The 144,179-nt window shown below is 42.4% G+C and overlaps 3 protein-coding genes and 1 long non-coding RNA gene across 6 annotated transcripts; 3 read left to right on the top strand and 1 right to left on the bottom strand.

The window, feature by feature from the left end:
* Positions 1-46,592: 46,592 nt before the first annotated feature.
* On the top strand, positions 46,593-52,269 carry LOC146577110 (uncharacterized). Of its 2 annotated transcripts, none has more exons than XM_085268192.1 (3): positions 46,593-46,793; positions 48,651-48,756; positions 51,028-52,269. In XM_085268192.1, the coding sequence occupies exons 2-3, from the start codon at positions 48,739-48,741 to the stop codon at positions 52,075-52,077; spliced, it is 1,068 nt and encodes a 355-aa protein (XP_085124318.1). In that variant the 5' UTR covers positions 46,593-46,793; positions 48,651-48,738; the 3' UTR covers positions 52,078-52,269. The 2 variants fall into 2 exon arrangements, with proteins under 2 accessions (XP_085124318.1, XP_085124317.1); XM_085268191.1 differs by having other exon boundaries at positions 48,083-48,756.
* Positions 52,270-73,779: 21,510 nt separating this feature from the next.
* On the bottom strand, positions 73,780-109,888 carry LOC146577109 (phospholipase D1-like). 2 transcript variants are annotated; one of them, XM_085268203.1, is made up of 4 exons: positions 109,439-109,888; positions 88,562-88,667; positions 74,833-74,949; positions 73,780-74,542 (listed from the first exon to the last, which is right to left on the bottom strand). In XM_085268203.1, exons 2-4 carry the CDS (start codon positions 88,577-88,579, stop codon positions 74,288-74,290), a joined length of 390 nt encoding a protein of 129 aa, XP_085124329.1. In that variant the 5' UTR covers positions 88,580-88,667; positions 109,439-109,888; the 3' UTR covers positions 73,780-74,287. The 2 variants fall into 2 exon arrangements, with proteins under 2 accessions (XP_085124329.1, XP_085124327.1); XM_085268201.1 differs by lacking the exons at positions 88,562-88,667; positions 109,439-109,888 and having other exon boundaries at positions 74,833-75,725.
* A 30,476-nt stretch (positions 109,889-140,364) lies between these two features.
* LOC146577108 (uncharacterized) lies at positions 140,365-141,225 on the top strand (the record flags this gene model as incomplete). Its single annotated transcript, XM_085267626.1, has 1 exon — positions 140,365-141,225. A coding segment is annotated over one exon (861 nt), but the record flags the coding sequence as incomplete, so codon positions are not given.
* A 96-nt stretch (positions 141,226-141,321) lies between these two features.
* Positions 141,322-141,996, top strand: LOC146577107 (uncharacterized). The gene is made up of 2 exons (XR_014891379.1): positions 141,322-141,567; positions 141,893-141,996. It is a non-coding gene; the product is annotated as an uncharacterized LOC146577107 (long non-coding RNA).
* The last annotated feature ends 2,183 nt before the right edge of the window (positions 141,997-144,179 follow it).

The following is a 144,179-nucleotide window of genomic DNA, read 5'->3' as shown; positions in this document are numbered from 1 at the left end:
ATCGTTTGTGTGCAGAGTATGAACTGAGATTCCTGAAGCTCTTGTCACACTGGTCACAGCTGTAGTTTCCTTCCATGTGTGCACGTTCATGAATGTTACGATTACCTGACTGTGAGAAGCTTCTCTCACAGTGTCTGCACTTGTGTGGTTTCTCTCCTGTGTGGACTCCTTTGTGTGATTTAAGCTGACCTTCAGTGGTGAAGGATGACCCACACTGATCACAGAGGTGCTTTTTAACCCCACTGTGAATCAGTTCATGTCGTTTTAAATCTCTTGTTGTGGTGAAGCTTCCCCCACATTCTTTGCAGTATTTCAGTTTGTCTCCAGTGTGTCTACGTTGATGTACTTTTAGGGTCTTTTGCCAACTGAAAGTTTTTCCACAGAGGTCACAATGAAAGTCTTTCCCACCACCACAGTGATGACAGGGTTGAGAACTGGATCCATCTGTGTCGCTCTGCTTCTAAACAAAGACAGTGTAAGTCAGTCCTTCAACATTTGTATCCTGAACGTCGCCTGAAATAAAGAGCATCTCTGCAGACGTCCAACTACATTTGACTGTTTCAGTTAACACACTCAGTTTACTGGGCTGCAATAACTACAATACTACCACCATAATACTACAGTAATACTAAAATCATAACTGAAAGGAAAATCTGAATAATCACTCAGAGCTGCTTTTCCATGCAGTAGAATTGCTAACATGCTAACACAGTTTAATGAGCAGAGTTGTTCCAAACAGTCAGGCTAAAATGACAAGATAACAATATAAATACATACCTCACAGTAGCTGCACTTGTAGAGTCTCTTTCTGGTGTGGATCTGTTGGTGTTGTCTCAGGTGATGTGGAGCTTTAAAAGTCTTCTCACACAGGTCACATTGATAAGGTCTCTCCTCAGTGTGGGTAAACATGTGCTGTTGTAAGTGTGCGTCTGTTGTAAACTCTTTGCCACACTGTTCACAGCAGTACACATCATGTCTGGTGTGAATGCGTAGGTGTGTATTTCGGTACCCTCTCTGGCTGAAAGTTTTTCCACAGATGTCACAGCTGTATGCCTTAATTCCAGAGTGGGTAACTAGATGCCTCTGTAAGCTGCTACTGCGAGTAAAAGCTCTGCCACACTGATCACAGCTGTATGCCTTAATTCCAGAGTGGGTAACTAGATGCCTCTGTAAGCTGCTACTTTGAGTAAAAGCTCTGCCACACTGATCACAGCTGTACGCTTTAACTCCTCTGTGGATGACCTGATGCTGTTTTAGTGAAGCCCTCACAGTAAAACCCTTCCCACACAAGTCACAGCTGAACGGTCTCTCACCAGTGTGGATGACCTGATGCCGTTTTAGTGAAGCCCTCACAGTAAAACCCTTCCCACACAAGTCACAGCTGAACGGTCTCTCTCCAGTGTGGATGACCTGATGCCGTTTTAGTTTAGCCTTCTCAGTAAAACCCTTCCCACACTCGTCACAGGTGTGTTTTTTCTCTCCCTTTCTTCTGTGAGGTTTGTCGGCCTCCTGAGAGCGCTGACTTCTGGCTCCATGTTGGTCCTGCAGTGACAGAGATACAAACAGAGGCAGTGAGTGAAATGCAGTCGTGGAACAAACTCAACCTTCAAACTCCATTAACACTAGTTTTAAACCTGAAGGTGGAGCGTGGCACCAAACACCTTAAAGGTCTCTTATCCCCACCTGCTGGTAGTTCTAACACATTACATCCAACCTGCTGTTAAAGATAATTCATGACTGTTCAAACACTAAAATCATGCCCATCCCTCCTGATTGTACACACACACACACACACACACACACACACACACACACACACACACACACACACACTATTTTATAATTTAGATTATTTTGTTGTTTCCTATTACATATTTCTATAATTTGTATAGATTTATACAGAATTATTCAGTGATAATAAATCCTATGTTTGTTTATTCTAAAGGAACCCCGTTAGCTTCCACAACAGATGTTGCTCGTCTTCCGTCAAATACTCACATAAAATATTACACAATAAAGTGGATTCAAGATATCCACATAATTTCACTCTTACATCCACAGTGAGGTTTCACAATTGTTCAAATATAAGCAATCAATAATAATAATAATAATAATATCAATAACATTGAGGCACATTACACAAATTTCAAAAACAAATCATGTCTTACAATATTTACAACAACTAAAAGCTCTGTAAATCGGCTTTTAAGTGTTCATTGAAGTTTTGAATAATTCTCTAATTTTTTAAGGCAACTTATTCCACTTAAAAGTTGCTCTAAATGTAACAGTTTTACAAAACGTTACTTTTAACTCGAGCATTTACTAAATTGCAGCTTGTTGAAAACTGTGTAATATGATGATGTATTTCATCTGGATACTGCAGCTGAGCAGAATAAATGTGGTGTGTTTAACAGAATTGCTTTCTTTAGAACTACAAGTAAGCCATAGAATATTTTAGCCTGTACAGGAAGCCAAGAAAGGTTATTATGCATTTTATCAATATTAGTATAGTATGAACATCTTCACACTAATCTGGACGCCTTATTCTGGACTAACTGAAGTCTGTTAAGATCTGTCTTATTAGCTGCTGACCAAATGATTGAACAATACTCCAGATGAGACATTACTAGTGCATTAATGACATCTTTCATAATGAAGAAGTGATACACAAAGAGCATTTCATAGCCATAGCTATGCCTTGTCGGCAGAGTTATGTGACATTAGTGATGTTTGTACTTTCAGCGTTAACTTGGTTTTAAAGCTTTTAAAATATACGCCGTTCAATAGTCGACCTTCATCTAACAGAGAATGTGATGATTTTGTGGATAATTAAAGTCAGTCATATATCCACAAACACAACAAGCTGAAAGTCAGTGATGCTGCTCGGTTTGCAGTCCTGAACATCACGGCACAAGCAGGATTCACTGCACTGTTAATGTTAGCTGTGTTATATTGCTGCCTCTGTTCGGTGGTGTCGAGCCAAACGCACTTTAACGTGTGTTTGAACGAGCTGACGGTTCACTCGTTAAGCTGAAAGAAAGATGCTTTAATCACAGCAGTCACACATGTGTCCACTGCACCATCTGGAACTCTTCTTGTTTACACTCGTAATAACACAAACACTAAATCCTGCTTCTCTGGTGCTGTTGTGTAGCAGTGTGTACACCTGAGACTGTCACCTGTCTGTCTGTCCTGCACTCTCTCTCTGTTTCTTTCTCTCTGATTGTGGAATAAAAGTATGAACATGTGTTTATAAGTTACACTTGTGTTTGAATCCTGCAGCTTATCACACATTTGATTTCCATGTGTGACGACTGCAAGTGTCCAGAGTGAGGACAGACTGAGGGAGCCACTGCTGCACATCATCTGTGAGGCTTTGCACCCCTGATGATCCACCAGGACAAACTCAGCAGTGTGTGAGGAAGAGGAGGAGGAAGAGCCAGCAGCTGCTGACAGATGGAGGGAATAGACAGACTGTTCCCTGTTTGTGAAGGACTGCTAGGAAAGTTTAACACAACTGTCTGTGCTGAATCAGTCTTATTAGGTAATGTTCAAATAATGTGATCATCCCAGTGTTTCCAGTGTGGGAGAAAGTACTCAGGGCCTTCAAGTTACACACTATGAAAGACAGCAACAAGTTTAATGTTCAGAAACCTAAAGTCTGTATCAGCAGCAGAATGGAGCTAAAAATAAATGTTGGTTTCAGTTCTATGAAGCTTTGAGTGTTTTGGATCAGTAGCTGCTGTGTTTGTTGCATCATATTGCTGTAACTGTTTATATGCTTTATATATTCTGAGCTAAGTTGATCTATAGTGTTACATCATATTCTATAAGGATGTTATGTGTTTGTAGACTTTCTGCCCAGTTTGACCCATTTAGCAGAAGTCAGCCTGTTTAAGGCTCTGATATCTATTCTGTGTGACTTACAGCAGTTATGACATGGTCTGATTTTCTCACCCAATAAAGGAATATTTCATATATCAGTCTACTCTTCATTCTATCAGACACAGTTATCACACCACAGTTATCACCCCACTTCCCCTGCCGGTGGCAGACTCCCTCGGGTGTCGGTGTGTTGGTGGTTCTTTGTATCTGGGGGTGGGCGTCCGGGTACACACCGGCTCACTCCTTGGCGGCCGCTTATTGGGGCTCGCTCGGGCCATTTCAGAGGTGGGGTGCCCCCGGCCTCTCGGCCTGGGGCTCAGTCACTCAGGCACAGCTGGCTGCCGGCGGAGCTCACGGGCGCGTCACTGCAACTCCCCCTGGCTTCTGCTCCGCGGCTGCTGAGTGAGCCCTCATCTGGGACTCTCCTCAGCTCTTACTGGGACAGTGGCGCGGCTGCCCCTCTGTGGGTCTTCCTTGGTCTCTTGTGTTCTGGGGGCCTCTGGATGTCTGGAGTTTTGATCTCCTCCATACCTGCTTGATACCATAAAGGACAGGGCTGTGGCTCCCCACACTCCCTAGCAGATCATTACATGGAGAAACCTTTGGAATGCAAGCATGCTGATCCACACAGGTATTCACAGACGCGGACTACAGCTTTCTTGGCTGCTGCCTCAAAGCACACTGTGCGCTGTCTATCTTGAGTGTTGCACAATATCGTTTATTATTTAGTATCTACTGATATCTACTGCTAGCTAGTTTATTGTGATGGTGCTTTTTTTTTTCTATTATTATGTTGCTCTTTGTTGTTTGCTGTCTCCTCTGTTTTTTTTTTCTCCATACAGGTGACCCAGGAGTTTTTTTTGTTTGTTTTTTGTTTGTTTTTTTTCTCTCTTCCCCCCCTTCTCACCGTCTCTTCTCCCCTTTGGTTTTCTTTCTTTCTCTCCCCCTCTTTCTTTCATTCTTTCCCCCTGTCCTATCCCACAGTTATGTCTGTCCCGTTTGCAACTGAAAATAAAATAAATTCATAATTATAATAAAGATCAATCAAATGGACCAATATGGCAAGGCCATGAAATTCAAATTCAAATTTTATTTGTCACGTACACAGTCATACACAGTACGATATGTAGTGAAATGCTTGGACAACTGCTCGTGACCTAAAGAAAACAAAAAAGGAAAAGGCTATGAATAAGATAGGAAATAAATATGAAAAATTAAAAAGGGTAAATTTAACTAGGAAGGAATAAAATATAAATTAAGGTTAAAAATGAAATAACTGTACAACACAAATTAGAATGAAGGGTAAATTTAACTGGGAAGAATAAGATAAAATATATAAATTAAAGTTGAAAATAAAATAACTGTACAACAAAATACACAATACACAATATAGAACTATATAAGAATGTATGAAGAAATCTAAATATAAATAAATATATACACAATAACAGCAGCTGTACAAGTATTAACCGGAAATGAAGAATATAGTGACCAGTGTTGTGCAAAACCAATGTCCAGAATGTCCAGTGTGTGTAAGAACTGTATGTGTGGGTCAGTACTGTGTGGTGGTGTGATTGAGAAACCGTATCGCCTGCGGGAAGAAGCTCCTCCTCAGTCTCTCTGTGTTGGTCTTCAGGGAGCGGAATCGCTTTCCTGACCTCAACAGAGAGAACAGTCTGTTGTTGGGATGGCTGAGGTCCTTCACGATCTTCCTGGCCTTGGTCCAGCACCGCCTGCTGTAGATTGAGTGCAGGTCAGGGAGCTCGGAGCGGATGGTGCGCTCAGCTGACCGCACAACCCTCTGTAGAGCTCGTCTGTCCTGCATGGTGCTGTTCCCGAACCAGGTTAAGATGTTTCCCGCCAGGATGCTCTCTATGGTGCACGAGTAAAAGTTCCTGAGCACCTTGGAGGGCAGTTGGAAGTCTCTCAAGCATCTGAGGTGGTAGAGACGCTGTCGGGCCTTTTTCACCACGGTGTTGATGTGACAGGACCATGACAGGTCCTGCGTGATGTGAACTCCGAGGTATTTGAAGCTGTCCACTCTCTCCACTGGGCACTCGTTGATGACGGGGGTCTGGTAGTTCCTCTCCTGCTTAGTGCTGAAGTCCACTATCAGCTCCTTTGTCTTACTGACGTTTAGAAGGAGGTTGTTCCTCTGGCACCAGTTCTCCAGATTCCTAATCTCCTTCAGGTAGGCCGTTTCGTTGTTATCAGAGATCAGGCCCACCACGACGGTGTCGTCAGCAAACTTGATGATGGTGGTGGAGCTGGTAGTGGCCACACAGTCATATGTGTACAAAGAGTACAGCAGGGGGCTCAGAACACACCCCTGGGGGGCTCCAGTGCTGAGAGTGGTGGAGGCTGAGACATGTCCGCCCATCCTTACTGCCTGTGGTCTGCCAGTTAGGAAGTTGGAGATCCACTGACACATAGATGAGCTGAGTCCCAGATGCTCCAGCTTGGTGGTGAGTGTGGAGGGAATTATGGTGTTAAATGCAGAGCTGTAGTCTATGAAGAGCATTTTAACATAATTCCCCCTTCTAGTGTCCAAGTGAGTGAGTGATGTGTGGAGGAGATGAGAGATGGCATCGTCTGTGGAACGATTTGGACGGTAAGCGAACTGTAGTGGGTCCAGTGTGTCTGGTAGTGAAGAAATGATGAAGTCTCTGACCAGGCGTTCAAAGCACTTCATCACTACTGAGGTGAGGGCTACAGGGCGATAGTCATTGAGAGAAGCAGGGTGGGGTTTCTTCGGGACAGGAACAATGATGGACTCTTTGAAGCATGTGGGGATCACCGACTGAGATAAAGAGATGTTGAATATCTCAGTGAACACAGGAGCTAGCTGGTATGCGCAGTCTCTGAGGATACGACCTGGGATGCCGTCTGGTCCTGCTGCTTTCCTGGTGTTCACTCTCTTGAAGGCTCTCCTTACTTCATGCTCGGAGATGACGAGCACGTTTCCGGTGCTGGCAGTATCTTCCTGTCTGCAGCCGTTAGCGCCGCTAACACAAGCATTGTTGGAGACCTTAGCTGCAGCCTCGAAGCGAGCATAGAAAGTGTTCAGCTCGTCTGCCAGAGTCACGGCCGCGTTCGTCATACCGGTTGTTGGTGCTTTATAGTCCGTTATTGTCCTTAGTCCCCGCCACAGGCTCCTAGAGTCACTCTGTTGGAGTTGTGACTCTAGTTTCCTCCCGTAGCGCTGCTTCGCCTCTTTCACCGCCCTCCGCACGTTATATGACGCGGCTTTGTACGGGTCCATGTCCCCCGTCATGAGTCCCGTGTTGTAGGCAGCGGTGCGGGATCTCAGAGCGTCGCGGATGGTTTTATCCACCCACGGCTTCTGGTTGGGAAACGTTGTGATAGTCTTTGTCTCCACGGTATCATCCGCTAGTTTCCCGATGAATCCCACAACCGCTTCCGTAAACACGTTGACGTCATCGTCGGAGTTGTTTCTGAACATGCCCCAGTCTGCGTCATCGAGTGCGTCCTGTAACGCGGCCACCGATTGATCCGTCCAGCGCGCGACCTTCCTCTGAACCGGAACTTCCTGTTTCAGCCTTTGTTTGTATTTTGGCATGAGGAAGATGGCGGCGTGATCAGATTTGCCAAACGGGGGGCGGGATTGTGCCTTGTAGCCGTCCTTGACCGTAGTGTAGCAGTGGTCCAGTGTCCTTTCACCCCTGGTGGGGCAGGTGATGTGTTGATAAAAGTTCGGCGCTGCGCGTTTGAGGTTGGCGCTATTAAAGTCCCCCGTCACAATAAGCGCAGCGTCCCGGTGTTGTGTCTGGTGCTGTGTGAGTGCCTCATGCAGCTCGCATAAGGCGGTGACCGTGTCCGCTTGTGGTGGAATATAAACGGCACTTACGATGACCGATGTAAATTCCCGAGGTAGATAAAAAGGACGACACATGATGGACAGTAGTTCCAGATTTGGTGTGCAGGAGCGTGTGAGAGGAACAACGTTCGCACTGTTGCACCAGTTGTTGTTCACCATTAAACACACGCCGCCTCCCCTTGACTTCCCCGAGTCCCGTGTCCTGTCCATGCAGTGAACCGAGAAGAACTCGGCCGGCTGGATGGCGTGGTCCGGCACCGCTGGGTTCAGCCATGTCTCGGTGAAGCAGAGGAGATTGCAGTCCCGAATGTCTCTCTGGAACTTTATCCTGGCCCTGAGGTCGTCAAGCTTGTTCTCCAGTGACTGGACGTTGGCGAGCAGGATGCTAGGCAGAGGTGTGCGGTGTGCACGAGCTCTCAGCCTGTTCCTGACGCCGGCTCGCTTCCCTCTAGGCCGCCGCCGCTTCCCTTTGTTCTCCCTCGAGATCTCACTCGGCCAGCTCGGATCCGGAGTTAAAAACTTCGAATTGTGAGTACATTGTAAACCAATAGAAACAAGAGTGTCACTGTCATACCTAATGTACCCAATGGTGATGATTTTGCCGATTTAGAAACACTGAAAACTAACTTAAAAAAACAAAGACAAAGAAAAAGTGGTCGGAGCAGTCGTGACGGCAGCCGACCTCACCGGCGCCATCTTAATTCAATGATGATCCACTTGGTAAAATAAATCCGCTTGGCATCTTTCTTGGCCTCAAGACAACAATTCTGATGGCTATAGATCCAAACGGGACAAAAAAAAAAAAAAAAAAAGAAGACAGTTATCACAGCTCCTACGTTTGCTTTTTACACATACCGTATTTTCACGACCATAAGGCCAAAAGTCTTAGATTTTCTTCAAAAAGTACGGCGCGCCCTATAGCGCAGTGCGCCCTACTATAGCGCAGTGCGCCCTATACCTGTTCTTTTATACCTGTATAAAAGAACAGGTATGTGCATTATGCAGAACATCGTTGTTTTAACAACCCTGAAAATGCCAAAGAGACACGCTTGCGAAGCACAGTTTAAACTGAAGGCCATCAGCTACGCGGAGGAACATGGAAATCGAGCAGCGGCGAGAGAATTTAAGATTAACAAATCGATGGTTTGCAAATGGAGGAAGCTAGAAAACAAGCTCCGGCAGGTCAAGAAAACGCAGCTGAGTTTCCGCGGACATAAGGCGAGGAGGCCCGAGTTGGAGGAAAGACTCGAGCGGTGGATCATCGAGCAAAGAACGAGCGGGAGAAGCGTTTCGACGGTCACCATTCGGCTAAAAGCAGTTTCACTAGCTGAAGAGATGAACATTGAACATTTCCAAGGAGGCCCGTCTTGGTGCTTTCGTTTGATGAAACGGTGCCATTTTTCCATCCGGACCAGGACTACGGTAGCGCAGCAACTTCCAGCGGATTATAAGGAAAAGCTGGCCATCTTCTGCTCCTACTGCAGCAAACACATCGGCGACAAAAACATCCAGCCCAGCCACATCACAAACATGGACGAGGTCCCGCTCACTTTTGACATCCCGGTGAGTCACACTGTGGAGAAGAAGGGGACCAGCACGGTAGCGATACGCACAACGGGGTATGAAAAGTCTTCTTTTACTGTTGTGCTTGGCTGCCATGCTAATGGACAGAAACTGCCGCCTATGGTGATTTTTAAGCGAAAGACTTTGCCTAAAGAGAAGTTTCCAGCAGGAATCATCATTAAGGCAAATGAAAAGGGCTGGATGGATGAGGAAATGATGAAAGAGTGGCTGAGGGAGGTGTATGTAAGGAGACCAGGTGGTTTTTTTCCACGCATCACCATCGCTGTTGATCTGTGACTCTATGCGTGCCCATCTCACAGCCGATGTGAAAAAACTAGTGAAACAAATGAACTGTGAGCTTGCTGTCATTCCGGGAGGCCTGACAAAGGAACTCCAACCGCTGGACATCGGTGTGAACCGCCCGTTCAAAGTAAGGCTGCGAGCGGCCTGGGAGCGATGGATGACCGATGGAGACCACAGTTTCACCAAGAGTGGAAGGCAGCGCCGGGCGAGTTACGCCACAATTTGCCAATGGATTGTAGATGCTTGGGCTAACATGGCTGCTGGCTCTGTTGTTCGAGCTTTCGCAAAAGCCGGCATCGTTTCCGAGGAGCCGCACGGCACGGAAAGTGACTGACAGTGAAGAAAGTGAACCTGGCATGTGTGATGGAGATTTAGCGCAGCTGTTCAATTCAGACACAGAGGATGAGGACTTCGATGGGTTTGATTGATGATAAAAATGTGAGTACCAAACTTTGTTTTGCTCCTGCTTTATTTTTAAATACGCACACTTGTATGCTTGTGTGTTGTTGATGATGACGATTACTGGTAATAAAAATGTGAGTAAGGTACCGAACTCAGGTTTGCTCCTGCTTTATTTTTAAATACGCATACGGTACTTGTATGCGCCCTATGATCCAGTGCGCCTTATGTGTGTGTTAAATACAGTAAAGGCACACATAACTGAGACATGATACATAGATATGATACATCTGTATACACACTGTCACAGATACTTGTCTGTGAGTGAAGTGATTAATATGATAACTATAATATTGGCCATATCATATTTACACTGACTTTAGTCTCATGAACATCAGCTAATTGTTATTTACAGCTAATCTTAAACGACTGTTCAGCACAGAAATGAAGCCCAACAATCATGTTTCACAGTCCTGTGGTCTCAGCCTCAGATACTCATCAAATCACACAGAGCTCATGTAGAAACAAATGAACTAAATATGTTCTCCTTCATTTCTGTCAAACAAAGCTGTATGAAACGTTTCCAGCTGTTAGTATCATGGTTGCTAGGCAACCTGGGCAGCGCGACGGAGGCTAGACGTCCCATTTCACGAGCCTACGAGCCTCGCACTTCGGCCTTAGCGGTCTTTGAGTACGCGGCCCTTGAGGACTTTAAAGCTGCAGAACCTGAATCGGGATACAGCCATGATGATCTCCAGCCTCGTGCTCGCCAACATTCTCACCTGAGTTAAGAAGACGATCACTGAAATGGTCTCAGCAGGTCCTTTGATGACAGCAATGAAATGCAGCGGTAAGGCTTTTTGGGGATTAAGTTCGTTTTCATGGCAAAGAAGGACGATGCAGTTCATCTGATCACTCCTCATAACATTCTGGAGTGCAGGCAAAATGCTATTATAAAAACTTAAGCAGCAACTTCTCCAGGTTCCAATATTTATGCAATTCTCAAACCTTTTGGCCACGACTGTATAACCTCTTCTGAAGTTTAGTGGATATTATACATGGTTATGCTCAGGATGTGTCGGCCAGTTTCCACTGGAAACGCCTTTTGGTTAAACTGTCAGCGAGGAATTTGCATTTGCACTGTTACATTTTTATATAACTTTAATGCACATAAACAACAGCTGCTTGTTTCAGTGAAAATACATTGATGGGTTTTTAATAAAGTTGTGCAGCTGTAAAGTATTTTGTCTGGTGTCAATTCTATCGTCAGCTACATCGTTATGGCAAATGTTCAAATGTATATGGTGATAAATATCTTTGGTCATATGGTCCTGCTCTGTCTGTCACCTTCTGTGTTGAGCTCATTGTTTCCTCTGTAGTGGCTGAGCTGAGTCCAAGTAGCTGAAAATGTTCCTCTGCTGCTCCGTCAGACTCTCCTCCTCCTGCTGATCAGCTGGGACACAAAACAGATCTTTGTTAGGCTCCACACTGCACTGAAGAGTCAAAGTGTCTCATATGTTCATCTGACAAGTAAAAGAACACATTTTTGTTTCCCGAGGTGGGCAACTTGTTGGAAACAAACACAAAAGGTTTGAGCACTGATACCTGCCATTGCTGGCATTGAAAGATGCAACGCCAGCAATGTGGATTGGTTTGAGTCTTGACAATCCACATTGCTGGCATCTTTCAATATGTTTGAATGCACCAGTGTAAGTGCAGCCACTCAGACTCAATGTGTTCATAGAAACAGGTGCACATGTGTCAGGAGTTCATCCAGCAGTAGCTATGGCACTTGGCCACAGGGGGCAGCAGTGGACTGACCTGCATTTGAGACTGCTCCAGCTGCTCTGTGACAGTTAGTAGATCTGCTACAAATTGCAGATCACATGCAAGTTTTGGAAATGACATTATAAATATTCCTAACTTAGCCACGGCAGCCATGTTGATGTATTACCTATATTGGCTGAAAATGTTCATTTGCAGAGAAAAGACTGAATAACAGGAGTGGTGATTCCTGTAACTTTGTGTATATAATTTGGCATTTCTTACTGATGTAGGCCAAAAATAAATACATAAACTGAGCACCTGATGGCTTTGAACTTTTGTTGTCCATCTTCCATTGGTTTGAATTTTGCGCTCCAGTACAAACACAAATCCCCCAACCCGAGGATCAGCACAATTAACCTAACAGACCTACACCTTAGTTCACAGATTCACTTTGTCTAAGGTTGATTTCTGGGATTTCACACAACCCAGGATTCAGATCGTGAATCCATGATGGGCTTGGATTTACATCATTATAAATGAAATGTGCTCTACTTGGAAGCAGCCGGCCCCGCCCCTTTTGACGGGTTGTGTGAGACTTTAAATCATCAAACTGTAAATTATAAATTAAATTGTTATTGATCCTTTACCCCGAGTCCTAAAGTGTAGATTTATTTTCTTACTCTTCTTATATTTATTGTTTGTTTACTTGCACCGCTGTAACTGCAGCCTCGTCGTCTCGTCTCTCTATCCGGTTGTTCAGTGATGACAAGACGAATCCTACTTCCGGGCCTAAAGTAGTCTGCGTTTAATATAGCTTTGTGTTGTTAACATGTTTAATGTTATGTATTTTCTTCTATTTGATCTCAAAACGCTCCTAAAACAGTCAGCGATCACTATTGACCTCCCTCGGCTTTTATTACCGCTAATCATTTATTTAAGCTCAGTTTTTAAAACCTTAGGATGTAACTACAGCCCAGCCCATGCAGCAGTATATGAATGACTAACCTCGTATTGTGGATAGATTATCTCAGTTGTTCTCCTGGCTGAAGTTTGGTCCTTTTACAGCATCCTGCCATGCGATTACATTTGTTCCTGACCACCGAGAACACTCACGTTAACTTTTATCGAGTGGAAAAAAAGTTAGCTTGTTTATATTATGCTAACATAGCTGTGTTGCTAACGGTCACGTAGCACATCATTATATACCAGCTAGCCCAACTTCAGTAACCCTACAAACGCCACTGCTGTTTAGTTTTCTGTCTTCATTTATGCTGGAAGTGATAGCAGAGCTGTACGTTTGAATTTGTTTCCAAAACCCCGCAGTCAGGACATGCTATATTGTATTTAGATAGAAGCTAGCGAGCTAACTCCCTGCTAACTTCTAACTCCGTTAAATGTCATAAATTCCGTTTTCATGGATGCCTGGATGTTAAACTCAATTGTTACACCTGGTAGAGCAGAACGCTGATCATTTTATTAAAGATGAAAGACTTTAGACAGTTTTTCAACTCTCAGTAATGCCATAGTGATCGTTTGATATATGGACCTGCAGCGGAGTTTAGGCCCAGACACGGCTAGTGATGTCAGACTGAACAACCGGATATGCTGGACTGTCTGTAGCGGAGATGACAATAAAGTTTATGTCTGTGAAGGTTCTCAGTCATCCAGGTCATCGTAGTCAAAGGAGCTTGCATAGAAAAGCGTCTGGACTTCTTTAAGTTACGTGAAGACGTTTCACCTCTCATCCGAGAAGCTTCTTCAGTTCTAAGGTCAAATGGTGGAGAGTCCCAGATATAAACCTAGTGGGAGTGACCCCCCACAGAGGGACAAAAGAAGAAGCTTCTCGGATGAGAGGTGAAACGTCTTCAAGTAACTTAAAGAAGTCCAGACGCTTTTCTATGCAAGCTCCTTTGACAATAAAGTTTACTTTGACTTCAGCAGCGCGCAGGCGCACCGAGGGCTCTCGCGCTCACTTTATATAATTTAGAAAAAACATTGGTGCAGATTATAAGTCTGTATCATAATATCTGTTTGTTGTGTTGTTTTTATTTTGTTTTGCGAGTTGGTTATTAGATGCCGCTGCAGCCAGCCAGAGACTCCCCGCCATAATAAACTACGTATTCTCTTATTGCTGTTACCAAGTTCCTGTGAAAAGCAGATTTTTCCCACTGCTGACTCAGCTGGATCAGGGAGAGTGACTGAGGCAGATATTGAGCTGTCAGTGTTTTTATATAACATTAAAGTCCCTGAGGGTATGGCACCAAGCACCATTGAGAATTCCCCAACACTGTTTGACAAGTTTGACGAGCATCTTGACTTTTGGTCTTTGGATATTAACAGTCCTGGATATGTGACTTCTTGTTTAACAGAAATGTTACAGAGAGCATTTGCAGTGCAGCCTTTAATTGCTAGTAATTCACATTTTTTTAGATTTAGACATAAAGCAGATGCCTCAGAGAAATCACTAATAACACTAAGGGCTGGACGGATTTGATTTGCATTCTTCAAGAAGAGTGTGGTGTCATCAGCTAGCTGGCTGATGATGAGCTCCTTATCAGCTGTGCTGATTCCTTGTATAACAGGTCAAATCTCGGGGTGGAGTCTTAATCATTTTAATTGAGCTATTGCCATTCGTGTACAAGGTTTTGATAGCTTTACAGAAAAATGCCAAATTTTTCCAAAGAGTGGAAAATAAATTGATGTTCAATTGTATCAAAAGCCTTTTAAAAATCCAGGAAGAGAATGAAGCTATAGTCAGATACCAAATCAGAGTAATCAAGTAGATCTAAAACCAGTCTCATGTTCTTAGAAAGGTGTCTGTTTCTCATAAAGCCTGATTGTGTCTCATCCATAATTGTGTCCAAGAACTCTTTCATTCTGTTAGCAAGTACTAAAGCCATAATCTCATAGTCATCATTAGGGATGGGTATCGTTTAGGTTTTATCCGATACCGGTGCCAAATCGGTACTTTTGAAACGGTGCCGGTGCTCAAACGGTGCTCAAACCGGTGCTTAAAGAATGGAGAACACAAAATTGGTCCAAAAACCTCTCATGTTCAGCTGGTTTTGTGTAAAAAGATAACAATGTTAGCCTTTTCTGCAGCTATGGGGCATATATGGTATCACTCTTAGCTGGAAGCAGTGCTTAACCAATGGAAAAAATACAAACTTTATCCAAAAACCTCTCATGTTTAACTGTTTCCCTCTTTTTCTTTGGTCATTTTAGCCTTTTTGGCCAGGGTGAAGGGAGTATCTGCCATCAAACAAGAAGACAGCCGCATGTAGCTATGATGATGTTTGCTAGTTCACCTTACATGCATTAATGTAATAACGTGGTTAGCCTACTCAACGTAAATTACACGCGAACAACAGAGAAGAACGGCTGCTGCTGCCATCAAATACGGTGCATTTCTCGGCTTTAAAAAACCCGCTATGCGTCGCCAGGTGTTTCATCGGATTTGAGGTGTTACCTTCTTTGACAGTATCACAGTATCAGCTTAAAGCACTTGTTGCAGGCTGCTGAGTTTGCATATTTTGCTGTGAAGTACAGCCAGACTTTTGACCGCTTCGTCTTGGGCATTTCTAATCGGTAGCTCTGCTCTAACAGAACGTACGTACCTGGCCCCGCCTACTATCCTCGGAAACGTAAAATGATTGGCTAGAAGTGTATCAAGGCTCAGGAAAAAAAGCACCGAAATAAAGCACCGAAATGTGCGCTGCTTTTCGGTCTGGTTACTACCGTTTATGTCAGAACCGGTGCCATCATGGCACCGGACACCGGTACCCATCCCTAGTCATCATTGAGCAGACAGATGGGTCTCCAATTATCAATAAGAAGTAAGTCTTTGTTTGGCTTTGGAATAAGTGTTATGAGACCCTGAGTAAGAGTAGGAGGGAGGATGTTATTCTCTACACTTCCTATGAAAAGCTGCAGTAAGAACGGAGCCAGGAGATTAGAAAATGATTCATAAAACTCTGCAGTTAAACCATCTGTGCCGGGAGATTTGTTGGCCTTAAGTGCAGAAATAGGATTACAAACGTCCTCCACAGTCAGAGGGCTGTCACAGTGACTTCTATCTTCCACAACAATAGTTTTTAGGTTTTTAATATTATTGAGAAACAACGTTGAGACATATATATATATATTCTACTTTTCTAAATGATTGACTATTTCAATGGAGAACCTAAATGACACGGACCCGTGTTTGTTATTACATATCTCTATTTTGAATGTGACAAGTCTATCATTGCCTGTTATTCATAGGTATTAACAGAGTTTTTGGCCTTTTTTTCCTCTATAACAGTTAATTGACTCTTTACAGTGGCCTGCTATGGTTAATAATAACATGTTCAGTCATGAGTGAAATCAAAGCTTTTCTTCACTTTAGCATTTAACATTCCCAACAATATAATGTGATACCTTAATTAAAACACAGCTAATAAAACACAATTTTCTTAATGCAAACATCAGTGACTCAACATTAGCAACCAAAGGGTTCAGTCTGCAGCTCACACTCATGTGAAGCTACAGCCTCCCCCTTTAGTCTCTGTCATCCTTCTGCTCCTGCACAAACAAAGCAAGACAAAACCTCCACCCTTCTTCTACAGGCTGGGTGAATTGTTGTGGACATTCACTAATCCTAAAGTCGGCACCGTTTTTGTCTCAGTATCAAGTCAGTTAAACTTTTAGTCGTCAGTCCGTCACAGCCCAGTCACATGCATACATCCACACACATTCATACCAGATATTGCTGATAATGGAGTCTCACGCGCAGCCTATTCGAGCCTCCATCACCAGCAAGATGATGTCATCATTTTAAAGGAAAACAGCTCCTTGTTTTTGGACTGGATTGACTCGCTGCAATCCTTTTAGGCTCAGGACTTCTCATGTGATCAATGTCACATATCAGTGAATTTCTCCCAAGCCCATTATAATCATGGAGAAAAACACTTTGCCACTGTTTCCAGTAAGAATATTTTATAGCGCTTTAAAGTTCAACCTCTCAGGTCTGGATTAAAGAGCTGATTTGTTAAATCGGGAACTCACAAAATACCAAAATATCACCAGCGGTGGATCACACCTCTCAGATGTTCTTATCTCAGTGCACTGTAACAAAAGCACAAACAAACGCAACCAATAAAATACTAATAAAGTAACAAATACTGGGGCCCATTGCAAACATGTCCAAGCATAAAACCATCTTTCTCTCTCTTAGAGAAAGAAAACAATCCAAACCTCACTGATAAAATCAACCTAGTGTCAAGCAAAACCCAAAAATCAACCAAAACTTCACCAGAAAGTTTTCCTCCCTCCCGGGACAATATTGTGCAGGAATACAGGCACCGTAACTCCTTTTGCACTGACAAAAACATGTTGGATTTACTTGATTCAATAGTGGACACTGGTTGCACACAAAGGTTTTGCTTTGGCAGAAACTTAAACAACTGAGTTAAATCAACACAACCTTTTCATATTCAGTAAAGCTGCATGTTGTGTTCATAAAACACGATTGAAACATGTTCAGATGGAGTAAGTTGAGCTCCTGGAACATTTTAATCCTTCAATTGAAATTGAATGGGTCTACAACAACTACCATCCTCCTATCTCTATCCTGGTTGCAGCAGGGCTGGGAAATAACCCTGAAGTGATAGGTTACCAGGCAGGGTACACCCTGGACAGCTCACCAGTCTATCAGATAGAAACACACAGCCGTTTACATTCATGGATAATTTAGCCCAGGACCTTCTTACTGTGGAGCAACAGCACTAACCAGCATGCCAACAATGGAGGAAATACAGGAAAGCTATGATTTCCTGTATTTGAGGCAGAATTCTTTTGTTCTTGCCCTTGACAGGTTAATCCACAATAAATAGCAACAGCATGCATGTGGTGTGTGTGTGGTTGTCTGCCTCTTATAACTCCAGTGATTTTCCTGTAGTTTGAAATCTTATGCGGTGTTGACACAATAATTTGTTGTAAACCAGGAAATCCCCAACTGTGGTAGAAAGCACAGCTTAGCCTTAGCAAATGTTCAAAGAAAAGTCGTCACTTCCTGATTTCTGCTTCACTGATAAATATTGTCACACTGGGGTTTTTGCAAATGATATCAGTGAGCACTGTGTGGCAGCTGGAGTCAGACAACTGAAGCTCCCACAATCAAGACCACAAACAGCTTTCAAAGGAGATTTGAAGCTTTTCTGGCAGCAAGCTTCATGATTTATGGGACTGGAACTGGAACAGAAACTACCTGATCACCAATGGTGAGCTGGCATGGAATTATTTTTATGACATTTTATCAAAGTTATAAATAAGCATGCCCATTAACACATAGTGAGTGAGCATGTTGTCTTCCCACGCAGTGAACAGCGGATGCTAATGTTTTTGTCACTTTTTACAGAGTCAAACTCAAAGTAAGGTCAGTGCTTCCACGCTTTAAACGCTGCACGCTCACACTCTCTCCACACTCGATAGATTATCCATTGTTCATCTGCACACAGCTGCGGTTTTAGTAACGCAGTAACGCAGCGTGCTTACGGCAAAGTAACAGTAATCTAATTACCTTTTTTGCAATAGTAATCCCTCACTTTACTCGTTTCTTGAAAAAAGTAATCGGATTACTTCCCATCTCTGGTTGGAGCTGTGCACTTGTGGGTTCCACCTTGTGTACACGTTTATCTTTGCTGTGTGTACTTGTACCTCTGAGTGGAAGCTGAACTCTTGAGTTCGAGTATCGAAGCATCAGCTGTGACGTTAAAGTCCAAACAGCTCGTTCATTTGACGTGCAAATGAACGAAGGTAACGCCGTTTTCATGTGGATGTGTCACTGAGACACTTTCCACATCCACAGCTCACAAAATGGGAAAACTATAGAAGTATAACAATGAAGAAGTTACTATGTTACGGGTCCCAAGGATGAAGACCTCGATGACAAATATGTTACCTGTAAAAGCAGGTGAAGAGCAGAGTAAGGAAGACACGATGCGTCTCTGCTTTCCTCCAGAACGTGTCTGAGTCTGATTTATTTCACACAAATAAATGCTATAAAACACTAAACATGAGCTTTCAATATACTGTTCAGCTGGTTCCTCATTCACATCAATTACATTTACTTATTTCACAACATCAGTGAAATATACTCTTTTTAACTGGTTCAGTTTCTCAAGTTCACACTTCTTTCCATAACAGCTACATCCTTTTATCATATCAATAAACACATCACATTGTCTTCTGCAGTGTCTTACTGGCTAAACAGTTCTATTCAATAACAGCATTGGTAAATACATTACATTTGTTCCCTCCAGTAATTTACTGGCAAAATCACTATTTAGTGCATCATGAAACACAGCTTGTTGAATCAACCCATGAATGCCTCTGTTAGCTACACAGAGTTGCTCAGAGTGCTTGTGTTACACTAGCTAATCTACTCAGTCACTTTAACAGAACTATTAACATTCACATCTCACAGAACTGATTTGATTGGAGCATTACAACACGTTTGCACAGAGCATAGGAGCGCACTGACTCTGCTTCACGAGCGCTCCACCTAACGAGCGGGCTCGCGGTGCGGTCGCGCGGGACACTCCTCTGGTTTTCTCCCGTGTTTACATATAAATAACTTTGGCGGACCGCCTTAACTCTCCCATTCACGTTAACGTGGGTAACCATGGTGACAATAAACAACATTTTCGGTGCGAGCACCGTGTACCGACCTGTAAAAGCAGGTGAAGAGCAGAGTAAGGAAGACACGATGCGTCTCTGCTTTCCTCCAGAACGTGTCTGAGGAAGCAGCGGAAGGTGGGCTCCACTTACTGCTCCCCGAAACCCCGGAGCAAGCACCAAAGTTCCGCCCTCACTGCTTTCTAACATAAAATGAATCCCTGTTACATGGATTTTCCTCTTAAAGAAACTGAAAATAAATACATATAGCAATGAAAAATGTCCCGTTACATGAGTGTTTTACACAAAATAATATTCATGTGGTCATTCCCTCACAGGGGTGCCACAACTACACTGCTGTTTTGACAGAGACACAGTGTGTTTATCTAACTTGGCTGAAGCCAAAGTTCTCCAGACAAATTCAGTCTGTTTCTGCCAAGTGTGAACTCACTGGATGAGCGCCAGATACACAGAATCAAAAAGGGATAAATTACTTTTCTTATGTCATGTTCCCGTCACAAACTGGCTCAAGGAGAGGGGAAGCAGGAGTCCACAGATGAAATGTTCCTATAAATAAAGTGGAATTTATTCAAACTTTACCAAAACTTCAACACATCAAATACAAGCAGCTCAGCAGGGAGTGGATGTGTGTTGCAGGTGGATGCAGAGAGAGGCCAGGGCCACGTTCAAACCTGAACACGCTGCACAGTGTTTTGTTCCATTTGTTAGGGATGAATGAAATGCTTCCTTGAAAGGATGTGTGCAGTCACCAGTGGGCGTGGAAGCATGTGCGCCCTCATTTGGTGGGTGTGCAAGAAAAGTCATCCTGTCACACAGCAATGCCTACATAAATCACACCACTCTGCTTAAAATAATAATGTTTAGTGAAGCAGGTGAAGCAAAGGGCTTCTTTTAATAGGCTGGGAGACCCAGGTGTGCTGCTTTAGCTGCTGAGCCTCTTATGACAGAACAGCGGAGAGTGGTAAGAAGGGAGGAGGGGGTCTGGCTGTGTTTGTGAACGATAGATGGTGTAACTCTGGGCATTTCTCTATCAAAGAGACGCTATGCTGTAAGGACATTGAGCTGCTAGCGGTTAGCATGAGACCGTACTATCTACCACGAGAGTTTACACACGTGATTATGATAGCTGTGTATGTCCCGCCCTCTGCTAACGCTGCAGCAGCCTGTGAGGTCCTGCACACTGTAACCAGCAGACTCCAAACACAGCACCCTCAGGCCCTTTTCCTGATCTCTAGGGACTTTAAAGATGATGTAACCATTTAATTATGGTTACATAATTAATTATGTAATTAATTATGCAAAATGCAAAACGCTCAGCTGTGTCTCCAATCAAAGCTCTGTAACTTCAGAGGTGATGTTCATATGTTGACTAATGGTTTTCTTTCATTTTTGATGTACTGCAGAATATTTGTATAAAATCCAGGCCAGGAAAATCTCCTTCATGTGTTTCTGTGTTTTGTCTTCAGCTACGTTGACACAAAGGCCTCTGCTGTGACGCTCACACCTTTGATAAAGTCTGGAGAGTGTCAGCTTCCTGTTTATAGATACAAAAATATGTAATGTTGTGAACTCTGGCCGCAGCGGCGCAAGAAAAAGGAGAATTACGGGAAGCACTCACAACAGGTAAAATCAAAATAACAAAGTAAAGTAGGATAAAATAAAAAACAACAAAAGAACAACACAATATACTTCCCCGTACTGTTACTGCTAACCTCTGTTAACCTAGTAACTCTTACCTTCTAACTGACAGCTGGTCAATAAACGAGCTCCATAAACGCTCCATATTCACCTTTACATGGAATATAAAGGAAAAGAAGAAACACAGTGCTGTGTCAGCGTTAGACATATAGATATATCCTTGCTTTTAATACATCAGAATCAGAATCAGAATCAGAATGGGTTTATTGCCAGATGTTGAGGTTTACAACATTAGGAAAAGTGCTGCGGTGCTTCAGTGCAAACAATAAGAATTAAAGTGCTATGTAGAAAGAAAGATATGTGCATGAGATATACATGAGATATATACATGAGAATAAGAATTATGAGTGCTACGTAGAAAGATATATACATGAGTGCAGGTGGTGATCAGTGCCAGACATGAAATGATGCAGTGACACAGCGTAGGGTCATGTGTTAGTGGCGGGGACAGTCATGTGGTTATTGTTCATGTGTCCAACAGCAGAGGGGAAGAAACTGTTCTTGTGGCGAGAGGTTCTGGTGCGAATGGACCGGAGCCTCCTGCCTGAGGGGAGCAGGTCAAACAGACTGTGTCCAGGGTGAGAAGGGTCAGCTGAGATCTGGGCTGCACGCCGCAGTGTCCTGGAGGTGTACAGGTCCTGCAGAGATGGGAGTCTGCAGCCAATCACCTTCTCAGCAGAGTGCACAACACGCTGCAGTCTCTGTTTGTCCCTGATAGTGGCTCCAGCGTACCACACGGTGATGGAGGAGGTGAGGATGGACTCGATGATTGCAGTGTAGAATTGCATCATCGTCCGTGTTGGCAGGTTGAATTTCTTCAGCTGCCTCAGGAAGTACATCCCCTGCTGGGCTTTCTTGATGACGGAGGTGATGGTGGGCTCCCACTTCAGGTCCTGGGTGATGGTGGTACCCAGGAAGCGGAATGAGTCCACAGAGGTGATGGGGGTGTCAGTCAGGATGATGGGGGGGAGTGGAGCTGTGTGCTTCCTGAAGTCCACAATAATCTCCACTGTCTTCTGGGCATTCAGCACCAGGTTGTTGTGGCTGCACCAGGACACCAGACGTTCAACCTCCCTCCTGTAGGCAGACTCATCCCCGTCAGAGATGAGCCCAATGACGGTGGTGTCATCTGCGAACTTGATTAGCTTGACAGACTGGTGGGTGGAGGTGCAGTAGTTGGTGTACAGGGAGAAGAGCAGAGGAGAAAGAACACAGCCCTGAGGGGAGCCGGTGCTGATGGTCCGGGAGTCCGAGACATTCTTTCCCAGCCTCACGTGCTGCTTCCTGTCCGTCAGGAAGTCAGTGATCCACCGGCAGATGGGATCAGGCACATTCATCTGGGAAAGCTTGCCTCGGAGATGGTCTGGAAGGATGGTGTTGAAGGCAGAGCTGAAGTCCACAAACAGGATCCTGGCGTAGGTTCCTGGGGAGTCCAGATGCTGCAGGATGAAGTGTAGGGCCATGTTGATGGCGTCGTCTACAGACCTGTTGGCTCTATATGCAAACTGCAGGGGGTCCAGGAGGGGGGCCGTGAGGGTCTTGAGATGGGAGAGAACCAGGCGCTCAAATGACTTCATGACCACAGATGTCAGAGCCACGGGTCTGTAGTCATTTAGTCCAGTGATCCTAGGTTTCTTGGGGACAGGGATTATGGTAGAGGACTTGAAGCAGGCAGGCACATGACATGCCTGCAGTGAGGAGTTGAAGATGCCAGAAAACACTGGGGCCAGCTCGTTTGCACAGTGTCTGAGGGTGGCAGGAGACACACCGTCTGGGCCGGGAGCTTTCCGAGCATTCAGACTCCTAAACTGCTTCCTCACATCTGCTTCATGAATATGAAGAGTTGTGGTCGGAGGAGGTGGTGTGAAATCCTCTTTTGTGTGGGGTGAGGGGGCGGGTGTTGCAGGTGAACAGTTTGAAGGTGGTGATGGCTCTATGGAGGGGGGAGAGGTGGGGGAATGAGTGTCCAAAGTGCCTCTATTGTTGGGGTCGTTGGAGGTGTGAAGGCTGCCTGATGGCTCGTCAAAACGGCAGTAGAAGTCGTTAAGGGTGTTGGCTAAGAGCAAGTCATCAGTGGAGTGGGGGTTTTTAGGCTTGTAGTTTGTAATATTCCTAAAACCTTTCCACACAGAGGCCGAGTCATTCTCTGAGATCTGCTGCTGCATCTTCTCAGAGTGCTGATGTTTGGCAATGTCCACTTCTTTAGTGAACCTGTACTTGGCATTTGAAGGTGGGTGGGAGAGGTGCTTCTCCGCGTAGTCTACGGTCTCTTTGGGATCGGTAAAGCTTTTCCTCACATCACCATGGGTCACTAACAGCTTTGCAGGGTATAGCAGTCTGTACCTGACGCCGGTCATCCCACGTAGTCTTCCTCTCATATTTGCAAATGCGGCTCTGCGTTTCCAACAGAGGAGGGAAATCTGGGAGGATGTTTATTTTAAAAACCCTTATACATCAGGTTCTTGTTCTCTGCAGCTTTCAGCAGAATTTCCTCACCAATGTGGTAGTAGTGCAATCTCAAGATGATGGGCCGAGGAAGATGACTTTGTTTGGGACGCTGGCGATTCACTCTATGTGCTCGATCGATGAGTGGCTTCTCCTCGAGAGATAGCGCCTCCGCCAACAGGTGTGAACCAACTCAGTCATCTTGGGTCCCTCTGTGCCTTCTGGTATTCCTGCAGTTCTTAAATTATTCCTCCTGGAGTGCCTCAAGAGCTCCACATCTCTCATCTAACTTCTTTACCTCCGCAGACAAACGCTCCACAGTGGCCTGGAGAGTGGCGATGGTGTCAGAGTGGTTCGAGGCACAGTCCTGCAGTTCAGTCAAAGTGTTATCATGCCTGGCCACGTCGCTTTTTATGTCCGAGGGCTGGATGCTCTGGTTCAAGGATGATATCTCGCCTCCTATGGTGGTAGAAATCTCTAATATGCAAGTGTCCAGTGCTAGTTAGTTAGTTCTAGTTCTAGTGGTTAGTGGGGCTTTATTTGATGATTCTAGTGTGTGTTACATTGTTGTCATATTGTTGAGTCGCAGAGCTGTACAGTGTTACAGTTTCTGTAGAGTCTGGTATAAGGAACTCAGATCCCTCTGTGAATAATGTTCACTGAAACTGATCTGTAGTTAATGAACTAGTCAGGATTTACACTAGAGAACGTTTCTGCCATTACATGGCCTGTATTTGTAGAGCGCTTTACTCGTCCCTAAGGACCCCAAAGTGCTTTTTTGCCCAAGGACACAACATGTCCAAGCCGGGGCTCGAACCGGCAACCTTCCGATTACAAGACAAGCTGCCAACTCTTGAGCCACGATCGGCCCACATATTGTTGTCTTTTGTTGCAGACACCAAGTGTTGAGATCCTCTCTACATGTTTAAGAATCAGATTTAGTAAAGTCAAAAGTGCGTCCTCCACTCCTCTGTTGGGCCTGTATGCAAACTGCATTGGATCCAGCTGACCTTCAGTCTCTTCATAATCACATTTCTGATGATTTTTTCAAAGACTTTCATGACAACTGAAGTGAGGCAACAGGCCTGAAGTCGTTTAGATTTAGGGACAGGAACCACGACTGCTTCTTTGCAAAGAGAGGGCACATGTTGTGTTTGCAAGGATTTGTTAAAAATAACCTGAAATATAGGCCTGAGTTCATCAGCACAAGATTTAATTAGGCGGCCACTAATATTATCAGGACCTGGCTCTTGTTCACATTGACTGTATGAAAGGCCTTTTTAACATCGCTGAGTTCAATGATAAAGTGCTGAGTATCTCTCAGTTTCTGTTTCAGTTCCCAAATATCCTCGCTGAAATCAGAAGAACTAAAACGAGCATAAAACATGTTTAAAGCATTTGAAAATCTCTGTCTGAATTAAAACATCTAAAATGACCTGACTGCTGCTCTGGGGATTTTGAAACCCTGCTATGGTTTTCATACAAGTCCAGGCAGACCCAAAAGTTTTTGCAGCAAATTTGCTTTCAAGAAGGTTTTTGTCTGTTTTGCTTTCAAGATCTCGATTTTCATTTCCTTGGTAGCTGTCTGAAAATCGGTAACAGCCCCTCTTTAAAGGCCTGTCTCTTTTTCCTTAAACAGGATTTGACACTTTTAGTGACCCATGGCTTATTGTTAGCGTAAATTTTAACGCGCTCACGGGGTATAATCATGTCTTTACAAAATACTGCACAGGAGCTAGTAACATCCACCAAAGCGTCGAGATCATCTCCACAAGACTGAAGACGGGGCTGTACGAAGTCACTTTATCTCTACAGGACTGTAAGCTGTCGTCTGTGAGGCGTGAGCGTGTTTGTTTGAACACAGTTCACGGTGGAGAACAGCTGCTGACATAATGTGGATCCCAAGATCCATAACTGGCCTACCTGGGGCTGAAAGTCTCCATAAATGCAGGCGTTTCGGCGGCTACACCGGCTTCCACGAGTGTGACGCTTATTTTGAGAAAATAATAGAATATAAATGTATTTTTATATTTCAATATCACAATAATCTTCCAATGTAGAACTACAAGTTAAAAAAGAAGTAACATAAATCAAATCCACTTCAGCTAAATACTTCTCATTTATTTCCATCTTACATGCTGTGACTGCAGCCATTCCCACATCTCTGTGAATGGGACTCATGGACATGGATCAGTGGTTGTTGATCAATGGTCCTGAGAATCTGCATAATTAAGATGAAGGAACGGAGCTCCCAGCCCATCGTTCCTGCAGCTGCTTTCAGTCTTTATGCAAATGTCCTGTTTGTAAGACTGAAACCTGCAGCTGAGACTGAAGACGTCACCTGATGATGACGACACGTTTCTCCCACAAAACGCTGCGTCCAGATGAACAGAAGCAACAGACTCACTTTCCTGGATGATTGAGATGCATCAAGACTTCATTGTGTGTTACTTCTCATTCAGCACAGACACATTATTCCTGTTAGGTCATGTCAGCTGTCACTCAGTACAAGCACAACTGTGAACAACACAAACTTCTCTTCAATGTGTCACAGAAACACTAAGTGTGAGAGCCTGTATGACACACAGGACAGACTGTAAGCTCTGCTGGCTGCACAGCACTTTGTAGCAGTTTTCCAACATGTCCTCCACCCGTGATGTCAGTGGTGGGACCCCAGTCACAGCACTCAGCACCACCTCCTTTAAATGGATTTTATAGCAGTTCCTCCCGTTACTCGGTGCAACGCTTCTTAAATGTGTTTTTGCAGGATAAAACACAGCAGGTGGTGTAGAGAGGACGTCAGCTGACGGAGCAGAGGGAGGCAGACTGTGGATAAATGACAGAGTGAGAGGAGAGCAACCATGACAGAAGCACAGGTGTGGCAGATAGAAGTGGCTTTATAGACACTTATTGTCAGTCCTCGTGCATGCTGTGGAAATAAGTGTCTGTGTCATGAGGTGACATGTGAGCTTATCTTTGGTCAATAAAGCTGAACGACCAGTTTTCACTTTGCTTGTTACGCTTGTTTAGTGACGTCTGGGTTTCTGTGGAGCCCGAATTTTGATGAGTTCTGGTGAAATCATCTGAGATCATCTGAGCATCGGTGAAGAGTCAGCAGAGAAAGTGTGGGACAGAAGTTTGCTTTGGACACATGGACTGAAATCAAAAAGTAACAAACAGGATTTCCAATGGACAGTATGGAGAAGTGAAAGTACACAAAGGCTGTGCTGGAACACGTGTGTTACACTTTTTGACAGCTGAGAACAAAACACAATATTTTGCATCATCTCTGCAGTGTCTCTTCTTTCCTCTGCTGTTGTGCTTTTAGCTCCAAACTGTTTCAAATGGTTTGTCAGCAAGCTGACCTCTGACCTCTGCAGTACTAACTCCTGACCCGTACAAAGAGCGGGCGTTTCTGACCTTTGACCTGCAGCTGTATGTCTCTCAGTCTCAGTTCTTCTCTCCGTCACTGATGGAGCAGGTGTAGTTGCTGCTGACAGTCAGTCGTTTGTTTTCTCAGAGTGAGGCTGAAGTCTGAACTGTTCAGAGCATCAGGTCTCATCAACGTGCGCTGCTGTAACGCCGCTTTGTCCTCTGAGATCACCAGGTATGAAACCTGAGTGCTGACAGAGCAGCATGTTCCCCCTCATTCACCTCCACCACCACAGCCAAGGCATGCTGGGAAACTGAGGACACACAGACGGAGAACTGAAGTGTCTGCTGTGTGTTCATCTCAGAGTCCTCACAGGTGACACATTAGCTCCAGAACACCAAGCCAGGTGTTTGAAGCCTGACAGGGATTCTTCCCATCCAGAGGGAGGATTTAGCTGCACAACAATGAACATTAGTGTGTAGTTTAGAAACACAGACTGTGCCTGCACTGCATCTAGTGAAGAAAAGTGTTACTGCCAGAGAACGAGGCTCCTTTAAAGCAGCTGATATTAAGGTTGAAAAATCAACAATAAGCTGATGTAATCAACGTTTCACAAAATGGTCAGCAGCTAAAATCTGGAGCCGTTCTTTGGTGGTAATTAACAGTTTGTTCTTGTTAGCTAATTATGTCATTAAAGGTAGCAGCAGAAGCCTTGTGTTGAAAGCCCATTCACTCACACATTCACACAGTATGTGTGTGTCTGTGTTACACTGTGGACATCCCTTCTGTTGGAGCGCCATCTTGTGGCAGGTTTAAGAAATGTTCTTCTTGTAAATCCAAACTGATGCACCTCCATAGCAGACTGTGGAGGCTTTCAGTGACATGAAGACTTGATTTATACTGTCATATTCTCCTGTTACACAAAGCACAGCACGCTGAACATGGATGAACTGAAACTCCCAGCATCTGACTGAGGAAAAGCACAAATCATTCTCACACTGACTCCTGCTTGATTTTAGATTTGCTTTCAAATCCTCACACTTTCATATGAAGCACTAAATGGGCTCCAGACTGTTTATCTCAGCTTCCTGTCAAACACACTGCTGCTCACACCGAGGCTCAGTTTACTCCTCCAGCCTGGCTTAACCTGCTGTCTGTTAAAAACAGTCCCACACTCCTCTGTTTAATCCTTCTGATCAGACTCTTTGATTTTGTATTGTTTTTACCTGAAGTTGTGTTTTTGACATGGTTCTGTCTGTGAAATAAAGCTCACACACACACTGCTACAGTCCTTCATACACTTAGAAACGAAGCTGCTCCTTTCCTCAGTGCTGACACATAAAGAAGAGTTGCTTTTATATCCAACACGTCTCTGTTCCAGAAAACAGCTTCAGCAGCCTCTGAGTCTGAACTTGGAGTTGGTTATAAGCCACAGGCCTGTGTGCACAGCAATGAGGAAATATAATGCAGTAAGTGAAACATGGATGTGTGGAACAGATTATCCCAAAGGTTGATTCTGTTCATCTGGACGTTCTCAGTGAAACATTTGGTCTCTCGGTCAGGTGACTCCTTTAGTCTCAGCTGACTGCAGCTTTCCAAACCTTTGTCACTGGATCACTCACTTCATCTCCAACGTGTCCCTGACACAGACAGCTGGAGCCGTTACAGCAAAATCATTGATCATCGTTTTTAGAACATTAGCTGGTGTTGGTGGGCAGGCTAGCAGTGCTAATTGTTAGCACTAGTTCTGCTGCTCTCCCTTTGTCTCTGTTATTGTTGGTCTTTAGTGAACAATAGAAAGTGTCTTCATGAGACTGTTGCCTAATGTTCAAATGTAGATAACACCACCTGCACCAACCTGTTACACAGCACAACCCTCTGGTGTAGCTTTGCCCATACGGTAAAAAAAATATATTTTAAAATACATTTTAAAATATATTTATATATTTAAAATGTATTTTAGCACATATATTTTTTGGCCATTTTTTGTATATTTTGAAATATATTAATAAAATATATTTCAAAATACAATTTAAATGTATTTAAAATCATTCAAAAAAATATAAATTTAACCCTTCATATATTTCTAAGAAAACACATTCACATGTAACATCTGAAAGAAATCTTTATTTGATGTTTAAAACATACATATAGCATATCAATCAAGCAAGGAATATTCATTTTATAAGTTTATTCTCATTACATACTTAAACATTCTAAAAGAAACACACACACATATACATATATGTGTGTATATATATACAACACCCAGCACGCCCCTGCGGGCGGTTTATCCTTCAAGCTCGGGTCCTCTACCAGAGGCCTGGGAGCTTGAGGGTCCTGCGCAGTATCTTAGCTGTTCCCAGGACTGCGCTCTTCTGGACAGAGATCTCCGATGTTGTTCCCGGGATCTGCTGGAGCCATATATATATATATATATATATATATGTATATATATATATATATACACACAGTCTCAGTTCCCCCAGCTTTCACGGCAATCCTCAAAGCCCTTCTGGACACGCTGGGAAACCCCTTCCTTACCCCCACTGTAACAAACAAAAGTCACAGTTCTATTACTTTTATCAGAGTTAAAATAAAAATGTGATTTATGTTAGCTGGCTTCATTTAGCAAACAGATATTTCTGTTTATACAGATACAGATATTAATACAGATATATTTTACGCATAATTTTACCTCTTTTTTTTCCTAGATGGGAAGTCTATCCAGTTCACATTACAGTAATGCTAACACCCCTTTTGGTCGTCTCTCCTTACCTTCCAGCATTCATAAATCTGTTGACCTTCTTTGTCTGAGACCAACCACTACAATGCATCATCACCTATTTGTATTGGTAACTTACTTTACAACCTATTTTAATGGTTGCAAAGTAAGTTACTTGTGCTGTATGCAATTTTAGATACACAGAAAGTCTTCACTTACTATATATGGCTGTCATAGTGTCCTTATCAAGGGCAGTTCTTCACTCTGCGCCGATGTCCGTTTTGCTCTGTCCTCCTATAAAAAGCATGAACATTTGAGTGTTTGACTAGTTTTAGAATTCCAAAAATTTGATATTTGTACAACTAAACATTTGAACTACAATTATATGCTATTGAGCGATACTTTTATGGGTAATTTTTGGTAAAGAAACTGGTGACAGAGTTGTAGGCTTTTTAAAGTACTATTAGCTAACCATTTGAACTGACTTTCAAAGCTGATTACCTTTTAAATTGCTGTGGATCAAAACCTCCAGTGGGAAGGCGGCCATTAGAAGAACACGCACCATTGAACCTGAAAATAACAAAAACAAACAAAAAACAGAACAATATATAAGAGTCCGGTAGGGTAATAAATCTCTTCTGAAGCAATATAGTCATTTTGGGTGAAAAACAAAACATTCCTCTAAAATATATATACTGACATCAGCAATCAACATCATGATTGTAATTATTTCCTTTTTAGTACATCTACTGCTGTTTGCATGTGTCAAGCACTACGACTGTATCTATGCATATAAATTCACCATATATATCCAGCAAAAATGTTTTGTTATAGGAAAACAAACAAAGGCATTCAATCAGAGGTGAGAAATTAATTGGGAATATGAATTATAGGTGAACTATTCTTTACCTACTAGCAATCAAGCTTCTTTAACCAAGAAGCTTGAAATATTTGAATGTAAAATAAAATAAATAAATAAATAAATAATAATAAAAATAACATGATGTAATTAAAATGCACAACTTACATTAAGGAAATCTGCATTTGTATCCACAGGCTAAAAGTAAAACAGTAAATGTGTTAGTGATAGTACAGGTATTTGTAAAAAAAAAAAAAGAGGCAGTAACTGTGACGCTTCTAGTGGGATGCTAAATGCAGAGATTTATATTTACAGTATAATACTGCATGTACGGGTAGCTGTGTTGTGAACTGTAACTGAATATTAGAGAATCTCAGAGAAATTAAATGTATTTATTTTTTTAATTTATCAATCATAAAACCGTCTGTTTTGAAGGCCTGTTACGATAACGACTTTTTGTTGGTCGGTATATTGCCCCATAAACAATTGCGACAAGTTATGTCATTGCCATTTTAAGACCATTTTATGTCTTTGAATGTATAATCATAATATAACACCATAATAATGCAAGATCTACACACTTTCAATTGACAAACCGACATCTAATTCTTAAAGTATTTAGATCATTGAAATTAGGAATCAAAATATTAGATACCTTAAAAACTTGAATAAATAGTAAGTTTTCTAACAAATAGAAAACAATGATATTTAATGTTATTGTTTTGTTATCATTATATTTTATTTTTGTAAATATAATGGCGGATAAATTACATCATCAACAATTATTGAGGTCATGTACATGTACTGTGTGTTAAGTCGATATATCGATTATTGTGATAGGCCTACTGTTTTGGTATCATAACGAGCTTGTCAAACATGCATGACCACTAAACAATGTCTAAGCAGTAGTATTGGTCTGAATGACAACAAACATAACTAGTGTTTTGGAAAATCTGTTAGAAAACAGTTATTTCAATAATTATGATTAGCATGTGACACAGACACCGCATAAAAAACTACAACAACAAATACTTACTTTAGGAGGATGGGGGAGGGCAGCATGAGGTTGAGACTTTGACATCTGTAAAAAACAAATTCATGTATTACAAACAAGTCACTTAAAAATACATTAATGTGGCAGACTGTTCCCTGTTCAGATGCAGTGTATAAGTACAATCAGGGCTGTCACAACAATGGGGTGGGGCCAAGTGGCTGCAACCCTAGGTACAATGTGCAGGTATATATAATTACATATAATATATGTGAATAAAGCAAGAATCTGTTTAGGTTAGTCACTGTGCTGACTGATGTTTGCTAGGTTTATATGATTGCAAACTGCACAAAAACAACAACAGCAACAACATTAATGACAATGACAAACAAAATTACTTACATTTATGTAAATCTCACATTAGGAAGATCTGCATTCGATTTCATGGGCTGAAATAAATAGGCAGAAACATTACTGCTAAAAAAATAAAAAACAAAAACTCTAAAAAGCCTAAAAATGACTTAAAAAGCAAGGAAATGTGGAACATTGTAATTAGCGAACATTAATAAAGCATAACTGTTCTTTGTTTCTAACCTTGGTAAGTACTCTGTAGCCAGAAGGAGAGGTAGGATTTCTGTGAAAGCCAAATTAAATGTGAATAGGCTTTGATAGTTATTGAGAAGGCAGAATAATAAGAAAAGGCAAAAGTACGTCACAATATAATTAATTAAGTTACATATTTTGATTACCAAATTATGGAAGCGTGGAGCTGCCACCCAGGCAAAAGAAAAATAGAGCTGTATCACGTTATGACGTGAAATGTTTATTGTTCTAACATTATGCTTTTCATGTTTGTATAATACAGTGGTTCTTAACCTTGTTGGAGGTACCGAACCCCACCAGTTTCATATGCGCATTCATTGAACCCCTCTTTAGTGAAAAATAAAGTGTTTTTTTTTTTCAAATTAGACGTAGATATGTTTTTTACTGGTGCACAAAATGAGCCGTGCACGTCACAGCGGAGGCTCTGCCGAACCCCTGAGACCAACTCACCGAACCCCTAGGGTTCGATCGAACCCAGGTTAAGAACCACTGGTATAATATAATATCACGTTATTATAATATACATAATTGTCACGTTCGCACAATATTGTACGGACGTGATAATTATGTACATTTTTCGTACAATGTTGTTCAAACATGTTGTTCAAACATGATAGTATATTGTTAGAACGATAAACTTTTCACGTTATAACGTGATATACTTATATTTCTCTTTTGCCTGGGTGGCAGCTCTACGCTTCCGTTCCAAATACACGAGAATAAAGTAATATTATATGGGAAAAGGCACCTGCTAGCTTGATGATGGAGGCTTCTTAGACTGGCCACCCGCCTTGGCTTCTTGTCGCCACTCCACGAAATAAAGGTCCGTTTCCTCCATGCCGGCTAATTATTCATCCTCATTAAAATCTCGTATATGTTCAGTTGGCAGAATTGAGAATTTTACATCTTCCAACCACTTAATTAACGCGAACATAATCGGCTTGTTTCTTCCCGTCTCCTGTATCCGGCCGTTCCTCTCGCTGTCAGATTTCGCGCCTCAGAGACGTCGTTATTTTTCAAAAAAAAAAAAAAAAGAAAGAAAGAAAGAAAGAAAGAAACAGTAACAACTACTAAAGAGAGTTTTTGCACGTTCATTGCACATTTGTGGGAATGTTTAAATATTTAATTTTTATTAATTACTTTTCATTATATCTTTATTTTTTAAACCACCGTGGCAATGCGCATGCGCATACACTCCTGCACGCAAAGGGCTTTGGAGTTGACGTAATGTCGCAATGCATTGTGGGAGCGCAGCACCATCTTGGCAGGTCACGAATCAAAACAAGATTGCTACGAACCATTCTGAAACGTAGCTCAAAAGAAAATGACGGTATAAAACTGCTTAAAACAGAAATGAAAAATAGAGCTGATTGTTAGCTCATAAAAACAAAACAAAATCACCTGACAGGTTTTCTTTAAGTGCACTGTTACAAAATAATGGGCCCCTCCCAGACATGTCCATGTTTCCTAAAACTCCCTCTATTAAAAACAAAAATAACAACAACAACCTAACTGACAGAATCAACCCCTCACCACAACAACCTCAACAACCTTAAACACACAAGTCTTGCCACCACATAATTTCACCTCCTCAATACACCAAAAGTCTCATTAAAACCACACAATTTGCACACAAAAATCACCCCCTTATGCTCTGTAACATACTTCAATTCAGCATAAAACATAACCCCCTTTGTCATATGGCTTCTTCTATTCCTCAATTACAAACACAAATGTATTTTATTAAACATTCACACCATTGTATCATTCATACAAAATAGCAAGCTGTTCTTCATTGCATATGTTTGTGTTCTTAGCCAAGTTTAATCTGTATCTATGCATTAATCTCGATGAGCTTGTCTTGTCTTCATAAGGTTAATGCATTTTCTGCTTGTGTATGTGAATTTGCATATGTTGCTTTTGCAGTGTGTCAGACTCCTGCACAATTCTCCACTTAAGCCGTCAGTTTCTTTCCCAAATTTGCTAACCCAAATTTTAAGTTCCCACCTTATTCCTGCTCCTCAGCCAGAAGCTAGGGCCCACTTGTCAGGTTTATGGAGACATGGCGCTGTAAACAATTCAACCAGAAACTTGCCTTGGCATGTCCAGTCAAGTTAACCTACAGGTCTCTTCCGACCGCTGCACGTGGAAAATTGATCCAGATCTGTTTCGCCCCTATAGAAACACAACTGAGACATTTTCATTATTATCATATGTACTTAAACTACCCTTTTCCCTCTCTCTGGTCAGAGGTCCCAACTTATGTTGTGTATATACGTGTAAGCAGGTCTTCATTGCTTTTCCTATGTATTTTGTTAATGTTCAGTGAGTGTAAGCTGCTTTCTTCATTGCCTCTATATGTTATAGTCAGGTTTAATTCATGCATCTTTTCCCTGATTTCTTAATTCAAAACTATCTCACTTCTGATTCTTTCCAGAAATAATTTCACATGTAACACTTTGTCTATGTGTGTTTTCCATTCTTGTTTACCTCTTTGTTTGTGACGGTGGACATCTCTAAACCATCATGAGTTCAAGCTTCACTTTCAGTCCAATTACACCCTGTATTCTCACAGTCGAACTCGTCCGGCTTCACCTCTCACCGGTCACCGTCCTCTTCTCTCAGTGTCCTTTTGTTGTCTTGAATTGCAGCAAACACAGTCTGTTTCTTCTCTGTTTCTCTTCAGTATTTTCCTTTTGGATCAAGTCCCAGCCTGGCAAAATACCACATTCAGTGCCTTTAAACAGTCATGTCACACTGTTCTTACCAGCCTGCTGTCCACCGTGCATGGTTCATCACGTGGTTTCTTCTTTTCTGTTGATCCTCTCAGTCATCTCTTTCAAGATTACTCCAAGCATGGCAAATCTGACAATCAGTGTCCAGTGCTTTACCACCGTTCATTATCCCACTGTTCAACTGCCCAGCCTGTAATTTACAGTACATGTTTCCACCTCGTGGTTCCTTTCATGCTGCTGCTGGTGTCGTCAGTGTGGTTTCCGTTGCACTGTCTTTTGCCTGCTATTAATTCTTCTCAAGTCCACGATGTTCTGTCGGTCTTCATCAGGAGATTAACTGTCCTTTGAGCTTCTTCTCAGGATGGGGACAAGTGCGAGGTCAAGCTGTAAAATTTTAAGCCAAAATCTGGCCTGTTTTCTCCCAATTATGCTACTCTAGTGGTTTTGGCGCCGTACTCAAAATTCCAGGTTGAGAGAAGTCCACCTTTATTTATCTGTAATCTGTGTTGACACACTAAAGCATACAATTAATATCCTTTTCATTTCTTTTCTCAAAACCTCCATTCGCTTTATCTGCCTAGAGTTTAGCTCATCTGTTTCTCGCTCTGAGTGCTCACTCGTCACCTTATATGGGCATGCAAACTTCCTGTCACCCACACCATTTCCTGTTACACACACACAGCACGCAGCTGCTCTGCTGTTTCTCCAGGCTAATCAAACTTATTTTGTATTTACAATCTACAAACCCTCTGTAATTCTACTAACTTTTGACCTAAAATGTAACATCATTCACACAATGATTTCATAATCCTCTCACACACACACCTTTTAAATAAACTAAACTCTTATAACATCACTCATGCATCTCTTAAATTAAAAACACTTTCAAACTTTAAAACATCCTACTTTACATCACCAAAGAAATACCTCTCACACCTTTATTCATCATTCAAAACCTTCTAGTCACCGCATTCACACAAGAAATTGAAAAAATAAAACACACCAGCAACTATTGCTGGAGAAAAGTTACTACTGAAAGTCATGTGTTAGTCTTAAGTATATACAGTGCACTCAATATATTTATATATCTACATCCAAACTCAGTCAATTACTATACATCCCCTACGGCAACTCAAAACTTTATTTATAGTCCTCTAATAAACATAAATGGCATTTTAAACACACACTCAACAATGTTTGCAGCAGTATTTGTAAAACCAACTGTGGCTTAAACAGTTCACTGCTTACTCATTTGCATTAGTAAGCATGTTCTGATTTTATCTGTTTTGATTTTATATACTGTTTTGATTGTTTGTTTGTTAATTAGTTAGTTAGTTTATTTGCTTGTTTTAATCAATTTTAAATCATGCTTTTTATTTGTTCTTGTTTCTAATGTCTCTGTAAAGCACTTTTAAATCACCTTGTTGTTGAATTGTGCTATACAAATAAACTTGCCTTGCCTTGCCTTGCCTTGCATTTTCACACTCACACACACACATCTAAAAATAGCAGCAGGCAGTCAGTGCATTACTGACTCGACACACAGAGATCTCTCACACCAAATTTTCTTATTCTATATTACAACGACGTCTTATATTTACAACTACTGTCAGATCTGTCAGCTTTAGCGCCTACACAATTTTAGACAAATTTAAAATAACCGCCCAGCGGATAAACTCCCTGAGTTTTTTGCGACCAATTAACCAGTATCAAGACTTTAACTGTTTCTGGCCTCATTTCTAAAATCCCTAACTCAATTTAAAAGTGTCCAACACCCAAGGTCCAACCTTTGCTGCCCAAAAAAGCGCAGATACCGTTCCAAACGGTAAGGAGACTCTAACTCCTAGCTATTTTGGAGGTTCCCAAGTTCTCCCCGGTTGCCAACCGTACTAACCCTATTCGCCGATAGGTCAGGGCCAAGCGTCCTTGGCCGGGAGGGAGCATTACCTCCGAGAACTGCGCTTCCTAGCAGACTCGAACTGCCGTCCTAGAATAATTTATAATACTTTGAAACAACAATCAACACCCAAAACAAGTGTATAACTGAGGCAGGTGCAACCTAGTGGTCAATGGAGACTCCAACTCACAAAATGACCACTCAGGTCCACTCTTATGACCAAATTTGGACTCTAACCAACAAAATAACCAATTCCCTACCAAACTACTTGAGACTCTAACTCAATTTCTTTGGGACTTCAACCCAGTATTTAAACTTTTCCTGGCAGACTCAAACTGCTTTAGCAGACTTTACTGCTTTCATTTCTTCTTAGCAGAACTCTAACTGCTTCAACTCATGAAATTTTCATCAAAATCAAAACAGACATCCACCAGTAACTTCAGTGAGTAGACTTAAATTTTATCATGTCCAATTTGGCACACTTTGGAAATAATTCAACAGGTAGTGCCTTACCTTTTGGATAAGCCGGCTTATGCCCACTCACTTCGACCACTGGAATTCATGTCTGCCCGTCAGACCACCTCAGAGACCACCAAATTTCTCCATCTAAACCTCCAATCCTCCCTCCTCAACCACCGGACGAAGCCCCCAAATGTTAAGGTTCAAAATTGAGGAAGGAGAGTACACACCACCCATGGTCCAGAAGGTCTTGGTCAAACAATGATTTTAATGAATACACGCGTGGGAAGACACTCTGTACGCAGACAGCCAGTAGTCCTCGACTTAATCAAAGCATGAACAGATATTTTATAGCATCAGGGTTTGTTTACTGACGCCCCTTCATGCGTCACAGATACATTTTATACATAGATCAGATCAACACCAGAATGACTTTTCACCTAGAAAATCATCTTCTATTTTCATGGCTTGGTACTTTCCGTTCTCTCCTCTAAATAAATCTAACTAATGTGTGTGTATGTGTTGACCTCACATGCTCTTTGTGTCACCTCTTCACCTACTGTCTGTGTCTCGTCTGCTTTCGGTTTCAGTTCTGCAAAAGGCACACTCTGCAAACCTGCAACTTCCTGTCAGCCTGCAACTTAGTCTTTCTGAAAGACGCACACTGTTTCAACATCTGAATGCAATATAAACTCCAGATTATATTATTAATGCAATGGTAATAATGACAATTATTTAACAATAGCAGTAAAATAATTTCCCTGCTCCACACTTAGCATGATCTACTCTCATACCTTGTCTGTGGAGTCAGAGCATACATGGCGCACCAATTTCGCAATTATAAATCTCTGGAGGCGCACATCCAATTCACCAAGGACTGGGTACAAGATTTGGCTATTTTTAAGCCTCCACGTTGTGAGTACGCCGTCATTCAAGCAAAGGTAAGTCAGCTTGAGTAGTGCAAGTAAAATGCGTTTGATTCCCCCCAGCATTCAAATTAGTGCTAGCAAAAATTCATTCGTGAGGGGGAAATTACAGTGAGAACATGTAGAGGCTCTGTTAGAGGGATAACATAGTGAGTTCAGTGCATTGATGTGACATTGTCCTGAAGGATTTAGTTATTCTTTATGGTTAAAGAAATTGCCCTAATTAATTCATATTTATTATAAATAATCCTAATTACACATCTTGCTTCCTTGTTTGTGTCCTGTGTCACTAAAAATACATTCTGTTTTAGTTTTATACATTGATTAATGACCTGCAGAATCTGCTTGTCATATTAGGTGTCCATAATTGTCACTTAAAGTTGAACTTTATGTTTTCTCCCTCTTGAAAGTGATTACATCCTTGCATTACATACTTTAGGTTCATTTTTTGGTGATAGGTTTCTAAAAAGAAACATGCAGATTTAGAATATAACATGCAGCGTTCTATAGATGGATACATAAAAACACTTTATTTGTTACATTTATGATAAATGGATTTGAAAGTAAATAAAACACATTTGTGTCGGCCTTGGCTCATAGTTCTTGTCTTTAAATGAACTTTGTCTGTGTGTGTTTCAGGTCCTGCACTCTTAAAGACTGAATTGCAGCATTGCAGCCACAGGTCATTGTGAGCATCACAGGGAAGGTTGAAGCCGCCCACTGCAGCTGTATGGCTAGAGTCGTGGAGACTTGCAGCCATGTCACTGCTCTTCTGTTTAATGTAGAAGCAACAGTGAGGATCTGTGGCACAAGGACTGTTACAGATGAACCTGCATACTGGGTTTTGCTGGGTAATATGACCAAGATACAGCCAGAGGTTGGCCATAAGATAGACTTCTCCTCTTCAGCTGCCCAAAAAAAGGCTCTTGATCAAAACATAAACAGACCATCTGTAGTGACAGGTAAAAGAAGCCATCCTCAAAAAAGAAAAGTTCCACCTGCTACTGTGGAGGAGTTGGATCAACTGATGGGACAATATTTTTCCAAGCATAGTTCTGTTCTGAATAACCCATAGTGTTTTAATTTAGGGGGCCATGTAAATACTTTGCATTTACTGAATATGTACTTACTAAATACCACTGTTCAAAAGTTGAATAAAGAAACAAAGAAATGTTTGCCTATTTTTAATTAAAAGCACTTTGTCGAACATCACATCAGTTACAATGTAGAAAAAATGTTATGTATAGTTTACAAATGACAAAATGTTCACATAAAATCATGACAGCATTTGTATAATATCACCCACTACTAGCATTCTGTAATTTACTGTCTCTTTTGAAAACTTATCACTTATCACATGGAGAAACCTTTGGAATGCAAGCATGCTGATCCACACAGGTATGCACACAGGTGTACACATGGGTATTCACAGACGCGGACTACAGCTTTCTTGGCTGCTGCCTCAAAGCACACTGTGCGCTGTCTATCCTGCGTGCTGCACAATATCGTTTATTATTTAGTAACTATTGATATCTATGGCTAGCTAGTTTATTGTGATGGTGCTTTTTTTTCTATTATTATGTTGCTCTTTGTTGTTTGCTGTCTCCTCTGTTTTTTTTTTTCTCCATACAGGTGACCCAGGAGTTTTTTTTTTGTTGTTTGTTTTTTTTTCTCTCTTCCCCCCTTCTCACCGTCTCTTCCCACCTTTGGTTTTCTTTCTCTCCCCCTCTTTCTTTCATTCTTTCCCCCTGTCCTGTCCCACAGTTATGTCTGTCCCGTTTGCAACTGAAAATAAAATAAATTCATAATTATAATAAAGGTCAATCAAATGGACCAATATGGCAAGGCCATGATGACCCACTTGGTAAAATAAATCCGCTTGGCATCTTTCTTGGCCTCAAGACAACAATTCTGATGGCTATAGATCCAAACGGGACAAAAAAAATAAAAAAATAAAGTAGTCTCAGAATAGTGAATTAAACCAACATTTATTGTTGATTTTTTTTTTAACAAGAAAAACATTTTTCAACTGAATAAAAACAATGCCAATAACCAAAATAAATAGAAGCGTACATGAAAACTACACAGTCCTTCACCTTTCTGTCTGATTTTTTTAAGGAAAACAGTTTTTCATTCCACTAAAAACAGGACAAACCCACCAGCATGAACATTAAATAAACTATTACAATTGTAAAACAAAACTCATTTACAAAATGTAATAATTATCAGTGGGTCCCAGGAAATAGAATGTGACATGGGATTTAGATTTCCGTTACCAGGATGGTCGGGTTCAGCGTAGTCTTCATCACCACCTGTCAAAGACACATCATCAATATTCATGTTTGCTCAGGTTATTCACTTGTTCACATCTGTCTGAGATCATTCATACTGTTGTATGGATGTGTGTACAGTATGTATATAATTATCAGCTATGTAAAAGATATTATCATCTCTGTTCTTACCTAGTTGGAAGTCCTCCATTCAAACTCAGAGAGCCGCTGGAGGAAGGTGGTGATCCGAGGGCTGATTCTTGTAACCTTCCTCTTTACCACACGACCTGTCTTGCGGCTTGTACCAAGTTTTGCAGGGCATTTTGTTCCCATGTCTGGATTGATCCTCACAAAGAACCTTTTAACGGAAAAAAGGCTGCTTTAATTTCAAAATTAAAACATACGTTACAGCAATCACCTATATGTTTCTGCAACTGTAAAAAGAGAAGGAGAAAAAAAAAGAAGAGAAAAAAAAAAAAAAAAAAGAAAACTTATCACTACATAAACAGCACAAGACTTAAAAGTATTTAACAAGAGCATTTTCCCTGGTTTTACTACCACACTGGGGCACATGTTCACCAAAACGCAGCAAACCTTTGCCATCTTATCCAGGAAGGTCACCTTTTTACCCTCACATGGAAGAAGTAATCTGATTGGCATGGTGGTATGTAGCATGTAGTTTGAAGCAGGGATTTCGTAGTGCCCCATGTGTAGTGTTGGAACCCAGTCAGGATTTGTTTCATTCATTTCATAGGCTGGTTTGTTGCAATAATGCCAAATAATTAGCAACTCTATAAATAGAAGGTAGTTCTGCATGTTTGTTCTAAGTTTGTGCTATGATCTCAGAGCGCATTGAAAATAAAATTAACAGGCTATAAAGAATAATATGAACTTATTTAGAACTTACCTGAATGAAAATACTGGAGCACACCAACAGATATCTGTGGCTGGTAGAGAACTGAATATCAGCTCGTCTCGCAGCTGCTATCCAGGCTAGACGCCTTCTTTTGGTAACATCCAACACATAAGCTCCCTCATGATGTTTCCAGGTGAGGAAACAATGAAAAGAGAGCCTGTTTTCAAGCTTATTCCTTTGTCGGTAGTGCAATCTAACATTACAACCGACCACACAGCAAGCATTTGTTTGGCCTGCTAATATGGCGCCTTGACCAAAAATCCTGGCTACGCCCCATCCCGTAAGATCATGCTCCAGAGCCCTATTAACGTACGGATCTAGAAAGAAGACGCTGCATTTTTAACTCTGAGGGAGGTGGAGAATGAGCCTATTTCCAAAACAGTGGTGTGTGTTCCTTTAAGTACTAAATTGTATATATTGTCAAAAACTAAAGTGTACATAGCAGTTGTTGTATCTTGTTTACTGTATCACTGACAGATAATTTCAAAGTCAATGAACGCTACATTATAGTGAGATATTGTGTAATGTGAAATACTGTAAGCAAATGAATAAACAACCTAATTCGTGATAGACCTTTGACTCTGTTTTGTTTGAATCCAACTGTTTTTTGCAGATGTGCATAAAACATGTTACTTTTAGTATTGTTATCATTATCATCATTATTGCACTAAATATATTTTAAATAAAGGATACTTTGATATACATTCTACTGTAAGGTTGGAAATGTATTTTCTTCACCCTAAAATATGTTTTGAAATGTATTTTGGTTTGAAAGAAATATATTTTCAATTTCAAAAATATATTTTTTTGGAGCATCACAAATACAAAATATATTTACCATATATTTGAAATATATTTTGGCCAGGAAAAATGTATTTTTTTACCGTATGGGTTTGCTGCTGCTGCTGACTTTGAAAATCACACCAAACATGGAATCAAATATATCGACTCAGCTTAGACTACAGAGAAGCTCGGCACTGCTCACAAAACTCAACACAAAAGGCTTTTTAAAGACAACAATCACTTTGACAGACACACAAACACGACTGAGTACAGAGCAGCTGCTGGTTTGAAGCCACAGAAATGTTCAAATGTTTAAACACACTGCAGCGTTGCAGCCGTGATGCATTTGTGCTGCTAAGGCCACACACATCAGCTGCCTTACATTTTAGTACCAGTTCATCTCTGACCATGGCAGCACAGTCTTTCCAGTACAGTGATGTTGGTGGGGACAGTGGGGACTGATTGTTCATTGGCTGTAAGCCGGTCACATGGACGTTTAACTGGTGCTTTGGTTGCTCTGTAGTCTGTTGTGCCTGTGAGCTGCTCCTAAAATGAGACAGATTATAATTGTCACCATTCTGTTAATGACTCTTATTATGTGCGCTCTCCTCCACTGTCACACTAAACACATTAAACCTTTATTTTTGTGTAAAGTCAGGATTTATTGGCTCTTCTTAAAAGCGTCATGAAGTGCAAAACTCAGCAAACATTATACAAAAGTAGATTTAGAAGCTGAACTGAAAACATTTAAAGTGACAGTCAGCACAAATCCAGCTGACATCTCCATCCAACCCAAGTCTTCATTTAAAGTCATTATAACTGTGACACACGTTTGTTACAGTATTAATCCTGCCTGATGCTGCAGGGCCAACATCATGAAACAGGCTCAGCATTTATTTCCATTATGAAACTTTATCATTAAAAACAAACCATTGTTCTGCAGTCGTCCCAGGACTGTCGGTCAAACGTTCTCTCCACATGTTTAAGGCTGAGCTCACTTTATCGTCTGCCTGAAGGAGGGAAGCAGATGTTACTAAACATCACAATAAAACATATGAAATGGGTGCACATGAGGAACGTCTGCACTGTTAAAGCCATGCAAACATCTTCACACATGAAGCAGCAACACCTCTCAGTTTAGCAGCAGCTGGTAAAAGCCACAGTGATCCTGGAGCCTCCCTGAAGGACTCGTTCATCAGTAACTGTCAGGAGGACGATTAAACCTGCTGCACACGTCCTGTAGTTACACACTCGGGAGGAAAGACGACGTCCTCGCTCTGCAACATGATCTGTGTTTCATCCAGGACGCTCAAACACAGACTGGTTTCCAAATATTAGACGCACTGGTTCTTCATGCGTTTCTACCTGAGCACTCAGAGTCATTTCTACAACAGGCCTCCTTCACCTGCTGGTGCCTCTGTTTCTGTGTTTGGCTGTTTCCATCAGTGCCTGATGTTTGTGATCTTTGATCTGTTCTGAAGTCTCTCTTTGTAACACAAATGTTGTTTGGCTTCTTTTGCAAACAAGGCAAAAGAACTTTAATGGATTCATTTGCTGATCTTACTTTTCTGATGCAAAGCCGTCCTTTCAACGCTTTAGAAAGAAAACCAAACAATGTTTTTAAAACTTTCCCAAAATGTAAAAGCTATTAAAACCATAAACTTCTGCTCCTTGATCATGTGATTCTTCTTCTAGACTGTCTGTAATTGTTATTGCTGATTGTCAATAAAGTTGTTTTTTATAAGTTATGTTGTAAAGGAAGCTTGTGGCGAGGGAGGAGGGGCGACTAAAAGCAGGTTAATATAGTGGGAAAGTCCTCAGGTCATGTGAGGATATTTACTGATGCGTCAACACTGTCAGATAAAAGAACGGCTGCTGCATTTGTTCTCCCACAAATAAGTTTGGTGATGAGTAAAAGAATTACAGATGATGTGGTAGTTTATACTGGGAGCTGGTAGTGATGTTACTGGCTTGAACTGGGTGGAGGACGCACTAATATGGAGGTATGTGGTTTGCTGGGACTCTAGCAGCGTGCTAGTGAGCACAGGTGATATGTCTTCAGACTCTAGGCAACATATTGTTTTTGATATACTTCATTTACTGTATAGAATCAAACACAGAGGGATAGAAGTGGATTTCTTATGGCTCCCTGTGAATATCGGTGTTGATGCAATGAACAGGACGATAAGTTTAAAAAGGTGCAGCAAGAAGAAGTCGTGCAGGTTTGACTATAAAATACAGTGAAAGTGAGGTGAAGAGTATAATGAAGGTAAAGATGAAGGACGAGTGGCAGGCACACTGGGACAGAGACGGGAAAGGCAGATATTATTATACAGAAAACAGTCGTGTAGAAGAAGCTGCAGCAGAGACCAGGATGGAATCTGGAGAGTCAGAGTTGGTCACACAGGCTTGAATAGCACACTTAAAAAGGTAAACACGACACAGGAAGTGTGACTTCTGTGGACCAGAGGAGACGTTTGACGGGTTGTTAGCGTAGTCAGGATGCTGGATGGAAACGCTGTGCCTGATAGGATGATTACAGGCTGGACTTTGTCTTCCTGTTACAGATGGATCCAGGCCCTGGATGACTGCTGGACACACATGACCCACACTAGGCTGCCTTCATCCATCCTTTCCTCCTTCACTGAGACTCAGAGTCAGCATGTATGTATTTATCAGTGATTTGAATCCTTTCATTACAGAGTGAAGTTAAAGTAGACGTGTGAACACACTAATAAACACAAAGGGACACAACTACTACTCCATGATGGAAAGCTGAAGTATTACACAGCTTTATGAACCTCCTGTTATCCTGGTAGACGAGTACAGCAATAAATCTTTTAAATGGTAAATGGCCTGTATTTATATAGCGCTTTACTAGTCCCTAAGGACCCCAAAGCGCTTTACATATCCAGTCATCCACACATTCACACACTGGTGATGGCAAGCTTGTAGCCACAGCCACCCTGGGGCGCACCGACAGAGGCGAGGCTGCCGGACACTGGCGCCACCGGGCCCTCTGACCACCACCAGTAGGCAACAGGTGAAGTGTCTTGCCCAAGGACACAACGACCAAGACTGTCCAAGCCGGGGCTCGAACCGGCAACCTTCCGATTACAAGGCGAACTCCCAACTCGTGAGCCACGATCGCCCCAGATGTATAGTATGTATAGTAACTTTTGCAGGGGTTTGACTAACAGAATGATGCACCCTCTGTCTGTTAAGGATAAGAAGCCCTGTATAAGCTAGAACTTTTAAATGTTTTTAACACCACAACATGTAGAAGAGGAACTTCAGCAGAACACACACACACACACACTATATTCTTATTTCTGATGTATGTTATAAATTCTTGAGCCACGATCGCCCGTTACTTTTACTTGAACATCTTCTGGCTCCAATAAGCTTTGAAATGTGACCATGAAGTTAGAGACACACTGACTGAAACCCACAGCTGTGACTGTGGATCACATCCACACACAGTGTAGCTGCTGTCTCTGTGTGAGCCTTTGCACTGCTGCTCGCAGCACCGTTATATCACTCAGCGCTCGCTGCTGTTATTGAATCCACTTTTTACTGTCCGTGCAATCAAGCTCCTCTGCAGAGCTAGAAAATATCTTCGAACCAGTTTATGTGTTAGGGGATCCTTTGCAGTTGTGACTGTTGCCTCTGTTTTTGTCCTTTGGTTCCTGGGAGCCTTTTACATTTCCATCAGCAACAAATATCTGAACAGGCTTTATTGTAGGAAATACAGGAGTAAATAGTTGTCATTATTTATTAGATGTTGTTAAAGATGATCAGATGCTTGTTTAGTTTAATGCTGTGGCTTCAGTCAGCATCACTGTGCTGTATAGTTTTATTTTTCTCATCCTTCTGTTAAAGTTGCTGAATAAAAGCTGGTTGGTCTGCACCTCACCGCTGCCTCGAGCCTCCTTCTTTAAAGCAGCAGAGGCTCTTCATTCAGGTATCACAGCTCGAGTTGTTCTGCAGGAGACCCAGAGTACTGTCCTTGGTCCATAATGACATTAACTTTGATTCATGTCAACACGAAGCCTGAACGTCTGTGATGAACACACTATCAGCATCACTGACATATTTCATCATTTAAAAACACTTCCTGTCTCTGTGGTGGTTACAGTGACATCATGCAGTTTGTGCTTTGACCTCCAGAGGGCGACAAATCAGCACAGACAGAGAGCTCCATTCAAACTTTGCTGCCATCAGGAATAATTCTTCAAATATAATCATCAGTGTTTGAGCAGTTATGATATCAGGGACCATCTAGACATGTGTGACAATACTGAACATGTCACATGACACACCTTAGACATCATGTGATCCACTCTCAGTCTGCACTTTCATTCATGACTTCATGAATTTATGATCAGTTTACTCCTGAAATATTCAAATGCTGCAGGGTGAAGAACAACAAAGTGCTGACACATGTTTGTGTTTCAAACAGGAAAACCAGCAGAAATAAATCATCTTTGGACAACATGACAGAGATTAGTGAGTTTCCAACTTGCACTTGAATGCAGCACAGACAGATTCTGATGTTCGTGGTTGTAAACGTGTCCTCAAACGCCGCTCTGACTCTTTCCTTCCTGCTCAAAGTTCCTCTTTTCTGAACTTGGTGTTTGTGCCTGACGCTGATCGTCTCCGTGTGGAGCTCCGTGTGAAGGTAACGTTAGCAGTGTGTAATGTTTCCTGGCTAACATCAGCTGTGTGCAGCTCAGTTCCAGCACAAATCTGCCGCTCCATAGTTCACGGTAACGGACTCATGAGGTCGACCGTTAAACGCTCTCCCGCCATTTTGTCTGTGTGCGCGGATGTGTACGTTTTTGTTACCACTGTCATCTCATCAATAGCCTATTTGTAAAAGATCTCTGTTCATAGTTTAGTTGGATTTTAAAACTCTGTAGTTGGACAGTTTTATTTTGGACTGATGCTAAAATTCTTGCTGATTGTTTCTGTCGAGGTTTTGTACTTGACATCTGCCATTTTGGATGTGATAAGCTGTAGAGAGTGCGTCCAAAAAGAGAAACCAGAAAGAGAACCTGTTTTATTAATAACCTCTTGCAAATAGAAGAATATGAAAAAAACAACAACAAACAGGATAAAACCTTTAAATTACTTGAATTTTTAAAATCACCATCATCTGTTAACACAAATTTGATCATTTCAAATTTTTGTTTTCATTTTCTCTTCCCAGTTACTTCTTTCTCATTCTCTTCATTCTCCTTGTCACCTTACGTCTCACTCCTTAACTGAAGTTATAGTTCTAACATAAGAAGTCCCACCAACGTCCTTTATTTAATCTCTGTGTTGTCACAGTTATTATCATCAGATCAGACATGAGACCCAGACAACAACATAAGTTTACAAGCTAACATCATGTCAGCTAACATTAGACGATAGCATCATAAACTTTAAATTACTTTGCCCCCACATTGAGTCTGAGTGGCTGCACTTACACTGGTGCATTCAACATATTGAAAGATGGCAGCAATGTGGATTGTCAAGACTCAAACCAACCATTGAGCAAAGACAGCAGCATCACTTGTTTCTGTTTGTTATACAGCCAGATTTACTCGTGACACACATGTGCAGCTGCTTTATCACCTATTCTGAATTTGTTTCAAGCACAATACATTTGTTACACATGTTGGGATATTGTGTTTGTTTTAAATGTTATATACCTGTGTGGTATGTGACTTGTGTTGCCATGACGCCAGGTCTCTCTTGGAAATGAGATTTTTAATCTCAATGAGATTTTTTTTTACCTGGATAAATAAAGGACTAATTTGTAACTTTCAGTGTTTTCCGGTCTTCCAAAGGAAAAAAAACCTTCAACTACATGACATGCAGTTGTGTATTTGTTTTCACCTTATCATACACTTGAAGTTTTACAAATCACCACTTTTTTAGTGAATATCATTTCAGTCTCAGACAATCTCGTTTCTCTTACAGAGGTTGAATGCACCTTCTGCGGATGGCGGTACCACACAGTGTGCGTGGACTTCCCCTGCACAGAAGGCAACTACAAATGCTGTGAATGCTAAATAAACAGAAACAAATGATCCCTGTTGTCTTTGCTTGATGATTGGTTTGAGTCTTGACAATCCACATTGCTGGCGTTGCATCTTTCAATGCCAGCAATGGCAGGTATCAGTGCTCAAACCTTTTCAGAATCAGAATCAGAAACTTTATTGTCATTGTCATGAGAACAACGAAATTAAGAATGGTCCCCGATCATTGCATCATCCCTAGCAATATCAAAATATAAATAAAACAATAAAATTCAATAAATAAAATAGATAGAATACTTAAAATACTAATAAACATTCACATACATTCCCACACACATGCTTCAGACCGTGCATAGATTAACACAAGAGTGGCGTGATGTGTTTGTTTCCAACAAGTTGCCCACCTCGGGAAACAAAAATGTGTTCTTTTACTTGTCAGATGAACATATGAGACACTTTGACTCTTCAGTGCAGTGTGGAGCCTAACAAAGATCTGTTTTGTGTCCCAGCTGATCAGCAGGAGGAGGAGAGTCTGACGGAGCAGCAGAGGAACATTTTCAGCTACTTGGACTCAGCTCAGCCACTACAGAGGAAACAATGAGCTCAACACAGAAGGTGACCGACAGAGCAGGACCATATGACCAAAGATATTTATCACCATATACATTTGAACATTTGCCATAACGATGTAGCTGACGATAGAATTGACACCAGACAAAGTACTTTACAGCTGCACAACTTTATTAAAAACCCATCAATGTATTTTCACTGAAACAAGCAGCTGTTGTTTATGTGCATTAAAGTTATATAAAAATGTAACAGTGCAAATGCAAATTCCTCGCTGACAGTTTAACCAAAAGGCGTTTCCAGTGGAAACTGGCCGACACATCCTGAGCATAACCATGTATAATATCCACTAAACTTCAGAAGAGGTTATACAGTCGTGGCCAAAAGGTTTGAGAATTGCATAAATATTGGAACCTGGAGAAGTTGCTGCTTAAGTTTTTATAATAGCATTTTGCCTGCACTCCAGAATGTTATGAGGAGTGATCAGATGAACTGCATCGTCCTTCTTTGCCATGAAAACGAACTTAATCCCCAAAAAGCCTTACCACTGCATTTCATTGCTGTCATCAAAGGACCTGCTGAGACCATTTCAGTGATCGTCTTCTTAACTCAGGTGAGAATGTTGGCGAGCACGAGGCTGGAGATCATCATGGCTGTATCCCGATTCAGGTTCTGCAGCTTTAAAGTCCTCAAGGGCCGCGTACTCAAAGACCGCTAAGGCCGAAGTGCGAGGCTCGTAGGCTCGTGAAATGGGACGTCTAACCTCCGTCGCGCTGCCCAGGTTGCCTAGCAACCATGATACTAACAGCTGGAAACGTTTCATACAGCTTTGTTTGACAGAAATGAAGGAGAACATATTTAGTTCATTTGTTTCTACATGAGCTCTGTGTGATTTGATGAGTATCTGAGGCTGAGACCACAGGACTGTGAAACATGATTGTTGGGCTTCATTTCTGTGCTGAACAGTCGTTTAAGATTAGCTGTAAATGACAATTAGCTGATGTTGTTCATGAGACTAAAGTCATCTCACTGTGGTAATGTAAATATAATATGGCCAATATTATAGTTATTATATTAATCACTTCACTCACAGATACATCTATATACACTCACAGTGTGTATATAGATGTATCATATATAAGAGACAAATATTGTTCGTTTAATATGTTGGTACTAAATGTGGCTCAATGCTTACATATATGTGTAAAAAGCAAATGTAGGAGCTGTGATAACTGTGTCTGATAGAATGAAGAGTAGACTGATATATGAAATATTCCTATATTGGGTGAGAAAATCAGACCATGTCATAACTGCTGTAAGTCACACAGAATAGATATCAGAGCCTTAAACAGGCTGACTTCTGCTAAATGGGTCAAACTGGGCAGAAAGTCTACAAACACATAACATCCTTATAGAATATGATGTAACACTATAGATCAACTTAGCTCAGAATATATAAAGCATATAAACAGTTACAGCAATGTGATGCAACAAACACAGCAGCTACTGATCCAAAATACTCAAAGCTTCATAGAACTGAAACCAACATTTATTTTTAGCTCCATCCTGCTGCTGATACAGACTTTAGGTTTCTGAACATTAAACTTGTTGCTGCCTTTCATAGTGTGTAACTTGAAGGCCCTGAGTACTTTCTCCCACACTGAAAACACTGGGATGATCACATTATTTGAACATTACCTAATAAGACTGATTCAGGACCAGAGATGGGCAGTAACGCGTTACTTGTAACCCAAGTAAGGGATTACTATTGCAAAAACGGTAATTAGATTACCGTTACTTTCCCGTAGGAACGCTGCGTTACTAAAACCGTGATTTCTTTGCGAGAATGTCTCACGACAGTGACGTAAGCGAGTGCGCCGTTAGTGACAACAGCTGTGTGGAGATCAACATTGGATCATATATCGAGTTCCTTTAGAATAAACAAACATAGGATTTATTATCACTGAATAATTATGTATAAATCTATACAAATTATAGAAATATGTAATAGGAAACAACAAAATAATCAAAATTATAAAATTGTGTGTGTGTGTGTGTGTGTGTGTGTGTGTGTGTGTGTGTACACAATCAGGAGGGATGGGCATGATTTTAGTGTTTGAACAGTCATGAATTATCTTTAACAGCAGGTTGGATGTAATGTGTTAGAACTACCAGCAGGTGGGGATAAGAGACCTTTAAGGTGTTTGGTGCCACGCTCCACCTTCAGGTTTAAAACTAGTGTTAATGGAGTTTGAAGGTTGAGTTTGTTCCACGACTGCATTTCACTCACTGCCTCTGTTTGTATCTCTGTCACTGCAGGACCAACATGGAGCCAGAAGTCAGCGCTCTCAGGAGGCCGACAAACCTCACAGAAGAAAGGGAGAGAAAAAACACAACTGTGACGAGTGTGGGAAGGGTTTTACTGAGAAGGGTAAACTAAAACGGCATCAGGTCATCCACACTGGAGAGAGACCGTTCAGCTGTGACTTGTGTGGAAAGTCTTTTTCCTTCAAGGATGCTCTAAAAAGACACCAACTCATCCACAGTGGAGTTAAAGCGTACAGCTGTGATCAGTGTGGCAGAGCTTTTACTCGTAGTAGCCACTTACAGAGTCATCTAGTTACCCACTCTGGAATTAAGCCATACAGCTGTGACGAGTGTGGGATGGGTTTTACTGTGAGGGCTTCACTAAAACAGCATCAGGTCATCCACAGTGGAGTTAAAGCGTACAGCTGTGATCAGTGTGGCAGAGCTTTTACTCACAGTAGCAACTTACAGAAGCATCTAGTTACCCACTCTGGAATTAAGGCATACAGCTGTGATCAGTGTGGCAGAGCTTTTACTCACAGTAGCCACTTACAGAGTCATCTAGTTACCCACTCTGGAATTAAGGCATACAGCTGTGATCAGTGTGGCAGAGCTTTTACTCACAGTAGCAACTTACAGAAGCATCTAGTTATCCACTCTGGAATTAAGGCATACAGCTGTGATCAGTGTGGCAGAGCTTTTACTCACAGTAGCCACTTACAGAAGCATCTAGTTACCCACTCTGGAATTAAGGCATACAGCTGTGACATCTGTGGAAAAACTTTCAGCCAGAGAGGGAGCCGAAATACACACCTACGCATTCACACCAGACATGATGTGTACTGCTGTGAACAGTGTGGCAAAGAGTTTACAACAGACGCACACTTACAACGACACATGTTTACCCACACTGAGGAGAGACCTTATCAATGTGACCTGTGTGAGAAGACTTTTAAATCTCCACGTCACCTGAGACAACACCAACAGATCCACACCAGAAAGAGACTCTACAAGTGCAGCTACTGTGAGGTATGTATTTATATTGTTATCTTGTCATTTTAGCCTGACTGTTTGGAACAACTCCTCCTTGAATCACTACCTTATCGTGGTGGAGGGGTTTGTGTGTCCCAGGGATCCCAGGGGCTATGTTGTCTGGGGGCTTTTGCCCCCTGGTAGGGTCTCCCATGGCAAATTGGCCCTGGGTGAGGGACCAGACAAAGAGCGATTCAAAAGACCCTTATGAAAAGGACACCGAGGGAACAGTTTACCTTGCCCGGGATAGGGTTACCGGGGCCCCGCCCTGGAGCCAGGCCCGGGGAGGGTGCCCGAGGACGAGCGTCTGGTGGCCGGGCCTTAGTCCATGGGGCCCGGCCGGGCACAGCCCGAAGAGGAGACATGGGCCCATCCTCCCGCAGGCCCACCACCCGCAGGAGGCGCCATAGGGGTCGGGTGCATTGTGTGCCGGGTGGCGGCCAGGAGCGGAGGCCCTGGCGGACTGACCCCCGGCTGCCAAGACTGGCAATAAGGACATGGAATGTCACCTCTCTGGTGGGGAAGGAGCCTGAGTTAGTGCGTGAGGTTAAGAGGTACCGGCTAGATATAGTCGGGCTCACCTCTACACATGGCTTGGGCTCTGGAACCAGTCTCCTGGAGAGGGGCTGGACTCTGTCTCAGTCTGGAGTTGCCCCTGGTGAGAGGCGGCGGGCTGGGGTGGGTATTCTAATATCCCCTCGGCTTGCTGCCGGTACGTTGGGGTTTTTCCCGGTGGACGAGAGGGTTTGTTCCCTGCGCCTTAGGGTCGGGGAACGGGTCCTGACTGTCTGACTGAGTGGCAGTTCAGAGTACCCAGCCTTCTTAGAGTCCCTGGGGGGGGGGGGGGGGGTGCTGGAGGGTGCTCAACCTGGAGACTCTGTTGTCCTGCTGGGAGACTTCAATGCTCACGTGGGTAACGACAGCGAGACCTGGAGGGGCGTGATTGGGAGGAACGGCCTCCCTGATCTGAACCCGAGCAGTGCTTTGTTATTGGACTTCTGTGCTAATCACAGTTTGGCCATAACGAACACCCTGTTCGAACATAAGAGTGTCCATAAGTGCACGTGGCACCAGGACGCTCTAGGCCGTAGGTCGATGATCGATTTTGTAATCGTATCAGCAGACCTGTGACCATATGTTCTGGACACTCGGGTAAAGAGAGGGGCTGAGCTGTCAACTGATCACCACCTGGTGGTGAGTTGGATCAGGTGGCGGGGGAGGACGCTGGACAGACCTGGTGCACCTAAACGCGTAGTGAGGGTGTGCTGGGAACGTCTAGCAGAGGCCCCAGTCCGCGAGATCTTCAACGCACACCTCCGGCAGAGCTTCAACAGCATTCCGAGGGAGACTGGGGACATTGAGTCCGAATGGACCATGTTCAGCGTCTCCATTGCCGAAGCTGCTGCATTGAGCTGCGGCCGCAAGGTGGTTGGTGCCTGCCGCGGTGGTAATCCCCGAACCAAATGGTGGACACCAGAGGTCAAGGGAGCCACCAGGCTGAAGAAGGAGTCCTATCGGGCTTGGTTGGCCTGTGGGACTCCGGAGGCAGCCGACAGGTATCGACAGGCCAAGCGGAATGCGGCTCGGGCAGTGGCTGAAGCAAAAACTCGGGTGTGGGAGGAGTTCGGAGAGGCCATGGAAAAAGACTTTCGGACTGCCTCGAAGAGATTCTGGCAAACCGTCAGGCGTCTCAGGAGGGGAAAGCGGTGCTCTACCTGCACTGTGTATAGTGCTGGCGGAGCGCTGCTGACGTCGACTGAGAAAATTGTCGGGCGGTGGAAGGAATACTTCGAGGACCTCCTTAATCCTACTGACACGTCTTCCGAGGAGGAAGCAGAGTCTGGGGATGAGGGGAATGACCCACCAATTTCCGGGGGCGAGGTCACTGAGGCAGTTAAACAACTCCTTGGTGGCAGAGCCCCTGGTGTTGATGAGGTCCGCCCCGAGTTCCTGAAGGCTCTGGACGTTGTAGGGCTGTCCTGGTTGACACGCCTCTGCAATGTTGCGTGGAGATCAGGGGCAGTACCTGTGGACTGGCAGACCGGGGTGGTGGTCCCCATCTTTAAGAAGGGGGACCGGAGGGTGTGTTCCAACTACAGGGGGATCACACTCCTCAGCCTCCCTGGGAAAGTCTATGCCAGGGTGCTGGAAAGGAGAGTTCGTCCGCTAGTCGAACCTCGGATACAGGAGGAACAATGCGGTTTTCGTCCTGGTCGCGGAACACTGGACCAGCTCTTTATCCTCTCCAGGATACTTGAGGGTGCATGGGAGTTTGCCCAACCAGTCTACATGTGTTTTGTGGACTTGGAGAAGGCATTCGACCGTGTCCCTCGGGGTGTCCTGTGGGAGGTGTTGCGGGAGTATGGGGTGTCTGGCCCATTGCTACGGGCCATTCGATCCCTATACGACCGTTGCAAGAGCTTGGTTCGCATTGCCGGCAATAAGTCGGACTCGTTCCCGGTGGGTGATGGGCTCCGCCAGGGCTGCCCTTTGTCTCCGGTTCTGTTCATAATTTTTATGGACAGGATTTCTAGGCGCAGCCAAGTGGCGGAGGGCTTTCGCTTTGGTGGCCTCAGAATCTCATCTCTGATTTTTGCAGATGATGTGGTTCTGTTGGCTCCATCGGGTGAGGGCCTCCAGCTCGCACTGGAACGGTTCGCAGCCGAGTGTGAAGCAGCGGGAATGAGGATCAGCACCTCCAAATCTGAGGCCATGGTTCTCAGCCGGAAAAGGGTGGAGTGCCCACTCCGGGTCGGGGATGAGTTCCTGCCCCAAGTGGAGGAGTTCAAGTATCTCGGGGTCTTGTTCGCGAGTGATGGGAGAAGGGAGCCGGAGATCGACAGACGGATTGGGGCTGCGGCTGCAGTAATGCGGACGCTGCACCGGTCCGTCGTGGTGAAGAGGGAGCTGAGTGTAAAAGCGAAGCTCTCAATTTACCGGTCGATCTACGTCCCTACCCTCACCTATGGCCACGAGCTGTGGGTAGTGACCGAAAGAACGAGATCGCGGATACAAGCGGCAGAAATGAGCTTCCTCCGAAGGGTGGCTGGCCTCTCCCTTAGAGATAGGGTGAGAAGTTCGGCCATCCGGGAGGGGCTCAGAGTAGAGCAGCTGCTGCTCCACATTGAAAGGAGCCAGCTGAGGTGGTTCGGGCATCTGACAAGGATGCCCCCTGGGCGCCTCCTGGGTCAGGTGTTCCAGGCATGTCCCACCGGGAGGAGGCCCCGGGGCAGACCCAGGACACGCTGGAGAGATTATATCTCTCGGCTGGCCTGGGAACGCCTTGGTGTTCCCCCGGATAAGCTGGAGGAGGTGGCTGGGGAGAGGGAGGTCTGGGCCTCTTTGCTTAGGCTGCTGCCCCCGCGACCCGGCCTCGGATAAAGCGGATGAAGATGGATGGATGGATGGATGGATGGATGTTTGGAACAACTCTGCTCATTAAACTGTGTTAGCATGTTAGCAATTCTACTGCATGGAAAAGCAGCTCTGAGTGATTATTCAGATTTTCCTTTCAGTTATGATTTTAGTATTACTGTAGTATTATGGTGGTAGTATTGTAGTTATTGCAGCCCAGTAAACTGAGTGTGTTAACTGAAACAGTCAAATGTAGTTGGACGTCTGCAGAGATGCTCTTTATTTCAGGCGACGTTCAGGATACAAATGTTGAAGGACTGACTTACACTGTCTTTGTGTCTTTGTTTAGAAGCAGAGCGACACAGATGGATCCAGTTCTCAACCCTGTCATCACTGTGGTGGTGGGAAAGACTTTCATTGTGACCTCTGTGGAAAAACTTTCAGTCGGCAAAAGACCCTAAAAGTACATCAACGTAGACACACTAGAGACAAACTGAAATACTGCAAAGAATGTGGGAGAAGCTTCACCACACCAAGTGAGTTAAAACAACATGAACTGATTCACAGTGGGGTTAAAAAGCACCTCTGTGATCAGTGTGGGTCATCCTTCACCACTGCAGGTGAGCTTAAAACACACAAACGAGTCCACACAGGAGAGAAACCACACAAGTGCAGACACTGTGAGAGAAGCTTCTCACATTCAAGTACTCGTAACAGGCATGAACGTGCACACATGGAAGGAAACTACAGCTGTGACCAGTGTGACAAGAGCTTCAGGAATCTCAGTTCATACTCTGCACACAAACGATCCCACGTTACTAATAAACTGTTTCACTGTTACCAATGTGCCCAAACATTCACCTCATTGTCTGCTCTGTGCAAACATCAGCGCCATCACTCAGGGCTGAAATCACTCCCATCACTGGATCACAGTGAATCTGAAGACACAGAAAGATCCTCTGGTTTCTGTGTCAGACTCAAAAAGCTTGAGATCAGGCTCCACAGAGTTCAGATAGAATCATTTAAACTTGTGTTGAACTGAACTGGTTGCTGGGCTGAACTTCTACATAATACAGATCTACATGGGATCTTCTTTTCTGTTGTTTTACTGAGTCAGTTTTTGTCCTTTTTTCTCTGTCCTGGTTTTGCTCGTCTGTAAATGATTGAAACTCAGTCAAACAGTTCATTGTTCTCCAGCAAAACGTTTTGGAAACTCATGTTTAACCTTTAAAACTCTGACATGTTTTAGCACACAAGGCTTCATCGGGGAGTTCACTCATGATTGGACCATGATAACAAAGGTTTTTAGTTCTTTCAAAGAGAGTCTTGGAGATGTTTGATGTTTCTGTTTTTCTGAAACCACCTGAAAGAAAAACAATTTTTCTTGCTTTATGTAGTGTGGAAGTTTTTAATGTTTCTTCATCTGTGATGTTCTTGAATGTGTTCACGTGAAGATGGTACAAATAAACTGTCCTTTCAGCTTTAGCTCCTAATTTATTCATTATTTATGGATGTAGCACAGCAGCCGTCTCTTGATTAACACATGGAGGGCTCGGGATCTAATGGTGTCGTCTCCCTAATTTGCCCACTCAGTAAATCTCACTCATGGCCAAGAAATTGAAATAAACCTTGTTTCCCTGCTGGATAGTGATCCACTGTAACTCTGCTCCTCCTTCCTGTTTAGGATTTCTGTGGCTGAAGTAAAATTCCCTCCATCCATCACTTATCCCAGCTAACCCAAAGTGAAATAAAGTTTTGCTGGTCTTAAAAAAGCATTACAATAATGGGCATTACCAATGCAAACTGAATGATACAGAAGATGAAAGAAGAGACTTTGATCAGTTAATAAAGCTCATGATCTGGATTCATTGTGGCTGCTACACAGATACTTCTGGGTCACTTCTCTCAGTTAGGAACCTTCCTCACCAAACTGACTGTTGGACCACACCCCTGGTTTCATGAGAAATTGTTTCAGCCATGATTTCTCTTCCTGTATTTCAGAGTAAAGACTGAAGTGACAAATGGAAGCATGTTTAAAAAACACAATGTGAGAGAGACGTTGAGGTCCTTAGAAGTTACCCTGGGTTTTTCTGTCACCCTGCTAGATGTTACACACCTTGTTATTGGACTGATTTCTACTGCTGGACTACTCCTGCGGAGAGTAACAATACTCTTACTAATTAGCTCCCTTTCACACCTTTGGGGATATTTATTTTTGTGTTTGCAGCGCTGTGAGCCAGAACAGCGAGAGAAAAATCTGCAACAGCAACGAGCCGAATGCTTACGTGAATCGCAGCAGCTGCACATGTGCTACGCTGAATTAGAGGATATCTTTGCTCTGGATTTCTATTTCTACTTTTTCATTTCTATATGATTCTTCTTGCATCTAAACAAAGATGATTCAATTTGCTAAATGTTGATGGCTCTTCGTGCTCAGGTGTAAATGAGACGTAATATTTGCTCTTGGTTTGGTTCTCCTGTACAGAACCTTGCAGTACAACAGAAACCTAAAAACATTATTTGTAGTTGTTATTCTTAGTTGTTCTGCTGCCTAAATACCACAGGGTCTGATTATGAAGTTATTGAGCTGCACATACTTTACGACCTGCTTAAGTTCGAGGTCACAGCGTCTGTAGAGCAGCTGGAACATAATGAAGTCTACAAGGTTAAAGTTTTCTCTTCAGTTATTGTTCTTTCTGCTGCTTGGTTTGATGGATCTGAGAGCTTTTGTTTTTATTATTGTTATTATAATTATCATTAATATTTTACTCTCTAGAAGCTTTAAAATAGTGTTTGTGTTTGAAAAAATTGATTTAAGAATTGAACAGAAATATCTGTCCTTCTGAAAATCGCCCAAAGGCACGGAGACAAAGTCAAAGGATGCAACCTGTAACTTTCTCTTCCTTCATGTCAGGACCATCATCCATGATTTATATAAAATGCATATAGCAACAGTAGCACTTTAGTTTGGACTTTATGATTTCTGTAACTGGAAAATATTATTTTGTTTAAAGACAGAAGAGACCGCATAGTTGCAACATCAAAGGGAAATATTAATTAATTAGCATCAAGTATATTTGTTGCTTAAGCGTTTGCACTATAACTTAAGTAGGATTATAACTTTTAAGGAAGGAAAGATTTCAGATATTTAGTTCACTGTTTCAGTTATTTTATATGAAATTAAAACATTTAGGTTGGTCAAATATGATGCTCTAAATCAAATAAAAGTTTGAAAATAAATGATGTATTTTTAAATGCTGCAACAAATGTTCACAAAAAGTAACTATAATTAAAACCAGTTAAACAAAATCAAATGTTTGAATCATGCTTAACCAAATGCCAGGCTGGAGAGCTGAACCTAAAGTATACGTAGAAAGATTTCAACATCTGAGCAGGTTTTAATGTTTTTATCACATATGAATGTCACAGCAGTGGGTCCTGGCCCAATGCTTTGTGTTTTTGGTTTTCTTTGACTCTTGTTTTTCTTGGTTTTTGTTCTTCTTATTTATCAGGCTCTCAGTAATCTTAGTTCTCCCTCCCTCAGTGTTCATTTCAGCCTGTGTTTAGTTTCTGTTCCCGTGTCCCACGTTTCATCGTTTCATGTCGAGTCAGCCCTGTCTCTCTGTTTCCTGTGTCTCCCCAGTCAGCCCCGCCTCCCTCGGGCACTCATGTGTGATACAGAGTAATAAACCTGACTACATTTGCTACACTCTCTTTATTACCTGTTACTTTAAAATTCATACACTAATTATGTCTGCCCATCTCTCTAATGTGAAGGTCAAAGGTCAACATCCCAGTGACATAAGAATAATCCCAAAGGGGCAAAGGTAGCGGTTAATTTAGCACATTTAGCATTAAGGGTACAGCAAGGATATACTTTTACTTATTGTGGCAGGGGTGTGGTCTCTGGCCTGCTGCAGTGGAGGCTGGTGGCGGGACGTTGGACGGCACAGGTGAGGGTGATGGAGCTCATGACTCTCCCCTTTATAGTGACGGAGGAGACTGGCGTGGGGGAAGCGTGTAGTGGAGGAAGCCGAGGAGAGAGCTGGTTTCTGGCTACAAAGACGGCGTCAAACCAGAAAAGATTGCTCGTGGTCAAATGTTAAAGGAGCTTGCAAAGAAAAGCGTCTGGACTTCTTTAAGTTACTTGAAGACGTTTCACCTCTCATCTGAGAAGCTTCTTCAGTTCTAAGGTCAAATGGTGGAGAGTCCCAGATTTAAACCTAGTGGGAGTGACCCCCCACAGAGGGACAAAAGGACCCCCTGATGATCCTCTAATCGCCTGAGCCAAACTGTGAAACTGGGTGTGGGCCCCAATCAGCCAGAGTTTCGGGTGAGTTCATTGTGAAACCTGGCCCCACCTTATCATGTGAATTCCTGAGATCAGATGGCCCAGGATGTGAGTGGGCGTTAAGGCGTCTGGGAAGGGATCTCAAAACTGGATTATAGATGGCAGAGAGTTGGTGTCGTAAACCCCGCCTCTGTTCAAAGATGGTCGCTCACAGTGGACATAGATGGCTTCTTTCACTCCTGTTACGTGTCTGCAGGCTGCATGTTTTCTTTCCCTCCCCTTTTGTTTGCCATTCCCTTAGGTCGCAGACTGCAGGCTGATGTCAATCTGTGTGACGTCCAACTAATTAGAGGAGGGAGGCCCTGATTGGACAAACCAGGAGTGAAACCCTTGATAAGGAGACTCACCTGTGGCTGGGCGCGGCTCTCTTCCCTCCTTGAATTGTTTGACACATGTGTGACGTTTTCCTGCTGTCTTTCTTTTGTTTGATGATTGTGGTGGGAGTAAAGTGGACTAGGTAAGTTTGGGGACCCCATACACTTACTCACGTAGAGTCTTTGTGTTAGAAACTAGTGATGGGCAGATGAAGCCCCATGAAGCACTGAAGCTTTTCATCCAATTGGTTCACCCCAACGCGAAGCTTCATGAAGCTTCATTTGCTCTAGCAGGACACCTACTGGACGTAAAAAATAATAGCTGGCATGAATTTGAAGAGTGTGGCATTTTGCACACAGCCTGTAAATGTCAACAACAAAAGGAGTGTGTAAAACATGTATATTGTAGTGATGGCAGTATACTGTGTATATTTATAGTGGCAGTATGGAAAATGATTATTTGGAAATGCTTGAAATGGAAATGATCATTTACTGTGAGGTGAGGTGTGGTTGGGGTGTGGACAGTGGTTGTGCTTTTGTAACGTTGAGGTATGGACAGCTACACACTGAGGCTTTGAGCCTCAGTCCTGCCTGTTCACATTTTATTCTGTAAAAACTAAATTTTCACTGCTTTTATGGCCTTTTTAGTGGGGAGAACATAGCTGGGATTTAATGATTTAACAAATCTTTTAAATCCTTTGTCCTCCACAATGCTAAATGGCTGGGAGTCCTCAATCACCATGCTGACCAGGTCTTCATCTATTTGAGATTGTTCTCCTGAGGAAAGACAATAAAGATAAAGCACAAATATAAATATCACATACGTAACTTATAACAGTTGTATAATATTGTTATATCATTTAGTAACATTACTGCATGCTATATTATCATTGCATTTGATGGCTCACCTGGTCTTGCTCCACAATCGGTGTCCCCCTTATTCTCATGCAAAGCTCTGTAGTGCCTAAGCATGGATGAGGTGTTGTTGTTATATCCCAGCTCCCTGGCACATAGCAAACACTTCACCTTGTACAAAAGTACAGACAGCTTAACATAAATTGTATTGCACCATCAGTATCATGAAAATACATCTTCTGTAGAAATTTACATACCTTGTTGGGAGGAATAAGATCAAAATGTTCCCACACAGGGGAGGACATCCTCCTCTTCTTAGCTGGCTCCATTCTCTCCTGACTTTCTCTCCTCACTCTCATAAACCTCCAAACTGTCTCCAAACTCTCACTAACCGCAACTCTCCATCAAACACCTACATTTTGAATGAAGTCTGAGGGTTTATATCGCTGTCATATCTCGCGGCAAAGTTCGAACCACTTCATGAACCAGTCACGTGGTACAGCCGGGCAGCGAGGCTTCGGACGTCATCATTTTCAGCTCCTCCCATAAATGAAGCAAGCCTCGATACGCGCTTCGCGGAAACGCCCCCTCCATTACTCGACACACGCTCCGAAGCCTCGATACAGAACGTCCCATCACTATTAGAAACACTAGGTAAGTAGGTTGGTGCCACCCATGTAATTTTGAGCTTGTTTTAAGTTGAGGTTTAGGGTCTTTCTCTCCTGTTTGTTGCTTTTCTAGGATAGTAGCTCAGCTCAGCTAAGTTTTGGTTTTGTCTTTTTGGTGTTTTTTTTGGCACAACCTAACTGTCCCTTTTTCCCCCACATTTGTTGTTTGAGTCTGGGTTGTTTATTTTGTGAGAGCGCTGCCATTAAACCTTTTTTTTCACACCTGTACTGAGTTTCCGGAGTTGTTGTGTTACCCCCCCCCCCCCCCCCCCCCCCGCCCTAGGGGAGACGTAACACTCCTCTTTCAAACCATCTGTCCTCTCTGTCCAAAATGTGAACATTGGCATCCTCGAAAGAGTGTCCTTTATCCTTAAGATGCAGATGGACTGCTGAGTCTTGTCCTGTGGAGGTGGCTCTTCTATGTTGTGCCATGCGCTTGTGAAGTGGCTGTTTGGTCTCTCCAATGTAGAGGTCTGGGCATTCCTCGCTGCACTGTACAGCACACACCACATTGTTAAGTCTGTGTTTTGGCGTTTTGTCTTTCGGGTGAACCAGTTTCTGTCTGAGTGTGTTGCTGGGTCTGAAATGCACCGGGATGTCATGCTTGGAGAAAACTCTCCTGAGTTTTTCTGATACACCGGCTACATAGGGGATGACAATGTTGTTGCGTCTGTCCTTCTTATCCTCCCTCGCTGGTGTCTGATCTTCTTTTCTGTGCCTCTTTGCTGATTTTAAAGTCAGCAAAGAGGCTCCTTTGACTACGATGACCTGGATGACTGAGAACCTTCACAGACACTTGTGGTCAAATAATGTGTCAATCACCTGTGAATCAAACTGTGTGTGGCTCAGTTCATGTCACAGTGTTGTTTAGTATATCTTCACTTGTCTCACTCTCCTTCTGTTCTGTCCATCAGGACGATCCTCAGCGCTTACAAAGATCCTCCATCGATGTTGTAACTGTTGGCATGATGATATTGTACATAATTTGGATTATTTCTTTATCTTGTCAAGATCTATGTCATGATTGTAAATTGTTTAAGCTGTACATTACTGTTTGTTTTCTGTAGTCAACGTTTTGGTGCTTTGTGCTTTTATTTTGAAAGTCAAGTTCGCTTACAAGTTGCGCTAGAATAAAGGTTTTTAGTGGTTTTATTATAAAGGTTTTGTTATTATATAATAATGATAATAATAATATCAATAACATTGAGGCATATTGTGTGGAGGAGGTTCAGTCATATCCTGATCATCCAGACAGATTTGATGGTTTTTATCCTCACCTGCTGTGTAGAAATGGTCTGACTGGTCGCTGTTACTGGGAGGTCGAGTGGAGAGGAAGAGTTTGTATATCAGTGAGTTACAGAAGCATCAAAAGGAAAGGAGACAGTTATGACTGTGTGTTTGGAAACAATGATCAGTCCTGGAGTCTGATCTGCTCTGATGATGGTCCTGGTTCTGTCTGGCACAATAACAGACTAACATCCATCTCCTCCTCCTCCTCCTCCTCCTCCTCCTCCTCCTCTGTCTCTAACAGAGCAGCAGTGTATGTGGACTGTCCTGCTGGCACTCTGTCCTTCTACAGAGTCTCCTCTGACACTCTGATCCACCTCCACACCTTCAACACCACATTCACTCAAACTCTTTATCCTGGGTTTAGTGTCTGGTCTCGTGGTGGCTCAGTGTCCCTGTGCTGAGTGGAGTGTAAAGAGTGTCTCCTGTTACAGAAACACTCTGACTGTTGAACAGATAGTTCAGTCTGTACATGTCTGTCTCTTTCACTCACAAACACGTTTTCAGATTCATGGATTCAATCAGTTGATGTTTGAAACTCTTCTAAATGATTCCTTGTAAACTTCTTCAGTCACAAACAAACAGGAAGTGATGTCACATGTGTTCCTGTCCACACAGCAAAATGAGTCTATTGCTGACAGTGATGTACAAACAGAGTGAGCATTTCTGAGGCCCAAAATAAACTGAGTAGTTCACTGAATGAACAATGGACTGTGAGCTCAGTTCCTTCATCATTAGTATGGATTATATATGTATATGTATTATATTAGTATCATATATATCAGGTGCTGCTGCTTTCAGTCATTGTGCAAATGTGCTGTTTGTAAGCTTGTAAAGCTGCAGTCAGCTGAGACTGAAGAAGTCACCTGATCAGTGAGCAAACGTTTCTGAAAACGTCCAGATGAACAGAATCAACCTTTTGGGATCAGCCAGCAATGCAGCATCATTGTTGTTCAGCTTCAGAGGTTTGCAGGAATGAACTGATGACCAGAAACAGCTGCAAAGTCCAAGAAAATACCAGCTGGAGTTCAGCTGCATTTGAAGAAGTCAAAGAAAAGTAAGGATGGCAAAGGGCGACGTTTTCTTCCAAAGAGCTGCAAACATGGTCGACGCCTCATTAGAAGAATCATCTGGACATTTGTGAGGAACTCTAACCAAGAAAGCAACGTCACACAGATCCAACAGACAGTTTCCACGACTGCAAGTGTTGAGTGGAAAAATGCTACATTGCATTATTGCATCCTCTCACCACAGGAGGCGCTGTTGGCACCACTGATTGCTGATCAGCTGTTCTCTGATGATCTGATTGATACTGTGAATAACGGGACTCACTGAACTCTGTGACACAGTGAAGATTACAGAGTTTAACTTCACCCTTTAAGACTGACCACAGAACCAAGTCCGCCAGAGCTTTTGTTATATTTTTACATGCTGTGGAGCCATTTGTGGGAGCATTTCAAGTTGCTATACATCAATACAACTGTTATAGCCCTAATTTTAATAATATGTATGCATTAAGTCCATAGTAACTACATAAATTGCAAAAAAAACCTCTGCTCATCCATCTCTGTGTGTATCAGGATACATTTGGTTCATAATACACAGAAAAATCAGAGTTATTACCTGTAATAAATGTGAAAGATTCCTGCAGTGATAACCAGACAGGACTGAAACACATCCAAGCCGTCACCACGGTAACAGCACCGTCCATCCACAGGTGAGGGGAGGAGCAAAAAGAGGGACTTTGACCATTTTATACTAAAAACACTCAACTAATGTTTCTAATATGAAACAAATAAGCCCACATTAATGTGAGCGTTTATTAAATAATAATAATGATGATTTCCTCCTGATCTCATTTCCACAGCAGAGAAAACTGTGGTGTATATTGAGGTGGAGGGTGTGGTCTGTGGCTCAGGTGTAGAGTGAGGGTGGGGTGCACCACAGCAGCATGCTGGGACTGCTGAGGGTGGAGGAGGGAGTGATGATGACATCAGAGCTGCAGCACAGAGACCAGTGAACACACAGTCTGTTCATCTTTGCATAGATACAATATACAGCACAATATTGAATGACAGACACGCTGTGGGAGCTTCCACAGATACACTGACGTCAGCATCCAGAGTCCTCCTGCTGCTCCCCCCTCAGAGCCCCGTGATCAGCACCAACACATTCAGTTAGATGACAGAGTCCAGCTGCAGCTAGAATCAGCTCCCCTCTGTGAACAACAGCACAGCGTCAGTGTTTCACACTCAGTGAAAGGAGGAAACAGCAGAAGAACACCATGTGTGCTACGTTTCCCAGGACACACTACAAACTGCACAAATACAGAGCAGCACGTGGAAGGACCTGGAGCTGCATTTACAGAGCTGCAGACAGCGTGATGTCCTGTATGGACAGGTGGAAGGAACCAAGTCCTCAGCTGGAACACTCGTGTTTGTCCACAGACAGGAAACACAGCAGGAAACTTCCTCACAGAAGTGCAGCTCATGGATAACACACTTCCTGTCAGTCAGAATGAGGCTGCAGCCAAACACAGAAAGGTGTTTTTGTCCAGATGAGCCCAGAGAAGAAACACGAGTGTTCACAGACATCAGAAGCTCAGAGAGGTGAAACATGAGGTTGGAGTCCTCGTCAGCATCCAGAAGAGCTGCTGTGAAACCCTGAGTACTCATGACAGACTCTGATGGCACAAACACATCATGATTCAAACAGAAAGACAAACATGGAGCTCCTGATCCTCCTGCATGAGAACAAGCTGACATGAGCGCTGTGTCTGAGAGTGTCTCCCTGTCACAGTGACAATAACACAGCTGCTGCTCACAGTCATTAAACTGACCTGAGGTCAGCTGTGCTCCTTACATATGAACCATGTGACCTCACATCAGTGCTGTGGATGACTGTAGTCATAGAAGAGTAGAGCTGTAGCAGGTGGTGTGAGGAGGAGGTGGTGTATTCTAGTTAACGCAGTACTGAAACACTCCAGCAGAGGGCGCTGTTAAGTCCTTATTGTAACACAGTTACTGTGTGCAGTTAGACTTCATACATAATCTGCACTTATTTCCATCAGACATGCTGTCAGTAAATGATTGGTTTCTATACATTTCTGTTGGATTATGTGTCCACAGGTGTTTGTACTTTGTGCCTTAATAAAATGACGGTAAAAGGCCCCGCCCATATCCTATCCATGTCTTATCATGCAATGACTCTGTGAATGGACTGGAGAGGGGTTGTGGTAGAGTCCTCCGTCAGGAATGAGATGTATGTGTCGACTTTTTATTCTCCCTTAAAAGTATTATGCCATAAATGCTGCACAGGGCAGCTCTGCTAACAGGTTATGGGCCCAGACAGCAGTAAAGAGGAGGTCCTGTAACTGCCAAAGGAAGGGCAGCGTTTCCTGAAACCGCAAGATACCGGCAGGTGTTAAAAGTTTGGCACGATTGAGTGAGTAAGCGATTTTGAGCATCATGAGCAGACGCACGGCAGAGTCGGGTAGTCGATATTCCTGTTTGCAGTTTGATGGAGATGAAAGGAAATATGAGATATGGGAAACAAAGTTCCTTGGTCATCTCAGACTACAAGGTTTGAAAGATGTCATCTTGAAGGCTGAGGGTGATGGAGAAGCCGAAGGTGAAGATGATGACAAAAATGCAGAAGCATATGCAGAGTTGATACACTTTCTAGATGACAAAAGTTTATCGTTAGTTATGAGAGATGCAGTTGATGACGGACGGAAAGCTCTAAGAATTTTGAGAGGTCATTATGCAGGAGTGGGCAAGCCACGGATTATAAGTCTGTACACCGAACTTACTTCTCTCACAAATGAAAAGAATGAAAGTGTGACGGACTATATTATCCGAGCAGAAGCAATTATCACAGTGTTAAAAAATGCGGGTGAGTCATTAACTGATGGACTTCTGATCGCAATGATAATGAAAGGTCTACCAGAGACATTTAAACCCCTGATTGTGCACGTTACACAGAGCGAAGCAAAAATCACATTCTCAGAGTTTAAAGTAAAACTCAGAAGTTATGAAGAAACCGAGAGAATGCGTGCGGCTGTAACTGATGACAACGTAATGAGGACAAAAGTGCAATTAGACCAGGATTCTACTTTTTGGCGAGCAGACGACCGAAGATCAAAGAATAATGAGATTGTGTGTTTTAAATGTGGACTAAAGGGACACACTGCAAGAACGTGCCAATCCAGAGTATGGTGCAGTTTTTGCCGGAGTAGTACACACAAAGATGCGACCTGTAGAAGGAAGCTGAGACGGGATGAAGCGAGAGGGGTTATGGAGAAGGACTACGCGTTCAAGACGGGCTCCGAACCCCAGAGGGTCCCGGACGGCGGCCGGGAGATGCTGAACAATCAGCTACTGGTGGATACGGGAGCGACGTCACATATCTTTACGAAGCTCGAGAGTTTTAAGACGTTTGATGATACATTTCGACCCGAGGCTCATTGTGTAGAGTTGGCTGACGGAAGGCGGAGCAGAGGAGCTGCAAAGCGGCGAGGAGATGCTGAGATAAGTATGATTGACAGTAAAGGACGAAGTCACAAGGTAACATTGAAACAAGCACTCTACATTCCATCGTTTCCACAGGACATTTTGTCAGTAAAAGCAGCTACTAGTAACGGAGCCACTGTGGTTTTCAAACACGGGGACAGTTTTCTTAAACATGTTGATGGAACAAAATTCCCTATATGTGAACATGAGAGACTGTTCTTTATAAATACTGTGCAAGAGTTTGAGGAGAAATGTAATGGATGTTTTGATATGCAAACGTGGCATGAAATCCTAGGGCACTGTAATTATGAGGATGTTCAAAATTTGCAAAATGTCGTCGATGGAATGGACATTAAGGGTAAAATCAACAAAAATATGCAATGTGAAGCCTGTATACAAGGGAAGTTTATCCAAACTAGGAACCGAGAACCCGATGAAAAGGCCAGGACAGCATTAGAGTTGGTACATACGGATTTAGCTGGTCCGATTACGCCAAACTCTAAAGAAGGGTTTAAGTATGTTTTGTCGTTTGTTGATGATTATTCAGGTGCAACATTTGTATATAATCTGAAACACAAAAGTGATACAACTCAGGCAACTGAAAGATTTATTGCAGAGGTGGCATCGTATGGGAAAATCAAGTGCATTCGTTCTGATAATGGAACTGAATTTACAAGTAGACAGTTCAGAGATTTGTTAAGTAGACACGGCATTAGGCAGGAAACTTCGGCGCCATATTCGCCTCATCAAAATGGAACAGCAGAGAGGAACTGGCGTACACTTTTTGACATGGCGAGATGCATGTTAGTTGAGAGCGAATTGCCAAAGTCTTTATGGCCATATGCAGTACAAACCGCGGGAGTGATTCGGAACCGGTGTTTTAATAAACGCACAGGTCAGACAGCGTATAAGATGTTAACTGGAAAAAGACCTGATCTTTCCAGAATGAAGAAATTCGGATCATTGTGCTATGCTTATAAACAAAATAGGGGAAAACTGGATCCAAGATGCGACAAAGGTGTTTTCTTGGGATATGACAAAAACAGTCCAGCATATTTGATCTATTTCCCAAAAACCGGGAAAGTTGAAAAGCACAGATTGATAAAAATACTAAATCCCGTGACAATGGATCAACAAACACAGAGTGATCAGATGTGTGAAGATGAGGTTTATGAATCCAGAAAAGATGGTGGGTCCAAACAGACGAAGGATGAGGATGTTCAGGATGGTAGTGAAAGCAGTCAAACTGAGTCCGAGGTTAAAACTGATGATAAAGTAGATGCTGGAGCTACACGTTATCCATCCAGAATCAGAAAGAGACCTGATTATTTGAGTGATTATATCACGGATGTGAAAGAGTGTGAAAATGAACAGATGCAAACCAGTGTTGATTATTGCTACAGATTGTTGTGTGAAATACCCACATCATTTAGCGAAGCTATTGTGTCAAGCAAGTCAAAAGAATGGGAAAGAGCGATGAGTGAAGAAATTCAATCCCTTAAGGAGAATGACACATTTACTTTAACCACCTTACCAGAGGGAAAGAAAGCAGTGGGGGGTAAATGGGTTTATGCCGTTAAAAAGAACTCAGACGGATCAGACAGATATAAAGCTCGATTTGTGGCTAAAGGTTTTAGTCAAACGAAAGGAGTTGATTATGAGGAGACTTTTTCACCGACTGCTAATTTATCGAGTGTGAGAGTTTTGATGCAGAAAGTGGTTCAGGATGATATGTTGGTTCACCAGATGGATGTAAAAACCGCCTATTTACATGCACCAATAAATGAAGAAATATATATACAACAACCAGAAGGTTTTGAGATAGAATCAAGTGAGACTAATAAACTGGTGTACAGACTAAAGAAATCACTTTATGGGCTGAAGCAATCGGGTCGTAACTGGAATCAAACCTTACATGACTATTTAAGCAATTGTGGATTTAGACAAAATATTGCTGATCATTGTGTGTATTCAAAAGAGACTGAAAGTGAAAAGGTAATCATCATAGTGTGGGTGGATGATTTACTCATTGCAGCTAACAATGAAAATGTGCTTTCAGGCGTGAAAGAAATGCTCTCTTCTAAATTCCAAATGAAAGATCTGGGGAAACTTAACCATTTTCTAGGAATAGATTTTCTTCAAGAAAAAGAATGTGTCACAATGTCACAGAAAGTATATATTGAGAACATTTTAAAGAGATTTAACATGCAAAACTGTAAGCCACGGTTAACACCCTGTGAACAGAAATGGACTCATTCTGATAAATTCGAGACATTACCAGATGTGAGGAGATATCGTGAAGCGGTAGGATGTCTTATCTATCTGAGCCATTGTACGCGACCTGATTTAAGCTATGTTGTCAGCAAACTGTCACAACATTTCAATGCGCCAACTGTTGATGATTGGACAGCAGTGAAACATGTTTTGAGGTATTTAAAAGGTAGTCGAGGGAGAGAACTGTGTTTTAGGAAATGTTCAAGTGGAAAACTGGGTCTACAAGCATACAGTGATGCAGATTGGGCATCCGATGTTTCTGATAGACGCAGTATGACAGGTTATTGTGTAAGCCTAAATGAAAATGGTCCTTTGATATCAGGGGTGGCTGTAGCTCAGGTGGCAGAGCAGGTCAGCCACTAATCAGAAGGTCGGTGGTTCGATCCCAGGCTGCACCCTGGCTGCATGCCAAATATCCTTGGGCAAGATACTAACCCCGTGTTTGCCTACTGGTGGTGGTCAGAGGGCCCGGTGGCGCCTGTGTCCGGCAGCCTCGCCTCTGTCAGTGCGCCCCAGGGCAGCTGTGGCTACAATGTAGCTTGCTATCGCCTGTGTGTGTGAATGGGTGAATGACTGAATGTAGTGTAAAGCGCTTTGGGGTCCTATGGACTAGAAAAGCGCTATACAAATGCAGGCCATTTACCATCATGGAAAACCAAAAAGCAGACAACTACAGCATTATCAACTTGTGAAGCCGAATACATGGCATTAGCAGCAACAATTCAGGAATGTATGTATTTGACTTATTTGATTCAAGATCTTGATGAGTTTGAGTATGAAATACCTATGATATTGGAGGACAATCAGGGAACAATCGCTTTGTCAAAGAATCCAGTGAACAGACAAAGACGTAAACACATTGATGTGAAATATCATTTTATAAGGTCAGCTGTACATGAAAGAAAAGTGCTCATTGATTACTGTCCAACTGAGTCAATGGTAGCAGATATGATGACGAAACCAGTCTCAAAGTCTAAGTTAGACAAATTCTCTGGATTCGTGTTTGGAATATAAGATGTTTTTTTTGGAGGATTGTTTTTCCCCCCAACCTGTGTACAAGTGGGGGTGTTGGATTATGTGTCCACAGGTGTTTGTACTTTGTGCCTTAATAAAATGACGGTAAAAGGCCCCGCCCATATCCTATCCATGTCTTATCATGCAATGACTCTGTGAATGGACTGGAGAGGGGTTGTGGTAGAGTCCTCCGTCAGGAATGAGATGTACGTGTCGACTTTTTATTCTCCCTTAAAAGTATTATGCCATAAATGCTGCACAGGGCAGCTCTGCTAACAATTTCTAAACACAAAACCTCTTCACACTTCTAACATGCACATTTACACAACTAAATGGCAGTATTGATGAAAAGAAACACATTCAACAAATCCATTTAAACCTTAAAACAAACAAAAGGAAGCATCTCTATGGACAAACAAACCCCTCCACTTGGTTTGACCTGCTGATGTCATGTGTGACATCAGCAGGACTTTAAAATGAGGAAATGCCGGGCGGGCGTTTCCCCACACCTGACCCTCATGAAGACTGAAAAGACAAACAAAGTAAGAACAAATGACTTAATCTGTAACATAATAAAATGTAAAGAAACATGTAACTGAGTATTCAGCTTCATTTGCAGAATGTTTGATTTGCCAGCAACTGAATGCTTCCACACACAAACCCGGCATAGTGAGTGAAGCAATGTTACTTAACAAATAGCAAATCATAGCAAATACATAGAAACAGAATAATGTGTTTAATATGCAAAAGAAGAAGAAGAAGTAAAGACATATGGGACAAATGGAGACCATTGCAGCTCATCCACCAGTGGGGTAAAAAGAGCAACCAAGAAAGTGGCAGCCTGCACGGCCACAGATGTGCTGGAGGAGCTAGAAGCTCTACCCATGGAGAAACTCCTGGAGAACCTTGCTAAGCCTAACAGGGGACAGGTACTTCTGCCCAACCTGGCAGCCACAAAGTGAACTCATTTAGGTAAAGATAACCACATGCACCTAACCAGCCTGCACCAGCCTGACATTTCTTCCTCCTAAGTAAAAACCAATGGATGGATTGAACTTAGAGTCTCAGCTCAGTTTTCTATTTTGACCACCTACACCCCAAGATACTCTTTTAAAAAGTGTTGTTTTCAGATCCCTTTGAAGTTCATAAAGGGCCTGTTCATTTTCATTCAGATGTTTTATTACATAAATGTTACTGTTTTCTTTTGATTTATGCTCCCACTACACTGCACCTCTACAAACAACAATGCCACGGACTGTCAGCTGCTTTTACATGCTGTGAACATGAGTAGGTTTGATCAGAGTTTCAATTATCAAAGAAAAGACAAACTGAGCAAAAAGAAGGAAAAAAAGACCAACTTCTTCCCAACTGACAAGAAAAATACTCGTCATGTTTTCATAATAAAGGCTCAGGCTCCCCATTTATGACAGCTTGGACCAATAATGTATGTTACACTGATGCTACTGTAGAGACAGGGTCAACATCTCTATTTAAATATAATTAATATACAAAACACAATAAAAGTTATACATGAATTATTCATTATTTTTACTATTGATAAAATTCATGTATACTAATCAAAGTTATACATGAGTAACGACATTATTAATAATGATTAATAATAATAATTCTAATGCCAACATGACTGTTCATAGCTCCTGCTTTGAAATACTGAACTTAAACATTGACCTGATGAAAGATCACAATTCACAGTGGCCCACTGTCAGAATCATTCTGAATATAAACTCATCGAGTTAATCTGAACCTTTCTCAAATGTGCTGTGAATAAATGCTGCTGCAAGCCACTGTGGGAAAGCTGTGTTATTATCATGGAAACATCTGTGACACATTCACAGAGGACGAGGACACAAAGGGACGACACGCAGAGGCTGTGTTAAAGTCAAAAATCCAAATCTTTAGTCTTAAACAGGCAGTGGTTACAAACAGGAAGACGAGCAGTCCATTAAACAGTCTACAGGGTCAAACATACAGAGAATTCAAACAGCTATTAAAAACAAATAACTGGACACTGAAAAACTTCAGTGATGTGTGAGGCACCAAAGGGAAGCAGCTGAGTATATTCAATGAATTCTCTTCAAATACAAAGACAGAAACTCCTACAGGCAGCATGCAAACTGAGCAGGATACACAAAGATCAGACATTACAAAATAAATCAGAAAAGGATTTCAAACTTACTGAGAGCAAGGCCTCTGTTACAAATCTGTCTAATAGAAAAACATGCTGTACAGATACAATACGCTCAGTGTTCATGGTCATTTAAAAACTGGCTCTACCTGAACCACTTCAATATTTTATGAAGTCACTGAGTCGACCATTTCTACAGTTTGTTTCCTTCATTGCAGTTAGAGTGCGGCTGGTAAGGATGAAACACACACAGAGCGTAAATTGTCTTTGTTAGTAACAAACGTCAGCAAAGAAAAGACAAAACACACAAACACTCTCATGATATTCATGAATCATTAGAAAGCATCCAAACATTCTGCTCGTGGACTTTTACAGTCTTATTTGCACTCGCTCATCTTCATAATCATCCTGATCAATACATGACAGGGGAGGCTTTGAGGTAGGCGGGGCTCTCTGCTGATGTCAGCATGAAAGGCAGGACCAGCGTCTGCCACATGTTGGTGAAACATCACAGTACACTGGCGTGGTTTCCTTTCCAGATGTTGGACGTTTGACACTTCAACGTTGAGGCCAACAAGAAGACACAGTTTTGGGTCGGGTTGCTGCAGGGTTTCTAACTGAGCAAAAGCAGAAGCACACAGACCAACAGGGATCAGATGCTGAGTGTTAGAGGAACATCTGTGCTGATCACTGAATGCTGCTGTGGTCTCTTGTTGAAGTTGGCTGGTGGGACAGTCTAATAGTGATATCCTGCCCATCGGAGGAACACTTTTAAAAACACATGCAATACTTTGTTTGTATTACAGTCACAGTTTATGTTATTTTTGTCCTTTAAAAGTGTTGCTGTACTATAAAGTCCTATAATTTGAGGCTAAAATGGCTCAGAGAGTCTCTCTCTCAGAGGATCTCCTTTGAAAGTGGAGACGGCTTTATCCACTGATCCACGTCACTTTACCTGGATGTTTTCTTTGAAGCTGGATGAAGACTCCTCTCCCTCACTCCTGCTGCAGCTGTGTGGTCCAGTTGGCCTCTGAGGTCACAGTCAACATCTGTAGCAGAAGAGGGGAAATAAAAGTCCAGGTTACCAAAACTGGGAGCTTTTCCAAAATAGAGCGTAACTGGACTTTTTCAGCCTTACAGGCAGATAGTTGTCTGAAGCTGCAGCTTTTTCTTTTTAGCTTTTTCCAATCTCTGCTCTCGGCTTTCTTTGAGAACATGTCTGCTTTCTTGGCATGGGTCTGTCTGCTGTTGGTGAAGAGACTAAATCCACATACTCGCTACTAAGATCTCCTCAAGTAGTCTCAACCAGATTACAGTTTAAGAGTAAATGTCTCCTGAGAGTTTCACCTTGGGGAGATGCTGTCTTGCTAACATGCAATCATGAGCATTAATCTATGAGGTGAAAAAGTAATTTTAAAAGCTCCAGCCACAAGTTTTATTTCATCTGTGTTTTGGTCAGAGTCCCATCAGACCTCCAGAATGGTGTCAGAGTGTTTTCTATCCATGTGATGAGCACAGGCCTCAGGTCCAGACCTCCACGGGCACCATAGCCTCTTTGGAGCTAATAGGTGCAAGAAGGTTTTGTTGGGATAGGAACTGAAGAGGAAACTGACGAGGAAGGCAAGGATCTTCTTCAGCTCCTCCGAGCCGGGACCTCTTTGTGTAGGCCAGCATTGGCCAGGTAGCCCTCCAGCATCGCTGGATGGCCGACAGTGGAAAACCTAGAGGAGGAGGAGAGAAACAGCAGCTTGGAGCATGTCTTTATACTGTTTAGTTTTTAGAGCCACAGACTTTGTTTTAATGTCATTGTTCAGGATCTATGACTGATTATGTATTTATTGTATTCCTCCATGACTGTGTGACAGCAAGTGGAAAAAACCAGCTTCACCTTTGTTGATATGCTTGTAATTTTAATATTGATTAAATGGCCCATGAAATAATAGAAAGCTCATATATGAAAATGTATTTTAAGAAGTAAAATGTTAATCTGAGTACAAAGGAGTACACTCACCTTCTGGTAGATGGAGGTGTAGCGAGCGCTGGTGAACATCCAGGCCTCCTCGTAGAACTGATCACTGATTGGATCCAAAACATCGATGGAGGATCTGTGTAAGCGCTGAGGATCGTCCTGATGGACAGAACAGAAGGAGAGTGAGACAAGTGAAGATATACTAAACAACACTGTGACATGAACTGAGCCACACACAGTTTGATTCACAGGTGATTGACACATTATTTGACCACGAGCAATCTTTTCTGGTTTGACGCCGTCTTTGTAGCCAGAAACCAGCTCTCTCCTCGGCTTCCTCCACTACACGCTTCCCCCACGCCAGTCTCCTCCGTCACTATAAAGGGGAGAGTCATGAGCGCCATCACCCTCACCTGTGCCGTCCAACGTCCCGCCACCAGCCTCCACTGCAGCAGGCCAGAGACCACACCCCTGCCACAATAAGTAAAAGTATATCCTTGCTGTACCCTTAATGCTAAATGTGCTAAATTAACCGCTGCCTTTGCCCCTTTCGGATTATTCTTATGTCACTGGGATGTTGACCTTTGACCTTCACATTAGAGAGATGGGCAGACATAATTAGTGTATGAGTTTTAAAGTAACAGGTAATAAAGAGAGTGTAGCAAATGTAGTCAGGTTTATTACTCTGTATCACACATGAGTGCCCGAGGGAGGCGGGGCTGACTGGGGAGACACAGGAAACAGAGAGACAGGGCTGACTCGACATGAAACGATGAAACGTGGGACACGGGAACAGAAACTAAACACAGGCTGAAATGAACACTGAGGGAGGGAGAACTAAGATTACTGAGAGCCTGATAAATAAGAAGAACAAAAACCAAGAAAAACAAGAGTCAAAGAAAACCAAAAACACAAAGCATTGGGCCAGGACCCACTGCTGTGACATTTATATGTGATAAAAACATTAAAAACTGCTCAGATGTTGAAATCTTTCTACGTATACTTTAGGTTCAGCTCTCCAGCCTGGCATTTGGTTAAGCATGATTCAAACATTTGATTTTGTTTAACTGGTTTTAATTATAGTTACTTTTTGTGAACATTTGTTGCAGCATTTAAAAATACATCATTTATTTTCAAACTTTTATTTGATTTAGAGCATCATATTTGACCAACGTAAATGTTTTAATTTCATATAAAATAACTGAAACAGTGAACTAAATATCTGAAATCTTTCCTTCCTTAAAAGTTATAATCCTACTTAAGTTATAGTGCAAACGCTTAAGCAACAAATATACTTGATGCTAATTAATTAATATTTCCCTTTGATGTTGCAACTATGCGGTCTCTTCTGTCTTTAAACAAAATAATATTTTCCAGTTACAGAAATCATAAAGTCCAAACTAAAGTGCTACTGTTGCTATATGCATTTTATATAAATCATGGATGATGGTCCTGACATGAAGGAAGAGAAAGTTACAGGTTGCATCCTTTGACTTTGTCTCCGTGCCTTTGGGCGATTTTCAGAAGGACAGATGTTTCTGTTCAATTCTTAAATCAATTTTTTCCAAACACAAACACTATTTTAAAGCTTCTAGAGAGTAAAATATTAATGATAATTATAATAACAATAATAAAAACAAAAGCTCTCAGCTCCATCAAACCAAGCAGCAGAAAGAACAATAACTGAAGAGAAAACTTTAACCTTGTAGACTTCATTATGTTCCAGCTGCTCTACAGACGCTGTGACCTCGAACTTAAGCAGGTCGTAAAGTATGTGCAGCTCAATAACTTCATAATCAGACCCTGTGGTATTTAGGCAGCAGAACAACTAAGAATAACAACTACAAATAATGTTTTTAGGTTTCTGTTGTACTGCAAGGTTCTGTACAGGAGAACCAAACCAAGAGCAAATATTACGTCTCATTTACACCTGAGCACGAAGAGCCATCAACATTTAGCAAATTGAATCATCTTTGTTTAGATGCAAGAAGAATCATATAGAAATGAAAAAGTAGAAATAGAAATCCAGAGCAAAGATATCCTCTAATTCAGCGTAGCACATGTGCAGCTGCTGCGATTCACGTAAGCATTCGGCTCGTTGCTGTTGCAGATTTTTCTCTCGCTGTTCTGGCTCACAGCGCTGCAAACACAAAAATAAATATCCCCAAAGGTGTGAAAGGGAGCTAATTAGTAAGAGTATTGTTACTCTCCGCAGGAGTAGTCCAGCAGTAGAAATCAGTCCAATAACAAGGTGTGTAACATCTAGCAGGGTGACAGAAAAACCCAGGGTAACTTCTAAGGACCTCAACGTCTCTCTCACATTGTGTTTTTAAACATGCTTCCATTTGTCACTTCAGTCTTTACTCTGAAATACAGGAAGAGAAATCATGGCTGAAACAATTTCTCATGAAACCAGGGGTGTGGTCCAACAGTCAGTTTGGTGAGGAAGGTTCCTAACTGAGAGAAGTGACCCAGAAGTATCTGTGTAGCAGCCACAATGAATCCAGATCATGAGCTTTATTAACTGATCAAAGTCTCTTCTTTCATCTTCTGTATCATTCAGTTTGCATTGGTAATGCCCATTATTGTAATGCTTTTTTAAGACCAGCAAAACTTTATTTCACTTTGGGTTAGCTGGGATAAGTGATGGATGGAGGGAATTTTACTTCAGCCACAGAAATCCTAAACAGGAAGGAGGAGCAGAGTTACAGTGGATCACTATCCAGCAGGGAAACAAGGTTTATTTCAATTTCTTGGCCATGAGTGAGATTTACTGAGTGGGCAAATTAGGGAGACGACACCATCAGATCCCGAGCCCTCCATGTGTTAATCAAGAGACGGCTGCTGTGCCACATCCATAAATAATGAATAAATTAGGAGCTAAAGCTGAAAGGACAGTTTATTTGTACCATCTTCACGTGAACACATTCAAGAACATCACAGATGAAGAAACATTAAAAACTTCCACACTACATAAAGCAAGAAAAATTGTTTTTCTTTCAGGTGGTTTCAGAAAAACAGAAACATCAAACATCTCCAAGACTCTCTTTGAAAGAACTAAAAACCTTTGTTCTCATGGTCCAATCATGAGTGAACTCCCCGATGAAGCCTTGTGTGCTAAAACATGTCAGAATGTTAAAGGTTAAACATGAGTTTCCAAAACGTTTTGCTGGAGAACAATGAACTATTTGACTGAGTTTCAATCATTTACAGACGAGCAAAACCAGGACAGAGAAAAAAGGACAAAACTGACTCAGTAAAACAACAGAAAAGATCCCATGTAGATCTGTATTATGTAGAAGTTCAGCCCAGCAACCAGTTCAGTTCAACACAAGTTTAAATGATTCTATCTGAACTCTGTGGAGCCTGATCTCAAGCTTTTTGAGTCTGACCAGAGGAAACCAGAGGATCTTTCTGTGTCTTCAAATTCACTGTGATCCAGTGATGGGGGTGATTTCAGCCCTGAGTGATCGCGCTGATGTTTGCACAGAGCAGACAATGAGGTGAATGTTTGGGCACATTGGTAACAGTGAAACAGTTTATTAGTAACGTGGGATCGTTTGTGTGCAGAGTATGAACTGAGATTCCTGAAGCTCTTGTCACACTGGTCACAGCTGTAGTTTCCTTCCATGTGTGCACGTTCATGAATGTTACGATTACCTGACTGTGAGAAGCTTCTCTCACAGTGTCTGCACTTGTGTGGTTTCTCTCCTGTGTGGACTCCTTTGTGTGTTTTAAGCTGACCTGCAGTGGTGAAGGATGACCCACACTGATCACAGAGGTGCTTTTTAACCCCACTGTGAATCAGTTCATGTCGTTTTAAATCACTTGGTGTGGTGAAGCTTCTCCCACATTCTTTGCAGTATTTCAGTTTGTCTCCAGTGTGTCTACGTTGATGTACTTTTAGGGTCTTTTGCCGACTGAAAGTTTTTCCACAGAGGTCACAATGAAAGTCTTTCCCACCACCACAGTGATGACAGGGTTGAGAACTGGATCCATCTGTGTCGCTCTGCTTTTAAACAAAGACACAAAGACAGTGTAAGTCAGTCCTTCAACATTTGTATCCTGAACGTCGCCTGAAATAAAGAGCATCTCTGCAGACGTCCAACTACATTTGACTGTTTCAGTTAACACACTCAGTTTACTGGGCTGCAATAACTACAATACTACCACCATAATACTACAGTAATACTAAAATCATAACTGAAAGGAAAATCTGAATAATCACTCAGAGCTGCTTTTCCATGCAGTAGAATTGCTAACATGCTAACACAGTTTAATGAGCAGAGTTGTTCCAAACAGTCAGGCTAAAATGACAAGATAACAATATAAATACATACCTCACAGTAGCTGCACTTGTAGAGTCTCTTTCTGGTGTGGATCTGTTGGTGTTGTCTCAGGTGACGTGGAGATTTAAAAGTCTTCTCACACAGGTCACATTGATAAGGTCTCTCCTCAGTGTGGGTAAACATGTGTCGTTGCAAGTGTGTGTGAGTTGTAAACTGTTTGCCACACTGTTCACAGCAGTACACATCATGTCTGGTGTGAATGCGTAGGTGTGTATTTCGGCTCCCTCTCTGGCTGAAAGTTTTTCCACAGATGTCACAGCTGTATGGCTTAATTCCAGAGTGGGTAACTAGATGCCTCTGTAAGTGGCTACTTTGAGTAAAAGCTCTGCCACACTGATCACAGCTGTACGCTTTAACTCCACTGTGGATGAGTTGGTGTTGTTTTAGGGAACGCTTCAAGGAAAAAGACTTTCCACACAAGTCACAGCTGAACGGTCTCTCTCCAGTGTGGATGACCTGATGCTGTTTTAGTGAAGCCTTCAGAGTAAACTCCATCCCACACTCGTCACAGGTGTGTTTTTTCTCTCCCTTTCTTCTGTGAGGTTTGTCGGCCTCCTGAGAGCGCTGACTTCTGGCTCCATGTTGGTCCTGCAGTGACAGAGATACAAACAGAGGCAGTGAGTGAAATGCAGTCGTGGAACAAACTCAACCTTCAAACTCCATTAACACTAGTTTTAAACCTGAAGGTGGAGTGTGGCACCAAACACCTTAAAGGTCTCTTATCCCCACCTGCTGGTAGTTCTAACACATTACATCCAACCTGCTGTTAAGCCAAGAAAGGTTATTATGCATTTTATCAATATTAGTATAGTATGAACATCTTCACACTAATCTGGACGCCTTATTCTGGACTAACTGAAGTCTATTAAGATCTGTCTTATTAGCTGCTGACCAAATGATTGAACAATACTCCAGATGAGACATTACTAGTGCATTAATGACATCTTTCATAATGAAGAAGTGATACACAAAGGGGCGGCTGTAGCTCAGGTGGCAGAGCAGGTCAGCCACTAAGGTCGGTAGTTCGATCCCAGGCTGCCTCCTGGCTGCATGCCAAATATCCTTGGGCAAGATAATAACCCCATGTTTGCCTACTGGTGGTGGTCAGAGGGCCCGGTGGCGCCTGTGTCCGGCAGCCTCGCCTCTGTCAGTACGCCCCAGGGCAGCTGTGGCTACAATGTAGCTTGCCATCGCCAGTGTGTGAATGTGTGAATGACTGAATGTAGTGTGAAGCGCTTTGGGGTCCTTAGGGACTAGAAAAGCGCTATACAAATACAGGCCATTTACCATTTACCATTTCATAGCCATAGCTATGCCTTGTCGGCAGAGTTATGTGACATTAGTGATGTTTGTACTTTCAGCGTTAACTTGGTTTTAAAGCCTTTAAAATATACGCCGTTCAATAGTCGACCTTCATCTGACAGAGAATGTGATGATTTTGTGGATAATTAAAGTCAGTCATATATCCACAAACACAACAAGCTGAAAGTCAGTGATGCTGCTCGGTTTGCAGTCCTGAACATCACGGCACAAGCAGGATTCACTGCACTGTTAATGTTAGCTGTGTTATATTGCTGCCTCTGTTCGGTGGTGTCGAGCCAAACGCACTTTAACGTGTGTTTGAACGAGCTGACGGTTCACTCGTTAAGCTGAAAGAAAGATGCTTTAATCACAGCAGTCACACATGTGTCCACTGCACCATCTGGAACTCTTCTTGTTTACACTCGTAATAACACAAACACTAAATCCTGCTTCTCTGGTGCTGTTGTGTAGCAGTGTGTACACCTGAGACTGTCACCTGTCTGTCTGTCCTGCACTCTCTCTCTGTTTCTTTCTCTCTGATTGTGGAATAAAAGTATGAACATGTGTTTATAAGTTACACTTGTGTTTGAATCCTGCAGCTTATCACACATTTGATTTCCATGTGTGATAAGCTGCAAGTGTCCAGAGTGAGGACAGACTGAGGGAGCCACTGCTGCACATCATCTGTGAGGCTTTGCAGCCCTGATGATCCACCAGGACAAACTCAGCAGTGTGTGAGGAAGAGGAGGAGGAAGAGCCAGCAGCAGCTGACAGATGGAGAGAATAGACAGACTGTTCCCTGTTTGTGAAGGACTGCTAGGAAAGTTTAACATAACTGTCTGTGCTGAATCAGTCTTATTAGGTAATGTTCAAATAATGTGATCATCCCAGTGTTTTCAGTGTGGGAGAAAGTACTCAGGGCCTTCAAGTTACACACTATGAAAGGCAGCAACAAGTTTAATGTTCAGAAACCTAAAGTCTGTATCAGCAGCAGGATGGAGCTAAAAATAAATGTTGGTTTCAGTTCTATGAAGCTTTGAGTATTTTGGATCAGTAGCTGCTGTGTTTGTTGCATCATATTGCTGTAACTGTTTATATGCTTTATATATTCTGAGCTAAGTTGATCTATAGTGTTACATCATATTCTATAAGGATGTTATGTGTTTGTAGACTTTCTGCCCAGTTTGACCCATTTAGCAGAAGTCAGCCTGTTTAAGGCTCTGATATCTATTCTGTGTGACTTAAAGCAGTTATGACATGGTCTGATTTTCTCACCCAATAAAGGAATATTTCATATATCAGTCTACTCTTCATTCTATCAGACACAGTTATCACAGCTCCTACATTTGCTTTTTACACATACCGTATTTTCACGACCATAAGGCGCACTGTGCTAAAAGGCGCAGTCTCAGTTATGTGTGCCCTTACTGTATTTAACACACACATAAGGCGCACTGGACCATAGGGTGCATACAAGTACCGTATGCGTATTTAAAAATAAAGCGGGAGCAAACCTGAATTCGGTACCTTACTCACATTTCTATTGCCGGTAATCGTCATCATCAACAACACACAAGCATACAAGTGTGCGTATTTAAAAATAAAGCAGGAGCAAAACAAAGTTTGGTACTCACATTTTTATCATCAATCAAACCCATCGAAGTCCTCATCCTCTGTGTCTGAATTGAACGTCTGCGCTAAATCTCCATCAAACATGCCAGGTTCACTTTCTTCACTGTCAGAGTCACTTTCCGTGCCGTGCGGCTCCTCGGAAACGATGCCGGCTTTTGCGAAAGCTCGAACAACAGTGCCAGCAGACATGTGGCACTGTTTAAAGGCAAAATTATGAAGGAGTCTGACACACTGCAAAAGCACCATATGCAAATTCACACACACAAACAGGAAATGCATTAAACTTATAAAGACAAGACAAGCCCATGGAGTTTAATGCAGAGATAGAGATTAAACCTGGCTAAGAACACAAACATATGCAATGAAGAACAGCTTGCTATTTTGTATGAATGATAAAATGGTGTGAATGTTTAATAAAATACATTTGTGTTTGTAATTGAGGAATAGAAGAAGCCATATGACAAAGGGGGTTATGTTTTATGCTGAATTGAAGTAGGTTACAGAGCATAAGGGGGTGATTTTTGTGTGCAAATTGTGTGGTTTTAATGAGACTTTTGGTGTATTGAGGAGGTGAAATTATGTGGTGGCAAGACTTGTGTGTTTAAGGTTGTTGTGGTGATGGGTTGATTCTGTTAGGTAGGTTGTTGTTGTTATTTTTGTTTTTAATAGAGGGAGTTTTAGGAAACATGGACATGTCTGGGAGGGGCCCATTATTTTGTAACAGTGCACTTAAAGTAAACCTGTCAGGTGACTTTGTTTTGTTTTTATGAGCTAACAATCAGCTCTATTTTTCATTTCTGTTTTAAGCAGGCCTGTAACAGTGAATAACGGCGCTGAAAATTCTCGGGAGGAGCAAATATAAGGGGGCTTTCCAGATTACAATTGGCTGAGGAGAGCTACCTGTGGGGACTGATCAAGGTCGTAAGTCCCTGTAAAAAGGATTTTATGCGAGTCAATCCAGTCCAAAAGCATAAAGAAATATTTTCCTATGGAAAATAAAAAATGACTGAGCTCATTTTGCTGAGGGTGGAGTATCTGATCGTGCGGGAAGCTCCACTATCAGCAAATACATGGTGTGACTGCATGTAAGTGAATGTGTGACTGAATGTGAGTGAGGGTGAATAAATGTGGACAAACATTTTGCTTTTACCAGAGAAAATTTCTGTTTTGTTTTATTAAGTGGGGTTAGATTATGGGATTATAGTATATTGTTGGGAGGATGCCAAATGCTAAAGGGGAAATATTTTTTGATATAACTCAGTTACCATTAATTGAAGAAACACATGACTGATAACTGTTCTGTTTTAAGTTTATTTTATGATATAGATTGGAACATGAGTGAGGAAAACTGAGCATTTTTAAGTTTTGTATAGTATCTTGACACATGAAATGTATCAAGATAAAGGGGGGTTTAGGGTTTAATAATTTAATTGTTTAATAATTTAGGATCATTTTAGGACCTTTTGGGTTTTTGATCATTTGGATATGGTAAAATTGAAACTGTTATTTTTAAGTTAAGGTTAAAGGATTAAAAGTGAACTTGTCACGGTTTGCGAGGCAAGCCGTGTGGAGTTGTAGAAAAGGACCCAAAAGGCGGCAGCTCTGGTGCAGGTGAATATTTATTTACAACGGTGGGCACAAAACAGCACTGGTGGAAAAACAAGAAACCGGAAACCTAAACTGGGTAAGCTAATAACACAAACCAGAAACGAGACGCAGGGAGACCGAGGGGAAACAACACAGACAAACCAGCAACTACCATAACAGAAGACACAACTTAAATACACCCAGAGCACGGGGAGAACACAGACATAACAGGCTGGGGGAAACATGGAATAAACACAAAGAGAGACGAGAGCTCATAAATACACAGAGGGGCACAAGGGGGTAAGAGTCACAAAGGGAAAAAACACTTAGGGAACACCACAACAGGACACCTCAGAAAACCTGGCCTAAATAAGGAGCGAAAATACAAGGAACCAAGAATGCTGGGCCAACATGGCCCAGGACCATGACAGAACTGAATCCTGTTTAGAAGATACAATGCTGGTTTTTCAAAGCTGTGAATAAATCTTAGAGGGAAAATTAGTGAGGGTTGAAGGGGTAGAACAGCTTTGATTTCTTTTTTGATTTTTAGAAGTAGTGGTTATAATGTAGGCGTACACATACAGATATTACATAGGTTTATCTTTAGGATAAAGGGGGAGCTTCTACGTAGAAATGATTTTTATACATATTGCATTTTGTGCTTTTAAAGGAGTTGTGGCTCAAATTTGTCTCTGGAGGGTCACGAGCCTTTGGCTAGCGCTATGATTAGCCAATCTACTGTGAGGATAATATGAGTTCATGAAGGATTGCACACGCTTACAGACACAGAGTTAAGAAACACACATGACAGTATTGATTCCAGGCAAAAGGCCTCAAATTGATTTAGTTTTTAACTGAACTTAAAGAAGGACCAAAGAGGAAGGAAAGCACATATTTTGGTTAAGTCTGATAAATTAGAATTAGAAGGTATTGTTACATTAAAGGGAGCAAATGAAATAAAAAGGCTATACCAAAATGGGTTATAACATAGGAAATGTGAGGTTAAAATGAAGTTAACACATAGGAGTTGTTTCAAGGCAGCATTTAGCTATGATGAAATGTATACAGGAGTAATTGCTTATATGCTTAAACCTAATTGATTAAAGTGGTTGTTTTCTTTTAGAGTAGAGGAACTTGCAGCAGCGACAATTTGTGCACAGGATGTTGATGATCAGATAAGGAAAAATAGAGCGAGCAACCGGACGTAAAAGCAGGGCTTAAAGAGTTTAAAGGGTTGACTAACGTTGAAGAATATATATAAATACAAGTTAATAAGTTAAGAGCATAATTAGGATCATGCTTTTGATTAAAGAGTCCCAAAAAGGATAAGTTAGGGAGATGCAAGAAAAGGTGTTTTGTTTCCTTTGCAGAAGATCTCGGCGACCACAGGAGGGGCGAGGATCCTGGAGATCTCGAGGCCTGCTGAACCACAATGTATTGCGACCTCTGGTGTTCCAGAGGTCGTGAGAGGGAGTGTGGAGCAGGGAAATTATTTTACTGCTATTGTTAAATAATTGTCATCATTACCATTGCATTAATAATAAAATCTGGAGTTTATATTGCATTCAGGGGTTAAACAGTGTCTCTTTCAGAAAGACTGAGTTGCAGGCTGACAGGAAGTTGTATGCAGAAGTGAAAGCAGATAGTTATTTTGAGCCGCAGGCTAAGACGAGGCTTTAACAATGTAACAGATAGCTTTAAGAAGGCCTTAAGCAGTTATGACTATTTCATACACAATGCATATCTGTGCTTATTAAAGAGTTGGAGCTCGGTCAATTAATTGGGGGTCGGAAGCTTTGTTCGGCGCGATGTTCGGACAATCTATTGTGCAAGTGACTTGGAGCCATAGAAGGAATTGCAATACATGCTTACAAAACACTTATATATCAGATCATTTTATATTAAGGTTTTAGTAGAGGTTCTTGGTTAAAACATTTATTTAGTAGAAGACATACACATAGTCTCAGTGAGCCTCTGGTCTGGTAAAAGGTCAGAAGTGCAACAGGTGAATTGAGAAAGAGCATGTGAGGTCGTGACACACACACATAGAGTTAAATTTATTTAGAGGAACCGTCCTTGTTGTCTCGGCAAGAAAGAGGAACAAGACAAGAACTGAAAGGAAGACAGGAAGGGCTAGCCATGAAAATAGAAGATGATTTTCTAGGTGAAAAGTCATGATGATGTTGATCTGATCTATGTATAAAATGTACCGGTGACGCATGAAGGGGCGTCAGTAAACAAACCCTGATGCTATAAAATATCTGTTCATGCTTTGATTGAGTCGAGGACTACTGGCTGTCTGCGTACAGAGTGTCTTCCCACACGTGTGTTCATTAAAATCATCGTTTGACTTCACCCGGCCGGATCGGTGTGGTTATTCTTCGATCACCTCTTGTACCCTTCCTCAATATTGAATCTTAACACATGTTAGCCCAAGCATCTACAATCCATTGGCAAATTGTGGCGTAACTCGCCCGGCACTGCCTTCCACTCTTAGTGAAACTGTGGTCTCCACCGGTCATCCATCGCTCCCAGGCCGCTCGCAGCCTTACTTTGAACGGGCGGTTCACACCGATGTCCAGCGGTTGGAGTTCCTTTGTCAGGCCTCCCGGAATGACAGCAAGCTCACAATTCATTTGATTCACAAGTTTTTTCACATCGGCTGTGAGATGGGCACGCATAGAGTCACAGATTAAGAGCGATGGTGATGCGTGGAAAAAAACCACCTGGTCTCCTTACATACACCTCCCTCAGCCAGTCTTTCATCATTTCCTCATCCATCCAGCCCTTTTCATTTGCCTTAATGATGATTTCTGCTGGAAACTTCTCTTTAGGCAAAGTCTTTCGCTTAAAAATCACCATAGGCGGCAGTTTCTGTCCATTAGCATGGCAGCCAAGCACAACAGTAAAAGAAGACTTTTCATACCCCGTTGTGCGTATCGCTACCGTGCTGGTCCCCTTCTTCTCCACAGTGTGACTCACCGGGATGTCAAAAGTGAGCGGGACCTCGTCCATGTTTGTGATGTGGCTGGGCTGGATGTGTTTGTCGCCGATGTGTTTGCTGCAGTAGGAGCGGAAGATGGCCAGCTTTTCCTTATAATCCGCTGGAAGTTGCTGCGCTACCGTAGTCCTGGTCCGGATGGAAAAATGGCACCGTTTCATAAAACGAAAGCACCAAGACGGACCTCCTTGGAAATGTTCAATGTTCATCTCTTCAGCTAGTGAAACTGCTTTTAGCTGAATGGTGACCGTCGAAACTGCTTCTCCCGCTCGCTCTTTGCTCGATGATCCACCGCTCGAGTCTTTCCTCCAACTCGGGCCACCTCGCCTTATGTCCGCGGAAACTCAGCTGCGTTTTCTTGACCTGCCGGAGCTTGTTTTCCAGCTTCCTCCATTTGCGAACCATCGATTCGTTAATCTTAAATTCTCTCGCCGCTGCTCGATTTCCATGTTCCTCCGCGTAGCTGATGGCCTTCAGTTTAAACTGTGCTTCGTAAGCGTGTCTCTTTGCCATTTTCAGGGTTGTTAAAACAACGATGTCCTGCATAATGCACATACCTGTTCTTTTATACAGGTATGTGCGATTGTCCCGGTATATACGATCAACGCCCACACTTCACCCTTTAACGTTCTTATGGTGTTCTCTACTACGTCCTCCTTACAACACATAGGGCGCACCGCGCTATAGGGCGCGCCGCACTTTTTGAAGAAAATCTAAGACTTTTAAGTGCGCCTTATGGTTGTGAAAATACGGTATATGTAAGCATTGAGCCAAATTTAGTACCAACATACTGAAGGAACAATATTTGTCTCTTATATATGATACATCTGTATACACACTGTCACAGATACTTGTCTGTGAGTGAAGTGATTAATATGATAACTATAATATTGGCCATATTATATTTACATTACCACAGTGAGATGACTTTAGTCTCATGAACAACATCAGCTAATTGTCATTTACAGCTAATCTTAAATGACTGTTCAGCACAGAAATGAAGCCCAACAATCATGTTTCACAGTCCTGTGGTCTCAGCCTCAGATACTCATCAAATCACACAGAGCTCATGTAGAAACAAATGAACTAAATATGTTCTCCTTCATTTCTGTCAAACAAAGCTGTATGAAACATTTCCAGGTGTTAGTATCATGGTTGCTAGGCAACCTGGGCAGCGCGACGGAGGCTAGACGTCCCATTTCACGAGCCTACGAGCCTCGCACTTCGGCCTTAGCGGTCTTTGAGTACGCGGCCCTTGAGGACTTTAAAGCTGCAGAACCTGAATTGGGATACAGCCATGATGATCTCCAGCCTCGTGCTCGCCAACATTCTCACCTGAGTTAAGAAGACGATCACTGAAATGGTCTCAGCAGGTCCTTTGATGACAGCAATGAAATGCAGTGGTAAGGCTTTTTGGGGATTAAGTTCGTTTTCATGGCAAAGAAGGACGATGCAGTTCATCTGATCACTCCTCATAACATTCTGGAGTGCAGGCAAAATGCTATTATAAAAACTTAAGCAGCAACTTCTCCAGGTTCCAATATTTATGCAATTCTCAAACCTTTTGGCCACGACTGTATAACCTCTTCTGAAGTTTAGTGGATATTATACATGGTTATGCTCAGGATGTGTCGGCCAGTTTCCACTGGAAACGCCTTTTGGTTAAACTGTCAGCGAGGAATTTGCATTTGCACTGTTACATTTTTATATAACTTTAATGCACATAAACAACAGCTGCTTGTTTCAGTGAAAATACATTGATGGGTTTTTAATAAAGTTGTGCAGCTGTAAAGTATTTTGTCTGGTGTCAATTCTATCGTCAGCTACATCGTTATGGCAAATGTTCAAATGTATATGGTGATAAATATCTTTGGTCATATGGTCCTGCTCTGTCGGTCACCTTCTGTGTTGAGCTCATTGTTTCCTCTGTAGTGGCTGAGCTGAGTCCAAGTAGCTGAAAATGTTCCTCTGCTGCTCCGTCAGACTCTCCTCCTCCTGCTGATCAGCTGGGACACAAAACAGATCTTTGTTAGGCTCCACACTGCACTGAAGAGTCAAAGTGTCTCATATGTTCATCTGACAAGTAAAAGAACACATTTTTGTTTCCCAAGGTGGGCAACTTGTTGGAAACAAACACAAAAGGTTTGAGCACTGATACCTGCCATTGCTGGCATTGAAAGATGCAACGCCAGCAATGTGGATTGTCAAGACTCAAACCAATCATCAAGCAAAGACAACAGGGATCATTTGTTTCTGTTTATTTAGCATTCACAGCATTTGTAGTTGCCTTCTGTGCAGGGGAAGTCCACGCACACTGTGTGGTACCGCCATCCGCAGAAGGTGCATTCAACCTCTGTAAGAGAAACGAGATTGTCTGAGACTGAAATGATATTAACTAAAGAAGTGGTGATTTGTAAACATTCACATTTTGATCCGGGACGTACTCTGCATGAAAACAAGCGCTCACTCTTCCTGCTCAACAAATGACACGGGCGGAGCCTTATACCACGTGATACAGAAGCTGTGCCGTGTGATGCTAAAATTAGCAGGGAAACAACAACGGAGAGCACGTCAGGGATGACGAGAAAGTGACAGGAGAAAATCCATCCCGGTCAACCACCCAAACATCAATAACGGGAACCTTATACAGCGCTTCCCTATACACGTCGAACTCCCGCAGGCACAAAGACATTACGGAGGCTATCACTTATCACCTGACCAAAGATATGGCTCCATCAACACTGTGCAAAACGAGGGATTTAGGAAAACGATCAACACCCTAGACAAACGCTACACAGTGCCGTCCCGCAACTATTTTTCTATTGTTGCACTACCTGCTCTGTACACGCAGCGTCGAGCAACGGTGGAGACGGAATTTCAAGCAGGACAACATTTTGCTGCAACAACAAAACGTGAGACATTTGTTGTTTTATGTTTATTTATTGTTATGAGAGAATCATGATCTCAATTCTAAGCCAAAAAATCGTGATTCTCATTTTATGCAAAATCGTGCAGCCCTAAAATTAACACAAAACTATTGTTTCACCAGAGAAACACACATGAAGAGAGAGAGAGAGACAATAACAGCTACCAAACAGTCGTCATAATTCGTCACACAATGAGAAAAGGACAAATCAACAAGTAACAATGACTAATTAATAATAAAATCTGTAACATAATGTATTGTTTGGAGTTTAGTCTGATTGGTTCAGGATGAGCTGCCATTATCCAATCACACATCTGCTTACCTGCATCTTTTCTCTTTTTTCTAACCTGAGCACCTGATGGCTTTGAACTTTTGTTGTCCATCTTCCATTGGTTTGAATTTTGCGCTCCAGTACAAACACAAATCCCCCAACCCGAGGATCAGCACAATTAACCTAACAGACCTACACCTTAGTTCACAGATTCACTTTGTCTAAGGTTGATTTCTGGGATTTCACACAACCCAGGATTCAGATCGTGAATCCATGATGGGCTTGGATTTACATCATTATAAATGAAATGCGCTCTACTTGAAAGCAGCCGGCCCTGCCCCTTTTGACGGGTTGTGTGAGACTTTAAATCATCAAACTGTAAATTATAAATTTAAATTGTTATTGATCCTTTACCCCGAGTCCTAAAGTGTAGATTTATTTTCTTACTCTTCTTATATTTATTGTTTGTTTACTTGCACCGCTGTAACTGCAGCCTCGTCGTCTCGTCTCTCTATATGCTGGACTGTCTGTAGCGGAGATGACAAAGTTTACTTTGACTTCAGCAGCGCGCAGGCGCACCGAGGGCTCTCGCGCTCACTTTATAGAATTTAGAAAAAACATCGGTGCAGATTATAAGTCTGTATCATAATATCTGTTTGTTGTGTTGTTTTTATTTTGTTTTGCGAGTTGGTTATTAGATGCCGCTCCAGCCAGCCAGAGACTCCCCGCCGCCCCGCCCTCTCCTCCCTGTGCCGCCAGCAGCAGGCGCACCTCGCAAACGGAGGGCGCCCTTACTCCCAGCAAATGGCTGATAGAAAACCGATCAGTGCCTACGAATTTCCCAATATGCGCTGGCATGACGTCGGGGAAGCATGGGTACGACCGATTATTTTATTTTTTTCTTGCCAATGCCAGTGATGCCCCCCCCACCACGATGCATTCTATTGGTTTGCACACTTACACACACCCAGCTGTGGTTTCCTGTTTTGCTGGACTCTGGAGAGCCCCGCCTTTAACGCTCTTCTCTCACAGAGAGCAACAGAAAACTTGGAAAAACTCCAGATTGACTGAACTCAGTTCAAAGTTACCTTGACACCTTTAGATGTGAGACGTAGCGATGGTCCGCTTGAAGCTGACGCTCCGGTGCGTGTGTCAGAAAGATCAACGCGCTGCTTCAGAAGCACCGTGTCGAGGCTTGATTCGGCTACGGGCTGTGCGTTAAACGTGAGTCTGGGAGCGCGCTAGCCACGTGACAGAGACGCAGGCTTCTCCGCCGTTTGGGGCGTAGAGAGTTCTCCGCCATTTGGGGCGTGGAGAGAACCTAGGTTCGGAGTCCGGAATCTCCGCCATTTGGGGCGTTGGAGAGTGTCCGAAGGTTGAATTCTCCGCCATATGGGGTGTTTGAGAGTTTTCAACAGAGAGCGCTAGCTGTGCGTGTAGACGCAAGCGATAGGCCTATGTTGTGTGTGTGTGCGGGCCAGACGTGGTCTGCGTGAGTGTGGCTGATTGTTGTCTTGTAATGGAGAATAAAATGTGTAAGTCTGCCTTAGAAGGAGATGTAAAATTTATGCAGAAAGTTTTACCAGGTAGCACGCAGTATGTAGGTTGTTGGTGTGAGAAATATGGATTTGAAGGGACATTAGTGGAAGTTAAGTGTAAAATGCTGGTAGAAAGAATAGCTGTAAGTGTAGCAGGTAAAACAGGTAAAGCGAAGCAGAGGAAGGAATTGCAGTTAGCAGTTGCTAAGTTGTGGCTGGAGCAGACTCAGAAGAGGAGAGAAGCACAGAATGTTAAAAGAGCAATATTGCAAGAAGTTCTTGTGAAACCTGAGGATGAAACTACAGCTCAATCCACTGCAACTACTCTAGAACAACACCGTAGAAAAGCATTAGGAAGAGCAAGAATGTTAGCAGAAAGAAGAGCCAGAGAAGAGCGTGAGAGAGCAGAGGCAGAGGTGGAGGAGAGATTAAAGGCATATTAGGAGCAGCATTGAGTCCATTACAGACTAGGCAAGAGAGGAGACAGAAAGGAAAGAAAGTGAACACAAACGTTACAACTACATATCCATCCCTGACACAACACAACACAACACAAAAAAAAAAAAAAAAACAAAAAAAAAAAACATATGGTGTTTCTGTAACAGAGTGTGAAGATGAAGAAAGTTTTTCTCCTGATCAATTCGGCGAGTGTTAGAGTGTCTGACGTCATGGTGTGTGTGAAAGGTATCCAGCTGGGGCAGACGTGATTCTGCAGGTCACCTGCCCAGTGGACAAAAAGAAATAAAATAGTTGTGTGGATGAATGATAGCATGAAGAGTGTTTGGTGTTTCTCAGTCTGAAACAGCTGTAATGCTATTTTCTGTTTTGGAGAAAAGTACAGTTAAAGAAAAAAACAGAGAGAGATGTGTGTTGTTTTAAGCAGTGATGAGAATAATGGAAATGTGATGAGAGAGGAACACAAAAACATACAGAAAATGCATTAACTATACTAACCCCACATGCATATACACATACAATGATACTAATGAGACCAGACAGCATCTTAAGCATGAGATTCTGTTTGTCATCTTGTCCAAGTCACTAGTAAGATGAAAGTGATACATAGACTAGTGGACTGAATATTATAGGAGGACAGATGGTTGCATCATAGAGGAGAAAACAGAATGCTGATGAGAGGTCTTAAATGAGTGAGCTGAGTGAGCTGATTGTGAGTTTCTGGTGTGTGAAGAAGTTTTACCATGGCACACATTTAGTTACATGAGAACTAAAACTTATTATGTGCTAAGACAACAGGGTTATGCTGTATGTTGTGTGTATGGCTGATTGGATGAATGTTTGAGATTAAACTGGCTGTTGATTTGTCTTTTGTTACTAAGTTGAACCTGCCAATTGGGTTGTTACGATTTATCCCCCTGGCATGAAGAACACGTGTCATGACTTAAACAAGGCCTATCTTTCTTTTATTTTGTTACTTTCATGGTGCACTGAAAGTTTTGTTTGATGATCTCTGTTTGAGCAGATCTGCACGATTAGAACCGAAGCGTCGGCGAGAAAACTGTTGCAAAGTGAGCTTCTCCAAAATTAAAATGGGCTCTTATTTGGGACAATTAGGAAACAAGTTCCTGTCCAAAAGGATTCAACGAGGAAATCCAGTCTAAATTATTTTTCTTTTTGAAATGACGTTGTTTTGCTGAGCGTGGAAACGAATGCGACGATAATTTCCACAATTAGCAAAAGAAGGAATCACTGAGTGAATGAGTAAGAATTTTAAAATAAATGGGGAACTGACTGACTGACTTAACACCATTGTGTGTAGTCAACCCCCACCTGACAAAGGTGTGGATGTATCTCTGTGTGTGTCTCTGTTGCAGGAGAAGGAGACCACAGGATTCCTCCTGTGGGTCACATGACTATGTGAACTCTGAAAATTTAACCTTTTTAGTTTAAATTCTCTGTCTGTGAATTTACCATGTGTGTGTGTTATTCACTAACTTGTGTTGCTCACAGACATTACTGTGAGAAAGTGTATACACCTGCGCAGCGCTAACATTTACATTTCTTTTTGCAGCAGATGGTTGATCATGTGATTTGTAAAGGATTCAGCACAGACAGACAAGTGACGATTGAACAGATGTGCAGTGGTTACAGAATAGTTACATGGAGCTCATTATCTGACCACACTGTTGGGCTCATGGTGAGTGACAAACTTAAGGGAAGTCACTGATTACAATGTGGAATAACATTGAGATGTTAAATAATTTGGAACAAATTATGGGAAAAAGTAGGAGTTTAATGAGTTTAGAATAAACCTGCAATGATACTTGTCTCTGTGATGCTAAATACTTTATTACTCTTATGATCTACAGTTGGTTGCAAATGTGAAGTTGTTTTAATTTTAAGACTTTGTCTTCTGTGATACAGGAGCTGGGAGTTAAACAAGCTGAACATTTAAGTGCTGACTAATGTTTTTACACAGGGTTACAGCTTGGAGTGAAGCTGCTCCAAGGGACAAACCCTGGAGATTGTTTTAGGGAGACTGTGCAACATTCTTGTACATGTCTCATTGGGGAGTTGACACATGGCGAAAGCCGTGTGGCGAGAGGAGTGTCATTTTTTCAATTTGTAGATGTCGTGAGGTGCCATGACGAGAAGGAGTGACTGAGAGGATCGCCCATAAGATGGAAGCTGAGGGAGCGTGCCAAGCTCCAAAAAGTGACAGCGCAGAGGAGGTCCAGCGATGGACTTGTGGTTCTGTGAACAGCACAAATGCCAGGTGACTGTAAAATAACTAACAGCACTTTTTCCACAAGTGAAGCCAGTAACTTACTATCCTAAAAGATTAGCTCTAGTTGCTCGTGCTTTACCTCCATGCGTGAGATCAGTATGTGCAGCAGCTTAAGCTGTACAATGTTTCAGGAAATAGTTTATTTCACCTTTTGCAATTGTTAGTTCCAGAAGAGGTAGATGTTTACTATCGCAGACTAAACTTACATTTCTGTCACCTACAAGACACTTGTCTTTAATGTTACTGTTACTCTCACAACCACACATATTACCATAAAGTGGTGCACAATTCTGAATCTGTCCAACCCTTTTTGCCAATGGAGGAGGGCACTTCTCTTGAGAGTAGAGAGCGCGAGGAGAAGAAGTGTAAGCTGAGGGATGACTTAATAGATGTGCCACTTGTTGAGGGAAAGGTTTGGTTTGTTGATGATTTGAGTTTTACAACAGCAGAGGGACAGACTAGAACAGGTTTTACTGTAGCAGACAGTGAGAGAGAGTTATCTATGTAGGACAACTAGCATGTTTCATATTTGCTTGAGCAGCAGAGATGCTAGCTTTAACGGAAGCGTGTAAAGCTGTAGAGACACAATAATACACTGATAGGCAGTATACATTTGCTACTGTACATTTCTTTGTAGTGCAGTGAGTGAGACGAGGTGAGATAACTTCTACAGGGAAACCTGCAGAATACACCAAACTCTTGCAAAATCTGCTGGATGCAGTGTTATGGTAAATGGTAAATGGCCTGTATTTATATAGCGCTTTACTAGTCCCTAAGGACCCCAAAGCGCTTTACATATCCAGTCATCCACCCATTCACGCACACATTCATACACTGGTGATGGCAGCTACATTGCAGCCACAGCCACCCTGGGGCGCACTGACAGAGGCGAGGCTGCCGGACACTGGCGCCACCGGGCCCTCTGACCACCACCAGTAGGCAACGGGTGAAGTGTCTTGCCCAAGGACACAACGACCGAGACTGTCCAAGCCGGGGCTCGAACCGGCAACCTTCCGATTACAAGGCGACCTCCCAACTCTTGAGCCACGACCGCCCCAGTGGAATTGCAGTTTGTAAATGTGCAGCACACATGTGAGGGAAAGATTCAGTTGCATTAGGGAAAGTTCTTGCAGATAAGATCACAAGAGAAGCAGCTGTAGTTAAACATGGTGTTAACCTTTTATCAGTACAACATCAGCAGACATGCAGGCCCACTCACCTACAGCAGGAAAACAGTTGTGACTTACAGAGGGAGCAAGCTTGCAGGATGATTTTTTATCTGTGTGATAAACCAGTACTGCCTAATAATTTGTATAAGACTGCTGCTATTTTGAGCCATTGGCTATACCATGTCTCAACAGGAGGGAGATGAGCAGTCGTTATACTCACTCTAGAATTAGTTTATACTCTAGGATTATTAAATACTTTTTAAAAAGAAAAAACTTTTTGCAGGCAGTAAAGTTAAGATTTAGGAAGACAGGCAGGACATGGTTAGACTGTATAGAATAAGTACATGAGGATTACTCCAACAGAGAATGATCTGACTCTTTGAGATTATATATGTTAGAGCATTTAGAGTTCCAGTCTTCTGTAGTGATGATAGAAAAGCAGAAGAGAGAGCATATCAGCAGATTAGATGCTTGAAAATGTTTAAAAGTAAAGTAGTTATGAGAACAAATGATCTGCCAGATGATTCTGTTTCTTCGCAGGAGCAGAGCCTGAAGTCTGGAGATTGGATGATGATAAGGCCATGGAGAGGAAGTGCTGGTCCAGTCCACGATGGGAAGGTCCATATCGGATGCTGCTGACGACGACCACAGCAGTGAAGATTGCTGGAAGGAACACTTGGATATATCAAGCGCACTGCAAGAAGGTGACACACATCCAGGCCAGCTCGGAGTAAGTGGCAGGAAGACCGGGAACAAAGGGGGGGGGGAAAGCCTCCAGGGCCCCTCGTCTCAATCCGGTGAAGAAACTAACTGAGCCACAGGTACTCATCAGAATGGCTGGGAATGTGCTGTGCATCTTCTTGTGCCTGTGGACCCTGAGTGGGATGACAGGGAGCGCACTGGAACAGAGCAAACCACACCCAGTACCCGCATGGGTTTTCAACAACTACTGGTGGCAGTTTAAGAACACAACCGCTCACATAAACACCGAGACCAATGGTTATGCTTGTGATGCCACTGGCTACACATTCTTCTGGACTGTGGCCATATAGCATCACTGAGAGCGAGACAGTTTGTTTGGTTGCTTTGGCAACACATCCAGGAACACTGCCAACTTTTCAACTGCTCTGAACCTGAATGGAAGGTTGATTCACCAGTAGCTGGGAAGGTGAACTGCTCTGGTAGGACAGACCTGCTCGTCTGACTCATAGAATATGACTTGTTGCAGGACATTATACAGTTAAACGAACTGGAAACAGGCCAATTGCCTATGTGTATGAAGGACAATGGATTAGCCCAAGTTGGAGATTAACCATGGAACATGGCAACATCACCTATTCTTTTGTCTTCTGCAAGAAGGATGTAAACAGAGAAGCCTTTTGTCTACATTTACATCATGAACACTTGAGGTTTTGAGCCAAGAAGATCAAAACAGCTTGATCCAATTTCCTTTACAAAGCTTTTTCTGTGGTGACAACAGGACAGGAGAAGAGTTGTAAATGCAGATAATTCACCAGTTGACTCTAACCCCCACAGGATGCCTACAGTGAGAAGATTTGGGGGGTTGATAGGAGTCATAAAGACGGGTGTTGACCAGGCTGCAGCTTTGAAGTTAGCTGAGAGCCACATGGACAAACAATAAAGTCGACTGATGCGTTTAAATACCTATGTCTGTATACAGTTGGATTGTAGTGACATATGATTTTTGAGAATGATGATTCTTCTTGTTTGACCTTTGACATTCAGTTGTGTACTTTTGCACGACAGGAGTAGATCCGCCACAAGGCTGGATAGCTTGGTTACCGTCTGGTCCTTGGTGGCATCTTCTTTTGAAGATATTAATTCCTGTTTTTGAACTGTTGATACTGATTTGCTTATGTATAGGATGTAGTTTACTGTGCATGAATGAAATCTACACTGACACTGTCTGAACAAAGGGTGCATAAGTTGAAATTTAAGTATACAATGACAAAAAGGAGGGAAATGTTAAGTCTAATTGTTGAATGTTGCCATTGTGTTTCTTAAATTTGTATAGTCTTAGTTTAAGCAGTAGGATCAAAGCCATTCCTTTGATCCTGACCACCTCTCCAGCCACTCTGTGCTGGGGGAGGTTTTATTGTAGATACATCCTATCTGAAAGATCTGTTTCTTCTGATGTAAGCTTCCTGGGTTTATGACCCTTTGATCAGCAGACACACACACACACACACACACACACACACACACACACACACACACACACACACACACACACAGTGTATGTCATTTACATACAGTGCCTTGTCTTTGTAACCAAAGGGGGGTTGCAAGGGGAGGTGTTTTGTAAACTATTGTTTGAAGTTTGTCAATAAAAGGCAGCGAGAGGAGGCCACCATTGTGGTCATTTCGACGTGCTGGTCACAGATGGAAGGGCCTCCCTTGCGCAAGAAATCGATCGAACACTGTTGCCTTGTTTTTCTTTCATGGGAATAAGTCCTGGATACAGCGGGGTCTGAGTTTAGACCCAACAGCCGGGTCCTGCAAAGACCGAGAAGGCCAGAAGTGCGAGGCTGTGAAATGGGACGGTCCAGCCTTCAGATCTGTGTCACCGCTGTGTGGGTGGAGTTGAATAAACTCGCCGTCTGCTCCTTGCTATCTAAAATATTACAGGACACTGGAGTAAACTCTCGACCGTCTCACACTTCTGTTTCATCAGTTTTCTGTTTGACGTTTATTCAGCTGTGTGAAAATCCCGCAGGAACCCACCGATGGATTAATAAAGTTGTATTTAATCTAATAATCTAATAACTTTGATCTCAGCCAAACCGATTTACTCCGGAACAAATGAAACACAGAAAAAAGGCAAACAATTACATTTTTAAGTTATCCGAGTGACTTATGGTAAATGGCCTGTACAGCGCTTTACTTGGTCCTAAGGACCCCAAAGCGCTTCACACATCCAGTCATCCACACACACACATCCACACACTGGTGATGGCAGCTACAGTGTAGCCACAGCCGCCCTGGGGCGCACTGACAGAGGCTGCCGGACACTGGCGCCACCGGGCCCTCTGTCTTATATATCATGTTTAACCTGAGTAGCCAAAGAGCGGGGTCTGAAAACGATGAAGCCGGGAGTCCACTGCTCTCGCCGGCTGGAGTGACCATTGAACCCCCCGGCTTGCTATCGAGCGGGTGGGTAACAGACGTCTCCGAAAACGTCGGCGCGCTTTTGCAAACATGCGATGTCTTGATGAACCCAGCAGATATTTGAAGTTTACACAGCTACTTTCTCCCCTTAATATATGTTAAAAATTTATTTTGTGGCCCAGAAAGATTAATAAGACTAATTTTAAAACTTAGTAGCGGCCGCCATTGTTGGCAGCTGAAATTTGGCTGGGCCGCACTATGAATTCTGGGATATGGTGGGCCACGAAGGACACACCCGACCCATCCTTCAAACTCGGGGGAATGAAGGACGCATTTGAAGGAGTCGAGGAATCGGGACAGCCTTCGTCGCCTGGCTGTGACGTCATCGGCCTTCAGATGCGGCCTCCGGAGGATGCAGCCGACGTTTTGGGACACAGCTTGTGTGTCTTTGTTGGTCATGTGACCTCCCAGGGACTACACATGGAAACGAGCAGTTTAGCTCAAATCTGGCAGGTTTCCATCGTCTGTTTTTGTCCTGATGTCCATGAACATGAACACTGTCCCTGTCAAACACGTCCAGATAATCTGATCCAGTGTTGTTCTTCTTCTGTGGTGTTTGTGATGGAGCAGCAGCTGCTGATCCTGATGTCCTCCACCAAGGGGGCAGAAAATTCAGCTGACTGTCATCATTCATTAAAAAGATGTAACAATGTGACATAATGCAATATAATAGTGTCAGTTACACATTGTGGGTTGCACTGTGGCCAGAATGGACATTACCTCCTGCCTAATGGAAGCTGTCAGCCATCCTGCAACCATGAATTAGATAAGCAGAAGTGAAGGGATTGTTAACAACAATTTAATAATAAAATGTAATGTGATAGTTGCACTTTATTGGCTACCCACAATCGTATGAATAATAACCATGAATGCACTGCATGCTCATAGCAAGTTCTTTAGGTTTAAAGTGAGATCCTGCTTTAAAGGGCGCTTCATCTGCTGGGAATGACATGTTTCTTCTAGTATGTAAGGCTCAGCCCATCTTACTGGGACTTACTTTTGTAGGTCCACATGCTCTAAACCTGGTGCTCCATGATTGGTGCAGAAGCTTTAAGCTACTGTTAGATTATAATATTATTTTATGCCATGTTATACCCCTAATTAAAGATTGTGAATTATTATGTAGTTTTAGTTTGCATTATTCTCATGAGTTAGAAGAAGCTGATAATGGTTGCATTAGTTAAACTGATTTGCATTGACTGAATGTACAAAGTCCCAATGTGTAGAGCACACATTAATAAATTAGTCATGTTCTCCGTGAAACTAAATAAGCTTAATCCTTAAAAACCCCTCGAATTATTTACTAGATGTTTATTTTTGAAAATTAATCAAAACCTGAGTTAAAAAAAAGAAAAAAAAGAAAAACAATTGGCAAGGCCACACCCCCACACATGTGATATAAATTTAAAGGTACTGTTGTCCTCTCTAAGAAACATCAGGACTTAGAGGAGTGGCAAGTAGAGTATGAGAGCTACAAGCAAAAACTAAATGTGTACTACAGTGTGCAAAAATGAAATACTGGGTCATCAGGGGGTTATGAGGGACATCTATAAAACTAAAAATCCCACAAACCTCGAAGTGCACTTGAAAAGCTCACACAAGAAGGTTAACCTAGCTTACCTTGAAGAGCTCATCAGGGGGAGCACACTCCCCCTCCTTGAAGAGCTCCCCCACTCAACCCGCATCCCCCGAAAACAGCTAACCCCAGATAAGGCAGCGTGATGTATCCCGAGATAACAGGACTGGGACATCTAAATAAATGTGTGAAACAATCGCCTTCAAAAAGGTTATCAATTCACTTCAACCAAAATTAGGAACACTCGGTGCGGCAAGAGTTAATAGTGATTAGTCTCAACACCCAAGGATAACCAGAAGAGCATGATTGATATGATGGAACTGAGATTTGGTTACACTTAATTTTTGCAAAACACAACTAAAACTAAACTGAAACTAAGGATTTTCAGAAAATAAAAACTAGACTAAACTAGCAAAGAATTGGTAAAAACTAATTACAACTGGAAAAAATTGAAAATCTGGAGTCGAAACTAAATAAAAATAAAAACTAATGAAAATGGCGAAGCGTTTAAAACCCTGGTGCAGAGATTGGCAAATCTGACCAGGAACGTTATAAAATGGATTGTCAGAACAGTCAGCGTTAAAGCCACTTTCAGTCCATACTAGGATGGCATTGGACATCTTCGGGGCGGAAAAGGGTTGGTGTGACCAAGGGGTGGTTTGGCTTGTTGTATGTATATTTGAGATCATATGGCTCTGGATGGACCAGTTACCAGGGCATGGAAGGAGGACAGACTCATTAAAGGAGGAGAAGGAATTTCCTGGGATTGGAGATCCTCTGAGTGAGTGGTTGATTAAAAGCATGCATAAAATAGAAGTTATCTGTTGTTATTGATTGGTAATAGATTGATAATTGGCCACATTTACAGCTGTATTGACTTGTTGTGGACGTAGTCGACTTCAGGTTTAAACACTCTAATTAACAGGTTGAAAATAGTGACATTAAAGGAAGAGTATGCAGCGCCACCCTGTCAGACGCCAGTGATGGTGGAGCTCACTGATGAATCAGGTGAGCTGGATTCATGGCTGATTCAAAACTAAGATCCCCCTGCTGTGGTCAGTAAGGGGAGAACAGGGGGAAATAAAATTAAAAATAAAAGAGGCATTTATAAACGTTTATGTGTCGAGTGAAACGGGATAAAAGGGTGTTTTACTGTTATTTTAAAATCAGCATTATTATTGTATGAGAATCATGCAATAAGCATTGCATCGATGATCATTTATTGAAGCTTTTGACCTTATACTAACATCTGTGTTCCTGTGATTGTTATAACTTCTGATGAATCTTCTATTTACAGGTGTTAGGATAATGATATAATTTTTCATTGCAGGTGTAACCATGATCGTTTTTATACATATTGCAACTTGTTGCTCATTGTAGAGTTGTGCTCAAGTTAATAAGGGTTAAAAGCTACAGTCAGCGTGAATGTCTGACTGATCTATTGAGGGAAAAGGCTTCGAGCATAGAAGGCCGCACGCGCTTACAAAACACTGATATCATGTTATTCTTTGTGATCTTTTCTTGAATTATGTCCTTTGTTTAGTTTAAATAGTGGCAGTTAATTAAACGACATTTATTAAAATATTAAATACCTGAGTCAGGACATTACACGCAGATCACCTTAAGAGTCTGGGAAACTTTGTAGCTGCCTAACTTTTTTTTGAATGTTCTAGCTCTGTTGATTTGACACATTGGAATGTGTCAAAAAAAGGGGGGGAAAGTTGAGCTTTAACATCAAACAAGGATTATTTGAACATTTTATAACTTCATTTGTGTCTTTAATACCTTAGGTATGGTAAAGCTTAAGCTAATAGCGGCCCGAGAAGTTTCTGGTCCTTTGTAGAGAATCAGTGAGAAGCATAAATCATCACGTCCATGTTTAAGCATTAATCATTGAAATGAACTGAATAGCGTTTAGAAGATTTGTTAATTTCTTTGTCTTGTGTTAAAAAGAGTGGTTTCAATAATTCTCAGACACACCTTGCAAAAGTTGGCACTTGGTCTTTTGAAGGTCATAAGCTTCATTCGGCGTGATGGTCCAGACTGATATATTGCAGGTATTGACTTTGAGTGCAGAGGGCTAAATGCAAACACGCTTACACACACATATGATTAGAATAAGTCCCTGGGACATTCTGAATGTTTTAGACCAATTCTGAAACACTAGAAGGTCAGTAGATAACAACATTAGATTATTAGGGGTAGGAAGAGAGGTGTTTTGGTTTTCTGTCTCTTACAGAGAAAGGAACAGACACCAGACGAGGTCACAGAGATGCGAGGATCCTCCGTAGCAGAGACAGACACAGTGACTGCCGAGACATCAACTGGGTCCAAGTGTCATGGCGTTTGGGCTCCAGCTAGTCACCACAAAAGGATGGATCCCATAAACACAGCAATAACCATGAAGGGGTTGGCGGAAATCCGGGAACACCAGACCAACGAAGTTCGAGAGGCTTTTGGGCAAAAAGGGGGACACCTTCCTGTTCCTTTTTCTGGAGGATACACAGATCGTTGTTTGAAATCGGGGCAGAATAATCCCCTGATCTGTGCCACGACTGAAGGGTTGTCTAACCCCTAAGGTTGAAGAATGAAGAGCAGAGGATCACCCAACTGGACGACACTGGTAGCTGCAGCAATAAAATAAAGGCTAAAAGCTCTTTGGACAGAGGTTCTAGTCTGAGTACGTCTGAAGGGTATAAGGTAGCACCAAAATAAAGCTGTGGGAGACCTGGGAAGTGTCATCTGTACCTGCTATTGTTGGAATAATAGTTTTTCTTGCATCTGAACTGCGCAAACACAGAGGTCATCCCACATATGGTTCGCCCCTCAGGGGGACAAAGGACCTCAGGAGTGAGAAGAGATGAACCCGGCCACACTGAATTGAAGGGTGTTGGTGAGGTCATTATTCTAATGACCTCATCAGGGGGAATTGTTAGATTATAATATTATTTTATGCCATGTTATACCCCTAATTAAAGATTGTGAATTATTATGTAGTTTTAGTTTGCATCATTCTCCTGAGTTAGAAGAAGCTGATAACGGTTGCATTAGTTAAACTGATTTGCATTAAAGTAGACTGCTGATTTATTGTGAATGAATGATATTGTTTTATGATGCATTATACTGCTGAGTTATAAGAAATACTGTTTGCAGAAAGTCATCGCCTTATTTGTCTGATTAGAAGAGAACAGAACATACTGGAGTTTTCTGCCCCATCTCAGCAGGAGCAGATAAACGGGGAGCCAAGGTCGTAGCTTAGGCGCTGTGTGAGAGAAAGCATGTGAATGTTTAGGCTTTTTGTAATAAGGTGGAGGCACCAGAGGCTATAAGAGTTTGAGCAATGCTCCACCATTTTGAGATTTGAGGCTGTCTGCATCAGTGTCCATCTCCCACGTGTGTGATCATTAAAATCATCGTTTGACTCAACCCGACCGGACCAGTGTTGTTATTGTGGTTTTTCTCTTGTCTCCATCCCCAATAATTTTGAACCTTAACATCCTGCTTTAAAGGGCGCTTCATCTGCTGGGAATGACATGTTTCTTCTAGTATGTAAGGCTCAGCCCATTTTACTGGGACTTACTTTTGTAGATCCACATGCTCTAAACCTGGTGCTCCATGATTGGTGCAGAAGCTTTAAGCTACTATTAACAAATAATGACCGTGGACTTAGTTGTTACTACAATAACTTATCATTGAGCAACTTTTAATTTTACTTGTAAAACTATGCAAGTAGAATTGAATGGGGCACAGTGAGCTGAGCACAGGCCCACTCTGTGACACTCAGAGGTTTGTGGATATCATACTGAGAGTATTGGACACAGTGCAGCCAGCTTGCAGCCACTTTCCCACCACTTTAGCACAATGTTTACTTGAGACTCAGCCACACTAATGTTCCTGGGCAGACATGTGGTGCAGCATGGCTGATGGCACTGTACCTGCAGCTGTCATGGACAAGAACCACTCAATACCTCACCCAAGCCAAGCCTGTGCTGATGTTGTGATCTGAGACCGAGACACTAACCCAGGATCAGGATATGATGTTGTGAGAGTTTCACTAAGAATTAGCTCTGATTACAAGATTTCAATCTATCGTAACTCTAATTTGTATTTACTTCAGTTTGTTCATCTTGGAGCTGTGTGCAGCTGAGGACAGTCTTATTATTACCAGGTGAGGATATGTAACAGCCACAGTCTGTAGAGATGATGTCACCATGGAGTGGTGACATCATTGCTTTATAAAACTGTTTATAAAGCAAATAGTTTTTTGCTGTATAAATTTGCCTGATAAATTTTGTATCCCTCCATAACTTTTGCTGTGAATAAGACATGGTCTCCAAAGTTACTGTACTTATTGGTTATACTGTGACTTATTTGGCAAATATACCCTTTGTGATAACAAAGCCAATATGGATTACAGATGGGGGGGGGGGGGGGGGGGGGGGCACACATTTTGGCAGCCGATGCCACACAGCCTGATAAAATCTGTATCCCTCCATAACTTTTGCTGTGAATAAGACATCTTCTCTGAAGTTACAGTACTTATTGGTTAGATTGAGATTGATTTTGCAAATGAACTCATTCGTGATAGCTTCGCTACAAAGTGTAAACCGAGTGTAAATTCACTGGAGAGCGACGTGTTTCCATCTGGTTTTACAGTATTATAGTATCAAAGTCTTTTTCTAGACAAAGTATTCCCAGCAGGTTATTTAAGTGTACAGTATAAGGTAAACTGTCTTCCACACGGCACATTACAATGTCACGAAACTAATATTAAATTCATCGAGTCTGCTGTTTTCCAGCTTTTACTCTTTATCGCGTCGACTGCAGATCAGTGACAAGTAGCGTACAGAACGGAGCTGGGCAAGCGGCTCCTCCTACTTTGCGCGCTCCCGTGAATGGGGAAACAATTTTTGACGGGGGTAACTACTTTGGCACAACAGCGTTCTGCCGTCAAGGGCAATCATTGGTTAAATGTGATCATGTGACTGATGCAAGCCAGATCCTTTTATTTAGCAAAACTGTGATTAATAGTTAAATATTATTGTTGAGGGGCACAGACAGGACTCCGCACGCACACACACATTAAAAAATAATAATAATATATATATATTTTTTTTTTAAAGTTGCCTCAACAAAAGGGCACCTTGGGCACCCATCAGGAAAGGGGCGGGTGCTCAAGCCCCTCTAGCCCCCCCCCCCCTCTGCACGTGCCTGCCTTTAAAGGTTCTTCAATGAACCATTGTTTGAAAGGTTCTTTGTGGCACCAAAAAAGGTTCTTCTATGGCATCAGTCTAAAGAACCACTTTTGGTTCCAGTTGGCACCTTTATTTTTCTGAGTGTGGGGTGGCAAGTGCCACCCTAAAATGATCTCTTGCCACCCCAAGTGCCACCCCAGTTTTGCATATGACAGTGTTGTTTATTAAAATAAGATCGCATTAACAGTTTGAGCGTAGTTACAGTCAACAGTGAATATAAATGCTAAAACTGAGTATATTCCATAGTGTCCCCCCCTGCATCAGTAACAAATGGTTCAGCCCATAGCAGGACCGGCTTTTTTCTTGTTTTCAGCAGCAAGCGATGCTTATGATCGTGCCAGAGCACATTCTGAACAACACCATGGGAATTTCGGATTTTACACAGGTGGGTGGATGTTACACTGTGGAAATGGAGGAAAGTGAGTGTTATTAACCCTCTGTGGTCCACGGACACGCTGCACCTCCAAATCACATGACTGATGTAAGCTGCCATAGCAACAAGCTGCAGCAACGCTGAGTCTCTGTTTCAGCCACATTGAAAGTTCAGACTTCAAAGTTTTTAAATTTTAATTACAGGCCAGTAAATCCAGAGTTATGATCATATATATCAGCCACGCTTTGTTCTAAACACTGTCATCACGTTTGTGTGTGTTTTAAGCGTTTTCTAAGGACAGCGCGAAAACAGTAAAGAAAGGAAAAAATCCACGTTTCCTATCGGTGGAAAAAATGCACCATGTCGACCAAGAAAATTTCTCTAGATCCGCCCTTGGTCTTGCTGCCACAGATGGAGCTCCCACAGCCAGGGGAAGGAGTACTAGCGGTCCAGAAGCAGCCGCCAGCCAACCACTGCAGAGGCCGGCCACTTCAGAGAAAGCCAAAGACGGGACCCTGGACCCCAAGAACCACCCGACACCTGGGGGAACCCCGACCGCGCAACTAAGAGGAACAAGCCATCCCCGGAAAACAACCCTCATAGGAGCATGCCAGCAAGTCTCGCACCAGTTGTGACATCACATCCTGTGTCGTGTGACATAATCGTTGTGGTGCGTTGATCAGTATCGCTTAATTTTTGTAACTTGATCCATTGTGCCGTGGTCGTTGCAATCATGCTCATTTTTCCACCATTTTAATGATGATCCTGCACCGAAGCTCAGAGACACACGAAGACACAGAGTGAGATGTTGAAGCAGTTTGAAAATGTGAATTTGTGGAGAGAAGTTTGCAAAAAACACCCTCAACAAAGTCGTGGCTTCCAGGTTTGGCTTCTCCTTATCAGCTCGTGTGACGTGAGCATAAATCTTTGCACAGATAATGTTCATATGTGGATTCCTGGTTTTCTGCAGTTAATTGTGACCCAAAGCGTATTTTTAAAGTGGTTCCAGGCAATAAAGTCTAAAAATAAATACATCTACTTCCTTTTTCTGTGTTCCAGCCTCAGTGACTCTGACACAGTGCTGTAATATTTACACCTCTGATGAAAGCAGAGTTTGTAGTTGCAGAGAAATACTCGACTCATTTTGGGCATTTACGAGCAGGAACCTCAGAAAGCCCCTCGCTGCTTCACTGGTTAAGAAGCAAAGCAAACATTAGTTCACAGTGATGTTAATTAAGGCCCAAAGTTTAGGAACGAACGTCAGCACTTCACTAATGAATGTAATGCTGATTCATGTGCTTGTTTTGTAATGTGCATGTTGTGCGTTGCTATTTCCCATATTCTTTGGCACTAATAGATGAAGAGTCTCAGGCAGGACCGAGGCTGCCAGCTGCTGACAGTGAGCAGGGAGAGAGCAGCAGAAGCTGGGCAAGAGCAGGGCACCTTCAGCCCCCTTCATCAGTCAGAAATCATTTGGGTGTCTGTGTGAAATGTCTGATTTTTAAAATCTTTTTGTAGACATATTTATTAAATGTTTAACAATTATATAGAAGAAAGACAATGTAAAGAACAAAACATGACAAAACAAAAATGAGTTGAAGTTATGAACTGTTTCTGAGAGACAAATAACACCAGGATCCTTTTTGTGTAGCTGACAGCTGGTAACTGTGCAGGGGCGGGTCTAGCAAAGTGTTGCCAGGGGGGCAGGTAGGGCATTAACAGGGAGAGGGGGGCACAAAGACATACTTTTCTTTCTTGTTCTCATTTAAAATGTCTCACTTTTAATAAATAATTATCTGAATCTTACAACAAACGTTTTCATCTGATGTAAAATGTATAGAAATCCATTATTGTACATAGTCATTTTTTAGGGTCCCATCATAATTTCTTCAGAAGTAAGTACTGCATATGATGCCAGTGTTTCCCACATTTTCTAGATTCTGCACCAGTACTGTGTGTAAAATGCATCAAAAAGTCCGTTTGATTCTTTCTCACCTGTCTTTCTGTCTCCTTTCACTTTTTAAAGGTTGCCATGTTAGAAAACATATTTTGCCCTGCCGTGCTGTTTATTGATGTGGCAAATGAAAGGTTTATGAAAACATATCTAAATCTGTCATCAGTAATCAGCAATGATCATGTCTCACCTCTAGTCTCTGTCTTAATGTCAGGTTTCCACCGTGTGTTGTAGATGTTCAGGAGGTTAACTCGACCAACAGTCTACTTCCTGTTTAGAATACCAGGACAGGGAGGATGGTGCAGGTTTAAGTTTATTAGACTGATGCATGTATACCAACAAGACAGCGTCCATCACTGTGACAACAGCGTTTGTTTTCATTCAAAGGCTTCATGGTTTTTCCTATATGTAAAACTTTTACCACCGGCTCGTGTGACAAGACTCCCCCCTTATGCCTTCGGGTGCAGTCTTGACTCTACTTAAACATTCTGTGATAAAAGATACATCTCGAAAAATAAATATCAGTCTAGGGTTCATATGATTCTCGTGTCTACACAGACAAGCGGAGGCTAAGGAAATACACTTAACCGATTAAGGCTAATACATCTGAATACTCAAATGATAAGACACCATGCAATAAACCCAACACAGGATCTCAGGGTTAGAAAATGTATTAACCCTTTACAGCCGATCGGAGCGGGCACGCTCTGTTTTGCGTAACTATTTTTAAATCCCGGTAGCTCTGCAACCACATAAGCTAGTGCAATCATTTTTTTTGCATATGAAACTGGAGGAGTTGTACTTACATCTTATGCTTGTCCTAGGTCACAGTTTCCTTCCACATATAGCTTTGCAAAAACTGCATAAAAATCACTTGCAGCAACAAAAACATGATATTCCAGAAACACGCTTCGCCGATCCGATGTTTGTAACACTTCCTACGTCCATCAGCGCGAACTATCACATGACCGCATGACCTGCCCGAAACCGGAAGTGGCGTCATTTTGCGGAAATTAGTTTTTTTTACCATCGTGACCTCATGAGCTTATACTTGTGTTTTTAAAAGTTATGTTTGACTTCATGATTTTCTGTGTCGTTTCTGGGATGCTTAGGACTCAAATTGCACTGCTGGAAATAGTTTATTTTGATGCATATGCTGTTATTTTGCAAATTTGCACTATAATATTTATTTTCGTTTTTCCTGCAGTATATAAAAATTGGTGTATTTCAAAAATAAAACTATGAAGACACTCAAAATAAATTTCCTGTGGTGGGAAACTAGTTTGTGCAACTTTTTTGTATTTACAGTTTTGAGGGATAAGCCTCTTAAATTTCTCTAACTAGAAATATATGTTAAAAAAACAAAAACGATTTTCAATTTTTTTGTAGTTTATTGCACTTTTTTTGCAATTTATGTAATTACTATGCACCTAATGCAGACATATTATTAAAGTTTGGGCTATAATGGTTGTATTGATGTATAGCAACTTGAAATGCTCCCAGAAATGGCTCCACAGCATGTAAAAATATAATATAAGCTCTGGCGGACTTGGTTCTATGGTAGGTCTTAAAGGGTTAATAAATTGCAGGAAATTCACATCCAACCCTTTTTTCCTTCATGAAAAAAACACATATACAAAACATACAATAAACCCCGGGGATAGATTTTAGTATTTTTGCCCTTAACCTGTCCAATGTTATTCTTTCCCCAGAGTGCACTCTTAGTCTATTTTTGTTGTTGGCGCGCTTTAGTTGGAGCTCTTAATAATAACAACAATACCTCCGTGTATCCGTGACGTCTCGACCTCCTCCGATGAATAACTCGCTCTTTGTGGTAGCAACCGTCTCCACTCGCGGCAGCGAGCAACGAATCTCCGGTTCCTTAGATAGCAGCGAATCATCCACGGTTAGCGACTCTCTCCCGAGACAACTCTCAAAACTCTGTCTCTCCGCTCCGGCGGAATCTCCGTTAGCCAGGACCGTGGCGTTAGCCTAGCTCCAGGTAGCCAAACGTGCCCCGTGCTTTCTCCAGCACAAAAGGTACGGGAAGCCCAGCTCAAACACTCCGAATGATTACCGGGAAGTCCGCAGGCGGGTAATGCGTTGTTGCCGAACAACTTTGGTGACATAAGCAGTCCCGAAGCCCGTGCTTCGTCTATGCCATTTTAGTAATCCTCCTTTTTTCCCTCTCTTTCTCCGTCCTTCCTCTCGACTTCTTTTCCCCCGGAAGTCATCTGCAAGTCATGACCTCTCGTGACGTAGCATACAAACAAATTACACCTCTTCTCTTTTAACAGACATTCACATTCCATGAAATTATGTTTTTTTTAACGTAACTGATTTTTCCACACACTATTTATGCAATTTAATACAAACATTTATATCACATATTTATACCACTCTTAACCTCAAAATGTTATTTTCTCTTCGACTTATTCTCATGAAAAACACAAAATAAATACCACTGATATTTATCAGAGTATTACAGTCAAAATGCCCGGGCCGATTTTTTGTCCCAGTCCAGCCCTGGTCAGGAGTCAAATCAAATCAAATCAAATCAAATCACTTTTTATTGTCACATCACATGTGCAGGCACACTGGCACAGCACATGTGAGTGAAATTCTTGTGTGCGAGCCCCACAAGCAACAGAGATGTGCAAACACAACAACACAAACGAGCAAAATACAAGAATGGCCAACCTGAAACTAATAAATATATGTACAATATATAATAGTGTATGCATTTCTGGATGTGTATACTAAATATTTTCCTACGTGTGTGTGTGTGTGTGTATACACATTTTTACAAATTAAATAGTAAAAAAATAAAATAAAATAATAATAATAATAATAAAATATATAAAATATACAGAGTTGAATATGTGCAAAACAAGTGGCATTTATATACAGTGTGGAGTGCATAATGTTGAAAGTCAAGTCACAGTCAAGTGTGAGCTGCATGGCCCCTCTATGAACATTGTGGCTTTCCTAATGGCCCCTGTTGAGTCTAATTGTTGGATGTTATCAATGTGTTTCTTAAATTTTACAGGTCTTAGTTCAATCTGTAGGATCAAGACATTCCTTTGATCCTGACCACCTCTCCAGCCACTCTGTGCTGGGGAAGGATTATTGTCGACACATCTCTGTGAAGATTCTGTTTCTTGTGTGGTCAGCTTCCTGCCCTTTAGTGGCTTCACTGTGTTGTGCACGCTGAACCAATACAGGAAGTGAACCATATATTGGGTGTGGGGTAGATTACCATTTTATGACTAAGGATGCTGTTAGAAACAGTTGGAAGTCACACACACAGAGAGACACACAAACACTAACTCACTCAAACAGCTGAACTACAATGATCCATGTAGCAAACACAAACTGTTATATCGCCTTTGGGCTTTTGGAGCCTTGACCTGACTTTTAAAAAAATAATTGGAAAAAAGCTCTATGCTGCTACAAAATGAAAAATAGATATTTGCAAAATTCTGCCTAAGTATGTATTTTACCTGGTTACTGCGTGTGGTGGGCGTGGTCTGCAGCGCCGCTGCAGGGGAGGCGGACGCACCTGAGCGGCACCCGCAATCACGCCTTAACGTCTGTGCTCTCTCTGCTGTTGTTGGTGTGTGTCGGGCTGTGAGCTGCAAAGCTACAGCCGGCTGTGTGCGCACAGCAACCGTGTGTGTAAAGTGGTCAATAAAGAGATGCTGAAAAGCGCGTTCATGCAAACATCGTCGGGTCTGCCGTGATATGTTTACAACGGGACTTCTGCTCCTGAACCTCTGCGCACAGCGTCTGCAGGTCGGGGCTGTACGAAGTCACTTTATCTCTACAGGACTGTAAGCTGTCGTCTGTGAGGCGTGAGCGTGTTTGTTTGAACACAGTTCACGGTGGAGAACAGCTGCTGACATAATGTGGATCCGAAGATCCATAACTGGCCTACCTGGGGCTGAAAGTCTCCATAAATGCAGGCGTTTCGGCGGCTACACCGGCTTCCACGAGTGTGACGCTTATTTTGAGAAAATAGAATATAAATGTATTTTTATATTTCAATATCACAATAATCTTCCAATGTAGAACTACAAGTTAAAAAAGAAGTAACATAAATCAAATCCACTTCAGCTAAATACTTCTCATTTATTTCCATCTTACATGCTGTGACTGCAGCCATTCCCACATCTCTGTGAATGGGACTCATGGACATGGATCAGTGGTTGTTGATCAATGGTCCTGAGAATCTGCATAATTAAGATGAAGGAACGGAGCTCCCAGCCCATCGTTCCTGCAGCTGCTTTCAGTCTTTATGCAAATGTCCTGTTTGTAAGACTGAAACCTGCAGCTGAGACTGAAGACGTCACCTGATGATGACGACACGTTTCTCCCACAAAACGCTGCGTCCAGATGAACAGAAGCAACAGACTCACTTTCCTGGATGATTGAGATGCATCAAGACTTCATTGTGTGTTACTTCTCATTCAGCACAGACACATTATTCCTGTTAGTGTAACACTTCTGGAGTCGTTACAGTATACTAGGACCAGTTAGGTTCGACTACTAGAGCAGTAATGAGCGTAGCATGTAATAAAGACCACAGACCAGTAAATACGTTTAAATTGCCGGCTTATTATTTTGTGAAGACAGAGAATAGACAGTTATAGACACATTACATAAAACATTAAACATCACACATTTAAGGAAAACAAGATGTTTTCTTTCCCCTTCTTAGTTCAGTATGTTCTGTTAGTTCATCCTATTTATCTCAAAACCTTTTATTTGGCTTTAGAAGGATGTTATTCTCAACCTAGGTTATTGTTTTATTTATTTCAAGTTCTAAGTTCAAGTTTATCCTTTGATCTATTTGCATTAACACTGTGTTATTTTAAATCAAGTTCAGTTCTTTAGGCCCAAGATTTAATTTAATCTTGGTCTAGGTTCACCTTTAAATTCTCAACCAGTTCTTATTTTGTTTTAACCCAACAAAATTATTTACATTTCCATTAACACCATTACAGCATTAAAATGTAAGGTTGACCAAAATAAATTACAAAAATAAATAAATAAATGTAAAACTGAAAACAATTCAGCAAAAGGCTGAATAAATCCCTTAAACAAACAAATAAACAAAAGAAAGTTGTCTTTGTGTCCTTTAACTATTAGTCCTGGAATTACTCCGAATGATTATCCAGTGCTTTGAAAAGTCCGCTGTTCTTTTGCAGAGGTGTATGGATTAATCCTACCAGTTTTATCAGCGAAAGAGCTCAACGTCCAGCAGGGGGCGTTTTCCTTTTTCCTGCTCGGTACAGTTCAATGGGTCCGTGGGTGGCTCGCCATCTTGTTTCTCGCTCAGCGGATCAAACTCCGATTCTAGCTCAGCATTTCCCGATCCAAACCTTAATGGCCTACCATAACAACAAAATAAAGTGCATAAACATTCGAAAATAACACACGGGTAGCCCTTAAATAACAGTAAAAGTCCGTTTTTTCCAGCTTATTTAGCCGTAAATGAGGTGACGCCAATATGGCGCGCTGAAACACCGTCAAAGGCCTTTGAACTGCAGCCTGTGTGTCGTTTAAGCACGAATCCACCGTTTTTAACATAAAACAACATAAATCTGCTACCTTGGCTCTCCATTTGCATGAAATGAGCAATATAATACAACAAAAATTTCTTGCATGAAATAAAAGACAATTTCTGAACTCACCAAGTCCCGTTCGGTTATGTTCACAACGTCACCAAGGCAAGGACAGGTCGGAAAAACAAAAATACATTCTCCAGAGTACAAAAATGGCTTTAAGTAGATTTTTGGCTTATTTTTACTATTTTTTCACTCATTTAAGCAGCAGCTCTGCAAGGACTGTCTGCATTTCTCCCTCTCGAGCATCAAAAAGAAGGAACAACCCGATTGGGTGTGGCTAATCACAGGAGTCACGCTGCAGCGTGCCCTTTCACAATAAGAGTCTCAACACATATTTTAGCCATTTTACCTGAATTAACATAAAACACCATGAATTAGCAAGTTCTGTACCCTTTTAACATGTTTTTAAACACAAATGAAATCCTATACCATGAATTATATCATTGCTGATGTTTTTAATGAATTTTCTAACCATTATGATCTATTTATTGACTATTTATCACCTGTAATATATTTCTTATGACTGTTTTTACTAACAGGCTTTTATTTGTTGTTAGCTATGTTAACCAGGGTTACACCCTCCCCTCTTAAATGTATGCAAGCCCCTTTGCATAATGTATACTCAGACTACCTGGATATCATGGATTTCAATAGAGCCTGTGACAGCTTCACTTAAGCTCTGGAACAAAGACTGAACTATGCCAACAAGAGGGTTGCCTAATTGAGGGTATGTTAAGTGCTTGGGCTTTGTTCTCTCTCGGGATGATCTTCTGACTGATTGCTCTGCTTCGGGGTCATTTCTTTCAGTTTCATTGTTTACAGGTTCAGTTTCATTCACGTGAGTTTGAGTTGCTTCCTCATCATTAGTTTTCGTTGAATCCGATGCATTGTCCTTTTCATTTTGTTGAGTTATCTGAGCTCCTTCCTTTGCAGGTTCAGGCAAGTTTTCCATTTCAGGTGGTTTCTCCATTTCAGGTATTTTGTCATTTTCAGGTAAGTTTTCCATATCCGGTAGGTTTCCACAATCAGGTAAATTTACAGTTTCCGTCATGTCCATGTGCTCTTGAGCAATATCAGGCACTGTCACATCTTCTGAGACTTGAGAATTGTCTGATTTGGGTTGCTCATTAGCATGGTTTGACTTAGCCTTGGGAGGAAAAACTACCTCGTATTCCTCAATCGACCTTGAGATCTCCTTGGGAGGAAGTGGAGGGTAATACAGAGGGTAGTTATCCTCCTCAGAGTGGTATTCAAGTTCAGGTTCATCAGGATCAGTTGTTGGGTGTTGACGTGTGCTTGGCCGATGAGGCTTTACTTGGACTGCTGGAGGATTTTCAGGGGCAGTTGGCAAAAACCCACAAGGTAACAAAAGGTCTCTGTGGAGAGTTCTAGTGGAACCTTTGTGATGCTCGGGTTTGACTGTGTATACTGGGAGGTTGTCTTTTTGGCTTACAACCACGTGGACGACGGACTCCCACTTATCAGCCAATTTGTTTTTTCCCCTAATCCGAACATTCCTTACAAGCACGCGATCTCCGACACCTAAGACAGATTCGGTTACATGTTTGTCATATCTAGTTTTGTTACGTTCAGCAACTTTGCTTACATTTTTGGTAGCCAGTTGGTAGCTCTCCTGAAGGTGAGATTTGAGGGCTTTAACATACTGTGAGTGAGATTGCTGCTGGCGATGGTTCAGGGGGACATTGAAGGCAAGATCAATGGGTAACCTAGGCTGTCTGCCAAACATTAACTCGTACGGCGTAAACCCTGTACTTTCATGTTTGGTGCAATTATACGCGTGAACGAGTGGCTTAACAAAGTCACGCCAATGTTTCTTGTCTTCGTCTTTGAGTGTACCCAACATGTTTAGCAGGGTTCTATTAAACCTCTCCACAGGGTTTCCCCTGGGATGGTAGGGTGAAGTTCTGACCTTCTGAATCCCAGCTAGGTCGCATAACTCTTTGATAGTTTTTGACTCAAAGTCTGCTCCCTGATCGCTATGCAACTTCTCGGGAAAACCGTAGTGGATTATAAAGTTTTCCCACAGGGCCTTGGCTACAGTTTTAGCCTTTTGGTTGGGAGTTGTCATTGCTACAGCATACTTCATAAAGAAATCTGTAATAACTAAGACATCTTTAGTGTTGCTGCGATCTGGTTCAATTGTCAAGAAATCAATACACACCAACTCTAGAGGTCTGGTGACTTGAATGTTTACTAGGGGCGCCGCCCTCTCTGGCAGGGTCTTTCTGCAAACACACCTGCTACAGCTTTTGATCTTTTGCTCTATGTCTGAGGCCATTTTTGGCCAGAAAAATCTGGTTCTGGTTAAATCAAGGGTCCGGTCAAGACCAAAATGACCCATGTCATCGTGAAGGCTTTTGAAAACCATAGATCTTAGACTTTCAGGAAGAACCAGCTGGTACTGTGTCTCTTCACCTACTTGTCTTTTTCTGTACAAAATCCCATTCTGCAACTCAAGTTTGTTTAACTCACGCAGAAGGATGCTAAGTTGTGGGATCTCGTTGCGTACAGTAGGAGGAGATGTTTCACCTGTTTCAAGCTGGTGTATGATTTCACTGATAGCAGGATCGTTTGTTTGACTTTGTCTTATCTCTTCTTCTGACAAGCTTGGAATGACAGGAAAAGCATCACACTGGTCGAAACTGCCGGGAACAGCATCAACGGACGTAGACAGTGAAGTTACGAGTGGGCAGGCGAGAGCATGGTCTGTGTCAAGAGACTGGACTAGATGTTTCTCACATATTGCACTGACAGCTTGAGTGGGAACGTGAGTGAAAGGATCGGTGCCAGGCAAGTGGTGTTGCACAAACTGACGGATCCGCTCCTGTTCCTTCAGGGAGACAAGGTCATTTAATGGCTCGAGATGCGGACGACGAGATAGGCCATCTGCGTCCATGTTTTGTTTGCCTGCTCTGTACCTAAGCTGGAACTCGAAAGAGGACAGGGTGGACAACCAGCGATAGCTCGTCGCGTCTAACTTAGCGGTGGTCAAAATGTAAGTTAGAGGGTTACTGTCAGTTATTACTGTGAAAGGACTGCCATATAAGTAATCACAAAACTTTTCCGTTACAGCCCATTTGAGGGCAAGAAACTCAAGCTTATGAGCAGGATAACGGCTTTCGCTTTTGGATAGTCCTCTACTTGCGTATGCAATTACTCGCAACTCTCCCTCCTGCTCTTGATAAAGAGCTGCCCCTAACCCGATTGTGCTTGCATCTGTATGTAATACATAAGGCAACTTGGGATCGGCAAAGCCTAGAATTGGGGCAGAAGTCAGTTTGTCTATAATAGTCTCAAACGCTTTCTGACAACTCTCTGTCCATCTCTCCCCGAAAGGAGCTTTTGGCTGAAAGTATTGGACGTAGTTGGACTTAGAGCTATTGTTTTTTCGCAGTGGGGGGTATCCAGCAGTTAGGTTGGTAAGGGGTTTTACGATCTTAGAAAAGTCCTTAATGAACCGCCTATAATACCCTGCAAACCCTAAGAAGGAGCGGAGTTCTTTCAAGTTCTTGGGACTTGGCCATGTTTTTAACGCTGCTACTTTCTCGGGGTCTGTTTCTACACCGTTTTGGGAGACAATGTGCCCCAAGTACCGAACTGACGTCTGAAAAAACATACATTTTTCAGGCGATAGCTTCAGACCGTATTCTTTGAGACGATTAAGCACATGGAGAAGGCGGGTCTCGTGTTGTTCGAGGGTTTCGGAGTAAACTATAAGGTCGTCTAGATAGACCAGGACTTCCTTAAGGTGGATGTCGCCCATACATTTCTCCATCAGCCTTTGAAATGTGCTGGGAGCGTTTGTTATGCCTTGAGGCATCCGGTTGAACTCAAAGAACCCCATCGGACATACGAAGGCTGTTTTGTGCTTATCTGCCTCATCGACCTCAATCTGGTAGTACCCACTTTTGAGGTCAAGGACCGAGAACCACTTCGATCCTGTCAAGGCGGAGAACGCTTCTTCCAAGTTAGGAAGCGCGTAGGCGTCTTTGATGGTGTTCAGATTCAACTTACGGTAATCTACACAGAGTCTTACGTCTCCATTCTTCTTCCTTACCACCACTATCGGTGAGGAAAATGGCGACTCGGATTCGCGAATGACACCTGCATCGCTTAGCTCCTGCAAATGCCTCCGTACGGCGTCAAGATCTTGTGGTCGTACAGGACGGGGTCTGTGCTTAAAAGGGGTTTCATCGCTCAGTTTGATTTGGTGTTTTACTTTGTTAGTGCAACCAAAGTCTGTATCGTGTAGTGCAAAAACCTCCGACATAGCACTTAACTTTTGTGTGATTCGTTCTTTCCATTCAGCAGGGACTGGAGAATCAGCAAAGTTAAGATTAAGCTCAGCAGGGTTTGAGCTGGGAGTCTGTTTGGACTGCTCTGTGATCTGACTGTTTGGTATGATCTCTTGAATAGCATGCATTTCAGCAATGACACTTTTCGCAGGGATAACTATGTCATGCTTACTTTCATTTCGCAGGACCACTGGAAGCTTTTGTGAGGGTTTCTCAGCAAGGGTAAGTAGACAGTTGGTGACCAAGACTCCACCTGGCAAGGAGGATGTAGAGGGGGTCTCGACTACTACCCACCCGCCTGAGTGTTCAGTTTTTGCGTGGACTAAACCCTCTAAGACTCGACTTTGGCCTGCAGGAATGACTTCAGGCTCTTTCCCTGACAAAGTGACAAGACCAAGGCTGTCGTCCTCTTTTTGCTTGTGTCTTTGTTGTAACACGCTCAGCACTACTCTATAACCATAAGGCAGGATACTGAGGTCTGTATTAGCCAAGGAGAGGCTTTCAAAGACAAGGTCAAGAGTGTTAGTGCCAATTAAGAGAGAAGACTGAACACTAGAGCGTGTGTCTGGAACAATTAATGCAAGAGAAGACACAGTAAGTTCAGTACCAAAACAGTTCTTTGGAAAAGTAATGTCGACACAAATATAGCCTGAATATGGAACATTCTGACCATTTGCAGCTTCGACTTCTAGCAGGTCCTGTATTGGATGGATTTCAAGGTCTGCAAGATTGTTTTCATAGAACGATCGGGACACTGTGGTCACTTGCGATCCGGTATCAAGAAGGCAGTTGCAAGCTTGATCATTGATTTTCACTTGAGCAGTATACTTAGCTCCAATTAGACCCTTGGGTAGTTTCACAGTGGCTGATTTATTGTTTGAGAATCGTTTTTTGGGTTTATGTGAAGGTTCGGTGGGACTAGTTTTGTCTGTAGCACCCATTTGTCCCGCAATGAGGGCTCCCTTTAGTTTAAAGGCTGTGTTTGCTTGTTTTGTCTATCCCACAGCAACTGTTTTTCTTTCAACTGTTTCCTTTTGTCAGTGACTAAAGACGGGTTTGGGTCATTTGGGCACACAGAGGCAATATGGCCGTCTTCGCCGCACTGGAAGCAGTAACCAGGCCTGGGCCTACTCTTCGCAGCTTGGGATGTCAAAAGGGTTCGTTCGGGTACTTGAGAGTTGGTCTTAGCAGTAGCTTTTGGAGGGTTAGACTTTTTCCTAGGAGGGTTCGGGGTTAATGTTGCGAGATGGCTTTGAAGCTGACTGATTTGTGCCTTTAATTCTGTGACCAGATCCTTTTGAGCATCTACTGGTGGGTCTACTTTCTGGGGTTTCAATCTCGTCAGTTCACTCTGAAGCGCAGTTATTTGTGTTCGCATTTCAGTGAGATCGTCTTGCATGGTGAGCGCAGGAAAGTCAGCATTTGCAGCAATAGAGTGAGAGGCTACTTTTGGTCTGGTGGCAGCAAAATGTTTTTTCATTCGGCTTTCTTTTGCAGTATGCTTGTCCTCTTCCACTCTCAACTGTAGCAGCAGCTCGGTGAATGAGGGGGGTTTATCTTTTTTCTTTTCGAGCTGAAGATCTGTTAACAAGGCATTATCCCAACACCCCCGACAGAATTGACGCAGAAGGTGTCGGTCTGCTTCACTAGCTACGACACTGCCTCTTTTCAGAGCTTTTGAGAGAGCTGTTTGCAAGCGATGGAGGTAGTGTGAAGGCTTTTCACCTGCATCTTGTAATGTGTTGAGGAATTTGGCGAAAAGCTCGTCGCCATCCTCCACAGTGCCAAAAGCTGAATGGAGTAGTTCAAGATAAGCTGAGGGCAAGGCTTCAGGGCCCAGAGGTTTCACCACGTTGGCAGCAGGCGGTACAAGACTGTCTACGATTTTCCGCGAGCGGTGCAAGTCAGACAGATTGGGATCTTGAAGTATGAGCTCTACACTGTGGCGCCATGTATCAAAGTCCACCTCATGACTAGGACAGGGCAGTTTGCCTGAAAAATTTCTGAGGCGGAAGGAGGCGCTCACTGGTGAGACAAGAGCTTCACTTCGCACTATGTGCTCTACTACAACCTTTTGCACATCAGGGTGTGTTATAAAGCTCTGTGGAATGGTAGTTTGTAGATCTGGCTGTGTCTGGTTGTCTGACTCAGAATCGCTGATGCATATGTTAGCTTTGATCAGTTCTGCAGTTTCACTTTGGATAAGTTGGTCATTTGCTTGTACTTGGGTTGTTAGTTCACTTTGTGCGTCTGGGGTAGGAGCTTCTGTGCTGTGTGTGACTGACTGAGCACATTGGGAAAGGTGTTCATGCAGAACAGCTTCAAAAGATTTGCCACTAAGTCTAGCAATGCTTTGCAGTTCATTGAAAAAACTGTTGGTGGCGACGTTGGTAACAGCTGCGATGTACTCAGGTGACAGGGCTCGTATCTGATAAGTGACTTCATTCGGACATTCAAGTGTGTAGGGTAGTAAGGGTTCAAGTGTCGACAGAGCAGATCCACTCTCATACTCTACAATAGCATTTTTGTGGTAAGAAGACTTAGGGTCATCTATCTTAAGGGTTCTTGCTGTTCGACCATATCTGCTTAAAAAGTCTTTTAAAGCTTCATCAGCATCTGTGCCTGTAATCCCACTAACAATAACTGAGTTTGGGATTTTAACATTTTCTCTGTCAACTATTTCCATTTTGCCGGACTTGGCCTATTTTTGAGGTCTGGGTCAGAAAAAAAACTTGAGGGATCAATTACTGCTCCTGGCTGGCTCGCCACTTCTGTAACACTTCTGGAGTCGTTACAGTATACTAGGACCAGTTAGGTTCGACTACTAGAGCAGTAATGAGCGTAGCATGTAATAAAGACCACAGACCAGTAAATACGTTTAAATTGCCGGCTTATTATTTTGTGAAGACAGAGAATAGACAGTTATAGACACATTACATAAAACATTAAACATCACACATTTAAGGAAAACAAGATGTTTTCTTTCCCCTTCTTAGTTCAGTATGTTCTGTTAGTTCATCCTATTTATCTCAAAACCTTTTATTTGGCTTTAGAAGGATGTTATTCTCAACCTAGGTTATTGTTTTATTTATTCCAAGTTCTAAGTTCAAGTTTATCCTTTGATCTATTTGCATTAACACTGTGTTATTTTAAATCAAGTTCAGTTCTTTAGGCCCAAGATTTAATTTAATCTTGGTCTAGGTTCACCTTTAAATTCTCAACCAGTTCTTATTTTGTTTTAACCCAACAAAATTATTTACATTTCCATTAACACCATTACAGCATTAAAATGTAAGGTTGACCAAAATAAATTACAAAAATAAATAAATAAATGTAAAACTGAAAACAATTCAGCAAAAGGCTGAATAAATCCCTTAAACAAACAAATAAACAAAAGAAAGTTGTCTTTGTGTCCTTTAACTATTAGTCCTGGAATTACTCCGAATGATTATCCAGTGCTTTGAAAAGTCCGCTGTTCTTTTGCAGAGGTGTATGGATTAATCCTACCAGTTTTATCAGCGAAAGAGCTCAACGTCCAGCAGGGGGCGTTTTCCTTTTTCCTGCTCGGTACAGTTCAATGGGTCCGTGGGTGGCTCGCCATCTTGTTTCTCGCTCAGCGGATCAAACTCCGATTCTAGCTCAGCATTTCCCGATCCAAACCTTAATGGCCTACCATAACAACAAAATAAAGTGCATAAACATTCGAAAATAACACACGGGTAGCCCTTAAATAACAGTAAAAGTCCGTTTTTTCCAGCTTATTTAGCCGTAAATGAGGTGACGCCAATATGGCGCGCTGAAACACCGTCAAAGGTCTTTGAACTGCAGCCTGTGTGTCGTTTAAGCACGAATCCACCGTTTTTAACATAAAACAACATAAATCTGCTACCTTGGCTCTCCATTTGCATGAAATGAGCAATATAATACAACAAAAATTTCTTGCATGAAATAAAAGACAATTTCTGAACTCACCAAGTCCCGTTCGGTTATGTTCACAACGTCACCAAGGCAAGGACAGGTCGGAAAAACAAAAATACATTCTCCAGAGTACAAAAATGGCTTTAAGTAGATTTTTGGCTTATTTTTACTATTTTTTCACTCATTTAAGCAGCAGCTCTGCAAGGACTGTCTGCATTTCTCCCTCTCGAGCATCAAAAAGAAGGAACAACCCGATTGGGTGTGGCTAATCACAGGAGTCACGCTGCAGCGTGCCCTTTCACAATAAGAGTCTCAACACATATTTTAGCCATTTTACCTGAATTAACATAAAACACCATGAATTAGCAAGTTCTGTACCCTTTTAACATGTTTTTAAACACAAATGAAATCCTATACCATGAATTATATCATTGCTGATGTTTTTAATGAATTTTCTAACCATTATGATCTATTTATTGACTATTTATCACCTGTAATATATTTCTTATGACTGTTTTTACTAACAGGCTTTTATTTGTTGTTAGCTATGTTAACCAGGGTTACATTAGGTCATGTCAGCTGTCACTCAGTACAAGCACAACTGTGAACAACACAAACTTCTCTTCAATGTGTCACAGAAACACTAAGTGTGAGAGCCTGTATGACACACAGGACAGACTGTAAGCTCTGCTGGCTGCACAGCACTTTGTAGCAGTTTTCCAACATGTCCTCCACCCGTGATGTCAGTGGTGGGACCCCAGTCACAGCACTCAGCACCACCTCCTTTAAATGGATTTTATAGCAGTTCCTCCCGTTACTCGGTGCAACGCTTCTTAAATGTGTTTTTGCAGGATAAAACACAGCAGGTGGTGTAGAGAGGACGTCAGCTGACGGAGCAGAGGGAGGCAGACTGTGGATAAATGACAGAGTGAGAGGAGAGCAACCATGACAGAAGCACAGGTGTGGCAGATAGAAGTGGCTTTATAGACACTTATTGTCAGTCCTCGTGCATGCTGTGGAAATAAGTGTCTGTGTCATGAGGTGACATGTGAGCTTATCTTTGGTCAATAAAGCTGAACGACCAGTTTTCACTTTGCTTGTTACGCTTGTTTAGTGACGTCTGGGTTTCTGTGGAGCCCGAATTTTGATGAGTTCTGGTGAAATCATCTGAGATCATCTGAGCATCGGTGAAGAGTCAGCAGAGAAAGTGTGGGACAGAAGTTTGCTTTGGACACATGGACTGAAATCAAAAAGTAACAAACAGGATTTCCAATGGACAGTATGGAGAAGTGAAAGTACACAAAGGCTGTGCTGGAACACGTGTGTTACACTTTTTGACAGCTGAGAACAAAACACAATATTTTGCATCATCTCTGCAGTGTCTCTTCTTTCCTCTGCTGTTGTGCTTTTAGCTCCAAACTGTTTCAAATGGTTTGTCAGCAAGCTGACCTCTGACCTCTGCAGTACTAACTCCTGACCCGTACAAAGAGCGGGCGTTTCTGACCTTTGACCTGCAGCTGTATGTCTCTCAGTCTCAGTTCTTCTCTCCGTCACTGATGGAGCAGGTGTAGTTGCTGCTGACAGTCAGTCGTTTGTTTTCTCAGAGTGAGGCTGAAGTCTGAACTGTTCAGAGCATCAGGTCTCATCAACGTGCGCTGCTGTAACGCCGCTTTGTCCTCTGAGATCACCAGGTATGAAACCTGAGTGCTGACAGAGCAGCATGTTCCCCCTCATTCACCTCCACCACCACAGCCAAGGCATGCTGGGAAACTGAGGACACACAGACGGAGAACTGAAGTGTCTGCTGTGTGTTCATCTCAGAGTCCTCACAGGTGACACATTAGCTCCAGAACACCAAGCCAGGTGTTTGAAGCCTGACAGGGATTCTTCCCATCCAGAGGGAGGATTTAGCTGCACAACAATGAACATTAGTGTGTAGTTTAGAAACACAGACTGTGCCTGCACTGCATCTAGTGAAGAAAAGTGTTACTGCGAGAGAACGAGGCTCCTTTAAAGCAGCTGATATTAAGGTTGAAAAATCAACAATAAGCTGATGTAATCAACATTTCACAAAATGGTCAGCAGCTAAAATCTGGAGCCGTTCTTTGGTGGTAATTAACAGTTTGTTCTTGTTAGCTAATTATGTAATTAAAGGTAGCAGCAGAAGCCTTGTGTTGAAAGCCCATTCACTCACACATTCACACAGTATGTGTGTGTCTGTGTTACACTGTGGACATCCCTTCTGTTGGAGCGCCATCTTGTGGCAGGTTTAAGAAATGTTCTTCTTGTAAATCCAAACTGATGCACCTCCATAGCAGACTGTGGAGGCTTTCAGTGACATGAAGACTTGATTTATACTGTCATATTCTCCTGTTACACAAAGCACAGCACGCTGAACATGGATGAACTGAAACTCCCAGCATCTGACTGAGGAAAAGCACAAATCATTCTCACACTGACTCCTGCTTGATTTTAGATTTGCTTTCAAATCCTCACACTTTCATATGAAGCACTAAATGGGCTCCAGACTGTTTATCTCAGCTTCCTGTCAAACACACTGCTGCTCACACCGAGGCTCAGTTTACTCCTCCAGCCTGGCTTAACCTGCTGTCTGTTAAAAACAGTCCCACACTCCTCTGTTTAATCCTTCTGATCAGACTCTTTGATTTTGTATTGTTTTTACCTGAAGTTGTGTTTTTGACATGGTTCTGTCTGTGAAATAAAGCTCACACACACACTGCTACAGTCCTTCATACACTTAGAAACGAAGCTGCTCCTTTCCTCAGTGCTGACACATAAAGAAGAGTTGCTTTTATATCCAACACGTCTCTGTTCCAGAAAACAGCTTCAGCAGCCTCTGAGTCTGAACTTGGAGTTGGTTATAAGCCACAGGCCTGTGTGCACAGCAATGAGGAAATATAATGCAGTAAGTGAAACATGGATGTGTGGAACAGATTATCCCAAAGGTTGATTCTGTTCATCTGGACGTTCTCAGTGAAACATTTGGTCTCTCGGTCAGGTGACTCCTTTAGTCTCAGCTGACTGCAGCTTTCCAAACCTTTGTCACTGGATCACTCACTTCATCTCCAACGTGTCCCTGACACAGACAGCTGGAGCCGTTACAGCAAAATCATTGATCATCGTTTTTAGAACATTAGCTGGTGTTGGTGGGCAGGCTAGCAGTGCTAATTGTTAGCACTAGTTCTGCTGCTCTCCCTTTGTCTCTGTTATTGTTGGTCTTTAGTGAACAATAGAAAGTGTCTTCATGAGACTGTTGCCTAATGTTCAAATGTAGATAACACCACCTGCACCAACCTGTTACACAGCACAACCCTCTGGTGTAGCTTTGGCTGGAGCACATATTGGCAGCTCCAGTGACATCACCACTCCATGGTGACATCATCTCTACAGACTGTGGCTGTTACATATCCTCACCTGGTAATAATAAGACTGTCCTCAGCTGCACACAGCTCCAAGATGAACAAACTGAAGTAAATACAAATTAGAGTTACGATAGATTGAAATCTTGTAATCAGAGCTAATTCTTAGTGAAACTCTCACAACATCATATCATGATCCTGGGTTAGTGTCTCGGTCTCAGATCACAACATCAGCACAGGCTTGGCTTGGGTGAGGTATTGAGTGGTTCTTGTCCATGACAGCTGCAGGTACAGTGCCATCAGCCATGCTGCACCACATGTCTGCCCAGGAACATTAGTGTGGCTGAGTCTCATGTAAACATTGTGCTAAAGTGGTGGGAAAGTGGCTGCAAGCTGGCTGCACTGTGTCCAATACTCTCAGTATGATATCCACAAACCTCTGAGTGTCACAGAGTGGGCCTGTGCTCAGCTCACTGTGCCCCATTCAATTCTACTTGCATAGTTTTACAAGTAAAATTAAAAGTTGCTCAATGATAAGTTATTGTAGTAACAACTAAGTCCATGGTCATTATTTGTTAATAGTAGCTTAAAGCTTCTGCACCAATCATGGAGCAGCAGGTTTAGAGCATGTGGACCTACAAAAGTAAGTCCCAGTAAGATGGGCTGAGCCTTACATACTAGAAGAAACATATCATTCCCAGCAGATGAAGCGCCCTTTAAAGCAGGATCTCACTTTAAACCTAAAGAACTTGCTATGAGCATGCAGTGCATTCATGGTTATTATTCATACGATTGTGGGGAGCTAATAAAGTGCAACTATCACATTACATTTTATTATTAAATTGTTGTTAACAATCCCTTCACTTCTGCTTATCTAATTCATGGTTGCAGGATGGCTGACAGCTTCCATTAGGCAGGAGGTAATGTCCATTCTGGCCACAGTGCAACCCACAATGTGTAACTGACACTATTATATTGCATTATGTCACATTGTTACATCTTTTTAATAAATGATGACAGTCAGCTGAATTTGCTGCCCCCTTGGTGGAGGACATCAGGATCAGCTGCTCCATCACAAACACCACAGAAGAAGAACAACACTGGATCAGATTATCTGGACGTGTTTGACAGGGACAGTGTTCATGTTCATGGACATCAGGACAAAAACAGACGATGGAAACCTGCCAGATTTGAGCTAAACTGCTCGTTTCCATGTGTAGTCCCTGGGAGGTCACATGACCAACAAAGACACACAAGCTGTGTCCCAAAACGTCGGCTGCATCCTCCGGAGGCCGCATTTGAAGGCCGATGACGTCACAGCCAGGCGACGAAGGCTGTCCCGATTCCTCGACTCCTTCAAATGCGTCCTTCATTCCCCCGAGTTTGAAGGATGGGTCGGGTGTGTCCTTCGTGGCCCACCATATCCCAGAATTCATAGCGCGGCCCAGCCAAATTTCAGCTGCCAACAATGGCGGCCGCTACTAAGTTTTAAAATTTAACGAGGGAGTACTACTTACTTACAATGAATTCCTTACACTATATAATTTTCCCGTCAGTGTTGGGGAATTCTCAATGGTGCTTGGTGCCATACCCTCAGGGACTTTAATGTTATATAAAAACACTGACAGCTCAATATCTGCCTCAGTCACTCTCCCTGATCCAGCTGAGTCAGCAGTGGGAAAAATCTGCTTTTCACAGGAACTTGGTAACAGCAATAAGAGAATACGTAGTTTATTCCAAGAAGATATCATGTCTCTCCCATATATAGAATATCTTACTGGAACCGACATGTTCCAGATATCACCTGGAAGACAGTCTGGATGATCCCATAAATATCTAATTGTGAACAAGGTGAAGGAAATCTCATATAAAATTCTTCATAAATGTGACCCAGCCAGTCACTATATGGTAACATTTAAAAGAGACATAAATACTAATTGAACTTTCTGTGGGGATCATCCAGAAACTGTGGCACATCTCTTTTGGTTCCTCTACACAGAGATTCTGGAAGAATTTAGCAGTTTTGTTATTGTCCATATTTTAAGGGAGTTTTCTTTACGATGGAAAATGTTTTATTCTGTTTCTTTAAGTTCCCCAGGAAGAATGATAAATGTTTTTTTTATAAAATATTTGTTAATACTTTTAGCTATTTTATATCCATGAATGTAAGTTTATTAATAAAACACCATATTTCTGCCTTTTTATAACGATATGAATTGTACATACAATCAATTTCAGACTCAACCAACAAAAAGCCTCTCAGAACAATATTTATATGTTGATTTTTTTCGCCTACTCATATCATCATTTTTTTACTCCTGGTTCTGTATGTTCATGTTCTGTTCTTTTGTAAACTTCATCTGTTTGTATGTTGTATACTCATTGTGTTTCAATAAAGTTCGATTTAAAAAAAGGTACGTTCTAAACGAAGCTTCAGACGTCACTGATCACGTGACTCTGGCCAAACGAATCAAGCCTCGACACGGTGCTTCTGAAGCAGCGCGTTGATCTTTCTGACACACGCACCGGAGCGTCAGCTTCAAGCGGACCATCACTACGTCTCACATCTAAAGGTGTCAAGGTAACTTTGAACTGAGTTCAGTCAATCTGGAGTTTTTCCAAGTTTTCTGTTGCTCTCTGTGAGAGAAGAGCGTTAAAGGCGGGGCTCTCCAGAGTCCAGCAAAACAGGAAACCACAGCTGGGTGTGTGTAAGTGTGCAAACCAATAGAATGCATCGTGGTGGGGGGGGGGGGGGGGGCATCACGGGCAAGAAAAAAATAAAATAATCGGTCGTACCCATGCTTCCCCGACGTCATGCCAGCGCATATTGGGAAATTCGTAGGCACCGATCGGTTTTCTATCAGCCATTTGCTGGGAGTAAGGGCGCCCTCCGTTTGCGAGGTGCGCCTGCTGCTGGCGGCACAGGGAGGAGAGGGCGGGGCGGCGGGGAGTCTCTGGCTGGCTGGAGCGGCATCTAATAACCAACTCGCAAAACAAAATAAAAACAACAAACAGATATTATGATACAGACTTATAATCTGCACCCATGTTTTTTCTAAATTCTATAAAGTGAGCGCGAGAGCCCTCGGTGCGCCTGCGCGCTGCTGAAGTCAAAGTAAACTTTATTGTCATCTCCGCTACAGACAGTCCAGCATATAGAGAGACGAGACGACGAGGCTGCAGTTACAGCGGTGCAAGTAAACAAACAACAAATATAAGAAGAGTAAGAAAATAAATCTACACTTTAGGACTCGGGGTAAAGGATCAATAACAATTTAAATTTATAATTTACAGTTTGATGATTTAAAGTCTCACACAACCCGTCAAAAGGGGCGGGGCCGGCTGCTTCCAAGTAGAGCACATTTCATTTATAATGATGTAAATCCAAGCCCATCATGGATTCACGATCTGAATCCTGGGTTGTGTGAAATCCCAGAAATCAACCTTAGACAAATGAATCTGTGAACTAAGGTGTAGGTCTGTTAGGCAGGGCTGTGCAGAGAGGTTTAAAGGGGCGGGTGCTCAAAGTTAAAAAGGGGCACATTGAACCAGGCTGAATAACAACAACACACTTTCATCAAGAATCTAATATGGGCAACAAGGCAAAGCAAACGTAGCCGATGCTTTACCTGATGGGTACAATGTTGCTGTTGAGGGGTTGCTGTGGATAGTGCTGGAGGGCAGGCAGGGCTGGACTGGGACAAAAAATCGGCCCGGGCATTTTGACTGGAGACCGGCCCACCAAAAATGTGACGTCATTCATGGATAAAACCGCAAAGGATTCTGGGAACTTTTGGCAAGAGGTACTAGCGCATGCAGGCTTTCAATTGAACTCAGTTACACAGCGATAAAAAGAAACACAAAAAATGGCAAGAAGCTGCTGTATTATTAACTGCAATAGCCGGTGTTGTGCCAAAAAGTGATTGTCTGCCAAAAACTGATTTCCGGTATTTGCAAAGAAACTGATTGCTCGTATTTAAATTGCTATAAATAACTTGTTGGGCTATAATATGTGAAACATATGTCAAATGCATCCCTCATGGATGACATAAAGTCATACTGAGCTACAAACAACATTAGTGTAACAAGGTAGAAGCCGCAATCAGTCTGTGGCATTGACTTTTATATAACCTTTATTTATGCCGTAAAAAAAATCTAATTAACATTAAAAATGTATTTTGTAAGAAGTAGTTGGACAGCAGAAATGGCTCAAATATTACAAGTATTTTTCCACTACTAATTAATTACCGTTGAGCTCAAAGGTTATATTAATACACGGTTAACGAATGTGTATTTATGACGACGATTTGTGAGACGAACAAAGGTAAACTTACCTTTGTTCGTACGATGGTCTTTCGGTGCATTTCAAGGTCCTGCACCCATCCGTCGGTAAACTGTACCTGGGCTTGTTGCAGTGACCTGAAGTTACTAAACTTCATGAGTGTATGCACTCACTCCAAGAACCGTATAATTATAAATCTGAGCGTGGTGAAAGTTGGGCAGCACGCTAACGTCTTTTGTCCCTCTGTGTGCTCGTAAGGGTCTGACCCTTTCACTCCTTTGATTTTTCCTCGTATCTTTTCTTTGTCTTTTCGTCGAGTCTGTCTTTGTACGGACCGGCATTGTTCTCCGTCGTTTTGTACATACCTTTTTTGTGCGGCAAAGAAAAAACAAGAAGGTATTGGAACCGGAGAATGAACGTTTTGTGGTGCTGCAATTGCAAATGCTTGTATTTGATGCGGTACTTGGATTGTTTTGCCAGGAGTTCCCGGCATGCAATGCGCAAAGTCACGTGGTCTGTCAATCGCTATAGGAAAAACCATAAAGCCTTTGCATGAAAACAACTGCTTTGATGTACACTGCCTTGTTGGTATATATGTATCAATCTAATAAAGTTAAACCTACACCATTCTCCCTATTCGGGATTTTAAACAGTACATAGCGGAAACAAAAAGACTGCTTGGTAGAGTTAACCTCCTGAACTATCTACAACACATGGTAGAAACCTGAAATTAAGACCAAGAACACTAGAGGTGAGACATGATCATTAATTAATATTAAAATTAATAAATGACCGATTTAGGGATATTTTCATAAAGTATTTATTTACCAAAACAATAGAAAACAGCATGGTAGCACAATATATTTTGCTAACACAGCAACCTTTAAATATGAAAGGAGACAGAGAAAGAAAGGTGAGAAAGAAGAATAAGAATAACACTTAATTGAGTTTTTGATGGCATTTTACACACAGTACTAATACAGTATCTAGAAAATATGGGAAAATACTGGCATCATATACAGTACTTACTTCTGAAGAAATTATATGCGACCCTGAAAAACAGGACACAAGTGAAAGGACAAAGAACTGTGAATGGCAATTGATGGACTTGCTCAGATGATCACAGTACTGGCATCTTTATTCCAGAAAGGAATTAGAGAAATCATATACACTAGTACTTACGTTGATGAACTTAAAAAGTTGAACGGTCTCGAACCTCTTAAACAAACAATGTATGATCAGACCCTGACAAACAGGACAGAAAGGAATAAAGATTAGATGAATATTAAAATCTATAAAGGACAGATTATGATTGAATTGTATCACCAAAGACTATTCACTCATCAATAAAAGGTCACCTTCAACACTTCCACAGCAGCAACACTGAACATATCTTAAGACATGGATACCTTTATGAAGTGAAAGGACAGACAGTGAAGGTTGAGAAAGAATTGTACTTAATAGATTTTTTCAGACGATGACAGTACTGGTATGCTTACTCTAGAAAAATGGTTGAATCATATTCCATATAGTACTTACTTAAAATGAACACACTTCAGTCCTCCTAAAATGACTGACAGCATCTGAAATGAAACAATGACAGATTAAGACTGTAAGAATATATGTTTATAAATGCCTAATACTCCAATCTCATATTTATTCTATCTATTAAGATGGACAAATTCTAAGCATTTACCAATCACTTGACTTGTTTGAAGTGAAGGTAGATACTAAATGTATTCATTTAGGCAATAACAATAAAGCTGAATTTAATATTAACAATAGATAATTAGGAATGTTTTGCTCATTTTTATTTCACCTCACCAGGTTACAAAAGGAGCTTTCTCAGCAGGTCACTCTTCTCAGCTACCCTGTCAATGACCATGTCAGAGTCCAATGACATGAGAATGTCCTTTTCAGTGGCCATCAGCATAAACATCTCCAGCTTGTTTGCAGACAGGCTGCTTCGGAGTCTGCTTTTAATGAAGTTGAGTGTAGAGAACGTTCTTTCACAGGCAACCTGAGTGAGGGAGAGGGTCAGCAGGTACTTGTATGCCAGCCCAAGGAGACGATAGGCATCAGACAGCATGTTGAACCGCCTGAGTATTTGATAGCAGCACAGTGGGCAATTTTTGCAAGAACCACAGCTTTCGGTCACAATTTCACTTTCTTCGTCCCATTCTTCAGATCTGTCCTTTGCTGTTCTGGTCGTGTACTCATCTACATGTGATGTCTTAAGCCTTTCCCACTGTTCAGCAAAACGTTTCAGTTCTGACTGAAGGTTATTAACTGTAGCCCTGCTGTCAAATTTAAGTAGACAGGCGCTGAGGTTCTGAAATGGAAGAGAAACTGTTCTGACCTGGCTAAACTTCCTGGGGTCCAACCATGCCAAATCGGCAAGAAGAGGGCCATGTATGACAAATCGTCTGTGGATTGCTTCAATAACTGTGTCCAGGATGATGTTGTGCACTTTCACCTCATATGATTTCTCAGCATTGATTTGCAACTCATCTTCAGGCATCTCTCCGGCCATGCCTTTTCTCCTTTTGGCTCTCTTTTTAGGTAGTTCAGCCTCCACTTCCATGTCTGTGTTGTTCTCCCTCTCCTCTAGTTTTTGATTTGTCTGTTTCACAAATGTGTCTGCAGCTGTCTTCACAGTTGGAAAGTCCCTGGCAATACTTTTGAGGCCATCTTGTGTGGCAGTCACCATATGATGGGCAGAGAGAATGTCCATCCCCTTTGACTGGAGGTACTTTGACAGAGGAGTTGTTTGCTCAAACACTCTAAGAAATATCTGTGCTGTTAACACAGTTTCATGCTTCAAGAGACACTCTTTAAAGCCTCGTGCTTTGGCACGAACAGCTGGCTTTTCTTTTTCCCTCTTTTCAATGGCTTCCATCGTCAGCACTACATCAACGAAGAGGCCATCATCTGGTTTTCCAAAATGTCCAAAGATTTTCTGGAGGGCATCATGCTTGGCCCACCACCGTGTCTCACCTATTGGACTGAGGCATCTGTGTCTTGTGTTTTCGGTTTGTTTCTCCCACAGATTAAGCCTGTGATAGGACTCCTTGATGAACACAGCTATGTCATTAAGTAAATTAAAGAGTGATCCACTTTCAATGACACTTTGTGTTGTGTCAGCAATCACAAGATTAAGTATGTGTGCATAGCACCACACATGCACATGAGTTGGAGACTGGGCAGTCATGAGTGCTGAAAAGCCTTTGTACTGGCCCTGCATATTTGAAGCACCATCTGTTGCATTCCCAATGCACATGGCCTTGTCTAGATTCAGATGCTCTAAAACTCCAGAAAGCAAGTTTACAAAGTACTGCCCCGTGGATGCTTCGCACCTCACTATGGAGACAAGCCTCTCCTGCACAGACTCAGTAACATACCTGATGATTACTGAACACTGATCATAACCTGTGATGTCTTGGGTTGTGTCTAGCTGAACAGAAAACATCCCAGCTTTCTGGACATCACTGGCGATGCTCTCTTGAAGGAGATGGCCAAGTGCATCAATCACTGAGTTGACAGTTGTTTTGGAGAGTAGGGTGATGAGAGATCCTCTACCTCTTGATCCACTGGTCTGATGCAACTTCTTGCTTTTTTCAATGCAGTCATTCAAATGTTCTCCAAGGCACATATCATACTTGCCTAATAACACAATCAGTTCCAGAAAGTTACCATGATCGATGGTGTTATCACCTAAAGTGTATGCAGCCTCATTCTCCACATGCCTATAGCTGAGTCCCCTCTTCCCAAGTACTTTGATCACATCCACTATACGCTCTAAAACTTGCCGTCTCTTTTTCACTTGTGCTCTGTGAGCTGACAACTGACTGCCAGCAAACAAGCTCCTGATGTTGCCTTTTGAGCACCTTAAGAAAAAAGCTTCAGCACAGGTCTGGTGTGTAGTGCTCTTTTCATGCTCCTCTGTGCGCAGATGTATATGTCGCCAGTCACTCATGCCTGTTATAAATGTGCTGGTGTCAGTCAGCCTTGCAAATGCCAGACACACAAAGCAGAACAATAAATGGCGTTCTTTGCAATAAGTAAGCCACTTCCTGTTGGTGCCATCTTTACAGCTGAACACCCTCATCACAACTGCACTGCTACTGTTCTGCTGTGGGTGGTAATCTAAGAAGGCCTGTAATATGGCAGGTTCAGGGCGAGCAAAGTCATCGATGCCCTGGCTCTCACTCTCCTGCTCTTCCATCTCTCTCTCTTGCCCTTCCATCTCTCTCTCTCTTGCTCTTCCATCTCTCTCTCTTGCTCTTCCATCTCCCTCTCTTGCTCTTCCATCTCTCTCTCTTGCTCTTCCATCTCTCTCTCTTGCTCTTCCATCTCTCTCTCCTGCTCTTCCATCTCTCTCTCCTGCTCTTTCATCTCTCTCTCTTGCTCTTCCATCTCTCTCTCTTGCTCTTCCGTCTCTCTCTCTTGCTCTTCCATCTCTCTCTCTTGCACTTCCATCTCACTCTCTTGCTCTTCCATCTCTCTCTCTTGCTCTTCTGTCTCTCTCTCTTGCACTTCCATCTCTCTCTCTTGCTCTTCCATCTCTCTCTCTTGCTCTTCCATCTCTCTCTCCTGCTCTTCCTTCTCTCTCTCTTGCACTTCCATCTCTCTCTCTTGCACTTCCATCTCTCTCTCTTGCTCTTCCATCTCTCTCTCTTGCTCTTCCATCTCTCTCTCTTGCTCTTCCTTCTCTCTCTCTTGCACTTCCGTCTCTCTCTCTTGCTCTTCCATCTCTCTCTCTTGCTCTTCCATCTCACTCTCTTGCTCTTCCATCTCACTCTCTTGCTCTTCCATCTCTCTCTCTTGCACTTCCATCTCTCTCTCTTGCTCTTCCATCTCTCTCTCTTGCTCTTCCATCTCTCTCTCCTGCTCTTCCTTCTCTCTCTCTTGCACTTCCATCTCTCTCTCTTGCTCTTCCATCTCTCTCTCTTGCTCTTCCATCTCACTCTCTTGCTCCATCTCACTCTCTTGCTCCATCTCTCTCTCTTGCTCTTCCATCTCTCTCTCTCTTGCTCTTCCATCTCTCTCTCTCTTGCTCTTCCGTCTCTCTCTCTTGCTCTTCCATCTCTCTCTCTTGCTCTTCCATCTCTCTCTCCTGCTCTTCCATCTCCCTCTCTTGCTCTTCCATCTCTCTCTCTTGCTCTTCCATCTCTCTCTCTCTCGCTCTTCCATCTCTCTCTCTCGCTCTTCCATCTCTCTCTCTTGCTCTTCCATCTCTCTCTCTCTCGCTCTTCCATCTCTCTCTCTTGCTCTTCCATCTCTCTCTCCTGCTCTTCCATCTCACTCTCTTGCTCTTCCATCTCTCTCTGCTGCTCTTCTGTCTCCTCTGTCACAGACTTCTCCACTTTTGATGATAAATCAGCCTGGTGCAACATGTAAGGATTGGCACAATTTGTTAAGATTTTGAGAAGTTTGAGAAACTAACCTTAAGCATAAAATAAAATTTACTATCAGTAACTTCATAGCACCCGCCCAGCAGTATATAAACTCCGTCATGCTAGTTACGCTGTACTTGTTATTAACCTGTGCAGTTAATAAAAGGACAGGTAATGTTTGTCGCGCTGTTGCACACACAGCACGCTCGTTTGTTTCAGTTCGTCAGTAGCAACAAGACAGCTTACCAACGTGTACGTAATAAGCTAATACTCCTGGGTGCTACACACTACAGTGCACGCTGTGCACCTACTTACTGGTTGTGTGGCATCAGTCTGTGTCTCTGAGTTAACTTGTGTTTCTCCTACAGCTCCGGACCGCAACAAATGCGCGTGCTCTTTGTGAGCTCGTTCCCGGCTCGTAACCAGCGCGTTCTGCTGTCAAGGGTGATCATTGGTTAAATGTGATCATGTGACTGATGCAAGCCAGATCCTTTTATTTAGCAAAACTGTGATTAATAGTTAAATATTATTGTTGAGGGGCACAGACAGGACTCCGCACACACACACACATAAAAAAAATAATAATCTTTTTTTTTTTTTTTAAAGTTGCCTCAACAAAAGGGCACCTTGGGCACCCATCAGGAAAGGGGCGGGTGCTCAAGCCCCTCTAGCCCCGCCCTCTGCACGTGCCTGCTGTTAGGTTAATTGTGCTGATCCTCGGGTTGGGGGATTTGCGTTTGTACTGGAGCGCAAAATTCAATCCAATGGAAGATGGACAACAAAAGTTCAAAGCCATCAGGTGCTCAGGTTAGAAAAAAGAGAAAAGATGCAGGTAAGCAGACGTGTGATTGGATAATGGCAGGTCATCCTGAACCAGTCAGACTAAACTCCAAACAATACATTATGTTACAGATTTTAATATTAATTAGTCATTGTTACTTGTTGATTTGTCCTTTTCTCATTGTGTGACGAATTATGACGACTGTTTGGTAGCTGTTATTGTCTCTCTCTCTCTCTTCATGTGTGTTTCTCTGGTGAAACAATAGTTTTGTGTTAATGTTAGGGCTGCACGATTTTGCATAAAATGAGAATCACGATTTTTTGGCTTAGAATTGAGATCATGATTCTCTCATAACAATAAATAAACATAAAACAACAAATGTCTCACGTTTTGTTGTTGCAGCAAAATGTTGTCCTGCTTGAAATTCCGTCTCCACCGTTGCTCGACGCTGCGTGTACAGAGCAGGTAGTGCAACAATAGAAAAATAGTTGCGGGACGGCACTGTGTAGCGTTTGTCTAGGGTGTTGATCGTTTTCCTAAATCCCTCGTTTTGCACAGTGTTGATGGAGCCATATCTTTGGTCAGGTGATAAGTGATAGCCTCCGTAATGTCTTTGTGCCTGCGGGAGTTCGACGTGTATAGGGAAGCGCTGTATAAGGTTCCCGTTATTGATGTTTGGGTGGTTGACCGGGACGGATTTTCTCCTGTCACTTTCTCGTCATCCCTGACGTGCTCTCCGTGGTTTTTTCCCTGCTAATTTTAGCATCACACGGCACAGCTTCTGTATCACGTGGTATAAGGCTCCGCCCTTGTCATTTGTTGAGCAGGAAGAGTGAGCGCTTGTTTTCATGCAGATTACGTCCCGGATCAAAATGCGGTACATTTGATCTCTGTTGTTTTTGCCTGATGATTGGTTTGAGTCTTGACAATCCACATTGCTGGCGTTGCATCTTTCAATGCCAGCAATGGCAGGTATCAGTGCTCAAACCTTTTGTGTTTGTTTCCAACAAGTTACCCACCTCGGGAAACAAACATGTGTTCTTTTACTTGTCAGATGAACATATGAGACACTTTGACTCTTCAGTGCAGTGTGGAGCCTAACAAAGATCTGTTTTGTGTCCCAGCTGATCAGCAGGAGGAGGAGAGTCTGACGGAGCAGCAGAGGAACATTTTCAGCTACTTGGACTCAGCTCAGCCACTACAGAGGAAACAATGAGCTCAACACAGAAGGTGACAGACAGAGCAGGACCATATGACCAAAGATATTTATCACCATATACATCTGAACATTTGCCATAACGATGTAGCTGACGATAGAATTGACACCAGACAAAATACTTTACAGCTGCACAACCTTATTAAAAACCCATCAATGTATTTTCACTGAAACAAGCAGCTGTTGTTTATGTGCATTAAAGTTATATAAAAATGTAACAGTGCAAATGCAAATTCCTCGCTGACAGTTTAACCAAAAGGCGTTTCCAGTGGAAACTGGCCGACACATCCTGAGCATAACCATGTATAATATCCACTAAACTTCAGAAGAGGTTATACAGTCGTGGCCAAAAGGTTTGAGAATTGCATAAATATTGGAACCTGGAGAAGTTGCTGCTTAAGTTTTTATAATAGCATTTTGCCTGCACTCCAGAATGTTATGAGGAGTGATCAGATGAACTGCATCGTCCTTCTTTGCCATGAAAACAAACTTAATCCCCAAAAAGCCTTACCACTGCATTTCATTGCTGTCATCAAAGGACCTGCTGAGACCATTTCAGTGATCGTCTTCTTAACTCAGGTGAGAATGTTGGCGAGCACGAGGCTGGAGATCATCATGGCTGTATCCCGATTCAGGTTCTGCAGCTTTAAAGTCCTCAAGGGCCGCGTACTCAAAGACCGCTAAGGCCGAAGTGCAAGGCTCGTAGGCTCGTGAAATGGGACGTCTAGCCTCCGTCGCGCTGCCCAGGTTGCCTAGCAACCATGATACTAACAGCTGGAAACGTTTCATACAGCTTTGTTTGACAGAAATGAAGGAGAACATATTTAGTTCATTTGTTTCTACATGAGCTCTGTGTGATTTGATGAGTATCTGAGGCTGAGACCACAGGACTGTGAAACATGATTGTTGGGCTTCATTTCTGTGCTGAACAGTCGTTTAAGATTAGCTGTAAATAACAATTAGCTGATGTTGTTCATGAGACTAAAGTCATCTCATTGTGGTAATGTAAATATAATATGGCCAATATTATAGTTATTATATTAATCACTTCACTCACAGACAAGTATCTGTGACAGTGTGTATATAGATGTATCATATAAGAGACAAATATTGTTCTTTTAATATGTTGGTACTAAATTTGGCTCAGTGCTTACATATATGTGTAAAAAGCAAATGTAGGAGCTGTGATAACTGTGTCTGATAGAATGAAGAGTAGACTGATATATGAAATATTCCTTTATTGGGTGAGAAAATCAGACCATGTCATAACTGCTGTAAGTCACACAGAATAGATATCAGAGCCTTAAACAGGCTGACTTCTGCTAAATGGGTCAAACTGGGCAGAAAGTCTACAAACACATAACATCCTTATAGAATATGATGTAACACTATAGATCAACTTAGCTCAGAATATATAAAGCATATAAACAGTTACAGCAATATGATGCAACAAACACAGCAGCTACTGATCCAAAATACTCAAAGCTTCATAGAACTGAAACAAACATTTATTTTTAAGTCCATTCTGCTGCTGATACAGACTTTAGGTTTCTGAACATTGAACTTGTTGCTGCCTTTCATAGTGTGTAACTTGAAGGCCCTGAGTACTCTGAGTACTTTCTCCCACACTGGAAACACTGGGATGATCACATTATTTGAACATTACCTAATAAGACTGATTCAGCACAGACAGTTATGTTAAACTTTCCTAGCAGTCCTTCACAAACAGGGAACAGTCTGTCTATTCTCTCCATCTGTCAGCTGCTGCTGGCTCTTCCTCCTCCTCTTCCTCACACACTGCTGAGTTTGTCCTGGTGGATCATCAGGGCTGCAAAGCCTCACAGATGATGTGCAGCAGTGGCTCCCTCAGTCTGTCCTCACTCTGGACACTTGCAGTCGTCACACATGGAAATCAAATGTGTGATAAGCTGCAGGATTCAAACACAAGTGTAACTTATAAACACATGTTCATACTTTTATTCCACAATCAGAGAGAAAGAAACAGAGAGAGAGTGCAGGACAGACAGACAGGTGACAGTCTCAGGTGTACACACTGCTACACAACAGCACCAGAGAAGCAGGATTTAGTGTTTGTGTTATTACGAGTGTAAACAAGAAGAGTTCCAGATGGTGCAGTGGACACATGTGTGACTGCTGTGATTAAAGCATCTTTCTTTCAGCTTAACGAGTGAACCGTCAGCTCGTTCAAACACACGTTAAAGTGCGTTTGGCTCGACACCACCGAACAGAGGCAGCAATATAACACAGCTAACATTAACAGTGCAGTGGATCCTGCTTGTGCCGTGATGTTCAGGACTGCAAACCGAGCAGCATCACTGACTTTCAGCTTGTTGTGTTTGTGGATATATGACTGACTTTAATTATCCACAAAATCATCACATTCTCTGTCAGATGAAGGTCGACTATTGAACGGCGTATATTTTAAAGGCTTTAAAACCAAGTTAACGCTGAAAGTACAAACATCACTAATGTCACATAACTCTGCCGACAAGGCATAGCTATGGCTATGAAATGCTCTTTGTGTATCACTTCTTCATTATGAAAGATGTCATTAATGCACTAGTAATGTCTCATCTGGAGTATTGTTCAATCATTTGGTCAGCAGCTAATAAGACAGATCTTAACAGACTTCAGTTAGTCCAGAATAAGGCGTCCAGATTAGTGTGAAGATGTTCATACTATACTAATATTGATCAAATGCATAATAACCTTTCTTGGCTTCCTGTACAGGCTAAAATATTCTATGGCTTACTTGTAGTTCTAAAGAAAGCAATTCTGTTAAACACATCACATTTATTCTGCTCAGCTGCAGTATCCAGATGAAATACATCATCATATTACACAGTTTTCAACAAACTGCAATTTAGTAAATGCTCGAGTTAAAAGTAACGTTTTGTAAAACTGTTACATTTAGAGCAACTTTTAAGTGGAATAAGTTGCCTTAAAAAATTAGAGAATTATTCAAAACTTCAATGAACACTTAAAAGCCGATTTACAGAGCTTTTAGTTGTTGTAAATATTGTAAGACATGATTTGTTTTTGAAATTTGTGTAATGTGCCTCAATGTTATTGATATTATTATTATTATTATTATTGATTGCTTATATTTGAACAATTGTGAAACCTCACTGTGGATGTAAGAGTGAAATTATGTGGATATCTTGAATCCACTTTATTGTGTAATATTTTATGTGAGTATTTGACGGAAGACGAGCAACATCTGTTGTGGAAGCTAACGGGGTTCCTTTAGAATAAACAAACATAGGATTTATTATCACTGAATAATTCTGTATAAATCTATACAAATTATAGAAATATGTAATAGGAAACAACAAAATAATCTAAATTATAAAATAGTGTGTGTGTGTGTGTGTGTGTGTGTGTGTGTGTGTGTGTGTGTGCGTGTTTAGTGTTTGAACAGTCATGAATTATCTTTAACAGCAGGTTGGATGTAATGTGTTAGAACTACCAGCAGGTGGGGATAAGAGACCTTTAAGGTGTTTGGTGCCACGCTCCACCTTCAGGTTTAAAACTAGTGTTAATGGAGTTTGAAGGTTGAGTTTGTTCCACGACTGCATTTCACTCACTGCCTCTGTTTGTATCTCTGTCACTGCAGGACCAACATGGAGCCAGAAGTCAGCGCTCTCAGGAGGCCGACAAACCTCACAGAAGAAAGGGAGAGAAAAAACACACCTGTGACGAGTGTGGGAAGGGTTTTACTGTGAGGGCTAAACTAAAACAGCATCAGGTCATCCACACTGGAGAGAGACCGTTCAGCTGTGACTTGTGTGGAAAGTCTTTTTCCAGGAAGGGTCACCTAAAAACACACCAACTCATCCACAGTGGAGTTAAAGCGTACAGCTGTGATCAGTGTGGCAGAGCTTTTACTCAAAGTAGCAACTTACAGAATCATCTAGTTACCCACTCTGGAATTAAGCCATACAGCTGTGACGAGTGTGGGATGGGTTTTACTGTGAGGGCTTCACTAAAACAGCATCAGGTCATCCACACTGGAGAGAGACCGTTCAGCTGTGACTTTTGTGGGAAGTCTTTTTCCTTGAAGGGTTCCCTAAAACAACACCAACTCATCCACAGTGGAGTTAAAGCGTACAGCTGTGATCAGTGTGGCAGAGCTTTTACTCAAAGTAGCAACTTACAGAAGCATCTAGTTACCCACTCTGGAATTAAGCCATACACCTGTGACGAGTGTGGGAAGGGTTTTACTGTGAGGGCTAAACTAAAACAGCATCAGGTCATCCACACTGGAGAGAGACCGTTCAGCTGTGACTTGTGTGGAAAGTCTTTTTCCTTGAAGGATTCCCTAAAAAAACACCAACTCATCCACAGTGGAGTTAAGCCATACAGCTGTGGTCAGTGTGGCAGAGCTTTTACTCACAGTAGCAGCTTACAGAGTCATCTAGTTACCCACTCTGGAATTAAGCCATACAGCTGTGACGAGTGTGGGATGGAGTTTACTCTGAAGGCATCACTAAAACAGCATCAGGTCATCCACACTGGAGAGAGACCGTTCAGCTGTGACTTGTGTGGAAAGTCTTTTTCCTTCAAGCGTTCCCTAAAACAACACCAACTCATCCACAGTGGAGTTAAAGCGTACAGCTGTGATCAGTGTGGCAGAGCTTTTACTCGCAGTAGCAGCTTACAGAGTCATCTAGTTACCCACTCTGGAATTAAGCCATACAGCTGTGACATCTGTGGAAAAACTTTCAGCTGGAGAGGGAGCCGAAATACACACCTACGCATTCACACCAGACATGATGTGTACTGCTGTGAACAGTGTGGCAAATACTTTACAACAGACGCACAGTTACAACGACACATGTTTACCCACACTGAGGAGAGACCTTATCAATGTGACCTGTGTGAGAAGACTTTTAAATCTCCACATCACCTGAGAGAACACAAACAGATCCACACCAGAAAGAGACTCTACAAGTGCAGCTACTGTGAGGTATGTATTTATATTGTTATCTTGTCATTTTAGCCTGACTGTTTGGAACAACTCTGCTCATTAAACTGTGTTAGCATGTTAGCAATTCTACTGCATGGAAAAGCAGCTCTGAGTGATTATTCAGATTTTCCTTTCAGTTATGATTTTAGTATTACTGTAGTATTATGGTGGTAGTATTGTAGTTATTGCAGCCCAGTAAACTGAGTGTGTTAACTGAAACAGTCAAATGTAGTTGGACGTCTGCAGAGATGCTCTTTATTTCAGGCGACGTTCAGGATACAAATGTTGAAGGACTGACTTACACTGTCTTTGTGTCTTTGTTTAGAAGCAGAGCGACACAGATGGATCCAGTTCTCAACCCTGTCATCACTGTGGTGGTGGGAAAGACTTTCATTGTGACCTCTGTGGAAAAACTTTCAGTCAGCAAAAGACCCTAAAAGTACATCAACGTAGACACACTGGAGACAAACTGAAATACTGCAAAGAATGTGGGAGAAGCTTCACCACAACAAGTGACTTAAAACAACATGAACTGATTCACAGTGGGGTTAAAAAGCACCTCTGTGATCAGTGTGGGTCATCCTTCACCACTGCAAGTCAGCTTAAATCACACAAAGGAGTCCACACAGGAGAGAAACCACACAAGTGCAGACACTGTGAGAGAAGCTTCTCACAGTCAGGTATTCGTAACATTCATGAACGTTCACACATGGAAGGAAACTACAGCTGTGACCAGTGTGACAAGAGCTTCAGGAATCTCAGATCATACTCTGCACACAAACGATCCCACGTTACTAATAAACTGTTTCACTGTTACCAATGTGCCCAAACATTCACCTCATTGTCTGCTCTGTGCAAACATCAGCGCGATCACTCAGGGCTGAAATCACTCCCATCACTGGATCACAGTGAATCTGAAGACACAGAAAGATCCTCTGGTTTCTGTGTCAGACTCAAAAAGCTTGAGATCAGGCTCCACAGAGTTCAGATAGAATCATTTAAACTTGTGTTGAACTGAACTGGTTGCTGGGCTGAACTTCTACATAATACAGATCTACATGGGATCTTCTTTTCTGTATTTACTGAGTCAGTTTTGTCCTTTTTTCTCTGTCCTGGTTTTGCTCGTCTGTAAATGATTGAAACTCAGTCAAATAGTTCATTGTTCTCCAGCAAAACGTTTTGGAAACTCATGTTTAACCTTTAAAACTCTGACATGTTTTAGCACACAAGGCTTCATCGGGGAGTTCACTCATGATTGGACCATGAGAACAAAGGTTTTTAGTTCTTTCAAAGAGAGTCTTGGAGATGTTTGATGTTTCTGTTTTTCTGAAACCACCTGAAAGAAAAACTATTTTTCTTGCTTTATGTAGTGTGGAAGTTTTTAATGTTTCTTCATCTGTGATGTTCTTGAATGTGTTCACGTGAAGATGGTACAAATAAACTGTCCTTTCAGCTTTAGCTCCTAATTTATTCATTATTTATGGATGTAGCACAGCAGCCGTCTCTTGATTAACACATGGAGGGCTCGGGATCTGATGGTGTCGTCTCCCTAATTTGCCCACTCAGTAAATCTCACTCATGGCCAAGAAATTGAAATAAACCTTGTTTCCCTGCTGGATAGTGATCCACTGTAACTCTGCTCCTCCTTCCTGTTTAGGATTTCTGTGGCTGAAGTAAAATTCCCTCCATCCATCACTTATCCCAGCTAACCCAAAGTGAAATAAAGTTTTGCTGGTCTTAAAAAAGCATTACAATAATGGGCATTACCAATGCAAACTGAATGATACAGAAGATGAAAGAAGAGACTTTGATCAGTTAATAAAGCTCATGATCTGGATTCATTGTGGCTGCTACACAGATACTTCTGGGTCACTTCTCTCAGTTAGGAACCTTCCTCACCAAACTGACTGTTGGACCACACCCCTGGTTTCATGAGAAATTGTTTCAGCCATGATTTCTCTTCCTGTATTTCAGAGTAAAGACTGAAGTGACAAATGGAAGCATGTTTAAAAAACACAATGTGAGAGAGACGTTGAGGTCCTTAGAAGTTACCCTGGGTTTTTCTGTCACCCTGCTAGATGTTACTGTTGAGAAATCAGTTTTACCCCGGTTCTTCTTATTCCTCGAGCATCCAGAGATGGCACCGGACTCAGTAGTCATTTTCACAAAATCTTTATTCATCTACATTCATCTTCATTCATCTTTAAGCATGCACTTCTAGAAGGGAAGATGAGGCCGGTGTCCCTCTACAAAAATCTTCACTCCTTTGTTGGTTACAGTCAGCTTTATAGAAGTGACCCCATCATAAAACCCCCTCTACGGTGTGCTGCAAACTCTGTCTGTGTGTATGTGCACGAGCACGTGAATGCCTACATGTGCACGTTCCCACGTGTCTATGTGAGTGCTCGTGAGTGAGTGTGTGCGCATACCTGTGTGTATGTGTGAGTGCACATGAGTGAGTGTGCGTGTGGATGTGTGTGTGTAACAGTTAAAACACTGTGGGGGTAGATGACTCCCTAGAGGTCATAAACCCCTACCTTGCATCCTCTGGGGAATTTCCACTCAGTGGGGGAGAAGCCTTCTAAAATCTACTCCTAACTTCACAAGAGAGT

This window comes from Mchenga conophoros, linkage group LG3, assembly GCF_057382185.1.
Source record: "Mchenga conophoros isolate Kocher_MC1m ecotype Shallow Benthic linkage group LG3, M_conophoros_male_GT1.1, whole genome shotgun sequence".
In the NCBI taxonomy this organism is placed as follows: Eukaryota; Metazoa; Chordata; class Actinopteri; order Cichliformes; family Cichlidae; genus Mchenga; species Mchenga conophoros.
Note: the sequence above shows the minus strand (reverse complement) of the source record. Positions and strands in the feature narration are given on the sequence as shown.

Excerpts from the sequence above, each read along its gene's own strand:
- LOC146577109 (XM_085268201.1), bottom strand. The coding sequence starts at position 75,054 with ATGTGTCAATCACCTGTGAATCAAACTGTGTGTGGCTCAGTTCATGTC. Across the intron at positions 74,543-74,832 it reads ACACCTCCATCTACCAGAAG|GTTTTCCACTGTCGGCCATC; the intron begins GTGAGTGTACTC and ends CTCCTCCTCTAG.